Source organism: Phoca vitulina, unplaced genomic scaffold (assembly GCF_004348235.1).
Source record: "Phoca vitulina isolate PV1807 unplaced genomic scaffold, GSC_HSeal_1.0 scaffold127, whole genome shotgun sequence".
Lineage (NCBI taxonomy): Eukaryota > Metazoa > Chordata > Mammalia > Carnivora > Phocidae > Phoca > Phoca vitulina.
In genome coordinates, this window is record NW_022589830.1 from 300,922 (window position 1) to 445,100 (window position 144,179).

At 38.5% G+C, this 144,179-nt stretch overlaps 3 protein-coding genes and 1 non-coding gene across 7 annotated transcripts in view; 1 reads left to right on the forward strand and 3 right to left on the reverse strand.

Moving 5' to 3' along the window:
* Nucleotides 1–7,668: 7,668 nt before the first annotated feature.
* PTPN20 (protein tyrosine phosphatase non-receptor type 20) lies at nucleotides 7,669–120,442 on the reverse strand. Of its 4 annotated transcripts, XM_032399057.1 has the most exons (11): nucleotides 120,391–120,442; nucleotides 76,848–76,951; nucleotides 70,405–70,502; nucleotides 67,810–67,919; nucleotides 56,259–56,261; nucleotides 42,502–42,650; nucleotides 39,492–39,582; nucleotides 20,266–20,600; nucleotides 16,205–16,420; nucleotides 8,946–9,008; nucleotides 7,669–8,058 (listed from the first exon to the last, which is right to left on the reverse strand). In XM_032399057.1, exons 1-11 carry the CDS (start codon nucleotides 120,395–120,397, stop codon nucleotides 7,993–7,995), a joined length of 1,242 nt encoding a protein of 413 aa, XP_032254948.1. In that variant the 5' UTR covers nucleotides 120,398–120,442; the 3' UTR covers nucleotides 7,669–7,992. The 4 variants fall into 4 exon arrangements, with proteins under 4 accessions (XP_032254948.1, XP_032254950.1, XP_032254949.1 ...); XM_032399059.1 differs by lacking the exons at nucleotides 20,266–20,600; nucleotides 39,492–39,582; nucleotides 42,502–42,650; ... (1 more) ...; nucleotides 70,405–70,502; nucleotides 120,391–120,442 and having other exon boundaries at nucleotides 76,848–76,929; XM_032399058.1 differs by lacking the exons at nucleotides 20,266–20,600; nucleotides 39,492–39,582; nucleotides 42,502–42,650; ... (1 more) ...; nucleotides 76,848–76,951; nucleotides 120,391–120,442 and having other exon boundaries at nucleotides 70,405–70,482.
* Nucleotides 13,028–13,160, reverse strand: LOC116628753. The gene has a single exon (XR_004298660.1). It is a non-coding gene; the product is annotated as a small nucleolar RNA SNORA42/SNORA80 family (small nucleolar RNA).
* On the forward strand, nucleotides 50,476–50,851 carry LOC116628744 (activated RNA polymerase II transcriptional coactivator p15-like). Its single transcript, XM_032399055.1, has one exon. It carries the CDS (start codon nucleotides 50,492–50,494, stop codon nucleotides 50,849–50,851), a length of 360 nt encoding a protein of 119 aa, XP_032254946.1. The 5' UTR covers nucleotides 50,476–50,491.
* Nucleotides 120,443–136,460: 16,018 nt separating the features above from the next.
* The window catches only part of FRMPD2 (FERM and PDZ domain containing 2), an 18,108-nt gene continuing 10,389 nt past the window's right edge, over nucleotides 136,461–144,179 (reverse strand). The window contains exons 5-6 of the mRNA XM_032399064.1: nucleotides 141,506–141,849; nucleotides 136,461–136,509 (exon numbers count right to left, since the gene is read on the reverse strand). Of these exons, the coding sequence (XP_032254955.1) occupies nucleotides 136,461–136,509; nucleotides 141,506–141,849 (393 nt within the window). The remainder of the gene's footprint in view (nucleotides 136,510–141,505; nucleotides 141,850–144,179) is intronic.

Here is a 144,179-nt window from a genome sequence, read left to right on the forward strand (position 1 = left end):
GTATGCAACTGCTATATATGTTCTTTGGTCAGTTGGCTATGTCATGTTCTTCCATAATCTGATTTTTTTTTTTTTTTTTTGCTTAAACAACAGAAATCTATTTTCTCACAATTCTGGAGGCTGAAGGTCCAAGAACAAGGTGCTGGTAGGGTCGATTTCTTCTGAGGCCTCTGGCTTTGGCTAGTAGAGGGCTGTTTTCTTCCTATAGTTTAAATGATTTTTGTTCACTTGGCCTATTAATTACTAAGAGAGATGGGTTAAAATCTCCATCTATTATTTGTACTTGTCTATCTCTTTAGAATTTCAATTTTTAGAGAAAGGAGTTAAGATGGCAGAGGAGTAGGGGGACCCTGAGCTTGTCTCATCCCTCAAACACAGCTAAATAGTTATCAAATCATTCTGAACCCCCAAGAAATCAATCAGAGGTCTGAGAGAACAAAAACTGCAAGTCTACAAGTAGAATTTTCAATTTATATATATGCTTTGTTTTGTATATATGCCTTATATATTTTAAGGTCCTGCTCTTAGGTGTATGCAAATTTAGAATGGTCATATACTCCCAGTGAACCTCTTGATTAATGCCTTTTGCCTGAATTCCATGCTGTCTAAAAGTAATATACTACACCAACTTTCTTTTGGCTGATGTTTGCATCATTTTTTACACCCTTTTTTTTTTCTTTAAGGATTTTATTTATTTATTTATTTGACAGAGAGAGATATAGCGAGAGAGGGAACACAAGCAGGGGGGAGTGGGAGAGGGAGAAGTAGGCTTCCTGCTGAGCAGGGAGCCCGATGCGGGGCTCGATCCCAGGACTCAGTCCATGACCTGAGCTGAAGGCAGACGCTTAACGACTGAGCCACCCAGGCTCCCCTACACCCTTTTGTTTTCAACCTTTTCATATCCTTGTGTTTTAGATTTGTCTCTTGATGTTTTTCATCATTACCTTAAGCATTTGATCCACTTACCACTTATTGTAATAACTGATATCTTTGGGCTTCAAGCTATTCTCTTAGATGCTTTTTATTTGCACCACCCTCTGTGTTTCTTTCCTTTTCTTTCTCTTTCTTCTTTCTTTCTTTCTTTCTTTTTTTCTGTCTTGCCCATTGTTACTTTTTCTTAGTTTGGAGATTATATACTCTTTTCCTATTCTTTTAGTAGCTATAATAGAAATTATAAAAAGCATTTTAAAGTTATCAAAATCTACCATTGAGTGGTAAATTCACCCTTCTCTTGAATAATGTAAAGACCTTAGAACATTTTAAATTTATCTACATCACTCCTGAACAATATACTAGTGTTATAATGTATTTAAATTCAGTATGTGTATTTTAAACTCAACAACATATTTAACCCATTCTCTGCTCTTAATTCCATCATTAATCTGAGATCATTTTCTGCCATTTTCATTTTAGAATTTCCTTTAGGGTATTCTGCTTGAGGCAAACTCTCTAGTTTGTTGTGTGTGAAAATGTCTTTCTATCACTTTCACTCCTGCAAGATTTAGAAACTGAAATCTGGGCACTAGTGATGTTCACTTTTACTGGTTGGTCACTGTTTCTAGGCCATTTAAGTTGACAGAGCATCCATCTATTATCTCTATCATCTATCTATCTATCTATCTATCTATCTATCTATCTATCTATCTATCTACATACCAATCCCCTACCAACGAATCATCTATCTATCCATCATCTAAACAGTTTCTTAGTTCATATTGTCATTTCTAAGTGAGAACTATACGGTTTTTACTAAACTTCTGTATTATACCGTATCTTTTTTCTTCCACATTGAGAGTCCTCATTCACAAGGATGCAAAGGATGATTGAATTCAAATATTCCATAATTACTCACTGGCTTTCCCCAACATTACGATAGTGTCAAAATAACAATTCAATACTACTCTACCAGTTATTACCAAAAACACTTAAACATGTTTTGCCTATATTATACCCATGTTATACTATTCTCTCCCATTTTTAAAAGATTATATCTACTTTGTTAGGTAATGTAGACATTTGTATACTATAATTTCTCCCTTTTATTTTAAAACACATATATCCATACATTTATTAGCATTAAACATATATAATTCATATTATATATATAATTAGAATACATATATATAATGTCATTATGTAAATGACTCTAAGTATTTTGGTTATTTAAAGTGTGTTTTTTTAGTAGGTTCTCCAGAAAGGGAACTTGGGAACAATTTTTTCTCCCATGTTGACATTAATTTACACCCTTTATACATCAAGGTTTTACCAGATATAAAATCCTTGGCTCATATTTTTTCCTTGAAAATCTTAAATATATTACTCTATTTTTCCTGTCATAAAATGTTACTGTCAAAAAGACTGATAGTAACCTAATTTCATTTTCCTCATATTCTTTTTGCATAGATGCCCAAAGGATTTTTTTCCTTTTCTTCAAACTTCACTAATTTTACTAAAACATTCCTTGGCATTGGTCAAGCTCACTTGATAGTCTCAGGTATGTACTGTAGTATTCCAATATGTAATTTTAAATATTTTTTTTATTTCAGGAATATTTTCTTAAATTATATTGTGTTTCCTCTGTACCCTTTCTTTGGTTTTCTTCTTTAAACTTCTATTATTGGGGTGCCTGGGTGGCTCAGTCATTAAGCATCTGCCTTCGGCTGAGGTCATGATCCCAGGGTCCTGGGATCGAGCCCGGCATCGGGCTCCCTGCTCAGTGGGAAGCCTGCTTCTCCCTCTCCCACTCCCCCTGCTTGTGTTCCCTCTCTCGCTGTCTCTCTCTCTGTCAAATAAATAAATAAAATATTTTAAAAAAATAAAAGTCATATAATCTGTATGCTAGTCTTCTTTGCCTATCATTGATATTTGTCATGCTCTCAAGCTGTTTCCTTCATTTTATTTTGAAAATGTTTCTCCTCTGAAACCTATTTCTTATCAAGGCATCAGTTATTGTATTTATTTACTTGTGTTCTTTCTAATTTAGTCTTCATTTTTAAAACTTTTGTCTCTAACCCTCAATTTGTCAAACAACTTTGAATTCTTCTCATACTGATCTTTGTAGTTTGTGTATCTTATGTGATTTTCCTAATGTCTTTAAGCTAATTTTGAAATACTAGGTTATAGTTTTGATCTGTTTTTTGATCACGTCTTTCTGGTGTACCTTCATTGTCTGTAGGGATGCTATTGAGTTTCCCAGCATTTTTTCCCCCTTGTAGTAACTTGTATGTGATTTAATCATGATACTTTTCGGTTACTCATTTTTATGTGAATTTAATTTTCCTGAACTTTTAAGGGGTTTGCTCAGATAGCTCTGGTAACTTGACTGAGCTCACCTTCTGAAGTTTTGCCTCTGCTCCCCTTGTTCACTTTTATATGGGCCTTCTCTTTTCTTCACCGCTATTATCCCTGTTTTGCTCAATTTTGATTCTACAGTTTCTCCTCAGTGTGGGACTTGGTTCCAGAAAGGAATCTCAGCTCATCAGCTTTTAGAGTAGATAAAAGCTAGATTGTTCTAACCCCTCTAGGCTTTACCAAGTGCTCCTTGCACTTATTCACTTTTTAAGTGGACAATCTTCTAGCTTTAGCTGTTGTCCTCAAGTTAGCCCACCACATTTTCCAGTAAATATGTGATGGGTATTTTGGCTGTTTTGGGATCCATCTGTTTGTAAATAAAATGGGCCCTTCACCAGAGAGTTTGAGAAGTGCTGATGAAGGAATCAGAGGAAGGACAGATGAGTATTAGGAGGCTTCATGGGCTTCGTGAAAAAGGTGGATTTTAGGCTGGGCCACGAAGGGCAGTCAAGGTAGGAATGAATGTTGACATTCTCCAGGACCCTGCCATTGGACTCCATCTCACTTTCTTTGGGGGAGCTCATCCATTCCCATACTTTCAAGCACTGACTTCAAGGAAAACATTCCTCCAGATCTAGGTCTTCAGCCCAGGCTTGTAGAGCCACTTGGAGGTCCCATAAGCATAACAAATTCAGCACGGTACAAACTAAGCACATGACTCTCTCCAAAAACTTTGTCACTGCATCCCACGTGTTATGTTTTTATTTTATTTCAAAATATTTTCTAATTTCTCTTGTGATTTTTTTCCTTTGACCATAAGTTATTTAGAAGTATACTGTTTTATTCCCAAATATTTTGGGATTTTTGAAATATCTTTATGTTATTGATTTCTAGTTAATTCCATAAACATACTTGTATAGTTCCTTTCCTATGAATTATATTAAGGCTTATGATCACCAAAATATGATCACTCTTGGTGAATGTCCCACATGCACTTGAAAAAATGTGTATCCTGCTGTACTTTGGTGCAGTGCTCTAGAAATGTCAATTAGGTCAAAATGGTTTGTAGTGTTATTCAAATCTTTTATATTCTTACTGATTTGTCTGTCTACTTATTCTATCAATTACTAAGACAGGAATGGTGAAATCTCCAAAGACAATTGTGGACTTGTCTATCTTTCTAGTTTTATCAGTTCTGTCACTTTTTGTGTCACAAATTTTGAAGCTCTGGATTTGAAATGCTACATTTAGCATACAATAAATTCATAAATATATATGAGTCTGTTGAGTCTCCTTCTTGACTATTTCGTTCTATTGATCCATTTGTATATCCCTGAGCCAGAATCACCTTGTTTGAATTAACTGTGACTTTAGACAATACTTTGATTATTGCTAAGGCAAACAATCTCTCTTCCCCACAATTACCTTTACTTTTTTTTGAATTTTTTATTTAGATTCAATTTAGTTAACCTCTTCTTTTTCAAAAATGTCTCGGTTCTTTTCATGTATTTATTGTTCATTTAGAATGCGAGCATCAATGGGTCAAGTTCTTGGTAAGTTAAATCTTAAGTATTTTATACATTTCACATCTCCCTGTTGCTCAGAGGCATTTTTCCTATTGAAGATATAGAACAGAGGGTGGCAGACTTTTCCTTTAAAGGACCAGATGGTAAATATTTTTAGGCTCTATGGGCCCTATGATCTCTGCCCCTGCTAACCTGGCTATTGTCACTATAGCACAAAAGCTGCGATAGACAATACATAAATAAATGGGCATAAAACTTTATTTACAGAAGCAGGCAATACATCAGATTTGGCCTGTGAGCCATAATCTGATGACCCCTGATATAGAAAAAAATTAATTTTTACAGTTATCTTGTCTCCAGACTTCATGATGATTTTTCTAATACTATATTTTAGTTGCGTCTATGATTTCTATGTGGGCAAACATACAAACAAAAGATCATTTTGTTCTTACTTTCCAATATATTTATACCAGTTATTCCCTTTTGTAGTCTTCCTGCATTGATGAGGTAACTCCAGAGCAATGCTGTGGTGCTAACAGGAGTTACTGTTTTGCTAATGGGAAGGCTCTATTTTTTCACTTCCCAATATGATGTTGCTATTAGTTTATAAAAAATGTTCTTTATCATGTTCAAGTTTCAAATATGGTACTTACATTAGGTATGTTTTAAGATCCCTTGTAGTTCAAATTGTTTCATGACGAGGTCGTTACTTCCTGCTTTTTGATTATAGCTGTAGACAAAGGGGGTACTCCACTGAGCAGTACATCACCCCCACTGAGTGCCACTGACCTGTTTCTACTTAATGAATACTTTCCAGATCTTCTGGTTCAATTACTTAATCCTCAAGACAACATATAAGAAAAGTAATTCTTCCCAGGGATTAAGAAAAAGTAAGTAGGAAATGAAACTGTTTTGTTTTAGAGTTACCTAAGGCGTTTTTATTTAAGACTTTTCAATAAGAATAAATCACTGAAATGACCTTTGAGTAGTAAATGTAAAGTTAATTGAAAATTCAATAATGTTCTAGATAGATTAGGGGTGAAAAGCTCAAGGAAAAATAAATTACCAAGACTTATATGAGAATAAAACCTACAATGTTTATTTCTGAAAAGCTTTGGTCCAACATGTAAGTCCATCAAGCACAATGCAACTTTAAAAATATGTATTTAAGAAAATTAATAAATGCATATATGCTTTTATCTAAATAGTTTAAACTTTCCTCTAAATAAGCATTCATATACTTACAAAGGTGTCAGTGGGAGTTTCATATTCATATTCTAGGCTAAGATTGATTTATTGTTGGTAGGAAACTTAGTATTTCAATTAGTCAAAAGCTTTCAATTTGGAATTCACTTTCCAAAAATGAAATAAAACAAGTGCAATCAGTATTTCCATATTGACTTATTTAATTTCCCTGAAAAACTAAAAATTAGTCCAGCTATAAAAATATGAGGCACACATTAAAGAAGAAACATGTTTACCATCAAAATTGTGGCATTTTTCTTTACAAGTACATTTCAAGGCCTAGATAATAAAAATACTTCAGGCAATACACAGTAAGTCTTTTCATTTAAATAACAGCATAGAACCTTCTCAGGAATACTGTTGTACATTATATCTATTATTTTACAATAACAGAGAGAAAATAAAATTAGGGATACAAATATTAAAAGCCAATCATCAAAATGAAATTAATGTTTAGCATAGACTATTATTTATATGAACAATGTAAATAGGTAGAATCATCAATTTGATTTAATATAAAATACATTTCTGGGATAAAATTATCAAGTTTAATTCAACAAATTCAAATATTCATTCAGCCAAGGGAATAAAATAAGCCTCTTATAAATTCAAGATTTACATTAATATTAGAAATTTTCTCAATATGATACATAGAATATTCTGATCTCCACTGAATTACACTGTACAAAGACATGTAGCAATTGCTATATAGCTTATAATCAGGTATAACTGGTCACTAAAATTCCTTGACCAAATATCACTGTAATTGTATGAGGCAAAGTCCTATAATAAGATGGATATAATAATGGCCACATCTTTTCAAAAAGAGAATATGGAAGTTTTCATTTTCACAACTATGACTTTGGTTTTCCAAAACCTACTTCCCAAAGCCAAGTTCTAAATGTTACAGCAGAGGTGGGGCAGTAATGGAAAGAAATGATTTAATGGAACTCTGAAGAAAAAAATAACTACCATAGATCTTAGTGTGAGAAATATATCTGGCGTAAGAGATACACAGAATTATGTAATAATGCTTATATCAAAGTTTATTGGTTAGCTAAAGGGCAAAGAGTAAGAGGCAAGTAAAATGTAATATGTGCTTTTAACAAAGCAGACTGAGTAATACATTAAGTGTTAGGGTGGGATAGGAAAGAACTCAAGCCGGGCAAAAATCTCCTCTCGGACTTTCTATATAAACATCTATTTTAGTTTTGGACCATTCACCAGTGTGCTCATGTGATGGAGCAGAGGAACTCTGCCCACCCACAAATACTTCCCCAACCAGCAGGTCCCTGTGCAGCTGCTCTAGAAGGGCAGCTTGTCCTCTGAGGTCCCTGGGGCCCCCGAGAGTATGGAACTATAGGAAAATGGAATCCAATTTGTGTGGAAAGTTAATTCTCTTAATTAGTGAACTGAGTTATTCAAATATGAGCTAAAAGTGCAGCCTCTAGCTAAAAAACATGGATGAGTATCTGTCTTGAAAAGGCCTGTAAGAGCTCATGATGTGATCTTGCATTTACTAGCCCTGTGTTCTCCAGAATAAGGTAAGGGCTTTATAAGGTCCTGGAAATCCTCAGCTTCCTTTAGCTGCCTGTCCAAATGGCATCTTAATGAATATAGTTCAAGTCCTTTATTGGGCTCTGTAATCCCTTTAACCACATGGGCTGCAGTTGTTTTATGCAACTTTTGTTTCACTGGAAAATGTGGGAGTGTATTTTGCTATTATTGAAGTAAGATGAATGGATAAACACTGTTCACCCAAACCAAATGATGCTGCCTTCAGGGAGTTGTCAGAAAGAAAGGCAAATGATGCACCCAGAAAGCACATGGTACACGTAAGCAAAGCCCTTCAGCACAACTGGAACGTGTTCTTTATGAGGAGGCTCCAAGGCACTTGGTAATTTCAAATGTGAGGCAACAGAAGTCTTTCTTAATCTAAAGTCAGAAGCTTCTGAAGAACTTCAAGCACAACTTTATAACAAAAGAAATACTGCTCCTATATACATATATATGAAAAACAACAGAATGTTAAGTAGTTGAATACCAATATTCACTTTCAGAAAACATAGCTGTAATTTTCAACCATAAAGGAAAGTTCCTAAAAAGAGCAAACGTTTAGCCAGGAACTTCTTTACGAAAACATATATTTTTTAAATATCAGGAAGAAAAATGGTAATATAGTGCTTGGTCTAGAATTAATTAACTCAAGGCTTAGCTGAACAGAGGGGAAACTGACCCTCAATCTCAATCTCCTTATATTTCCCTGGATACATCACGTTTAAACTTTCTTTTCTTTTCTTTCTTTTTTTTTTTTTTTAGGTGTAGCCTCAGGTCTCTCAGACAACCCAAGTTCAAAGAAAATGCTTCCTATCATTCAACATTGGCCTAAAAACAGGTCAACCTAAGGATTTAGGGGTTCCTGTTTGTTTTCATTATCCATATTCTTGATTCCCTCTCCCAATGATTAATAACTAATCTGTAACATCAATGCTATCTTTTTATGACATGGCAATGACTTCGATAATTTAGTGGCAAGTAAATATCCCAAAACTTCTATCCAGAAACCTATGAATAACTTTAGATACGTTACTTAAATAACATGGCATCATGGATGGACAAAGCATGTGTTTGGGCATCAGGAGACTTCAGGTTCCCACCTGGCTCCTCCACGTACTATATGAATGACCTCACAGAACAGACTTCATTATTCTGAACGTGAAGTACTTCATCAGTAATATCAGAGAAAAATTAACGTCTACCCCAAGCAGTGAGAATTCAATGACATCATATAGGTAAAAGAGATTTACAAATTGTAACATGCTATACATGTTAATCTTTATATTCATTATTCTTTTTATTAGAATTTATGTAGTGAGAGCTCACCTTCGTTTGAATCATGCCATAACGCTGTTCCCTCATTTGGGTCACTATATTCTTGATGTTGAACTGCAACAGGATGACAGTGATTTTTGTATTATTCACGTAGGGGGAAAACACAAACCCACAGACTGCCAAATGAGTACTCCATAATTCTTTCCAGTAAAAGAGATGTCAAGATTTAACCAGAAAGGTCTCATTTCCAGCAATAAGAAAATGTACTATTTTTAACCTACTCTAATGGAGAAGGAAGACTTTAGTTTAAAAGGTTTCCAGGAAAAAGCAGGAAGCAATCATTTATAATAAGAAATGCTCTCCAAAAGAAATAACAACAAATTTGCCCCGGTGTCTACTCTTCTGTTCTCCAAAGGGAAAACTTAAAGCAGCGCTCCAATTCTGGAAAAGTCTGAAGCATAGAATACTTTCTCTGGTCACATAGTAACACAGCTGTTTCTCATCTAAAGAGCCCTCTCAACTCAAATGGAGACCCTGAGCAACAGTTGGCCTGATACCAGAGTCTGCACCTGTGCATGGAGACCAGCCTAGCCAGTGTGGTTGCTGAGCTGGTGCAGGTCTGCAAGGAGCTGTTGCTGTTCCACAATAAGGTAAGTCCAGAAACTGGTAGTTAAGTGTTTAGAAACTCTTCTGGCAATCTGACAGCAGCATCAAGGAGCATCACTAGCAGAACAGGATATAGACCATCTCAGGTGATGCTGAACTTGCCTAAGAGCCACAAGTGGTGCAAGCTGAGGACCAGTCATGTTCAGCAAAACCTCATCAATACATGAAATTTTAAGGTTTGTTATTTATAACCCCAAAATATATGAAAATCAGAGAAAATGTAACCAATCCCTTATATTTGTAACTTTTCATTTTTATAATAATTTAAAATTTTAATTGAGCCATTAAAAAATTTTATACTGGAATAATTATAGATATACAGTAAGTTGCAAAAAAAATGTACATGGAGATCCTATGTACCCTTCACCCAATCTCCCCAATTATGCCATCCTGTATAATTATAATATAATATCAAAACCCAGAAACTGACATTGGTACGATCCATGGAGCCTATTCAGATTTTGCCAATTTTTCAGGCGATCATTTGTGAGTTTGTGTGTATGTGTTTGTGTAGTTTTGTGCAGTATTACTACATGTGAAGACTCAGGCAACTGCAACCACAATCAAGATACATAACTGTTCCACCACAAGACTTTCTCATGTTATCCATTAGAACTACTCATCCAACCCAGTTCCTAACCCTTGGCAACCAGTCTCATCTGTTCTCCATATCGACTGTTGTGTTACTTTAAGAGGATTATATGAATGGAATCACATAATATCTAACCTTTTGAGACTGACTTTTTTCATTCAGCATAATTGCTTTGAGATCTATCCAAATTGTTGTGCAAATCAATAGTTCATTCCTTTTTATTGCTTAGTAGTATTGCATGGCATGGACATGTACCAGTCTGTTGAATCATCAGCTTGTGGAAGGACATCTAGGTTGCTTCCAGTTTTTGGCTATTATGAATAGATCTACTATGAACATTTATATACAGGCTTTTGTGTGAACGTAAGTTTTCATTTCTCTGGGACAAACACCCAAGAGTGCTACTGCTGGAGTTATATGGTAAATTTAGTTTAGTTTTGTTTCTGTTTGTTTTAAAGAAATTGTAGGGGCACCTGGGTGGCTCAGTTGGTCAAGCATGTGACTCTTGATTTTGGCTTAGGTCATGATCTCAGGGTCATGAAATCGAGGCCTGTGTTGGGGACTGCACTGACTGTGGAGCCTGTTTAAGATTCTCTCTCTCCCTGTGCCCCTCCCCCCACCCTGCACTTGTGCGCTCTCTCTAAAAAAAAGAAAAGAAGAGAAGCTGTAAAACTATTTTCTAGAATGAGTATACCATTTTACGTTCCCACAAGCAACAAATAATTAATCTAGTTTCTTCAACTCTAAACCAGCACTTGGTGGTGTCACTATTTTTTATATTAGTCTTTCTGATAGATGTCTAGTGATATTTCATCATAGTTTTAATTTCATTTCCCTAAAAGCTAATGAAGCTGAACATCTTTTTATGTGGTAATTTGTCATCTTTTTATACTCTTTGGTGAAATGTCTGTTCATATCTCTTACCCACTTTCTAACTGGGCTGCTTTTTTGTTTTTTGTTCTTTACTACTGAGTTTTGAGGATGCCTTCTATAATTATAAATGTAAGACCTTTGTTGGATATGTGATTTGCAGTTTCTCCAAGTCTTTAGCTTGTCTTTTCTTTCTCCTCACAGGGTCTTTTACAAAACGAATTATTTTAATTTGCTTTCCCCCTAACATTAGTAATGGCAAGAATGTTTGCTCTCACCACATGTATTAAACCCAATACTTAAAGTTCTAGGTAGCTTAACAAGGCCAGAAAAACAAATAAGAGGCACACAGGTTGGAAAGAAAGAGAAAAATCTGTCCCTATTTGTAACTAGAATGATTGTCTACATAGAAAATCCCAAGGAATCTAAAAACAGAACAAAATAGAATCCTCCCCCAAAAAACCCTGTTAGAACTAGTAAGTGAGTTCAGTAAAATCACAGCATACAAGATCAACACACAAAAATCAATCACATTTCTACATACTAACAATGAACATGTGGAAGCTGATAGTAAAAACACAATACCATTTACAATTGCTCCAAAGAAAATGAAATAGGATAAATCTAAAAAAACACATATAGGATCTATATGCTGAAAATGACAAAATGCTGATGAATGAAATTAAAGAAGACCTAAATAAATGGAAAGACATACCATGTTCATGGATTGGTGGATTCAACATAGCAAAGATGTCATGACGTTCTCCCCAAACTGATCTGCATATTTAAAGCAATTCCTATCAAAATCCCTGCAAGCTTTTTTGTAGACATAGACAAGCTAATTCTAAAATTTATGTGGGAAAGCACAGACCCTGTAAGAGTTAAAACAATTTTGAAAAAGAATAAAGGAATCACTCTTCCTGATGTTTTATACAGATACAGGAATCTATAGAGTGGTACTGTCAGAAGGATAGACACACAGATCAATGGAACAGAATACAGAACCAGAAAATGGCCCATACAAACATGCCCAGTGATTTTTGACAAAGGTGCAAAGCAATTTGGTGGAGGAAGGATAGCTTTTCAACAAATGGTGCTAGAAAATTAGACATCTATAGGCAAAAAATAAAAATAAAGAAAGGAAAAGTAACCTTGATTTAAACTTCATACCTTATACAACAATTAACTCAAAATGGATTATGGACTTAAATATAAAACATTTTAAAACACAGAATGTTTAGAAAACAATATAGCAAAAATTATTTGGGACCTAGGCTAGGCGAGGAGTTCTTAGACTTGAAACCAAAAGCATGATCCATAAGAGGAAATATTAATGAAATGAAATCTCACTGAATTTAAAGACTGTTACTTCTTTGAAAACCTGTTTTCTAATTTATAATTTAAGATTAGGCAACTTATGGAAATGAATTTTGTATTATTCATTTTTCATCTTAATTTAATGATGGCAAAACAAGTTTCAGTGGACTGTCTTGTCAAGAAAAACACAGCTTTCTGAAGGTAGCTATAGTGGTTAACCCAATGATGACAATGGAAATAAATGCAAAGAAATGAAGGCAAAAAGAGTTCATGTTCATTTTACTTGGAACTATGATTCCTTATGTGTTGTATCTTATATCCATTACTGATTGTGAATTGCTAAAGCCACACCTGTTTTAATTGCAAAGATGTACTGGCTAATAAAGCAAAAGAACTATTAAAATTTACTTGTCATTTACAAAAAGAAGAAATAAGTTCAAAGACAAAAGAATTATTTAAAAGAATATTAAATTTAAAAACAGAAGCTGATGTTCATTATTTTTCACATGTAACATTAATGTTCTGCAGACTTACAAAATAGCACTTGAATTGCTAAGACTAAAAACCCATATACAATTACCAGGACAACGATGAAAGACTACTGAAGATGTTTTGGAAAATTTGGGTAAATATGTAGCAAAAAGGACAGTTAAAGTACCGTTTTCTTTTCTTTTCTTTTGTCCCCCCACACTGTACAGCCCCCTTCAGTGCTCACAGCCCACCTGCAAGAAGGCTGGGCAATGGTTCAGGGCTGCATGCTCCTATGGCAGGTTCACTAGGAGAGGCCCACAGAAAGTACCGTTTTCTAATGACACAACAGCTTGACAAATTCAGGGACTGGCTAATGATATGAAGTGGTGCCAACTTATGAAGCAAATAAAAGTATCAACGCATTCACCACTGCAACTTAATGAATACGGAGATATTGCTAACAGTGATTCAGCATGTGTGTTATTTGAACATGATATGTCAAGAAGGAGGAATTCTTCCTTTTTTCTGCTTGATTACTGACAAACAACTAGCTCTAAACTGTGCAGAAATGCAAGTATTACATTGTCACCAAATGTGATTTGGAGCTTGGGCTTTGTGTAGGATTATGTTCTAGTAGCAGAGCTGCAAGGACAAGAAAGCCGTCTGAGGTATTACACCGATCAAGGAACTTGTGCCCAAAGATAAATCACACTGCTTCATCAAGAGAATCTTACTACAGGGATGCCTGGGTGGCTCAGTTAGTTAAGCATCTGCCTTCGGCTCAGGTCATGATCCCGGGGTCCTGGGATCGAGCCCCACGTCAGGCTGCTGGCTCGGCGGGGAGCCTGCTTCTCCCTCTCCCTCTGCCTCTCCCCCTGCTCATGCTCTCTCTCTCTCTGTATCTCCGTGTCTCAAATGAATAAATAACATCTTAAAAAAAAAAGAGAGAATCTTACTACAAAGAACAAAAACAAAAACAAACAAAAAAACAAAACCCTGCCAGGTAAACTTGACAGTGTGCATAGTGGTGTAGTAAGAATTTTTAATTATGTAAAGGCTAATGTGTTAATTCTGGATTATTCACTTTAGTATGTGATAATATGATTAACTGATAATGAACAGCTCTTCTTGCACACCAAAGACTGTTAGAGGAGAAAGGTCGATTGAGAATGTCTAAAGTACAGAGCAATCTCAGTTCTTCTGCAAGATAAGAGCCAGTTTGCTCCCAACATTTTACGGATTTTTAAGCAGGAGTGATTAAAAATGAAAATGACTATAAAAGTAACAATTAAAAAAGAAATAAATGGTTACATATTCTCAGCTTTTCATACCCTTTAGAGTTATAATTGATCAAGGAATCTTACAGCATTGCAGGTCACAACTGTCCAGTCTCACATAGCTGGCATGCAGCTTGCTGCATGTACAACTCCCCATGTGAGTTCCACAACACACAAACTGGTCTACACCCCATTCGTCAAGACCAATCCACTCACTGGTCATGCTCTTGGGTGTCACAGCAATACAGCAAACTGCTCTGGAAGTTTCTAAATGCTTACTCTCAATTTCTAGGAACTTCTCTTACTGTAGATGACAGACATCCACAGATTGGGGCTGGTTTAAGACCACATTTAGTAGCTCTGGTGGACAAAATTTCTGAAAAGAGTAGAAAGGGGCATCAGTAAGAACATTTGACAGTTCAAGGTTCTGTGGAAAGCCAATAAGGAAACAGTGGATGTGTTTTCTATTTTTGAATTACTCTCTCAAATCTAAGGATCCTTAATTGCAAAATGCATCATTATTTTATGTACCACTAAGAAAAACACTGTCAATTAAACGTGACTCATTATAAAACACATTCCGAGTTTAAAGAAGGTATAATGTGGGAGAAAACAGTGCTCCTTAGGATCATGAAGTATAATATTTACAGTTTTTACAGTTTCTACAAGGAAAATAAAATAAGGACAAACATAAACCAATTATTTAAGAAATTATGATGGGGAATATATAAAAGAAAATTATACTAACAAATTTCTGCTAAAAGAATCAAACAACATTAGTTATGGGAATGGGTAATATCAGACTTATACTACTTAAATTTTCAGCACTTTTCAGCACATTGGTCTTTTTTGGGAGGATGGGGGGCACTCTCCAGTTTATATTCATTCTCTGAGTTTGCTTTGGAAAACCATTCCTCTCTCACTCTCAGCCTTATGGCCTGGTGTAGTCCTGACTGGCCTAAAAAGACCAGCATCTCCCACAGTGATTAGTTCAGGGAAGGGGCTACAACTCAGAAGCAGTTGAAATGCTGGGAGATACTGGCTCAAGTTTCTGACAAAAAGAAATTTCCTCTGTCCTCCAAGGAGTTATGGGGAGAAGCCATTTTCCCATCCTCCCATATAATATGGCCTGAGGATGCTGAGTTCTGGAACCAAAACAGCCATTCTGCTGCCATGGGAGAGAGCCTCCCACTGTTAGGGTTTAACTAGGGAAGGCCCAAGAGAGCAGAGATTTAGTTGTTGTGATGATAATCTAACTGCAGAATTTGCCTGGCAAGGCAAATGCCTGGTAGCAGGCTTTCTCATGGGGGGGTGTGGTTTTTTGCATTCCTTGTGGTCATGGCACGGTGGTAAGAGCCACCCCCCCCCCCGCCGGACCCCCCTCATGCCTGCTAATAAACAGATGTCTTCCCCTTTGCACTTCCGCAGCACAGGAAAAACAGTTCAGTGAGTCAGCCTTTCTGGCCACAAATCTCAGGTCATGTTCCCTAAGCAGTTTAATCAACAGTAAAGGTAATAGTATAATTAATATGTGTCTAATTCTTGTGTCTATCTCTCAGCTGGTTCCAATTTTAGAAGGAAAGCAAACAATTGTTAACGACGGACTCAAACCCAACAATATTATTATCCTTATTTTACACAAGAGAAAACTGGGTTTCAGAGAGGATGAGCAATGTGCACAAAGTCACCAAAATCTAAAGTATGAGGCAAAACTGTCAGTCCAAGCTAGGGACCTCTCATTAAAACTCTAAAGTCTACATTTTTTCCAACGTGCTCATGTGCATGCATTTCTGTTCATTAAAAACAGGCATACTTCATCAACATTCTTTAACCAGATTTAAAAACCTCTATGTGTGGGTAGAGGGGAGGAAAGGGAAATGAAGTTGCATCCACTGTGCATCTACTGTGTCCCCAACACTGTCCCATATCCTTCGTGTGCTTTCTGTGCTGTGAGCATCATGGCCACCTCCAGGAACCTGCGGCACTGAATTTAGAAGCAGGTCCCCAAAGTTCACAGGCTTTCTCTTTACTGAGTTCTCCTGAAGGCCAAATCTTAGTCTCCAGGCCCTAGAAGGCTGTTACAAGTAGAGTGTTTACTAACAGCATCACACACTTACTGGAAAGTTCTTTTCAATGGCACAGAACACAACATCCGCACATAGGAACACCCCCGTCCGGCCCACGCCAGCACTGCAGTGAACAAGCATAGGTCCTGTAAGGTGGCTCTTCCTCACATAACGCACGTACTTTATGAAGCCATCTACCGAGGCAGGAGTGCCATGGTCTGGCCAGCTGGTGAACTGCAAGTGTTTTACAAAGTGACTACTTCCTGTCTGTGGAGAGAGAAGGGGAGGAAGAGAAGAGAAGGGAGAGGAAGGGAGGGAGGAGGAAGGAGGGGAAGAGAGAGATTTATCAACTTCTTATATTAAAGATCTAAATTGAATTTCTAATATAGTACTACTACTAATAATAATAATAATGGCTCTATGGTCATACAATAATGAAAATCACAATACGAAGAGGTAGCATGATTTAAGCCCTCACGATGTGCCAGGTACTATGCTAGAAAGTTCACACGCATTCTTTCATTTAATCCACACGTCAACTCTGGGAGGTAGGTACTGTTTCATCCCCATCTTACAGATGAAAAAGTAAGGATTCAGGTGATTGGGAGATGCATGCTAGGTCAGAAGGCTCGCATGTTCAGAGCTGGAACTATAATGTAGGCCTCCTGAATTCAAATCTATCATCTTTCTTCTGGACCACGGTACTGCAGAAAAACCAAGAACCCAAAAAACTCAGAGTGAAAGATGGGCTAACACATTAAGAAAAGCATTCTCTCTTAGCTTAAATACTATGATACAAATTTTAATTAAAACAGGTAGGTGCTGCCAGGTTGCTTGACCAGTGGGGCCCCAACCTCTTCTGGTGATGAGGACAGGGTAGGTGATGACCAAGTGAGTGGACTGTGCCCCCACTCTCGTGCTGAGCCCCCTGAAAATACAGTCATGAAACTCCCCTCAGAGTTGACAGATAAAGCACTTTGAGTTTACACATTGTCCCTTCCAAAGTGGGAACCTTTCCCAGTGTGAAGCCCTCATTTTACTTCACTGGGAACCCTTGTGGGAAAACTCAGGATGGGTTTCTTACTCCTCCCCTGCTTCTCCCTAATGCACCCATTTTTCCTGAGTTCCAAACAGAAATAAATTTTCCTAAGTCCAAATAGAAAACTCAAGTTTGAATCACTGGTACATGAAATTGAATGATGCCAACAACCCTTGCAAAGTTTGTGAAGGCACCAAGTTGAGGACAGCTCTAACCCTACCACGTATTTTAGGGGTTAAATCTCTCCTGCCACTGGTGACCACTAAGAATCTGCGTAAAGGTGGACCTCACCACTTTCCTGACCTAATACCATTTAGACAGAAATCCTGATGCAGATTCTTCAAACATGAACCCCATGGTTCTGAAGCTTGTGGGCCTCAACCCCATGCCAAGGCTCCACAGGTGGACCCCAGCCTTTGAGTCCCTGCAACCAGATCATTCCTCTGTGCCTCCCACCTGCCTATACTCTCCAAGCAGGCTGTCTTTCTTTTGCCATAACATGTGCCTCACAAGTCAGTTGGAATTTCCTTTCCCACTAGACCATAAGCACTCTAAGAGCTGAGAATGTGTATGTGTTCTGTCTCTAGCACCTGGCACAACACCTGGTTAATACAGGAGGGAATTAACAAGTATTAGGGGAGTGAGGGCTGAGGCGAGTCCCCAAGTGCACAACCAAGTGCAAGGCCTAGCACACAGCTAGCAAGTGTCAGCCATCATTCTTGGCCTCCCTGGTCACCACCCATGCGCCGATCCTCCTCATACTTTTCAATTCCAGCTTTCCCTCCGACCCTACTCCTTTAACTCATCAACTTCTCCCTTTGCAAGCAGGTGCCCCATCCCATAGTAAACTCTTCGAAACCCTCATCATTTCCCTAAATGCTTCTTCCATTTCCTTCCTTGCCTTCTACAGCGCTTCACTCTCTGCAGCCCCTCCCTCCCATGGAGGCCACCTACTCTCCCGTTCTCCAGGTCCCACAGAGCATAGAGATTAGGTTGTGTACTCCTTGCTGCCCACTCCTGTTTCCAATCCATCATTTCTTCTTGTGTAAAAACCCTTTCCCTTTTGAGTGTCATACCTCTTAGCTTCATACCTTCACCCTCTCATTACTATTACCAAGTGGCTTTAGCCTCCAGTCAATCTGCCACATTCACTGAAGACCCTGACCTTCCCTCTCCCACAGACTCTGACATCATCCAGGGCAAACTTGGGTCTCAACAGCCCAACAGACACTCTAACCTCACAGCATTTGTATTTCTCTCTTGCAGAAGAGACTACTCGTTTCTTCTAGTCCTCACAGTGATGGTCACTCCTTGAACTTAGCATTACCTATAATGTCCAGTATTAAAAATCTTCCAGTTCTTAAATTCCAACATCACTTTCTGACCCGAAGTTCATATGCTACCATCTCATTTGTGCCCCACTTCTACTCCAACAACAATGTGACCAAATGGAGCCCCTCTGTCCTTTACGCCCTCCACTTACTCCTACTTGACTGGTTCCTGGATCCATTTGTCCCCCTAAATTTAGACTTCATGGCTGACTATCTGAATCATTTTCTTACCAAACTGTTACGACCTTTCATCCTTTGAATTTTACCACACATAGTCCTACCCTGGGTCAGTCCCATAACCTGTGTTCAGGAATCCCATAGTTAGGATGCTGGGAAGAAAATAATCTGTAGGTACATATTTTATTGCTATTGAAAATTTATGGGTTCCAACTTCAGCGCTTCCAGCAACCCTTTTCCTAGTTACTGTTTGGACTCCAATCAACTTCTTTGGTGATGACTCGTCACTCTCGTCAGGCTTCCTGTTTAACACCCATCCCCTTCATTCCTGTTGAACACATGTATCACCTACTTGCTAATCAAATCCACTTAGAGCAATGTAACTCATCACTTTTTTCCTATAAACCATTCCTTTTCTATTTTTGAATCTATTAAAGCATGAAATCTAGGAGTTCTCCCTTCTCAACTTCTCCCTTCGCAGCAGAACTTTCTACAATGATGCAAATGTTCTACCTCTGTGCTGCCCAATATGATAGCCATTAGTGACATGTAACTAAACACCAGAAATGTGGCTACTGCAAGTGAGACACTGAATTTGTTGTTTCATATAAGTTTAAATAATTTAAATTTAAGCTTAAATAGCCACATGTGGCTATTGTATTGAATAGTTTAATTCTGACCACTCCTTCTGGTCACTTGTAAGTCACAAGTCATAAGTCACATATAAAGTCTGCCAATTTTATATGAAAAAACACCAAAGTCTCTGCATTCCATCTCAATGCCAACTGCCCTGGTTAATCATGGCACCTGCTTATTGAAATTCTTCAATGTCTCCCAATTATCTTCATAATGAAGTTCATGCTCCTTAGTCAACATCCAAGATATTTCATGTTCTGACTGGTCCCTGCTTACTTTATATAGCTTCATCTCACCTCTCATTATTCCCTGGCATTAAACTTTTACATTCCAGAAACACTTAACTACCTACAATTCTCTATATATACCCCATGCTATTTTAGATCTTGATTACCTACTTTTTCTTTCCATCTTTGTCATTTGGGTAGTTCTCAATCCAGATGTTCCCTCCTCCAGCAAACCTTCCCCTAAGCCCTACATGAAGCTACGTACTTCCCTTCCAGGCCCTCAAAGCATCCCATATTATCATGGAGCACAGTAACTGGAAGTATCAGTAAGCATACCCAAATCTCCAATAAGTAAGGTGCTGATAGTGCCTGGCACAGTGGTTAGCAATATACTTTAAAGACTCAGTACATCTCTGTCACACTCAGCAGAAGCAGCCAAAGGACATCCCAGGATTAGGCAACTTCCAATACTGTCACTCCCTGCCCCACCTCCCCTGTTTAGGTTTTTCATCTCTCCAGTCAGAGTTTGGTTAAGCAGAAGCAGATACAGTGGTGTCTTAGTTTCTGGTACCAGTGAGAATTAAAAACAAATTACTCAAAAAAGTATCCCCAGTCTGTAACACATCCTAATCCTAACTTCTCATCCTGACATGTGGCTTATCTAAGCAAATATATATCTCATACTGATTTTTTAAAACTTACAGACTTCTTCACAACGTGAAATATTCGGATGATAAAATATTGAAGTATCTGGTAGTTCTCCAGGAAGATACGACAGTTTTTCAATTCCAAAGGCTTCTTCATAGAAATGGGCCAGTAATGGTGGCATTTGATAATTCCACCTTCTATCTCTCTGGTTATCATGACAATAACATTAGAGTTATTCTCTAAAACCATTTGCCAAAAGTCATCTGTGGTACTTGGCAGTGGTCCTTGAGAAGCAATATAAAAATACTCTTCTCCAGAATTGACTATTCTAATATAGCTAGCATTGATGTAGTCCTTGTTTTCTCCAAGAGGAACACGTGTTGAATCATCTATCATAAAAACAGAAATATCTGGTAGATAAAGGAAAAGTAGGAGATACAATATACCCTGGATTCATGAATGTATTTCACACTGGTAAATCCATTTCTCTCTTTGACCAGGAGGAATCACATGAGTCCATGAATTTCAATTCTTCCCTCCCCCAAACCTATTGGCATGACCTACAAAATACACAATGAGGAGTGTTTTTTGTTTTCATCTGTTTCTATTAAACAGAGAAGGATGCCATCAGTGTCCAGACACTTTGGGAGATTTCTATTAGATATGGCACAGGTAGGATTAGGCCAAGGGAGTTACCTACTAGTCTGCAACTGAACACAGCAAAGGAGGAACCCTCTGAGGGAGTAAGTGAATGCCATTCTCCTACAAATCCAGAGAACTTGCAAGCCCAGAGCAGTAGGGGCCAGGAAAAAAAAAAAAATTGACTGTGATAGTTGATCAGTTACAAACCCAAGGATTAATGGAATTCTACCAATGCTCCAAATACATGCCAGCCAATTTTTATGTCCATCCTCAGCATTCACTGGGTAAAACAGCATGCTAATCAAAGCAAAGATATTGTGGCAAATGATGCTATGAAGGGATTTGGTCCAAGTAACATGGAACTCACATAACATGGACTCTTGCAACAAATATGAAAGAGGAAGCCCGCTACTTGGCCCTGGAGCTCTTTATTCATTTTACATAGACAGCTGGACCTCTGGTTCAACCACTGCTCCCACACAGACAGTAAATGCCCTCAGTAAAGGATGGACCTTCCCTGCCATGCAGCGGTCTCACCAATAGCCCCTCTCTACTACTCAAGAGTCCTGTGGACCACTTATCTGGCCAATAGGGTATGACCAAGATAACTGAACAGGGCCTTACACAGTTTCTGACAGAACCATTCTCAGATTCCAACACAGCAAATGTAAACTTCCCCTTGTAAATATGAATAAATTGGAAAAACAATCACTAGATATATAAAGATAGCCAGTTCTTCACAAAAGGAGACAATTTTTAAAAATCACAGCAAATATTTTCCTTTCTATAAGAGGGAAGAATACTTTGAAACTCCTATTTTTATTTAAAACAAAATCTGAAAGGACATTATTTAAAAGAATAACATACATCTATGGTTACTGACATATTATTAAATTATAAAGGAGGTAACAAAAGCGTTATAGTGAGATCTTTCATCATGTATGTACATATATATATACACACATATATACAAATACATCATATATAAACATGTAATAATAATAAACCTGGCAAGTATTCACCAAAATGTTAGCAGGGGCTCTTTTATTATCTAAATTTTTATAGTGAACATATACTATTTTATAGCAGAAAAGCATTTTTTTATTTTTAAAAGGGAGATTAAATGTGTGAAAATTAAACAATTTAAAATAATAAAAGCTTGCTTTTTTTAAAAATTTTTTATTGTTATGTTAATCCCCATACATTACATCATTAGTTTTAGATGTAGTGTTCCATGATTTATTGTTTGTGCCTAACACCCAGTGCTCCATGCAGAACGTGCCCTCCTCAATACCCATCACCAGGCTAACCAATCCTCCCACCCCCACCCCCTCTAGAACCCTCAGTTTGTTTTTCAGAGTCCATCGTCTCTCATAGTCCGTCTACCCCTCTGATTTCCCCCCCTTCATTCTTCCCCTCCTGCTACCGTCTTCTTTTTTTTTTTCTTAACATATATTGCATTATTTGTTTCAGAGGTACAGATCTGAGATTCAACAGTCTTGCACAATTCACAGCGCTTACCAGAGCACATACCCTCCCCAGTGTCTATCACCCAGCCACCCCATCCTCCCACCCCACCCCCCACTCCAGCAACCCTCAGTTTGTTTCCTGAGATTAAGAATTCCTCATATCAGTGAGGTCATATGATACATGTCTTTCTCTGTTTGACTTATTTCACTCAGCATAACACCCTCCAGTTCCATCCACGTCGTTGCAAATGGCAAGATCTCATTCCTTTTGATGGCTGCATAATATTCCATTGTATATATATACCACTTCTTCTTTATCCATTCATCTGTCGATGGACATCTTGGCACTTTCCACAGTTTGGCTATTGTGGACATTGCTGCTATAAACATCGGGGTGCACGTACCCTTTCGGATCCCTACTTTTGTATCTTTGGGGTAAATACCCAGTAGTGCAATGGCTGGATCATATGGTAGCTCTATTTTCAACTTTTTGAGGAACCTCCATACTGTTTTCCAGAGTGGCTGCACCAGCTTGCATTCCCACCAACAGTGTAGGAGGGTTCCCCTTTCTCCGCATCCCCGCCAACATCTGTCATTTCCTGACTTGTTAATTTTAGCCATTCTGACTGGTGTGAGGTGGTATCTCATTGAGGTTTTGATTTGGATTTCCCTGATGCCGAGCGATATTGAACACTTTTTCATGTGTCTGTTGGCCGTTTGGATGTCTTCTTTGGAAAAATGTCTGTTCATGTCTTCTGCCCATTTCTTGATTGGATTCTTTGTTCTTTTGGTGTTGAGTTTGATGAGTTCTTTATAGATTTTGGATACTAGCCCTTTATCTGATATGTCATTTGCAAATATCTTCTCCCATTCTGTCAGTTGTCTTTTGGTTTTGTTGACTGTTTCCTTTGCTTTGCAAAAGCTTTTTATCTTCATGAAGTCCCAATAGTTCATTTATGCCCTTGCTTCCCTTGCCTTTGGCGATGTTTCTAGGAAGAAGTTGCTGCGGCTGAGGTCGAAGAGGTTGCTGCCTGTGTTCTCCTTTAGGATGTTGATGGACTCTTGTCTCACATTGAGGTCTTTCAACCATTTGGAGTCTATTTTTGTGTGTGGTGTCAGGAAATGGTCCAGTTTCATTCTTCTGCATGTGGCTATCCAATTTTCCCACACCATTTGTTGAAGAGACTGTCTTTTTTCCATTGGACATTCTTTCCTGCTTTGTCAAAGATTCGTTGACCATAGAGTTGAGGGTCCATTTCTGGGCTCTCTATTCTGTTCCATTGATCTATGTGTCTGTTTTTGTGCCAGTACCATACTGTCTTGATGATGACAGCTTTGTAATAGGGCTGGAAGTCCGGAATTGTGATGCCGCCAGGAATGTTTTCAACATTCCTCTGGCTATGCGGGGTCTTTTCTGGTTCCATACAAATTTTAGGATTATTTGTTCCATTTCTTTGAAAAAAGTGGATGGTATTTTGATGGGGATTGCACTGAGTGTGTAGATTGCTCTAGGTAGCATTGACATCTTCACAATATTTGTTCTTCCAATCCATGAGCATGGAACGTTTTTCCATTTCTTTGTGTCTTCCTCAATTTCTTTCATGAGTATTTTATAGTTTTCTGAGTACAGATCCTTTGCCTCTTTGGTTAGATTTAGTCCTAGATATCTTATGGTTTTGGGTGCAATTGTAAATGGGATTGACTCCTTAATTTCTCTTTCTTCTGTCTTGTTGTTGGTGTATAGGAATGCCACTGATTTCTGTGCATTGATTGTATATCCTGCCACTTTACTGAATTCCTGTATGAGTTCTAACAGTTTTGGGGTGGAGTCTTTGGGGTTTTCCACATGAAGTATCATATCATCTGCAAAGAGTGAGAGTTTGACTTCTTCTTTGCCGATTTGGATGCCTTTTATTTCTTTTTGTTGTCTGATTGCTGTGGCTAGGACTTCCAGTACTATGTTGAATAGCAGTGGTGATAGTGGACATCCCTGCCGTGTTCCTGACCTTAGGGGGAAAGCTCTCAGTTTTTCCCCATTGAGAATGATACTCGCTGTAGGTTTTTCATAGATGGCTTTTATGATATTGAGGTATGTACCCTCCATGCCTATACTCTGAAGAGTTTTGATCAAGAAAGGATGCTGTACTTTGTCAAATGCTTTCTCTGCATCTATTGAGAGGATCATATGATTCTTGTTCTTTCTTTTGTTAATGTATTGTATCACGTTGATTGATTTGTGGATGTTGAACCAACCTTGCAGCCCAGGGATAAATCCCACTTGGTCGTGGTGAATAATCCTTTTAATGGACTGTTGGATCCTATTGGCTAGTATTTTGGTGAGAATTTTTGCATCCATGTTCATCAGGAATATTGGTCTGTAATTCTCCTTTTTGATGGGGTCTTTGTCTGGTTTTGGGATCAAGGTAATGCTGGCCTCATAAAATGAGTTTGGAAGTTTTCCTTCCATTTCTATTTTTTGGAACAGTTTCAGAAGAATAGGTATTAATTCTTCTTTAAATGTTTGGTAGAATTCCCCTGGGAAGCCATCTGGCCCTGGGCTCTTGTTTGTTGGGAGATTTTCGATGACTGCTTCAATTTCCTTAGTGGTTATAGGTCTGTTCAGGTTTTCTATTTCTTCCTGGTTCAGTTTTGGTAGTTGATACATCTCTAGGAATGCATCCATTTCTTCCAGGTTATCTAATTTGCTGGCATAGAGTTGCTCATAATATGTTCTTATAATTGTTTGTATTTCTTTGGTGTTGGTTGTGATTTCTCCTCTTTCATTCATGATTTTGTTGATTTGGGTCATTCCTCTTTTCTTTTTGATAAGTCTGGACAGGGGTTTATCAATCTTGTTAATTCTTTCAAAGAACCAGCTCCTAGTTTCGTTGATCTGTTCTACTGTTCTTTTGGTTTCTATTTCATTGATTTCTGCTCTGATCTTTATTATTTCTCTTCTCCTGCTGGGTTTAGGCTTTATTTGCTGTTCTTTCTCCAGCTCCTTTAGGTGTAGGGTTAGGCTGTGTACTTGAGACCTTTCTTGTTTCTTGAGAAAGGCTTGTATTGCTATATACTTTCCTCTTAGGACTGCCTTTGCTGCACCCCAAAGATTTTGAATAGTTGTGTTTTCATTTTCATTGGTTTCCATGAATTTTTTTAATTCTTCTTTAATTTCCTGGTTGACCCATTCATTCTTCAGTAGGATGCTCTTTAGCCTCCATGTATTTGAGTTCTTTCTGACTTTCCTCTTGTGATTGAGTTCTAGTTTCAAAGCATTGTGGTCTGAAAATAGGCAGGGAATGATCCCAATCTTTTGGTACTGGTTGAGACCTGATTTATGACCTAGGATGTGATCCATTCTGGAGAATGTTCCATGGGCACTAGAGAAGAATGTGTATTCCGTTGCTTTGGGATGGAATGTTCTGAATATGTCTGTGAAGTCCATTTGGTCCAGTGTGTCATTTAAAGTCTTTATTTCCTTGTTGATCTTTTGCTTAGACTATCTGTCCATTTCAGTGAGGGGGGTGTTAAAGTCCCCCACTATTATTGTATTGTTGTCGATGTGTTTCTTTGCTTTTGTTATTAATTGCCTTATATAATTGGCTGCTCCCATGTTAGGGGCATAGATATTTACGATTGCTAGATCTTCTTGTTGGATAGACCCTTTAAGTAGGATATAGTGTCCTTCCTCATCTCTTATTATAGTCTTTGGTTTAAAATCTCATTTGTCTGATATAAGGATTGCCACCCCAGCTTTCTTTTGGTGTCCATTAGCATGGTAAATGGTTTTCCACCCCTCACTTTAAATCTGGGGGTGTCTTTGGGTCTAAAATGAGTCTGTTGCAGACAGCATATCGATGGGTCTTGTTTTTTAATCCGATCTGATAGCCTGTGTCTTTTGATTGGGGCATTTAGCCCATTTACATTCAGGGTAACTATTGAAAGATAGGAATTTAGTGCCGTTGTATTGCCTGTAAGGTGACTGTTACTGTATATTGTCTGTGTTCCTTTCTGGTCTATGTTGCTTTTAGGCTCTCTCTTTGCTTAGAGGACCCCTTTCAAGATTTCTTGTAGGGCTGGTTTCGTGTTTGCAAATTCCTTTAGTTTTTGTTTGTCCTGGACGCTTTTTATCTCTCCTTCTATTTTCAATGACAGCCTAGCTGGATATAGTATTCTTGGCTGCATATTTTTCTCATTTAGTGCTCTGAATATATCCTGCCAGTCCTTTCTGGCCTGCCAGGTCTCTGTGGATAGGTCTGTTGCCAATCTAATGCTTCTACCATTGTAGGTTACAGAGCTCTTCTCCCGAGCTGCTTTCAGGATTTTCTCTTTGTCTCTGAGACTTGTAAGTTTTACTATTAGATGTCGGAGTGTTGACCTATTTTTATTGATTTTGAGAGGGGTTCTCTGTGCCTCCTGGATTTTGATGCCTGTTTCCTTCCCCAAATTAGGGAAGTTCTCTGCTATAATTTGCTCCATTATACCTTCTGCCCCTCTCTCTCTTTCTTCTTCTTCTGGGATCCCAATTATTCTAACATTGTTTCATCTTATGGTATCGCTTATCTCTCGAATTCTGCCCTCGTGATCCAGTAGTTGTTTATCTCTCTTATTCTCAGCTTCTTTATTTTCCATCATTTGGTCTTCTATATCACTGATTCACTCTTCTGCCTCATTTATCCTAGCAGTTAGCGCCCCCATATTTGATTGCACCTCATTAATAGCCTTTTTGATTTCTACTTGGTTAGATTTTAGTTCTTTTACTTCTCCAGAAAGGGTTTCTCTAATAACTTCCATGCTTTTTTCAAGCCCAGCTTGTATCTTTAAAGTGATGATTCTGAACTCTAGATCTGACATCGTACTAATGTCCGTATTGAGTAGGTCCCTGGCAATCGGTACTACCTCTTGTTCTTTTCGTTGAGGTGATTTTTTCCATCTTGTCATTTTGTCCAGAGGACAATAGATTAATGAGAGAACAAAATGCTAGCAGGGTAACAACATCCCCAGAAAATATACTCTAAGCAAATCAGAAAAGACCTGAAGCAGTGGGAAAAGAAAGGGGAAGAGCGAAAAAAGAAAAAGAAAAAAAAAAAGAAATAGATAAAAACAAACAAAAACAGAACAAAACAAAACAAAAAAAACCAGAATGTGATCAAATATGTTCAGGCTGGTATATAGATCAGTGCCACACACTAGATTTTGGGTGTATTTTGGTCTGTTAGAAGAAAGTGCCTCCCAAAATTTTAAAGAAAGAAATACTTATATATGTACAAAAATAAGGGTTGATATGATGAAGGGATGGAATATGACTGTAAAGATGGAAATTATAAAAAATTTTATAAAAGGAATTGATAAGAAGTTGTTTGAAAAAAGAAAGAAGAGGATTTAAAAAAAAAAAAAGAAAAAAAAAGGGAGAGAATGTGATCAGGCAGGGGAGTAGAAAAAAACCATACACTAGAGATTTAGGGTATATTTTGATCTATTAGAAGAAACTATCTCAACATTTTAAAGAGAGAATAACTTATATATATATATGCCAAAAATACAGGTAACTACTATGAAGGGATAGGATATGACTCTAAAAATGAAAAAGAAAAATGTTTTTTAAATAAGGGATTGATAAGATGTTGGTTGAAAAAGGGAAAAAGAAAAATTCAAAAAAAAAAAAGAAAAAAGACAGTTAAAAAAAAATTAACTTTGAAAGACTAAAGAATCATGGTAAAAAAGCCATGAATTCTATGTGCATTTTTCCCCTAGCGCTGGAGTTCTGCCGTTCTCATTGATCGGTAAACTTGGTCTTGGCTGGCTGTTCTCGCTGATCTTCTGGGGGAGGGGCCTGTTGCCGTGGTTTCCAAATGTCTTTGCCGGAGGCGGAATTGCCCCACCCTTGCCCGGTCCGGGCTAAGTAATCTGCTCGGGTTTGCTCTCCGGAGCTTTTGTTCCCTGCAAGCTTTCCGTACAGCTTTGGAGGCCGAGAGTGAAAATGGCAGCCTCCCAATCTCTGCCCCGGAGGAGCCGAGAACTCGGGGCCCCGCTCCTCAGTGCACCCCCAGAGAAAAGCAGTCAGTCACTCCCATCTCCCCGGTTTCCGGCCGCACTCCGTGCTCACCCGACCTGTGACTGCGCGTTTCTATCTCTGGCACCCGACCCCGGGTGGAGTCTCCAAACCCAGCAGATCCCTGCGGTGCGCTCCTGTGCCGCTCCTCCTGGGGGAGGAAGAGGAGTCTCCCCGGATCTGCCACTTGTTGGGTCCCTGCTGGAGGAGCAGTGGCCCGACTGTGCCGCGGATCACGGTTTATGGCAACCCCGAGCCGAGAGCCCGCGCCTGGGCTCCGTCTCTGCAGCCGGCTTCCCTGCTCCGATACCTGGGAGCTCTGCCGCACTCAGGCACCCCCGGTCTTTCTGTGACCCCGAGGGTCCTGAGACCACACTGTCCCATGAGGGTTCCACCCCCCGCTTAGCCACCGGATCGACGTCCCTCAGCAGAGCAGACTTCTAAAAGTTCCGATTTTGTGCTCTGCGGCTCTATCACTTGCCAGAAGCGGCCGACGGAGGCCCCTCCCCCGCCGGCTATCCTCCCGAATATCGCCTCGGATTCACTTCTCCGCACGTCCTACCTTCCAGAAAGTGGTCGCTTTTCTGTTCAGAGAGTTGTTGCTATTCTTTTCTTCAATCTCCTGTTGAGTTTGTAGGTGTTCAGAATGGTTTGATCCCTATCCAGCTGAATTCCTGAGAGGAGACGAAATCCAGGTCTCCTACTCCTCCGCCATCTTGCTCCCTGTCTAAAAGCTTCCTTTCAAATAAAAACCACAATTACTCATTTAAAACCCCTAAAGTGAGAAGTGAATGGGGAAAAAAAAAATCAGTGGTTTAGAAAACCAGCTTAAGGAATTTTCCCAGAACTCAGGAAAAAAGATGAAAAACATGACGATAATATTAAAATGTTAAAGGGTACAGAGCATGTAAAGAAAATACATAGAAGGAATATCAGAAGCAAACTATGGAATACACAGCAGGAAAGAAATAACTCAAGTGATCACAGGAGAAATGTTCCCCCGAGAGAAGAGACAATTGTACAATTTAGTGCAAACATGCGCAGGTCCAGGCAATGTACGTACTCTGTATGTATGTACTCTGTATGTACTCTGCATACATCACCTCATTGGAACTTCAAAACAATCCTTTGAATGAAGCACATTATTCATTCTTTTCAGATGAGAAACCTTACTCAAAGTGGCTAAGTAATTTGTTCCGTATTATGTAGCAATTCTTCTAGACGCCACAGTCCACAAATAAGTCCATGATCTGCTGCCCCTCAAGGAAGACCAAGTTTGCAGATGGAAAGACCACATCAAAAGCCAGACAAAATTACTGAAGACAGCCACTAAGACCTCAAGACTAGCAGAGCATAAGGTCACAGACACAGGAAGCAGAACTTTGCTACTGGATCACTAGAGGTCTCAATGAGTTGTACCACTCCCATTTCCAGTCCTCAATTCCTGAATCCTGGCTATGGCAGAAATAGCAACGTACACTGGATGCTAATTTGGAGCATATACAACCTCTGAGAGAACACTGCCCCAGCCCTCTGAGGTACTGCCACCTAGCTGGCACTGTAAAAAGCCACTTCATTGCTCTATCAAGCCAGCTGCTTCAGAAGGATGAGGAATATGTTAAGACCAGTGAACTCCATGAGCATGAGCCCACTGCCACAAACCACCTGCCTTAAGGTGAGCTCCTTGGACAGAAGCAATGCTGTGTGGACTACCATGATGTTAGATAAGGCATTCTGTGGGTCCATGAATGGCAGATTTGGTAGGAGTACTGCATGCAGGGAAGGCAAATCCATATAGTGTCTATTCTGTAAGAGAAGTGCTGAAAAAAAAACTGTTTCTTCTATGATAGAAGTAGTTCAATATAATCAACCTGTCATCAGGTATTGGCTGAACACCCTGGGAAGCAGTGCCATGTTGGGGCCTCAGTGTTGAGATCTGCAGTGGGCACACTGGACACTCAGCAGTGACCATAACAAGGTCAGCCTTGGTGCCTAGAAGTTCATGTTGCTGAGCCTATTTATTCATAACTTCTATTCCCACCAGCATGTCCATTTTGTTCATGAATCCACTGGGTAATGACAGGATTGGCTGGGAAAGAGACTGACTGGTATGCACAGAATAGGTCATTCTATACACCTGATTATTAAAATTTTCTCCTTAAGTCACCTTTCAGTGAACATTCCCATATGACACAAATACGTTCATGTTTTTTGCCCATTCAGAGAGGTCTACCCACACACCTCTTCCTCAGACCTCCTTGTAACCAACTTTCCAATCATGTTCCTTCCAAGTCCCTGACCATCCAGTGAAGCCATTGGCCACAGCCCCTGAACTGGTACAGATTTATACCTCTGGCCATTGCTCCTTCTAAGCAAAATGGACAACCAAGTATACTGCTAAAAGTTCTACCAACTGGGAAGATTTCCGTTATTCACTGTCCTTCAAGGATGTCCCCTCCAAAAAGGCTGTAATGTTGCTGCTGTCCACTTCCAGGTGGTGCTTCCATATGGTGCAGAAGCATCTGTAAACCACATCCTAGTTTTCTCTTCCTTGGTCAACTAATTATAGGGAACTCCTTATGAGGCCACAGATGCAGGCTGGGAGAGAATAGGTAATGTAGCAGGAAAGGGGACCTCAGACATTTTGCTTTCTTCATCTAACTTACTCATGCCTTCAAGGCCTGCTCAAACCCAACCTTGTATATACCACTTCCATTTGATGATGGAATGCTGCTGTGCACACACTCTACTTTCCAGTTTGATGGCCTATGGTTAAGTGTCCAGTCTCTACTAATACCCCATAGCAGGGCAAAAATTGTTCCTTAAAACAACAGTAGTTATACACAGAGATTGGCAGGGCTTTGTTCTAAAAGCCCATGGCATGAGCTGAGATTCACTTGTAAGGGCCTGTCACAAGCTCCAAACAGTATCCCTGGCTGCCACTGACACTGCATCTACGAGATCATATGGCCCAAGTGGCAGAGCAACTTGCACAGCCTGGACTTGTTGTACAGCTTTCTCTTATTCTGGGAATCACTCAAAATGAGTCTTAGTAAAATGAGCCAGGGTAGCACACCAAAATGAGGATATGTTGTCTCCAAAGTCCAAAGAGGTCATTAGGCATTTTACCTCTTTGGGCTATAGGAGGGACCAGATGCAACATCTTATCCTTCTCCTTAGGAGGGATTATTTTGGCATTCCCCACACCACTGGACCTCTAGAAATTTCAATGAGGTAGAATTTTTATTGGACTCATTTTCCCCACTGTGACTCACAAATGTCTTATGGATAAGTCTGGAGTAGTTAATTGCTACTTCTTATTCCCTAGATTCAATCAGCATAATGTCATCAATATAATGGACCAGTGTGATGTCTTAAGTAAGGGAAATGTAATCAAGATCCCTGGGAATTATGACATAAAGGGCTGGAGAATGGATCTATTCCTGAGATAGGGCAGTGGAGGTGTACTGCTGGCCTTGCCAGCTGAAAGCAAACTGCTTCTGGTGGTCTTTACCAAGAGGTATGGAGTAAAACACTTGCCAGATCAATAGGTATACCCTAGCTACTAGGGGATGTGTTAATTTTCTAAAGCAACGAAATCACATCTGGTACAACAGTTGCAGTTGGAGTCACCACCTGCTTATGTTTATAATAATCTACTGTCATCCTGAGATCATCCTTTTCTTTCCCTACTTTGCCCAGCACAATTAGAAGCAACCAGCCAATCTCATTACACTTGTTAGTTTGACAAAAACATTCTAAGGTATGGAATACACAGTCATCCAGACCTTGCTTCTTATAAGTATTTGAGAAGGAATACCCAGTGATGAGAATCTGTGTATTTCTACTGCCATTATTGCACCATGGATTATCACTGCTCTCTTTATTACTGGAAATAGAGTCACTAATGCCTTTAAATTTTATCAGAGTACAAAACCAATTCATAAAACTCATCCTTAAGATTCTGTTCCTCTAGAATCACTCTTGGTATCAAAATTTGTATTAGTCAGTGTTCTCAGAGAAACAGAATCTATAGGCTATGTACGTACACACACACACACAAACACACAAATGAGAGAGATTTATTTTAAGGAATTGGCTCACACGACTGTGAAGACTCGCCAGTCTGAAATTTTCAGGGCAGGCTGTCAGGCTGGAGATCCAGAAAAGAGTTGATGCTGCAGTCTTAAATCCAAAGGCAATCTGGAGGCAAAATGGCTTTTTTCTTGGGGTACCTTAATCTTTTTCTCTTAAGGCCTTCAACTGATTGGATGAAGCTCATCCATATTATAGAGGGTAATCTGAATTACTCAAAGTCCACTGATTTAAATACTAATTACATCTACAAATACCTTTACAACAACATCTAGACCAGTGTTTGACCAAATAACTGGGTAGTATGGCCTAGCCAAGTTGACACATAGGACTAAGCGTCACACAAGCTAAAAATTTTAGTGGATGATTTGAAGGAGGAAGGGCTCTCTGGAAACTTAAATTAGTGCCCTAGAAGACCAAGTGAAAGAAAGTTAACAATAAAAATGGGGGTGGGGGGGGAGCATGTGCCAAACTACCAAGAGGCAAAAGTAATGAAATAAATAGGGAAAAGATGAAAGCTTTAGAAGACAGATCCAAGAGACCTGCCCTATAAATCATAGGAGCTCCAGAAGAAGAAAAACAGAGTAGACAGAGGAAGAGCAATTACTAAATAACTGAAGAAGCTTTCCTATAGCTAAAGGAAGACTGAATCTGCAGATTAAAAGGCTCTATGGATTCTAGGTAAGACCAATGAAATGAAACATACATGGTAATGTTCCCAAACTTCAAGAAAAAATGAAAATGTTATAAGGTTTCAGAATGAAAGAATATGTTTCTTATAGAATAAGGTCACATTACCATTGTATTTATCACCTAAAACACTGGAAGCTAGGGGACAATGAAGTAACACTCAGAAAAACTTAAGACAAAAGGACTGGAATCCCACAATTCTAAAATCAACAAAGATATTCATTTATTGGGGGGGGGAAGGGAGAGAAAGCTGCAGATAGAGTCTGAGGCAACTATATCAACTACATAGCCTATCTCTAACCAAACACATACATAGCCTATCTCTAACATACTACATAGCCTATCTCTAACCCCAACTAATGAATCAGAACAGAGACCTCAAATTAAGGGAAGATGGAAAGAAAGGGAAATAATAGAGAGCAACAAGCTTTGCAAAATATAGTTTTATATCTATATAGAATGACTGAGAATCTATCGTTAAGTGCTAAAAATCGTTCTTGAAATAGAAAATAACATATAGCACAAGAAAATCTTTTAATAGTCTAGAAAAAGAACAAAGAGAAGCACTATTGCATAGTGGTTAAACGTAGGTTTGAATCCTAGATCTGCCTCCTATTTGCAGTGTTGACTGGGGGGAAGGTAATTAATTTATTTTAGACTTTTTTGTAAAGCAAAGATACTAAGAGTACCAACATATAGGTTTGTGGTGAGGATTAAATGAGTTACTACCTATGAAGGACTTAGATCAGCACTGAGTACATACAAACATATTACTGCTACTACTACTGCTGTTATTGGTGGCGGTGGTGGTGGTAATAATAGAAACAAACATACTGGGGTGCCTGGTGGCTCAGTCGGTTGGATGTCTGACTTGATTTCGGCTCAGGTCATGATCTTGGGGTCGTGGGATTGAGCCCCACTTGGGCTCTGAGCTCTGTGGGGAGTCTGCTGGAGGTTCTCTCTCATTTCCTCTACCTCTGGCCCTCCCCCGCTCTCTCTCTCTCAAATAAATAAATCTAAAAAAAAAAAAAGAAAAAAGAAACAAACATATAGTGACCTCAGCTAATGTATGCGTGTGGATGCTTGTTAAATCTCTCCCTTAGAGAGCTGTATTTTCCCAGCTGTCTATATATTATAATGGTAAACTATACAAAATATTAAAAGTGTGATATATCTTTTATACTCACTCATGAACCATTTTTAAAAGTGTATTGTGGTATAACTGTTATACACGCACACCCATGAAACCAATACTACAAGAGAGATAATTGAACCTCTCCAGCACTGCTAAAATTTTCTCATGCTCTTTGGTGATCTATCCTGCTTGCTCCACTCCTGCCCTCAAGGTAACCACTGATAAACTTTATGAATTACTTTGAATTTTCTAGAATTTTATGTAAATGGAGTAATACAGTGTATTAGTCTGCTCAGGTTGCCATAACAAAATACCACAGACTGGATAGCTTTAAGAACAGACATTTATTTTCATAGTTCTGGAGGCTAGAGGCTAGAAGTCCAAGATCCAGGCATCAGCAGGGTTGGTTTCTTATAAGGCCTCCCCTTGGCTTGAACAGGCCTGCCTTTTGTCATGTTCTCATGTGGCCCCACACCCCTCTGTGTCCATACATCCCTGGTGTCTTCTGAGTGTCCTAACTCCTCTTCTTACAAGAAAAAAAGTCAGATTGAATTAGGGAACACCTGAAGGGCCTTATTTTGTTTTTTGCTTTTTTAATCTTTTTTTTCTTTAAGATTTTATTTATTTTTTGACAGAGAGAGAGAGATACAAGGGAGGGAGATACAAGGGAGGGAGAGAGAGGGAACACAAGCAGGGGGAGTGGGAGAGGGAGAAGCAGGCTTCCCGCGGAGCAGGGAGCCCGATGCGGGGCTTGATCCCAGGACCCTGGGATCATGACCTGAGCTGAAGGCAGATGCTTAACGACTGAGCCACCCAGGCGCCCTCCTCATTTTGTTTTAATTACCTCCTTAAAGGCCCTATCTCCAAGAACAGTCACATTCTGAGGTACTGGGTGTTAAGACTTTAACATAGGAATTTTGAGGGAACACAATTCAGTAGATAATGTACAGTATATATTCTTTCAATTGCTTTTTTTCATTCACATAATTATTTTGAGATTCATCCATGTTGCTGCCTATATCATTAGTTTACTATGATATGGGCATATCAAATTTGTCTATCCACTCTCCTGTTGATGGATATTGGGTTGTTTTCAGGTTTTTGCTTTTGCAAAGAAAACTGATATGAACATTCATATACATGTCTATATGCAGATACATGTTTCAATTTCTCTTAGGTAAATACACAGGAGTAGAAATGCTGACGCATGTTGTAGATATATGCTTAATACTATAAGAAACTGTTAAACTCTCTTGCATCGTAGCAGGTGTGAAGTGTATCTTATTATAGTTTTAATTTGTGTTTTCCTAATGATTACTGATGTTGAACATCTTTTCACATATTTGTCACCCATATATCTTCTTCGAAGCGGCCACTCAAGTCTTTTGCTCACTTATTTTTGGGTTATTTGTCCTCTTATTGAGTTGTAGAAATTCTTTATATATTCTAAATGCAAGTCCTTTGTCAGATAAATGTTTTGAATGTATTTTTCTCCCAGCCTGTTGCTTGCCTTTTCATTTTCCTAACAGTGTACTTTGAAGGGCAATATATATATTTTTTAAATCACAGAAGTCTAATTTGTTTTTTTCTTTTATAGTTTGGGGTTTTTGTGTCCTATTAAGAAAAACTCTTCCAAACTCAAGGACACTAAATTTTTCTCAAGTATTCTTCAGAAGTTTTATGGTTTTAACTCAAATTAGGCCTATGATCTATTTTGAGTTAATTTTTATATAAGGTGTGAGGTAACGGTATGGTTCATTTTTTAATATAGGAATATGCAGTTGTCCAGAACCATTTGTTGAAATTCTCCTTTCCTCATCGCTTACATCCTTAAATTCAGACATTATCATCTACGCTGCCTTCCTTGAATGACTGTAGACAGCACTCAATGAGATATCTGTAAGCATGCTCTGTGAAGTGGAAAACTACTAGAAATCTAAGTCACTATTGTTATTAGTTAGTTCTGAGTAGATCCTAACCCAAAGACGAGTAACAGAAAAAGTATTAGGCCAGAAGTCGGAGAACATGACCTGTGGTTTGTCCCTACTCCTTTATTAGCCTTCAAAACACCTTTTATCCCAGAACTTATTCCCTCTTCTGTGAAGTAGGAATTATGGTATCCAATGGTTTACTTCAGAGATATTTTATGAAGATTATATAAGATTATGCATTTTAAAATGCTTTGCAAATTGTAAAGCGTTATAGAAATCCAAGATGTTGTCTTTATATCTAAAAATCCCTGGACTACATAATGAGGCCCATTCCTTGCATAGTAGTATAGGGCCATAAATATGACCATGCAAGCTGAAGCTGTACAAAAGATCTTAATAATCAATAGGACAAATTATGATTGTTCCATAATCTTTTCCAGGGCAGCTATTTATTCTATAACTATTCACATTCTATTAGAATCTCGCTCCTAGTATTACTACTTTTCCTTTCTTTGCTTCAATTTCATCTTTGTTGACCAATCAACTTTTGATAATCCATTTTTATAAAATGTAATGTGGGCCTATCACCGAAAAATAAGGAGGCAACACAACTACATGCTTTGCTATCTGTGCGTGAGCTGAATAACAGACACAGAGTGACCAACTGTAGACCTATTTTAAAAGGAGTAAAAAAAAAAAAGAAGAAAGAAGAAAAGAAGTGACATGATTAGTCAGTGATCATGATGAGCACCTGTTATTTACATAGTAATTTGCAGACTGAAGAGTTAGACGTGACATTTGTACTTTATGCAATTACTCTCACTTAATATCTTGTGATTACTGAAATTTGAATTGTATTGTTGAGGGGCTGGTGTTCTTTAAACCACACTAACTGAAATTTTTGCATACCGGAGCCATGCAAAGTGAGGACCACATATACTTGCAATGTCCTAAGATGTATGAATCCTCCAGTTAGTCTTCTCAGCATTTAAAAAGAGGGAAAAATTAATTATTTCTCTGGCTTTCTTGATGTGATTCCTTAGGAAACTTCTCTGTTAATTCAAGAATTGTGTGGTAAAGAAATCAAAGAAACTTTCTATGATTGTCACTTAAGGAGGCTTATGGAGATTAAATTACACTGTGGTATAAGGTAGATAAATCAGTGGACTTTAAAACAGAATTTGGCTTAATAACTGTTGATTTTAACAGAAAAGTAAAAAGGTTTACATGATTTTCCCTAGTTTTAATCATTGAACTTTATTGTTCATATCTTTGCGTCTCTTTTCTCTATAGTTATTATTCTTCTTGTACCCAGAGTAAAGAGTTCAAGCCAGATCAAATGTTAAATGTACCCCATATCCTAAAACAAGCTTCTTACGATCCCCAGAGCCTCATTTTTTAAACGATTTTTATTTTATTTTTAGAGAGAGAGAGAGAGAGCATGAGCAGAAAGGGCAGAGGGAGAAGGAGATAGAATCTCAAGCAGACTCCACACTGAGCGTAGAGCCCGATGTGGGGTTCTATATCACAACCCTGAGATCAGGACCTGAGCTGAAACCAAGAGTCGGACTCTTAACTGACTGTGCCACCCAGGTGCACCCCCAGAGCCTCATTTTAAAGGCTTGTTTGCATTCGGTTTCTTGAGGGCTAATTGCACATGCAGGGATGGGAATTATATAATTGGGAACTTTGACTCTCAGAGTAGCACCAAATTGTTGGCATTATCTCTTAAAATGTCTAATAGTGGTTCATTACCATGATTTCAGAAATATTCATCAATGTATTTCGGTACATTCTCCCCACAGAAGGTAGTAGAATAAATTATTTTAATTATCTGGGAAGGTATTCATTACTTTTATAATCATAAAGTTGTCTTAGATTTGAATGAACCAACTAAACATAAAGGTATTGATCCAATTATGGCAGTCACTGTCTTACCCTAATTTCTATCATAACCACCTCAAGTCTAGTGCAAGAAACGAACACAAATAGATAATTAAAATATAATTTGTTAAGTTGGGAAGAGCAGTCACAAGACAGTATGAGGCTATCGGAGAAACAGTCAAACCTAGCTTTGAGGAAAACAAGAAAGGTCTGGCTGAGCTAGCTCTGAAAGACAGCAGGAATTACCTCAGCAAAAAAAGGAGGATGTATGGTTCTTGCAAGAACTGCGGGTTCAAAGGCTTGGAGACAGGAGAAAGAGAATGAATTCCAGAAACAAAAAGAAGTCTGTGAAAGAGCTGAGACAAGAAAGATGAAATTTATGCCATGATGCTAAAGAGCTTTACCATGATCGTTACAGAGAGCCAAAGAAGAGTTTTAAAGGGATTTGTGTTTTAGGAAAATCATTTCAGTAGCCACTGTGAGTAGACGGGCATGGAGGCAGTGAAGACAGACCAGCTGAGAGATGAAACAGGCAGATTCAATCTAAGTTAGCAGCAGTGGGAACTGAGAGATGGGGGAGGATTCTGGAGGTATTAAGGAAGTAGAATCAAAAGGACTTTATGACCACTTTTAAATATCACTGGTGACTCAAAGTTTTCTGGCTTGGACAACGGGGTGGTTACATTAAATAAGACAGAGAATAAAGGAGGAAAGGTCAAGATGGAGGAGGAAAAATGGTAAAGTAACTTGGAAAATTTTTTACTTTGAAAGGAACGTGAGGCATAAAATGAGATTTCCTACCTAAGATTAAAAATGCGGTGTATTTGGTTTCTGCTCTTCAGATGGCCTGGGATAGAGAAATCCTGTAACTGGCTGGGGAGGAGAGGGGCACGAGCTTCACCCAGCGCAGGGAAGCAATGTGGAGGGCCCTTAGAGACAAACAAAGAGCAGCCTCCTGTTGGGAGGGTAGATGGGCAGTTTTATTGTCCAGGAGAAAGGATATAAATAGCCCCATTGCATCTGTATGTCTAAACAAAACAGCCAAGGAAGGTGATCAGGGGTTGGGTTACCAAAAGTGACAATGTCTTAGGCTACTAGACTTTATATTTTAGATGGCTCATGCTCTGAGAAGTAGCATGTGCATAAGGACAAGGTTGAGGGACTTCTATAAATAACCCTATGATAGTTGCTTGAATGTAAGACTTGAAATTCACCATGTATTCTAGCATATTCAAGAATATGCCCAGGCTATCCACTGCTAGCTATCAGAGCTCTTCATCATGGTCACAGGTCAAAATGCCTAGTACTGAAAGCCATACAACCCATTTTTTATCTTTTCCCAAATGCAAACAGGAAAATAATCAAAACCATTTTTAGCTTACATGGAAGAATATCCCGATATCTGTTTTTTTCTCTGTTGCGTAGTTCATTCCCAGAGTTGAACGCATCAGGTATGTTCTTATAATCTAAAGTCTTTAAAAGGTAAGAAATATAGTCATGTATTTACTATAACAAAAAGATAAAGAAAAAAAATCTGCTCTTGCTTAGTGTTCATGATCCTTAAACCTCTATATGGCATGACCTGGTGTTAAATGTGTTGTATGATAAGTGAAGTCAGAATCCCATTAAAAATACTATATACTGAGGGTTTCAGAGGGGATGGGGGTAGGGGATAGATGAGACCGGTGATGGGTATTAAGGAGGGCACATACTGCATGGAGCACTGGGTGTTGTACGAAAACAATGAATCATGGATCACCACATCAAAAACTAATGATGTATTGTATGGTGACTAACATAACATAATAAAATAAAATTTAAAAAAATAAATAAAGAAAAAAATAATAAAATATCTCAAATTTGAGATGTCAATCAACAAGTTGCTTGATAAGAAAATACTAATCTTGGGATGCCTGGGTGGCTCAGTTGTTAAGCGTCTGCCTTCAGCTCAGGTCATGATTCCCGGGTCCTGGGACCAGGTCCCGCATCAGGCTCCTGCATCAGGCTCCTTGCTCAGCAGGGAGCCTGCTTCTCCCTCTGCCTGCCGCTCCCCACCACCCCCCCCGCCGTTTGTGCTCTTTCTCTCTCTGTATCTCTCTCTCTCTGACAAATAAATAAATAAAGTCTTTAAAAAAAAAAGAAAATACTAATCTCTCTGGACATACTTTTTCCCTTGAACTTCAATATTTTTCCTTCTCATTAAAAAAAATAAATAAAGAACATTCACTTCTTAGGACCTACTCATTAATCTATCATTTTATAAACAAAAATAATAAAATAACAGCAAGAAAAATATATAAATATATAAACCAAAAAGAAAAAAAAGTCTCACAATTTACTCCTTGCCCCATGAAGGAATTATAGCCAGGATACCAATTAAAGATTTCTTCCTTTCAAAAAAAATTCATTACCAAGTATGAATTCAATAAACACGACTGAACACTTAATACATACTCAGCACTCTTCTAGATATTGGAATAAAGAGATGAATCTGAAAACGGCCCCCTCCTTAAGGAGCTATCAGAGCAGTCCGAGGGGTAGTCAATGCCACAGAGATGTTAGTACAATGGTAGTGCTGATGACCGTCATCAGAAGTTAGTCATATGAAAATCTGTGTGTGTGGAAGGAAAGGAGAGCTGAGGTGAGCAGGTTATCACACCAGGTGGAAAGGACAGGAATAAAGGCATGGGGGCATACATCTCCTCTTGGGGAAACGGTGAATAGCATGGTAACAAGAGCAGAGAGAACATGATCTAGCCCAGAGGGAAACTAAAACTACCCAGGAAGGCCTTGTTTCATATACAAAAGAAGTGGAGATGTATCCAGCCCTAGTCTATTAGAATATTTGTGGATAAAGCCGAGAATCCGTACTTTTCAAAAGCTCTTCAGTAACCCTTGGGTAGCCAACTTGGCACCACCAGTCTTTAAATAAGTGTTGGCAACTACTGGCTTGGCAAATGAGAACCTAGTGAAGGTTTTAAGCAGTAGGATAATATGATCAGATTTTTACCTTTCTTATCTTTATGCAAGCCAATTATAAAATTAATTTGGAAAAATATCTGTAGGAAAAACTAGAACAATTTTGTAAAAGAAGAGAACTGAGGGAAGACTAGTATTAACAAAAGTAAAAGATAACATAAAGCTACACTAATTAAGAGAGCTTGGTACTAGTACATGAATAAACAAATCCATGGAAGAAGTCCAAGAATAAATTAAAATTTATGTAGAACTTCAGTATATAATAAAAGTGGCCTTTTACATCACTGAAGAACAATTTCAAGAGGATCTGGGGACAACAGGATAGCTATATAATGCTGAGTCCCTACCAAATACCTTAAATTCTAGCTGGATCCATTTTAAAAAAATCACAAAAATATTAGAAAAAGACATGAAGTAATTATTATGATCCTAGAGTGAAAAGGGCACCTACAGGATACAGAAAACCCTGAAGTCCCAATAGATTGTCATATCTGACCACTACAAATTAGCTATTTCTTCTTACTAAATGTGTATATGTGCGCATGCACACTTCTGTGTAGCACAAACAAGGGGGGGAATTTACCATATATAGCACATACAAAAGAGACAGTTTCTTCATTATATAAAACTATTAATAAGAAAAAGAATAAACAGAAAATTGGGCAAAGAATCGGAACAGTTCACCAAAAATAAATATAAAAAGCTTAAAAACATATGGAAAGCTATTCCTTTGTTCTCAAATAAGTGTCAATATAAATCAACAAGGAATCATTTGTCATATAAGACATAAGCAAAGATCCAAAAATTTGACAGCACAAAATACTGGTTGTGTTTCTAGTAACTTGTTATAAGAATACTCATACATATGCACAGCCATATGAAGAGGGGTAATTGCTGTTCATAAATAACAAAGACTAGAAAAATCTAAATGTTCACCACAGGGGCCTACTTAAAGAAATAAAGTCTTTATCTATATAATTAACTATACTATGAAATACTTAAAAATAATGAGATAAAAAAATGAGATAGAGCTATATGTACCAATAATATATTTGGAAATTATTTCCTATGTGAAATATTTTTCTAAAAAAAAAAAGGAAAGAAAGGGTAGAATAGTTACTAAAGTACATGCTGATAGTTTTCTAGACACTTATATGACAAACTTAAACAGTGGAAAGGGGGCCTAGGAACTCAAGAGAGAAAAACAAAGAGGCTATCCTTTTATAACCTTTTATGCTATTTAACTTTTCTTTTACTATATAAACCTATTACTTTAAAAACAAACTTAATATTTAAAAACAAAAAACAAAGTACTCAACCTAAAAGAAAAGATTAAAAAGGAAAAAGAAAAAACCCCTCTGTTAGTAATGTGGAAAATCACACACAGACTTTTGTTAAGACCAAAATATTTACCATAAATTCCTGGAGGATTTCATATTCTGCTACTTTTTTCTCAAGCATTTTAAAACAATCCTTGATGACTGATTGCTCATGAAAATTGAATAGTAATGGTCGAACCTGAGCCAACTGAGCTAGCTCCCTTTCAGAAACAATTTGTATACCTAAGAAAAAGAAAAATTCACATTTTTAAGTTACTCATATGTATGTGAAGGGAGATTTTATTTTGTTGTGTTTTCTCTTAAGTGAAGGCACAGTCACTTAAGGATTAATGGAAATTTATTTTTCCAGAAGTGAAGAGTCTATTACCTTGAAAGAAAGAATCCTTGTTTTAGAAAAATCATGATTATGTACCTTGAAATTACACAAAACCCACTATTCTTAGAAAAAACTGTTAAGTGCTATAAATATAAAAGATGCTATAGACTGAGAAGTATTCTGCTTTATAGTGTGAATTAAGTATATGTACTGACAATCATGCCAAGGCAAGCATATACAAACAAGACTTGGATGGGAAAAAGTGAGAACTTTTGCCCTCCCTCAGACCAAGTATTTGAAAGCCCCTGGAGCCTTAGATGAGAGGATGTGGATAGTCTAACACACCTCTTACTCTAAAACAGATCACATACAGACACACAACAACACACATACACATACCCGCCAAGGATAGAGAGACTCTATATAATTAATAAGACTAAAAATATATATAATATGCAATATAATTATATATAATAAATATTTTGATATACATTATATAGTTACACATGTATAACCAATAATAATAGAAGAGAATACATGCTATTTAATAGTACACATGGAGGTTTTTTATTTTAATGATGATTTTTTAGGCCATGTTGACAGTCTAGATTCCAAATATCTGAAATTTTACAGATCATGTCCACTGACCAAAATGCAATAAATCTAGAAGTCAATATTAAAAGAATATTTTTTAAATTTCAGAATTTTGAGGTAATGTGCTCAAGTGAAGCCAGTTCTCAAAATCTCTTTCCAAAACCAACTAATATGAACAAAAATCAAGTTAATATTAGCAAAAAAATATATACAAGAAGCAATTCCACAAAAGAATGGGCATAAAAAAGATAAAAGCTTCTAAAAATATGCACAGTGCTGTAAAACTCTTCTTGTCTTGGAACCCTATTTAACCAAAAGCTCTCTATAGGGGTGGGAGTAAGGGACTGTTGGGTTGGGAAAGACAGTCACAGAAATCCTAAAATTTCTCACAAATATCTCTAACCTTTGTATGAGAGGAGGTCTAGGAAGCCCAGAGGGGGAAATAAAATTCCACGAGAGTAGAAGCCATTTTGATCATCTTTGATCCCAAACAGAAAAATCCTTAGAGCTCTCCCCATGTATTCCAGCACTGCTGGAACAGAAGCTGAGAGCAGGGAAGGAGAAGAGGAATAAAAACGTAGAATGATGGTAATGGACCCTGTCATTGCTTCCCCAACACTGATTCTACCCTGATGGTTAGTTAGAGCCATATGTGATCATTCCACAATAATTCCCTTGCCAGTGAATAATTCAGCAGTATGTAGGTGATTTGAGCCAATGGGAAGTAAGGAGAAGTTTACTCAGGGCTTACGGGCAAAAGAAGCAAGCCTTTCTCCCATCTCCATCCATTGTCCAGACATAAGTCCAGAGTATAATTATGGCCCTGATTATTACAAGCAGCCCTGCTGTGACATAAAAGGAATGAACTGAGTACAGCAAATATGAAAAAAAGAAAACATAAAAAACCTAAGGTGTTAACGACATCACTGAGCGATGTGATCATATTGAACTTGGAATACTGCCTACCTTTGTACTTCCATTATGGGAGAAAATATGTTTCTTTATCGTTAACATCATTTTCAATTTGGTTTCTTTTTATTGCAGCCTGGCCCAAGAATTCCAATCAAGGTGAATAAGTTAGGCCTCAGCTACAGATCATGGCAATCATCGCAGGAGGGGAGTTTTTGCAGAAAGGCAGTTTACAGGAAGGGATTTTATCTAGCTGTTTGGTGCTGACATCATTGGACACGTTAGAAGAGCAGGTTCTTCCCCATATCATGGTCCAAAAATAACACCACAAAATGGTCTGCCACAAGAGGAGCTAGCTCTGGGCGCCTGGGTGGCTCAGTTGGTTAAGCGACTGCCTTCGGCTCAGGTCATGATCCTGGAGTCCCTGGATCGAGTCCCGCATCGGGCTCCCTGCTCAGCAAGGAGCCTGCTTCTCCCTTTGACCCTCCCCCCTCTCATGGCTCTCTCTCTCTCATTCTCTCTGTCTCAAATAAATAAATAAAATCTTTAAAAAAAAAAAAAAAAAAAGAGGAGCTAGCTCTGCTGTGATGAGGAATCTGAGGGAGCTGGACACCACTGCTGTAACCACTAGCTCCTGGATGCGACTACTTTAGCAACCATGGAGGAATTAGAAAGTCACCACTACACCTGCTGGCTCATAATGTACCACTTTAGTTATAATGAGACACTAGGAATGCCATGCCTGTTATGGTGTGTATCAGCAACACGGATGCTTCTCTTCACATTTCAGTCTTGGCTAAGTGCATATGATTGGCCAAACCCATACTAACTACCAGGATTCCTGGGAAATGTAATTTTCAGTTTTCTTGCCTGGACCCTACAGAAAGACACACTAGGAGGAGAATGTGATTAATGTTGAGTAAACTAGTCTTTAACATCTGCAACACAACTCATCCACACCCATTGAGTTTTCTGCTCTTTTCCCCCAACCCTTCTAAACACTTGTTATTATCCTCTCAGGCAAAATCCAGCCCTCAAAGTGTAGTTTATAATAGAAGATAACTAATCAAACCAAATCAAATAGAATGGGAATCAACAAGAATTCATTCATGACGGGGTGCCTGGGTGGCTCAGTCAGTTAAGCGTCTGCCTTCGGCTCAGGTCATGATCCCAGGGTCCTGGGATGGAGTCCCACATCTGGCTCCTTGCTCAGCAGGGAGTCTGCTTCTCCCTCTGCCTGCCACTCCCCGTGCTTGTGTACACTCTCTCTCTGTCAAATAAATAAATAAAATCTTTAAAAAAAAGCATTCATGCTCAAACAGCAAAATCAAAGAGATGCAGAACTATATATGTTAGTGAACAAGCTGGAAATAAAACACAAAATGAAGAAAAAAATGAGTAATGCAATATGGTATGCAAATAATTTCAATCCATTCTGAATGGATTACCTAAATTGTAGATCTATCATCTGTAGGAAGAAGTAATAAGAGTATAAATTATTTTATTTTATTATTTTTTTTGTAGGTTCCACACCCAGATGGAGCCCAATGTAGGGCTTGAACTCAGGACCCTGCGATCAAGACCTGAGCTGAGATCAAGAGTCAGATGCTTAACTGACTGAGCCACCGAGGCACCTTCAGAATATAAATTATTTTAAATGAGTTTAAAAATAAGATTAAAAAAACAGAATGACCTTTTACATGAGGTTCCTAGAGTAGTCAAATTTGTAGATACAGAAAGTAGAATAGTGGTTGTCAGGTGCTGGGGGGAGGGAGAATGGGGAGTTAGTATTTAATGGGTATAGAGTTTCAGGTGAGGAAGAGGAAAAAGTTCCAGAGATGGATGGTGGTGTTGGTTGCACAACAATAAAAATGTACTTAATACCACTGAACTGTACACTGAAAAATGGTGAAGATTGTAAATTTTATGTTCTGTATATTTTACCACAATTTTTTAAGATGTCACTAACAAGCGAGATTCTTTGCATCACTGCAGTCTGTTACCCAGAGATCAGCTGCTATTATAAGATTAGATTCTCCTCACGCTCATGAGAAAATTGTCAACAGCTATATCAGAGCCACACATTTTCTTGCTTATAAGCTCTCTCTTAATAAAGCAAGGACTAAGTTTCCCAAAAGATTCCAACAAACCTTTACTTGAATTTCAGGCAAGTTGGGTATCTGAACCATACCCAGCAAAAGGGATAGGTTTATCCTCAGACCACTCAGGGTCACACCTTGAGTTGAGAGCAATTCCCCAACTTGCCTTGCTGTAACTCAATGGAAATGAGACAACAGGAGTGCTGAAGAATCAGCCACGGTGGTCACTACTGCCTCTACACAACATCCGCAGCAACCTTGACTCAAGTGCACAGACTAGGGTGTAAAATCTGTGTGCAAAATTCAAGCCATTCTTCCAGCCCTTCCCCAGCTGTCCGCTCCCAGTGCTAGCGACACTCCCCTACATCTCAGTTCTGATGCCTCCCCATGTCTTACCCGACAGTAGTCGGGGAGGTCACATTTTTGGGGGGACAGGGGAGTAGATGGAGAAGGCATCAGAAAAGAGGCCACATTTACATTGTATCAATATCATCTAGGAAGTGCCTTGAAAATAGGGGTTCCTGGCTCTAAGCCAAGAAAGGCTGAATCAGAACCTTAAATAAAAACTAAATTAAAAAAAACAACAACAACAGCAGAATGAGGTGAAAAATAAGTTTATAGACCTAAGAAAACAAAGGTCAAAAGTACATGATTATAGAATTAATAATTAAATCAAAAACTACAAGAAACAAAGTAGACAGCTGAAAATGAGCTTATTCATAGGACAAAGACGTGTACATAAATTAATGAAGAGAAGAAAAGACAAAAATACAAAAGATAGTGCATGTAAGGGCCTCATTAGAAGTTCAGAAGAAAAACTTAAGATAGGGTGAGGAACTCAAGAAATCTTCCCCTCGTGGTACAAGCTTGGAGAGGGAAGCAGCAGCTTCCAGGTAGGAAAGGTACGATGCCTCATTCTGTTCCTTTTTCTCTATCTCCCCTAAGGATCAAAAGCGTAAGAAGTTGGGAAAGTGCAGCAAACCCTATTATCCACAAAGTACAGGTTAAGACACAATAACATTGGGAATTAGGAGGGGAGAAAAGCATCCTCTGCTCAGCCCATATCCTCTACCCCTAAAGAAAGGACAGGTACTTAAGAAGGCACCATCCCTGACCAGGGATGAACCAGAGACACTGCACCTGCCTGCAACTGATGCTGAACAAGGACAACAGAGAATGAACTCCCACACCCATTTAGGTGAGCAAGTAACATAGTTACAAATAAGAGCACTCTATTGCTGGGGAATAAACAAGGTCATGGACAGGAACCTCCTCTCAGGTGCAGGTGTATTGGGGACATTTAAGCAAAGGGTAGACATTGAAATAAACCCTCTGGCATTTTCCATTCTAAGCACAAAGTAACAATACAGGAATTTGAAGACAGTGATACACTAAGAGTAAGCACAGCAACATCAAAACCCAAACCCTGCTCAATTCCTGACTAAATTGACTCAACTCATCAAACTGAAGGCCTACAAAAGGAAGAGGTATGTCTATTCCTGTTTACCTCAGTCTCTAAAACACAAGACATCCAGATTTCAACAAAGAAATTATATGCACACTAAGAAGCAAGTAAAAGAAGAAGAAAAAAAAAAGTCAAGAGATAAAGCAATCAAAAGAACCAGAAAGAGATATGACATAAATGTTAAAACTATCAGACAATTAATTTTAAATAACTAAGATCAAAGCTAAAGGCTTCAGTGGAAAAGTGGACAACACACATAAACAAGTGGGGAATTTCATCAGAGATATGGAAACCACAAAAAATCAAGCAGAAACCCTAAAAATGAAAAATACTATACTAGAAATAAAGAATGCTATCAATAGGCTTATCTATAGGCTTGATACAGACAAGAAAAGAATCAACAAACTTAAAAATAGGTGAATAGGCATTATTCAAACTGAAAGACAAAAAAGAGTCAGGGAAGGCACAGAAGAGACCATCCAAGAGCTACAGCCCAATATCACACAGACCAATAGTCCTACAACTGGATTCCCAAAATAGAACCAAGAGAAGGTGAGGATGGGGGGGTGGAATTGGGCAGAAAAAATATCTGAAATGACAATGGTTGGCAATTTTCCAAAATGAATGAAAGACACCAAGCATCAGATACAAAAGCTCATCATAAACAATACAAGTCAGAAGACAACCCAGAATCCTATAACCAACAAAAATGTCTTTCAGAAAAAATGAAGGAGAAATAAACACTTTTACAGACAAATACTGAGAGTTCATTAGCAGCACACTTACACCATAAGAAATGTTCAAGAGGGCGCCTGGGTGGCTCAGTTGGTTAAGCGACTGCCTTCGGCTCAGGTCATGATCCTGGAGTCCCGGGATCGAGTCCCACATCAGGGTCCCTGCTCAGCAGGGAGTCTGCTTCTCCCTCTGACCCTCCTCCCTCTCATGCTCTCTGTCTCTCATTGTCTCTCTCGCAAATAAATAAAATCTTAAAAAAAAAAATTAAAAAAAAAATAAAAAAATAAAAAAAAAAAAGAAATGTTCAAGAAAGATCTTTAGGCAGGGTGAATATATTATAGAACAGGAAACTGGATCTACACAAAGAAATGAAGAGTTCTAAAGATTCCATAAATGTAGTTAAATATAAAATTCATCTTTTTCCTTAATTTTCACTTCTCTGGAGTGTAACTGGCTATCTAAAACAAAAGCAGTAAATATGTATTTCATGATTATTGTTATGTAAAATTAAAACATTTGACAACAATTGCACAAAAAATGAATGGGAGAAAAAAAAATGAATGGGAGAAATTAGAGAGACACTATTGAAAGGTCCTTATACCACCTGTGAAGTGATAAAATGTTATTTGAAGATAGAAAAAACAGACTGTGAGAAATTAAAGATGTATATTATAAATCCTAGGGTGACCAAGAGAACATTTTTAAAAGAGGTATAACTAATAAGCCAATTGGGAAAATAAAATGTAATTACAAAATAATCCAAAAGAAGGCAAAAAATTAGGAAAAAAGATAAAGAATAGAAGAATAAGTAGAAAACAATTAGCATGATGGTAGAGTTAAATGATGGTAGATATAAATGCAAACAGTCTACATATACCCCAATTAAAAAACAGAAATTGTGAGATTGGGTGAAAAAGCAAGACCCAACCATACAATGCCCACAAGAAACCACTTTAAATACAAAAGTGTAGGCAAGTTAAAAGTAAAGAGATGGAAAAATAAATACAATGGGAGCACTAATCAAAAGAAGCTGGAGTGGCTATATTGATAGCATAAAATGTATCAACAACAAAGTAGACTTCAGACCAAGAACATTACCACGTTTAAAAAGGTCATTACTGGGGAGAAGAGGGATGAATAAGGGGAACAAAGAGAATTTTTAGAGCAGTAAAACTATTCTGTTTGACACTATAATGGTGGATACATGTCATTACACATTTGTCCCAACCCACAAAATTTACAACACCAACAGCGAACTCTAATGTAAATTATGGATTCGGGGTGATAATATGTCAATGCAGATTCATCAGCTGTCACAAATATACCACTCTGGTGGGGAAGACTGATAGTGGGGGAGGCTACACATATGTGAAGGCAGTGAGGATATGGGAAATCTCTGTACCTTCTGCTCAATTTTGCTACAAACTTAAAACTGCTCTAAAAACTAAACCTATTTTTTAAAAAGATGATTACTAATGATAAAGGGGTCAAAAATCACAGAGAAGACATAACAATGCTAAATGTGTATGCACCTAAAAGAATTTCAAAATACATGAAGTAAGAACTGATAGTGCTAAAATTAGAAAGAAAATTCACGATTATCACTGAAGACTTCACTCACAAATCAATGGAACAAATACACAGAAATTCAGTAAGGACAGAAAAGAACTGAACAACTTGATTTAATTGATGTTTATAAAACATTCTGTCCAACATTATAAAAATTCTCAAGTGCACATGGAACCTTCACCAGATAGACCATATTCTAGGTCAAAAATCAAACCTTAACAAATTAAAAAGAATTAATATAAACTATGCCCTTGGACCATAATGAGATTAAACTAAAAATCAATGACATATCTGGAAAATCTTCAAATATTAAGAAAGTTCAAAGCAGAGCTGCAAGCGAGCGAGCAGAAGACAGTTCGGCTGCTAGAGTGGAGCAATGCCTAAATCAAAGGAATTTGTTTCTTCAAGCTCTTCTGGCAGCGATTCTCACAGTGAGGTTGACAAAAAGTTAAAGAGAAAAAAGCAAGTTGCTCCAGAAAAACCTGTGAAGAAGCCAAAGACTGGTGACACTTCAAGAGCTCGGTCATCCTCTGAGCAGAGCAGGGATGAGAACATGTCCCAGATCGGGAAAATGAGGTACGTCAGTGTTCGGGACTTTAAAGGGAAAGTCCTAACTGATATTAGAGAATATTGGATGGACCCAGAAGGTGAAAGGAAACCTGGAAGAAAAGGTATATCTTTAAATCCTGAGCAATGGAGCCAGCTGAAGGAACAGATTTCAGACACTGATGGATGATACAGTAAGAAAACTGTAAAATCAGAGCTATATGAAACTTGTACTATCCTAGTTGTTTTAATCTGTCTTTTTACATTAGCTTTTGTTTTCTAAATGTTGTTTTCCAAGCTACTGTATATTTGGGTTGCAGAACAATTTGTAAGATGAATACTTTTTTTTATGTGCATTATTAAAAGTGTTCTGAGTGAAGCTAATTGTCAACTTTATTAAGGAGGATTGCTTTGTGCCCACCACCTAGTATAAAATAAAATCAAGTAATACCAAAAAAAAAAAAAAGAAAGAAAGAAAGAAAGAAAGTTCAAAGCATATTTCTACATAACCCATGGATCAAAGAAGTCACAAGAGAAATTAGAGAATACTTAAAAAAAAAAACAACCAGACTTTAGAATAGATTTATGTTTACCAAAAAAAACAGTAGGAAGTACAGAGGGTTCCCATATATCCCCTGCTATAGTTTCCCCTATTATTAACATTTTATATTAGGATAGTACATTTGTTAGAATTAACAAACCAATATTAATACATTATTGTTAACTGAAGTTCATAGTTCATTCAGATTTCCTTAGGTTTTCCTTAATATCCTTTTACTGTTCCAGGATCCCATCTAGGAGTCCTTATTACCTTTAGTTCTCATGTTTCCTTAGGCTCCTCTTGGCTCTGATGCTTTCTCAGACTTTTCCTGTGTTTGATGACCTTGGCGGTTTGAGAAGTAATAATCAGATATATTCTAGGATGCCCCTCTATTGGAATTTGTTTGATGTTTTTCTCATGATTAGCCTAGGGTTGTCAGTTTTGGGGAAGATCACGGAGGTAAAGTGCCATATTCATCACAATATATCAAGGGTACCTACTATCAACATGATTATTATTGATGTTGACCTTAATCACCTGCTGTAGCTGTGTATCATGCTTCTCTACTATAAAGTTACTCTTTTTATCCCCCTTTCCACACTGTACTCTTTAGAAAAAAAATCACTATGTACAACCCACACTTAAGGGGTGGGGAGTTTGGCTCCATCTACTTTAGAGTGGAATATCAACACAATTTATTTGGAATTCTTCTTCATGGGAGGTTTGTTTCTTCTCCCCACTTATTTACATATTCAATTATTTGTTTGTATTAGTATGGACTCACAGATACTTATTTTATACTTTGAGTTATAATCCAACGCTACAGTGTATTGGTGCTCAAATTTTTCCAGCTGTCACCAACGGGAATGAGAAAGCATTCTGAATTGAATGTAAACAAAAGCACATCAAAATTTTAGGGATATTGCTAAAGCAGTATTCACAGGGAGATCTGCTTTATTAAATGCTTATATTAGATCAGAAGAAAGAACTTATATCAATGAAGAAATCAACCAAATCAATAGGAATAATACTAAAAATACTAGTGAAACTAAAAGCTAGTTCATGGAAAAGATCAATAAAAAGACAAATACCATATGGTTTCACTCATATGTGGAATTTAAGAAACAAAACAAAGAAAAAAAAAGACAAAATAACAGACTGTTGAATAGAAAGCACAAACTGGTGGTTGCCAGATGGTGGATGGTGAAATAGATAAAGGTGCTTAAGAAGGACAAACTTCCAGTTACAAAATAAGTAAGTTTTGGAGAGAAAAAGTAAGCATAAGGCATATCGTACAGTAAGTTGGTAATAACGTTGTATGGAGACAGATAGTGACTATACTTATTGTTGTGAGCACTGAGTAATATATAGAACTGTTGAATCACTATATTGTACATCTGGAACTAATATAACATTGTATGTTAAGTATACTTCAATTAAAAATAATAAAAATAAATAAAATTGCATTGAATTTAAAAAATTAATAAATTTCTAACCAAACTGATCAAAAAATAAAAGAGAAAAAACACATTTTTCCAAATCAAGAATAAAAAAGAGGGCATCAATTCAGATATTACAGACATTACAAAGTTAATAAGGGAACATTATGAACAATTCGAATTCCATAAATTAGACAACTTATATGAATGAGACAAACTGCCAAAGCTCATTAAAGAGAGAGATGATCTAATAGTCCTTTATCAATTAAAAACATTGAAGATTGCTATAGGCTGAGTTGTGTCCCCCCCTAGAATTTTATGTTGAAGTTCTAACCTCTAATAACTCAAAATATGACTGTATTTGGAGATGGGATATTTAAAGAGATAATTAAATTAATGAGATTATTTGGGTATACCCCAGCCCAATATGACTAGTGTCCTTATGAAAAATGAAAATAGGACCCAGATACCACACAGGGAGAAGATGGCCATCTGCAAGCCAAGAAGAAAGGCCTTAGAAGAAATCAAAACTGCCAACACCTTGATCTTGGACTCTAGCCTCCAGGATTGTAAGAAAATAAATTTCTGTTGTGTAAGGCAATCAGTCACTAGTTTGACTAGCCAATCAGTCACTTTGTTATGAAAGCCCTAAAAAATGAATACAAATATGTATTTTAAAATTTTACAAACAAACACATTCCAAGACCAGATGGTTTCACTGAATTCTACCAAACATTTAAGAGAGCAATAATAACAATTTTGTATAAACTCTTCCAGAATATAAAATAGGAGGGAACACTTCCAAACCAATTTTATGAGGGCAGCTTTACCCTGATACTCAAACCAGAAAAAGGCATCACAAAAAAGAAAACCACGATCAATATCTATCATGAACATAAATGTAAAAATCCTCAGTAAAATACTAGCAAATCAAATTAAACAACATATAAAAAGGATAATACACGAAGTTGGGCTTATCCCAGGAATACAAAGCAGGTTGAACATTTGAAAATTAACCACATCAACAGACCATAACTCACCATATCAACAGACAAAAGAAGAAAAACTATGTGATCATCTTGGTAGATACAGAGAAAGCATTGGAAAAAAAATTCAACATGCATTCATAATGAAAACTTTCAGGAAACTAAAACCAGAAAGAATGTCCTTAATATGATAAAAGACGTCCACAAAAATCCTACAACTAACATTATACTTAATGATGAAAAACAGAATGTTTTTCCCCTAAAATGGAGTCTACTCTCTCTATTCTTATGCAGCATTGTACCAAAGGTCCCAGCTAGTGCAGTAAGAAAAAGAAATGAAAAGCATATACATTAGAAAAGTTGAAAAATAAAACTGTGTCTATTCACAGATAACATGAGAGTCTTCATAGGCAAATTCCAAAAAAGAATATACAAAAACAGAATTAAGAGTGAATTTAATAAGGTAAAAGGATACAAGGGCAATATAAAAAAATGAATCATATTTCTTTATACCAGCAATGAATGAAGTTAAGGTATTTATTTATTTTTTTTAAGATTTTATTTATTTATTTGAGAGAAAAAGTGAGAGCAAGAGACAGCAAGAAAGCACAGAAGGAGAGGGAGAAGCAGACTCCCCCCTGAGCAGAAAGCCAGAATCAGGGCCTGATCCCAGGACCCTGAGATCATGACCTGAGCCAAAGGCAGCCGCTTAACAGACTGAGTCACCCAGGCGCCCCAAAGTATTTTTTAAAGTCCCCTTTATAATAGCACCAAAACACAGAAGATAATTAGATAAAAACCTAACAAAATATGTACAAGATCTGTATGTTTAAAACTATGAAACACTAATTACTGATGAAAGAAATCAAAGCAGACCTAAACAGAGTGAGAAATGCTTCCATCAGGGAACACAACAATGATGCCATTAAATTAGAAGTTGAGAATGCCACCAGGCCATTTTAGGTTCCTCATGCTTACTGAATTGACAGGCAAAGGTGGGTTACTATATTGCTTGATACAACTAATTCTTTTTTTAATTTTATTATGTTATGTTAATCACCATACATTACATCATTAGTTTTTGATGTAGCGTTCCATGATTGTTTGCATATAACACCCAGTGCTCCATTCAGTACTTGCCCTCTTTAATACCCATCACCAGGCTAACCCATCCCCCCACCCCCAACCCCTCTAGAACCCTCAGTTTGTTTCTCAGAGTCCATAGTCTCTCATGGTTCGTCTCCCCCTTCGATTTCCCCCCTTCATTTTTCCCTTCCTACTATCTTCTTTTTTTAACACATAATGTTATTATTTGTTTCAGAGGTACAGGTCTGTGATTCAACAGTCTTACACAATGCATAGCACTCACCAGGGCACATACCCTCCCCAATGTCTATCACCCAGCCACCCCATCCCTCCCACCCCCCACCACTCTAGCAACCCTCAGTTTGTTTCCTGAGATTAAGAATTCCTCATATCAGTGATGTCATATGATACAGGTCTTTCTCTGATTGACTTATTTCACTCAGCATAATACCCTCCAGTTCCATCCACGTCGTTGCAAATGGCAAGATTTCATTCCTTTTGATGGCTGCATAATATTCCATGGTATGTATATACCACTTCTTCTTTATCCATTCATCTGTCGATGGACATCTTGGCACTTTCCATAGTTTGGCTATTGTGGACACTGCTGCTATAAACATCAGGCTGCACGTACCCCTTTGGATCACTACATTGGTATCTTTGGGGTAAATACCCAGTAGTACAATTGCTGGGTCATAGGGTAGCTCTGTTTTCAACTTTCTGAGGAACCTCCATACCTATTCCAGAGTGGCTGCACCAGCTTGCATTCCCACCAACAGTGTAGGAGGGTTCCCCTTTCTCCGCATCCCCGCCAACATCTGTCGTTTCCTGACTTGTTAATTTTAGCCATTCTGACTGGTGTGAGGTGGTATCTCATTGACGTTTTGATTTGGATTTCCCTGATGCCGAGCGATGTTGAGGACTTTTTCATGTCTTTTGGTCATTTGGATGCCTTCCTTTGGAAAAATGTCTGTTCATGTCTTCTGCCCATTTCTTGATTGGATTATTTGTTCTTTGGGTGCTGAGTTTGATAAATTCTTTATAGATTTTGGATACTAGCCCTTTATCTGATATGTCATTTGCAAATATCTTCTCCCATTCTGTCAGTTGTCTTTTGGTTTTGTTGACTGCTTCCTTTGCTGTGCAAAAGCTTTTTATCTTGATGAAGTCCCAATAGTTCATTTTTGCCGTTCCTTACCTTGCTTTTGGTGATGTTTCTAGGAAGAAGTTGCTGCGGCTGAAGTCAAACAGGTTGCTGTCTGTGTTCTCCTTTAGGATTTTGATGGACTCCTGTCTCACATTTAGATCTTTCAACCATTTGGAGTCTGTTTTTGTGTGTGGTATACGGAAATGGTCCAGTTTCATTCTTCTGCATGTGGTTGTCCAATTTTCTTAACACCATTAGTTGAAGAGACTGTCGTTTTTTCACTGGACATTCTTTCCTGCTTTGTCGAAGACTAGTTGACCATAGAGTTGAGGGTCCATTTCTGGGCTCTCTATTCTGTTCCATTGATCTATGTGTCTGTTTTTGTGCCAGTACCATACTGTCTTGATGATGACAGCTTTGTAATAGAGCTGGAAATCCGGAATTGTGATGCCGCCAGCTTTGCTCTTCTTTTTCAACATTCCTCTGGCTATTCGGGGTCTTTTGTGGTTCCATACAAATTTTAGGATTATTTGTTCCATTTCTTTGAAAAAAGTGGATGGTATTTTGATGGGGATTGCACTGAGTGTGTAGATTGCTCTAGGTAGCATTGATATCTTCACAATATTTGTTCTTCCAATCCATGAGCATGGAAGGTTTTTCCATTTCTTTGTGTCTTCCTCAATTTCTTTCATGAGTACTTTACAGTTTTCTGAGTACAGATCCTTTGCCTCTTTGGTAAGATTTAGTCCTAGGTATCTTATGGTTTTGGGTGCAATTGTAAATGGGATCGACTCCTTAATTTCTCTTTCTTCTGTCTTGTTGTTGGTGTATAGGAATGCCACTGATTTCTGTGCATTGATTTTTATATCCTGCTACTTTACTGAAGTCCTGTATGAGTTCTAGCAGTTTTGGGGTGGAGTCTTTGGGGTTTTCCACATAAAGTATCATATCATCTGCAAAGAGTGAGATTCAGATGCCTTTTATTTCTTTTTGTTGTCTGATTGCTGTGGCTAGGACTTCTAATATTATGTTGAATAGCAGTGGTGATAGTGGACATCCTTGCCGCATTCCTGACCTTAGGGGGAAAGCTCTCAGTTTTTCCCCATTGAGAATGTTATTCACTGTGGGTTTTTCATAGATGGCTTTTATAATATTGAGGTATATACCCTCTATCCCTATACTCTGAAGAGTTTTGATCAAGAAAGGATGCTGTACTTTGTCAAATGCTTTTTCTGCATCTATTGAGAGGATCATATGGTTCTTGTTCTTTCTTGTATTAATGTATTGTATCACACTGATTGATTTGCAGATGTTGAACCAACCTTGCAGCCCAGGAATAAATCCCACTTGGTCGTGGTGAATAATCCTTTTAATGGACTGTTGGATCCTATTGGCTAGTATTTTGGTGAGAATTTTTGCATCCATGTTCATCAAGGATATTGGTCTGTGATTCTCCTTTTTGATGGGATCTTTGTCTGGTTTGGGGATCAAGGTAATGGTGGCCTCATAAAACGAGTTTGGAAGTTTTCCTTCCATTTCTATTTTTTGGAACAGTTTCAGAAGAATAGGTATTAATTCTTCTTTAAATGTTTGGTAGAATTCCCCTGGGAAGCCATCTGGACCTGGACTCTTGTTTCTTGGGAGATTTTTAATTACTGCTTCAATTTCCTTAGTGGTTATAGGTCTGTTCAGGTTTCCTATTTCTTCCTGGTTCAGTTTTGGTAGTTTATACATCTCTTGGAATGCATCCATTTCTCCCAGATTATCTAATTTGCTGGCATAGAGTTGCTCATAATATGTTCTTATAATTGTTTGTATTTCTTTGATGTTGGTTGTGATTTCTCCTCTTTCATTCATGATTTTATTTATTTGGGTCATTTCTCTTTTCTTTTTGATAAGTCTGGACAGGGGTTATCAATGTTATTAATTCTTTCAAAGAACCAGCTCCTAGTTTCGTTGATCTGTTCTACTGTTCTTTTGGTTTCTATTTCATTGATTTCTGCTCTGATCTTTACTATTTCTCTTCTCCTGCTGGGTGTACGCTTTATTTGCTGTTCTTTCTCCAGCTCCTTTAGGTGTAGATTTAGGTTGTGTATTTGAGACCTTTCTTGTTTCTTGAGAAAGGCTTGTATTGCTATATACTTTCCTTTTAGGACTGCCTTTGCTGCATCCCAAAGATTTTGAACAATTGTGTTTTCATTTTCATTTGTTTCCATGAATTTTTTAAATTCTTCTTTAATTTCCTGGTTGACCCATTCATTCTTTAGTAGGATGCTCTTTAGCCTCCATGTATTTGAGTTCTTTCTGACTTTCCTCTTGTGATTGAGTTCTAGTTTCAAAGCATTGTGGCCCAAAAATATGCAGGGAATGATCCCAATCTTTTGGTACTGGTTGAGACCTGATTTGTGACCTAGGATGTGTTCTATTCTGGAGAATGTTCCATGGGCACTGGAGAAGAATGTGTATTCTGCTGCTTTGGGATGGAATGTCCTGAATATATCTGTGAAGTCCATTTGGTCCAGTGTGTCATTTAAAGTCTTTATTTCCTTGTTGATCTTTTGCTTAGACAATCTGTCCATTTCAGTGAGGGGGGTGTTAAAGTCCCCCACTATTATCGTATTGTTGTCGATGTGTTTCTTTGCTTTTGTTATTAATTGGCTTATGTAATTGGCTGCTCCCATGTTAGGGGCATAGATATTTACAATTGCTAGATCTTCTTGTTGGATAGACCCTTTAAGTAGGATATAGTGTCCTTCCTCATCTCTTATTATAGTCTTTAGTTTAAAATCTCATTTGTCTGATACAAGGATTGCCACCCCAGCTTTCTTTTGGTGTCCATTAGCATGGTAAATGGTTTTCCACCCCTCACTTTCCCAATCTGGAGGTGTCTTTGGTTCTAAAATGAGTCTCTTGCAGACAGCATATCAATGAGTCTTGTTTTTTTACCCAATCTGATAGCCTGTGTCTTTTGATTGGGGCATTTAGCCCATTTACATTCAGGGTAATTACTGAAAGATATGAATTTAGTGCCATTGTATTGCCTGTAAGGTGACTGTTACTGTATATTGTCTGTGTTCCTTTCTGGTCTATGTTGCTTTTAGGCTCTCTCTTTGCTTAGAGGAACCCTTTCAATATTTCTTGTAGGGCTGGTTTCGTGTTTGCAAATTCCTTTAGTTTTTGTTTGTCCTGGAAGTTTTTTATCTCTCCTTCAATTTTCAATGACAGCCTAGCTGGATATAGTATTCTTGGCTGCATATTTTTCTCATTTAGTGCTCTGAATATATCCTGCCAGTCCTTTCTGGCCTGCCAGGTCTCTGTGGACAGATCTGTTGCCAATCTAATGTTTCTACCATTGTAGGTTACATATCTCTTGTCCTGAGCTGCTTTCAGGATTTTCTCTTTGTCTCTGAGACTCGTAAGTTTTACTATTAGATGTCGGGGTGTTGACCTATTTTTATTGATTTTGAGAGGGGTTCTCTGTGCCTGCTGGATTTTGATGCCTGTTTCCTTCCCCAAATTAGGGAAGTTCTCTGCTATAATTTGCTCCAATATACCTTCTGCCCCTCTCTCTCTTTCTTCTTCTTCTGGGATCCCAATTATTCTAATGTTGTTTTGTCTTATGGTATCGCTTATCTCTCGAATTCTGCCCTCGTGATCCAGTAGTTGTTTATCTCTCTTTTTCTCAGCTTCTTTATTTTCCATCATTTGGTCTTCTATATCACTGATTCACTCTTCTGCCTCATTTATCCTAGCAGTTAGCACCCCCATTTTTTATTGCACCTCATTAACACCTTTTTGATTTTGACTTGGTTAGATTTTAGTTCTTTTATTTCTCCAGAAAGGGTTTCTCTAATAACTTCCATGCTTTTTTCAAGCCCAGCGAGTATCTTTAAAATCATGATTCTGAACTCTAGTTCTGATATCTTACTAATGTCTGTATTGATTGGGTCCCTGGCAGTCAGTACTGCCTCTTGTTCTTTTTGCTGAAGTGATTTTTTCCATCTTGTCATTTTGTCCAGAGGAGAATAGATGAATGAGAGAACAAAATGCCAACAGGGTAAAAACGTCCCCAGGAAATATACACTAAACAAATCAGAAAAGACCTGAAACTGGGGGGAAAGAAAGGGAAAGAAAGAAAAAAGAAAAAGAAAAAAAAAGGAAAAGGAAAAGATAAAAACAAACAAAAACAAAACAAAAAAAACAGAATATGATCAAATATGATGCATAGATCAGTCCACACACTAGATTTTGGGCGTATTTTGGTCTGTTAGAAGAAAGTGCCTCCCAAAATTTTAAAGAAAGAAAACTTATATATGTACAAAAATAAGGGTAAATACGATGAAGGGATGGAATATGACTGTACAGATGAAAATTATAAAAGATTTTATAAAAGGAATTGATAAGAAGTTGGTTGAAAAAAGAAAGAAGAGGAATTAAGAAAAAAAAAAAAGGAGAGAATGTGATCAGGCAGGAGACTAGAACAATGGCATACACTAGAGATTTAGGGTATATTTTGGTCTGTTAGAAGAAACTGTATCCCAAAATTTTAAAGAGAGAACAATTTATATATATACCAAAACTAAGGTTAACTACTATGAAGGGATAGAATATGACTCTAAAAATGAAAAATAAAAATGTTTTTTATAAAAGGGATTGATAAGATGTTGGTTGAAAAAGGGAAAAAGAAAAATTCAACAAAAAAAAAAATTTTTAAAATTAACTTTGGAAAGACTAAAGAATCAGGGGTAAAAAGCCATGAATTCTATGTGCAGTATTCCCCTAGCGCTGGAGTTCTGCCGTTCTCATTGATCGGTAAACTTGGTCTTGGCTGGCTCTTCTCGCTGATCTTCTGGGGGAGGGGCCTGTTGCTGTGGTTCCCAAATGTCTTTGCCGGAGGTGGAATTGCTCCGCCCTTGCCGGGTCCGGGCTAAGTAATCTGCTCGGGTTTGCTCTCGGGAGCTTTTGTTCCCTGCAAGCTTTCCGTACAGCTTTGGAGGCGGAGAGTGAAAATGGTGGCCTCCCAATCTCCGCCCCGGAGGAGCCGAGAACTCAGGGCCCCACTCCTCAGTGTGCCCCCAGAGAAAAGCAGTCAATCACTCCCGTCTCCCCGGTCTCCGGCCGCACTCCGTGCTCACCCGGCCTGTGACCGCGCGTTTCTATCTCTGGCGCCTGACCCCGGGTGGAGTCTCCAAATCTAGCAGATCCCTGTGGTATGCTCCCGCACCGCTCCTCCCGGGGGAGGAAGGGGAGTCTCCCCAGATCTGCCGCTTTTTGGGGCCCTGCTGGAGGAGCAGTGGCCCGACTGTGCCGCGGATCACAGTTTATGGCAACCCCGAGCTGAGAGCCTGCACCTCGGCTCCGTCTCTGCAGCCGGCTTCCCCGCTCCGATACCTGGGAGCTCCGCCGCACTCAGGCACCCCCCGTCTTTCTGTGACCCGAGGGTCCTGAGACCACACTGTCCCAGTGAGAGTTCCACCCCCGCTTAGCCACTGGAGCGACGTCCCTCAGCATAGCTGACTTCTAAAAGTTCCGATTTTGTGCTCCATGGCTCTATCACTTGCCAGAAGCGGCCAATGGAGGCCCCTCCCCCGCCATCTATCCTCCCAAATATCGCCTCAGATTCACTTCTCCGCAAGTCCTACCTTCCAGAAAGTGGTCGCTTTTCTGTTCAGAGAGTTGATGCTATTCTTTTCTTCGATCTCCTGTTGAGTTCATAGGTGTTCAGAATGGTTTGATCTCTATCCAGCTGAATTCCTGGGACCAGACGAAATCCAGGTCTCCTACTCCTCCGCCATCTTGCTCCTCCCCTCGATACAACTAATTCTAATTATCAAGGGGAAATTGGGTTTCCACTACATAGTAGGGGTAAGAAGGAGTATGTCTAGAATGCAGGTGATCTTCTAGAGTGCCTTCACAGTGATTAAAGTCAATGGAAAACTATAACAATTAAATTTAGACTGTTACTAGCTTAGACTTTTCAGGGATGTCTGTTTGTGTCACCCTACCAGACAAGGAACCACAACCAACTGAGGTGCTTGCTGAGGTCAAAGAGAATATGGAATGGGTAGAAGAAAGCATCTATCAGATACAACCTTGCAACCAGTTGCACAAATGAGGATGTAATAGTTACAGGTAAATCTTTTTCAATATAAATATTTGGTATATATATATTTATATATATACATATAGATATATAGATCATATACATTCAAATATATAATTTAGCCAAATATTTTTGTTTTCTTTTACAGGATATTAAGGGGGAGTGTTAATTAGCTGAAGAAGAAAGACATCACTCAAAGACCAAAAAGGAGATTTTTATATCCTCTTTTGACAACAGGGTGAGAGCGTGTTTTCAGTTGCCCACAGGTTAACTGTATCATCATAGATGGAATAATAATGTTTTTATTTGGAGATTAGGTATGGCTTAAAGAGATGTGTATGGGTGCCAAGTTGACAAAACATGGACTGTGGTCATTTTGCAATATGTCAACATGGCTAGGCTGAACTACTTCTCCAAGAATTCTATTTCCCAAATGTTTTCAGTTAAGATGGTTGACAAGAGAGGTTCTTATGTGAGATTTTGGAAGGTGAACCTGAAGCAATAGCCATTTTGTAGTTCACACACACAATAGCTGATCTCCTGACACACCTCATTCTTTACTTAGAAGGAAAAACTTAATATCATAAAATGCCAATATTTCCCAAATGAATATAAATGTCATGCCACTCTAATCTGAATTTCAAAAGGGTTTACATGGGTATACATGTACCCCAGCAGCATTATCAACAACAGCCAAATTATGGAAAGAGCCCAAATTTATATCGACTGATGATGGATAAAGAAGATGTGATGTGTATATATATACACAATGGAATATTACTCGGCCATATTAAAAAGAATGAAATCTTGCCATTTGCAATGAAGTGGATGGAGCTAGAGAGTATGACGCTAAGAGAAATAAGTCAGTGAGAGAAAGACAAATACCATATGATTTCACTCACGTGTGGAATTTAAGAAACAAAACAAAAGAACATGGGGGCAGAAAAGGAGAGGCAAACCAAGAAATAGACTCTTAACTATGTAAAACAAACTGAGGGTTACTGGAGGGGAGGTGGGTGCGGGGATGGGTTAAATAGGTGATGGGTATTAAGGAGAGCATTTCTTGTGATGACCACTGGGTGTTATATGTAATTGATGAATCACTAAATTCTACAAATGAAACTAATATTACACTGTACGTTAACTAACTAGAATTTAAATAAAAATTTGGGGAAAGAAAAAAAACAAAAAACAAAAGGGTTTACATGGGAATGAACAAAATAATTTAAAACACCATATGTAGCAATAGCCCAAATAGCCTGTAAAATTTTTTGATTGAAATATAATTGATATACAATATCCTATTAGTTTCAAGAGCATAGTGATTTGATATCTTTATATATTATGAGATGATCCCCATAATAAGTCTATTTACCATCTGTCACCAAAGTTATTACCATATTATTGCCTACATTCCCCATACTTTATATTACATCCCCATGACTTGTTTATTACTGGAAGTCTGTACCTCTTAATCCCCTTTACATTTATTTTTTAAAAATTAAGGGGAAGATTTGCCTTTCTAGATATGACCTACAACTACTATAATCAAAACAGAATAATATATCCACAGGAACAAACAAGACAATCAGTGGAAAAGTTTGGAGAACAGAAAAGGATACAAACATTTTGGGGAACTTAATATGTGATAAATGTATATTTAAATTTAATTGGGAAAAGTGGCTTAGTGAATAGTGCTGGTATAATTGTCTAGTCCATTTTCTACAGGTCTACCATACTTAGCAGACAGATTAGTGATCTAAGTAAAAATGAATGAATGAAGGAAGGAAGGAATGGAAATTCTGGGAGAAATTTGAGTATTTGTACATTCTTCCAGTAAAGAACTTTCTAAACATTCTAGAAACCACAGTGGTTATGAAGTCTCCCTTCTTAGGTATGGGGCAGGAGAAGAATTTGTATTTGTCAGACAGACAAGATGTTAGGATTTCCAAAATGTAAAGCGTTCCTACAAAATAATAAGAAAAAAATGGCAAAGGGTACAGATACGCAAATGAAAGAGGCTAATAAACAAACAATAAGATACTCGTTCTCATTAGCCATCAGGATAATGTGAATTACAGTAACAAGAAACTGCTATTTTTCATTCATCAGATTGGCAAAAGTTAGGAAAAGGCTTATCTAGTGATGATAAAAATATGGGAAATTGAACCCTTCAAAACAGCTAGAGCAAGAATAAATTGCTCTAACCTCTGGAAAGGAGTCTGATATTATCTATTAAAATACAAAATGAATATATACCTTGACTTACCAAGGGAATCTAACAACAAAAAAAGCACTAGTACATAGGAAATATGTAAAGAATACATGTTGCAGATTAGTAAAGGGAAAAAAGTCAACAGGGGAATGCGTTAATTTACAGTATTTCCAAAAGATGGAAAAGAAGAATTCAGATAAAAAAAAAACCTTAATATCTTGCTGAAGGCTGAATGTGGCCTAGTGTGAGAGCACAGAATTCTGGGAAGCCACAGATACTAGAGAGTTTACAACACCCTTGCAGACTCAACAGGCCTCCAATAGGTGCTCATAAAACAAAAAAGAAAAAAAAAAGTGGACACAGAGCTGGAAATGGAAGGAATTCTTCCCTCAGTGGCACAGGCTTAGAGAAGAGTTACTGCCACTGTGGAAAATGTATAAAGCCCTATTTGGACCTGCCCCCTCCCCAGAGAACAAAAGTCTTCAACTGAAGGAGGACTAGCAGCAAACCCTGTTGTGCACAGGTAGAGAACCAATGCAGTTAGAAAAGGCTAAAGAAAAACACTCTACTCCTGGAGGAAAGGCAGAAAATGGTCCTGAGTCAGATCCTATACGATACTATCACCAGTCTCCTACCACTAAGCAAGGAACAGGAAACCTTCTCCCACAGTAAACCTGCCAAAAATACAAAGCAGAATTTGAATGCCATAGTGAGGAGAGACGGCATCACTGACAAAGCCTCTCCCCTGACAACCAGGAACAGAGAACCTGCCAAAGGGAGAGACTGGACTATGACCACAAAGAAGTCTGCCCTCCTGTCCAGGCCAACCAGCACCAGGCTACCCCTAGAGCAGGGGCATGAGGGTGGGGAAGAGCCCTTCTGAACCACAGGTACACAGGGAAGGCTTCAAGCCAAGGATGGAACAGGAATGTGAAGAGAAACTCTCTAGCATTGTGGTTGCCACACTAAGCACAATTTAAATCGTGAGAAATTCTAAATCAATAGTTCACTGTAGGTAATGACAAGCAACACAAAACCAAAATCCAGCTCATGTCCCAAACACACTAAATCAAGAACCTACACTAATGGCCTAGCAGAAGAACAGGCATGATATTCCCAGGCATAAATTCTACTTACCTCAATCTCTACTCTTCTACACCCAACATCAACACCCTATCAAAATTTACAAGACATACAAGAAACAGCAGCAGCAATGACAAAATCACTGTCAAAAAAAAAAAAAAAAACCAAGGCAATTCTACAGAAAAAAACTTAGAAATGACCCATGTGTTAAAATCATGAGAGAGGGAATTCTAAATAACTATGATTAATATGTTTAAGCTCTTATGGAAAAGGTGGACAAAATGCATGAACAGATAGGGAATTTGAACAGAGATGGAAATTATAAGATAAAGTCAAATGGAAGTTTTCTCAATAAAAAACTTTGTAAGATGGGTACCTGGGTGGTTCAGTCTGCCTTCAGCTCAGGTCATGATCTCAGGGTCCTGGGATCAAGACCCACACAGGGCTCCCTGCTGAGCCAGGAACCTGCTTCTCCCTCTCCCTCTTCCCCTAACCCCCACTCATGCTGGCTTGCGAGTGCACTCTCTGTCTCTCAAATAAATAAATAAATACATACATACATACATACATACATACCTACATACATACATACATACTTTGTAAGAGAGCTAAAGACTGTTTTCAAATGGGCTTATTTGTTAGTAGACTAACAAAGCTGAGGAAAGAGTCAATAAATTTGCAGATGAGTTGATAAAAATTACCTTAAACTGAAACAAAAAGAGAAAAAGAGTAGGAGGAAAAAAGATAAAATGCATACAGGTACAGCCTCTTTGGAAAACAGTCTATCAGTTATATACTTATGACTCAGAAATCTCACTCCTAGATATATTTACCTTAAAGAAATGGAAACGTAGATTTACACAAAACCAGTATGTGAATGTTTGTAGTGCTTTTATTCGTAATTGTCAAAATGTGGAAACACCCAAATGTCCCTCCACTGCTGAATGGATAAACAAACTGGTACAGCCATACAATGGAATACTATTCAGAAAAAAAAAATTAAATACCAACAAAAGCAATGCTTGATATTGGAAACAATATCAAGCATTACTCTAAGTGAAAGAAGTGGCACTCAAAAGGCAACATATTTATGATTCTATTTATATGACACTTTGGAAAAGACAAGACTAACAAGAACAAACAAAATCAGATTACTGGTTGCCAGGTGCTGGTGGTGGGATGAGGGGATGACCAACTACAAAAGAGCATACTAGAAATATGAAGTGTGAAGGAAATGCACTGTATCCTGATGGTGGTGGTAGACCTTTGTCTAATCTCACAGAACTGTATGCTAAAAGGATGAATTTTACCATATGTAAATTATACTTCAGTATTTAAAAAGTATTTTCTTGTAATCTATTTTTGTGTCAGACCTGTATTTTAATAATTACACAGTGTGAGATTGCCTTAATTAGATTTGACATTTTCCAAATTTAAAAAAGTCATTAGAGAAGATGATTCTGGCACTTGATCTAAGGTTGAAATGCATGATCTCTATAATCCTCTCTAGCTCCAAGGTTTTTTGAGGTATGGGATTCCCCAACCTCACACACACAAATTTTACGTATATAGAAATTTATATGTTTTTATATTTATAATTTTTATAATTTATATATGTATAAATCTAGATATGTTCATGGTTATATTTATGTTTACACTATATACAAATATAAATATACATACATAATTTTGAATATTCTTCAGTATTATGATTTTTTATACATATTTGTATTTTCTTTTTTCCTTACAACATATGTGTAATCAAAAAAAAAGATTCCTATTTTACTTATAAAATATATACTGTGCAACAAATTAAGAAAATGAGGAAGGAGGTCATATGCTAGTCTATACAAATCTGTAATTCCTAGTATAAGAAAATATATTGCATTATTTGTTTCAGAGGTACAGATCTGAGATTCAACAGTCTTGCACAATTCACAGCGCTTACCAGAACACATACCCTCCCCAGTGTCCATCACCCAGTCACCCCATCCCTCCCACCAAAGAAGAAGAAGAATGTAGCAGGAGGGGAAGAATGAAGGGGGGGAAATCGGAGGGGGAGAAGAACCATGAGAGACGATAGACTCTGAAAAACAAACTGAGGGTTCTAGAGGGGATGGGGGTGGGAGGATGGGTTAGCCTGGTGATGGGTATTGAGGAGGGCACGTTCTGCATGGAGCACTGGGTGTTATGCACAAACAATGAATCATGGAACACTATATCTAAAACTAATGATGTAATGTATGGGGATTAACATAACAATAAAAAAATTAAAAAAAAAAAAGAAAAGAAAATATAAATAGCTCATTTTATTAAATTGACATGTTTAAAGAAATATTTAAAGAAAGGGAGACTATTTGCCCTTATGAAGGTGGGGTGTGGAGCATTTTCTTCATTCTTAAAAAAAAATCCTAGGAAACCCTGCTTTCCCCATCTAAAAAAGTTTTTCTTAGCTCTTTCCTGCATTCATATTAGAAATTTCTTTGTTCATACCTCTGAAATATAGCCTCTTCAAGAATGTGCTAATAGAAAGAGGATGAAGTCTTACCAGGAAGCTGAGGAGGGACGGTCTGGGATGGCCCTGCAAGCTCTTCATCCTCACTGCTCCACTTTTCTCTTAGAAAGGAGCCACCGGGGGCCAATAGGCTCTCACTCTCACTAGAAAAGAAATTTATGTATTTGTTCATGGTTTCAAAGAATATATACATTCATGAAAGAATCTCTGATAATCTATATTAATTATTCAGTTGACATTCATCTCCATTTTAGTTCAGCTACGTACTTCTGTTGTCAGCCCCTGGAGTTGGCCCACTTCCAGAGATCATTCCCAAGTCCCAACGTCTGATCACAAACTCCATCTCTTCCCACATCTGCCTGGCTTGCAAACTAGCCATCTTGGATCAACTAGCCTCCTTTACCTCAGCTGTGGGGAGAAAGTACTGAGGTCACTGGGGTTTCCAATATCAACAGAAAGCCATCTGGAAAACACTGGTATGTCCCTGTTGAGTTTCCTCTACCTTCCTTCCACGGCAGCTAATTCTGAACCACCATCCTCATGTAGACCCTATCTTAATTCTCTGCCTTTGTAAAAATGTAGCCCCTTCTAGAAAATGTAAGCCAGAAAGCAAGAACACGTTCAACTTACTTTTTTAAAATGTGTACTTAGATACGTCAACATTTTCAATTATTCCTTACTTTCTCCCTGATCAGAATTAATCCTTCCATATTCAACTCTGTGCCTTCTGTCTCCTAGACATTTTTCCTAAAATTATCTTTTCTTATATATATAATTAATCTCCCCTATGTACAAATTCTTCCATAACATAAGAATACTTGATTCTCCCTGATCTTAAAAATAGAAACCCTTTTCAACTTTCTATCTCTTAGCAGATTTTTCTTTCAAATACTAGCCACACTCTCTTGTCTGTTCTTTTCCAGCTTCTCACTATTCCGTTTACTTGTTGCCCTTTCATCTGCACCCCTACTTAACAGAAGCCTCCTAATGTGATTTCTGGTTCTAATCTCCGATGTCTAGAGAAAACTCTCCCTAAGTTCAAATTTAATTCTACCTGCCCACCAACTTCAGGAAAAACCCAGGTCCCTCACAGAAGTTTAAGTTACTGGCAATCTGGCCCCTTCCTACTTTTTCATCATCAGCCCTACTAATCTCTTTTGTGCATCTTATGCTTTAACCTTAACAAAATAAATGCCTTTTTCTTTTGCTTCCATGCGTCATTTCAAGTTTCTTATTCTTTCTCCTTCTCATCTTTTTTGGGATTACTATAAATATCTAATTGTTCCCCATTTCTTGCCAGATATCATCCACCTTGCTACCCGCCATCCTCTTCCTAGACGGGTAGACAGATATATGCATTAATACAAGAAAAATTCCATCTGTACTTCCTTTTAATTCTAACAAACTGACTAAAATATGCACTCCTTGGTTTCACGTATATCAAGTTCCTTCACACTCCGGCCCACATTATATTTTTGGCTCTACCTCATCTTCTCAAGCTTCCTGGCATTCCAATTCACAGGTACCCTACAGCTCTTAACACATAACATTTCTCACCATTAATAAGATATTTTCACAACTTCTTATCTTTGTTCAAACTTCTTCCCTGAGCTTGATATTTTCTCCCCTCCCTTTTCCCCTGCTAGATTTCTACTTATTTAAGATCCTAAATCCAACCTAAATATTTTTTATTCAAAGAAGCTGGTGAGAAGCTCCCCCCATGCATATTTCTGTCTTCTGTATTCACAATCCTTGGACTTTGGCTCTATAATACTTACTACATTGTATTTAAATTTGTCTTTTACATATATGTTTCCCTAATTAAACTATAAACTAAAGGGCAAGAACTGTGTAATATTTTGCATTTGTATACAGTGCTTAGTATATAATTAGCATCTAATAATTGGTCTATACTATTAGCATATAATAGGATCTCAAAATGCCTTTTGAATTACTATTTGTTCACTTAATGCACTTTTGAAAGTTGTATATGCAAGTTTTATACTATATACATTATTATGCGGTGCTATTCCAGTGACTACAGCTAATATTACTTATAAATCTCTATGGAAATATGGCTCATTAAAATGTTCTCTTCTTTGATATGATTTTGCATATAACACCTAAATTTGAACATTTTATAAGCACGAATGTTATTGTTTTTGTTTTTCTAATGGAAATTTATTTTCTCTTGGTTCTTTAAATGTTTTCATATATAGTGCCAAGAATTCACCATGCTAACAGTTCTACTGTTTCTAGCACATTATTTTCTTTCTTGGAAACCTATATAATTTCTAGTAGAATTAATTGTGTCCTGTGCTTTACCTTACCTCAAGTATACTGCCCTCTCCATAGCTCCCAACACATTTACAAAGACTCTGGAACTGTATAATTCTTGAGATGACAGAGACATTAAATTCTTTAGGAGTATCTTCTTCTTGTGTTAATACCATATTTATGAGATCATAAATACATCCAATTTCCAGCCAAATCAGGTTGTACTTACTACAAAGAGTTATCTCTTGAGAAACTAATCAAACATTTGAGGGCCGTTATTCACTGTCTCCACTGACAGGGCTATGAGCATGAATAGACAGAAAGCTCACTAAATAAGCATATTGGTTATACCTTTCTGTAGCATCTTTAAAAAGATCATCGTAATTACGGCGTTGGAAATTCTGAACAGAGTGGTTTACTTTCCCTGAGCTATCTGCGTTTTCCAAAACCTACGGGAATAAGAAAGAAAAGAAAATTATGGCTATGATTTTAAGAATGTATAGTTTAAAAGAAATATGATTTCTATAGCTTCTTAAAAAGAGTAATAAAGTCTTCAATAATAGAATTAAAACCACAATCACAGTCAGTGTGATTTTCACTTCTAGAAAATCACCTGAAATGTATTGCTCCCCATTAAATATTTTACAATCTGTCAAAACAGAGTATAAAGTACTATGCACACACAAGTGAATTTTTATTGAATCACTCAAGTTATTTTCCAAAAGTTGATAAAAATAAGCTTCATTTTCAATTAAAAAAACTTATCACTGTAGCCCAGAGAAGACTCTTAAAATGAGTACTTATCACATTTGGTTTACTGTAAATACAAAATTCTTAGCACTATCTTTATTTTAGTTCTTATATAATCTAAGCACTAAGACAGTAATTCTGTCTCTGCCATGAGATTTTGTACTGCCCCATAGACTTCAGTCCATTCTGTTGCATTCAGAGTCCTGCATAATTAAAAAAAAAAAAATTGAGTGTAGAGGGGGAAAAAAATCACATTAAAATAAAGATTCAGTAATTCTGCTTCAATTAATCCATTCATTTGACAATTCTTTTCTGAGGACCTAGTATGCACAGATACTGCTCTAAGTGCTATGGATAAAACAATGAACAAGAGAGGTGTGTGTTCTGCCCTTGCAGAGCACGTATATTCTCATGAGGAGAAAGAAAATACACAAGCAAACATACAAATTACAGCTGGTGGTGTTAATGCAGTAACAGAGTATGGTGATACATAACTGCCCTGTACCTAAAAGACAAAAGGAAAAGCTAAGCAAAGAGAAAGGGAAGCATACTGAGCAAAAGAAACAGCAGATCTGAAGTCCAGGCAGCCTTCCATGGTCTGGCCTCTGCCTAACTGACCACCCTCATCTCATACCTATTTCTCATGCAGCATCTCAAGCCATAGCCTATACCATGTCTTTTCATCTTTTCTGAAGTGTCTTTTGACGATTCTGACTGTGTAGAACTTCTTAATCTTTCCCCTCTTGCTAATATGTTTACACGCTCACATGTGTGAGTGTTTTGTTTATTCCATGAAACTTCTTAGACCTGGAATACCTCTTGTGGGAATACATATGGAATGGAAAGATGTAAACAACTACCCAGCACTCTTACCAAGCGTATTCATTTGGCTGAACAAGTCAAAACATAACTTACTAAGTTTTTAACCTAACATGAATAAGGATTACTTGAAATATAAAGTTAATTTATATTTTAGTAGTAGTTTGCTAAATATATTAAATTCTAGTGGATTAGCTAATTGCCATTTTGAGCAATATATAAAACATAAAAAGTCCTTCCTTGTGGTGAGCATACCCTAACATACAGAGCTGCTGCATCACTATGTTGGACACCAGAAACTAATGTAACATTGTAGTCTCAACTATACTCAAATGAAAAGAAGTAGAAAAATAATAATTAAAATAAAAAATAATTAAAAAGTCCTTCCCTATGCGAGTAAGAAAAATACCAACTCTCAAATATTTTTACAAAATTTTTTAACATTTGCTTTTAATATTTGGGGATTTAATTCACCTAGATTCAATTTCAGTGTAAAGTGTACCCTGCCCACTCTGCTCAACCACCAACAGCGATCTTGTATTCTACTGGACATTCACAAGATCCAGTAGGCCACACCCGGTATCAGATGAGCTTTGCAAAAGGATACAGGTGAAGAGTCACAACATGTCAGCAGGACAGCCTTAGACTTGCCCTCATCAGGAGTCCCAACAGCATTCTAGTGTAAGCTCAGGTGTGATGCAATGAGACCACATGGGTGTGTACCTAAGTCCCCCTGGCTTAGAAACCTCAAGTTACACAGGAACCAGTATCTCTTATAATAATTCATGAACCTAACCTCAGGCTCACAGCAAGGGGATTCCCACATTCACCCCATTTGTACTCTCAACAAGACATTATTGTCATGGTCATAATCCTCCCAGTCCAGGGGTCATTTTTACCATAACCAATGCGCCTGGTAACACAGCTGATAGTCCACCTTTATCAGGTTTTCAGAGAAACAGGGTCCTGGAAGGCTAACACAAGATCATTTCCTCAATGGGAAGAAGAAAAGGTTCTGTTCATCTTTACTCACAGGTAGTAATGCATTTTATTTGTCCTATTGAAATAACCAATTGTACCACACCATTAACTGAGCAGACCACTGTAGAAATCTACAATGTCACCTGTCACATAAAAAGTTCCCATATGTATATGGGTCTTTTTCTGGCATTTCTATGCAGTTTCATTGGTCTTATTTGCCACTTCCGATTGTATTACCACATTTCTTTAATTCCTATATAGCTTTATCCTAAGCCTGGACAACCTGCAGCGCCAGTGGCCCCTCCACCACATATATATTCTTGCTGCCTTTCCTAATACTGTCTTGCCCATTTTTGACTTCCTATTTTCCCAAAAGATTTTTAATCAGCTGATCAAATCTCATACACACACACACACACACACACACATTGAAAATTTTATTGAAATTAAGTTAAACTCATTTTGTAGTTTAAATTAGGGATAACTAGGACACTGGGTGGCTCAGTTGGTTGGGCATCCGACTCTTGATTTCAACTCAGGTCATGATCTCTGGGTCGTGGTATTGAGCCCCACAACAGGCTCCATGCTCAGTGGGGAGTCTGCAGGAAATTCTCTCCCTCCCTCTCCCTCTCACTCTGCCCCTCCTCCCGCTCTCTCTCTCTAAAATAAATAAATAAATCTCTAAAAATATAAATAAATAAATTAGGGATAACTATTTTCTTCATTCATTAAGACTTATTATCCATTGATATGATATAGCTATAACAACAAAATATTTTTAAATATTCTCAAGAAAAGTAATTCATACCTTTTCTTAGATTGACTCCTACATACTTTATAGCTGGTACCATGGTAAATGTAACGGTGTAATCTATTATGGTAGATAATTTGATATTTGGTATACATGTGCTAACTACTGCATAATGAGAAAACCACACATTTTTATATACTGTAATTTTGTATTTATTCTATTATAAATATTTTAAATTTCCACTATGACCTCTTCTTCGACCCATGAGTTTTGAGTATGTCTTGAGTGTGTTTTATCTATTTGTGGTTGACTTCCAACTGAATTTCTCATGTCAGAGGCCACAGTCAGTACTATAAAGATTATTTGAAATTGGTTGAGATATATTTTGATTTGGTACATGGTAAATTTTTATAAATGCTCTATGTATGCTTGAAAAGAATGTATGTTCTCTAACTTTTGGATGCAAGTTCTATAGATATGTTTGTTCTATCTATCTGGATAATTTTTTTATAATTCTATACTCTTAACTATTGTCTATTCTTTTAATAAAAGATATCTTTTTAAATGGTCCACTATCATAGTGAATTTATCAATTCCTTCTTATAATTCTGTCCAATACTGATTTACATATTCTGGTGCTTATAAATTTAGAATTTTATATCTTCCTTGTGAACTAAACCTTTTAGTATTATATAGTGACCTCTAAAGCATAATACTTTATACTTTTAAGTCTTTTTGTCTGATATTACTATAGCTACATTAGTTCTCTTTTGTTAGTGTTGCTCTGTGTATTTTAATTCTTTTACTTTAAAACATCAAGGGAGGGCGCCTGGGTGGCTCAGTCATTAAGCGTCTGCCATCGGCTCAGGTCATGATCCCAGGGTCCTGGGATTGAGCCCTGCATCGGGCTCCCTGCTCCGTGGGAAGCCTGCTTCTCCCTCCTCCACTCCCCCTGCTTGTGTTCCCTCTCTTGCTGTCTCTCTCTCTCTCTGTCAAATGAATAAATAAAATCTTTAAAAAAAAATAAAAAATAAAACATCAAGGGAAGGGACACCTGGGTGGCTCAGTTGATTAAGCGTCTGCCTTTGGCTCAGGTCCCAAGGTCCTGGAATCAAGTCCCACATCGGGCTCCTTGCTTAGCCGGGAGCCTGCTTCTCCCTCTGCCTGCCACTCCCTCTGCTTGTGCTCACTCTCTCTCTCTTTCTCCCTCTCTGACAAATAAATAAGTAAAATCTTAAAAAAAAAAATTAAATCTTAAAAAAAAAAATCAAGGGTGTCCCCCAAAGATTTCTTCTCATTAAACTACACAGATGACCAACAAATTGAATGAGTTCTACAGAGTTTGCCTAGTCCTGAAAACTAGTTTATCAACACTAATTGGTAAAACAAATCCTTAAACACTAATTTCGGGAGAATTAAAAAGGAATGTGAAGATTATGAATAAAATGGGATGGAGGAAAAGAAAGAGAATAGTACTATTGCACCAATACAATCCCTCTCATCTCCAACAAGACATGTTTAAAAAGGCATTTTCTTATAACTCAGTTACTAAGAAAAAGTGACATCACCTGGGCGAGAATTCCTACCATAATTTAAACCTGAGACATATTTCAAGTCACACTTCAAAATCAACTTGATTACATTTATCCAAGAAGCAAACTGCTTTAGATGGCTGCAATTCAAATTAAAGCCTCACTTAGGACTCTAATATGTCTTTGATTGAGTGAAATGTGATTTGGCTAACAACGTTAAGAAGGTGCAAGGAGAAATATACCAAATTACCAAGATGTCAGGTCTTTTTGGAGACTGCTCACTGAATCAAATTAATGTCAAATTAAAGAAAGGGCCAAATAACTTTTTCTGAGGAACTTAAGTTAGCTTTTCTGCACTGCATATATATGCCAAGGACATATGAGGACAAAGTAGTAAATACTAGGAGTAATACTAGGAGCAGTAATACTAGGAGATAGGAGCCTGGTTTCTAGTCTTTGCTGTGACTGAAGAGCTGTATGATCACAGACAAATCATTTCAGCTCTCTGGGACTTAGTTTCTTCACCTCTAAAATGAGTGTTGGAATAAAAATGTCTTGACCTAGCTTCCAAATCTAATCATCTATAAGTCTGAGTCTAGATAGTTCCTAGGGATAGCATCATAACTGAAAGGGCATCAAGTGGTTATAACATCAAATTAATTCATGAAATGTTAAGAAAAGCAAATCCTGGTAAAATCAGCTGGTTTTCCCAACATGCTACTCTAAAAACCATCCAGAAATGTTCTCTAAGATACTCTTTTCTAAAATGAAATTTTAAAGCATATCAAAATTCATCCTAGATAGGTCAAGCCATAAAATATAGGGGAAAACAAACAAACAATAAAATGTATTTAGTTCTAGAAGGGAGTCAAGTATGGACATTCTATGAAAGTGCTCACTTTGAAATTATCTCTCCTTCAAGTACAAAATCATTCTTTTTTTTTTTTTAAAGATTTTTTTATTTATTTATTTGAGAGAGAGAGAATGAGAGAGCAAGCACATGACAGGGGGGAGGGTCAGAGGGAGAAGCAGACTCCCTGCCGAGCAGGGAGCCCGATGCGGGACTCGATCCAGGGACTCCAGGATCATGACCTGAGCCGAAGGCAGTCGCTTAACCAACTGAGCCACCCAGGTGCCCAGTACAAAATCATTCTGATCAGAGAAAAGTATCAACAGTGGGGCTGAGAGCGCAGCAGTACATTCAGATTTAGAGACTGCCAGCCAGAGATATGATGGTAGGTGGGCTCGATGCAGCACAGATTCCTATATTAGAGATCCCTTCAAAGCAGCAGCATGACTGTCAGTCCTGGGTGGAGAGGGCAGCCAAACTGGAAAACGGGAGAAGCGGTATCTGTTCTTGGTACTTACTCTGATCTCTAGTAATGCTGGAACCTACAGAATAGAATGTGAGTCTGAAAACAGCAACACGATGGCAGTCCCAAAGCTCCAGTAGATAAGAGAAAAAAACGCAAGCCACCCACATGATGAAAATGCATTGCTCTTTTTGTGCTCTAATCCTGGCAGTTATCTCCACAAGGAAGGAGACACATGTCAAGGTGAGAGTGTTTGCCCCAGATTTTCCCAACCCTCTACCTTTCCATAGTTTAGAGACACTGTACCATGCTGTCTCTATCATTTAAAAATTCCATCAATCAATATATCTAAAGGTGCTTCAAATTTTATATGAAATTCATTTTGTATCTCTATTAGTAGCACAAAATGAAATTGATGCCAAAATAAGTAAAATTTCCAGAATAGTATCAAGAGGTTTTTTTTAGAGTTGCAAAGAGTTCCACTCTTTCAAATTGCTATTTTGGTTGTCTTCAACATCAGAGGGACAGAGAACTGAGAATTAGTGTGCTAAGGAGAACAAAATAGACCCCCCCTATGCCTTAGAGAGCTTACTCTGTGATTCCACAGTAGCCACAATCATTTAGCAGAGATCCCTCTTCTAGTTTTACCTCATGAGTCACTGATTTAGGTGTCTTTTCCTCACTTGATGAAGTCAAAGTCTCCCTGGAAATCATGTCTTCTGAATCACAGTCATGTACCTTCTTATTTTTTCCTGAAAAAGAGAAGGGAAGAATTGATCAAATGCAAAGGGTTACACAGAGAAAGGTTGTGCCTTAATGAGAAAACCCAAGCTACACAAGGGGAATGTTCGCCTACTTTTCCTATTGTACAGTCATCTCATCTTTATCTCCTATATTAATCACTTTTCTCCCTGCTTTAAAAAAATAACATAGCAAACATGATCCTTCTTCTAGGATCCTCCTCAGAAAGTTAATTTTTGAGCGGTCCCTTTGTTCCTACTTCTGTATTACTCTTCAGGTAAATCCTAAATATACACAACTTCCAGAACCTATGCACTGGGTATCACATAAGATAATTCTTCTGTTTTTCAGGGTCTACTTCTTAGATAAAGAACAGTGTGCTACATAAATCTCACTTTAACTTCCTGAATTATTAATAATAAATAAATTAGCAATATGTTAATGTATATAGAAAGTCATTTCAGGCTTTATTGAGGAATAAAATATGAATCCTCCCTAGGAAAGTCATTGCTGGTTTTATTATAGGATCATTGCTAACCTGTTATTTTCACTGCACAGAATATTTCATATAGAAGCCAAAGGAGATATTTTTCTCTGATTTTGGAACAAGCATTCAGGGTACTGTTCCCTATATCATGGCAGCCCTAACTATTATGGTTTAGAAATTTTGTGACATGGCATATTACAAAATCAACAAAACAAATATAGTAAAAAAAATATATAGTAAACATATACTTTGGAAATGAAAAAGGTCATTCATTAATGTGTTAAAAAGGACAAAAAGAAATTGTGAACTATTATAACACGAGTTAATTTTATATGTATATATTATGAAATATCAATGAAAAAACAACATATCAAAACTAACATGAAAGTTAACTAAAGCAGTATTTAAAGTGGAAATGTATAGTTTTAAATACATTTATAACAGAAGCAGAAAAAAAGGACAAAAATGAGTTTTATATTTAATCATAAAGGCCAAGTAAAACTGAGGAAACCCCCAAAAAAGTAGAAAGTAAGACATCATAAAGAAATACAGCAAACAGAAAACAATTTAAAACAACAAATCAACAAAATCAAATATTAGTTCTTTGAAAAAGGACTTAAAAATATGCAAATGTCTTTCACTACTCAATTTAATTAACATTAAGAAGGAAAAAGGGCACGGCCACGGACCCAACTATCATTTTTAGAAGTAAGTACCTTTAGACAAATTTGATGAAATGGAAACTTTTACAGAGAATCATAAATCATCAAAGTCTACCCAAGAATATGTAGAAAGCATAAATAGTATAATAAGCATTTAAAAAGTTAAACCAATAATTAAAAATCTCATCCCCAGGAGGTAACAGACATCTGGGCCCAAAGAGGCTTCCAGATGAGATTTTATCAAACTTTCAATGAACAAAATCTCTTTCTTATACAAACTATTTTAGAGAATTTTTTAAAATGTAAAATTGTGTAATTTATACTAAAAGGTAGTAAAATCCTTACATGAAAACAAAACATGTAAAATACAAGAAAAATTATAAGCCAAACTTAAAAATGGACATCAATGCAAAAATCCTAAGTACAATATTACTAAATGGTGCAATGGAAGAAATGTGTAGACTAAGTTAGATTTATCACAAGACTTCAAATTATGGTCGGTATCATAAAAATCTATCAGTGTAAATTGGTATATAACAAATGTCAATTAAAGGACAGAAATCATATTATCATCTGAACATATAAAGAAAAATCATTTGAAAAATTCAATAGCCTTTCAAGGTAGAAATGGAAAGGAACTTCTTTAACTTATAGAAAAGGTTATCTATTCAAAATATTGAGCCAACATTAAGCTTAATGCTAAAACTTTAGACATATTCTCATTGTTTAAGAAAAACATAAAAATGCCTGTTACCACTACCCTTATTTAACATTGTATAATGCATAATGTATTTGTATTATTGCCCAAGCAATAAAACAAAAGAAGAAGAAAAAAAACCTTAAGAATTGGAAACAAAGCAAGTAAATCGTATTTGCAAATACACAGAAAATTAAAGAGACTCTATAGTCAAATTACTAGAAATCATAAAAAAGTCTGACAGGATAGCTGATACAATAAATTAGAAACATTCCATAAACCAACAATAACCAACTAGACACTGAAACAAAAGAAAATGTATCATTCACAATAGAAATAAAAATATAAGGTAACTAGAAATAAACCAAAAATATATAGTAAAAATCGCAAAATCTTACTGAAGTTTACAAAAAGTAGAAGAACCCATATTCATATAGGAGAAAACTCAGTATCATAATAATGGTAAGTAGCCTCTAAATTAATCCACGGATTCAATGCAAATCCAATCAGAATTTAAGCAGGATGTGTGTGTGCGTGTGTGTGCGTGTGTGTGTGTGTGTGTGTGTAGACAAACTAGAGAATATAAGTCCAAGAACAGCAAAGACAACTTGGACAAGGAAAACAGATTGGGGCATTTGTCCTATCAGGTATCAATACTGATTATAAGTTAGAGTAATCAACAGTGTGAATTGGTATAAGAGTAGAAAAATAGAGGACGAAAAGAGAACAGGGATTCAAAAACATGCTCAAGTACATAAAAGCATTTACTATTAGATAGTGGTGGCATTGCAGATGAGTAGGGAAAACACTAAAATAAATGGGGTTGGGACAACTGGCTTTCCTACCAGAAAAAAAAAAAATTATATCCCTATCTCAGAGCCTGATAAGATCAAAGATCAAAGTATACAAAATAAATAAATAAAAGAGGCTATTTTTATTCTCTCAGGGTAGGAATAAATTTTCTAATTACAAAAGCACAACTTATAGAAGAAAATATTGATAAACTTGAATATTAATTAAAAGATACTGTCAATAGGGGTGCCTGGCTGGTTCAGTTGGAAGAGCATGTGACCCTTTATTTCGGGGTTGTACGTTTGAGCCCCAGGTTGGTTGTAGAGATTACTTAGAAACAAAATCTTAAAAAAATAAAAAATGGAAAAAAGAAGATACTCTCAATAGAGTTTTTTTTTTTTTTTAAAAAGCATTCACCAGGAAGAAGTGATATGTATCTAGGATACATATCGAATTCCTGAAATTCAATAAGACGAGCCAATGGGGGGAAAAATGAGTCAAGTATATTAAACTAGCTGATACTCTTAGTTGGAAGTAACAACATCCAACTACTGCTGATTTGAGAATAAATAAAATTTATTGTATGTCCTCTGGGCAGTTCCTCTAACCACCAAAAAAACCGAGCAAAAAAACATGGTCTCCTGAATGCTGAGGGTGCACATCTAACACTCACTCCTGTTACTGAATGCTAAAACTATACCATGTCCTCCCATAATCCTTGACATTAAATGTTACTGCCACTATTGATTCACACCAAGATTCAAAGAACCAGGAATTCTGCACTTAAAAAGGAGCTTCATATGCTAGGGAGGCAAATTAAAAGAAAAAAAAAATATCTGTAAGAATTATAAACAAGCAACTCATAGAAGAAGAAAACTTACAGGCCAATAAATGTATTTTAAAAAAATCCAGTGTCACCTAATAAACAAATGAAAATTAAAGTAATCTACCACTGACTTTCACTTCTGCCTATGAGAAATTTATCACTTAATCACAACCAGAAAATAGGACAAAATACATTGAAACCACAATTTTCAGACATTGTGCAATAGATTATGATCTCAGAGAGAGGGGAAACAAATGAGGTGAGTCTTATGATTGCCCCAGATTAAGTCCTCAAGGAGTTTCCAGGCCACAGCTCAGGGAGAGAAGAAAGAGTCCAGTGATCTCATTGAGTTGCAGAGAAAGAGATCAAAGCTCAGAGAGACCATGGCAAGTAGAATTTGCAGGGCAGAATATCAAGAGAGGAGATAGTTGTACAGAAGAGAAGTCTGAACATATGCAAAGAAATCCTCTCTTATCCTTTACAGAATATGGGTCTTCTTATATGTAGGACAATCCCTGATATCAAGGAAAATCAGTGGAAAGCAGCAGAGTTTAGTAAGGGTGAGGAACAGTTTGTGTTCTTACAAGCCAGAATGAGATCTTGCAATACATTAGGCTCCAGGGAGAGTTCACAGAACAGACACTTCTTAGCAAAACTAAATTATCCCCAGAATAAAGGCTACCCTGCACCACCTTTAAGAAGCTTAATAGCAAGCTTCAAAAAGAATCAAGTTTAATTTGAACTTCAAGTAATATAACTGCAAGGCAGAAAATACCAAACACTTTCTTAAAGGAATAAAAAAAAACCCAGCACCCAAAAATCATATAATTTGCAGCATCCAGCATCCAGTAAACAATTAACAGGGATGCAGAGAAATAGGAAAATATATCCTATGACCAGAAAAGTCAGTCAATAGAAATATACTTAGAAATAATAGCTGATGAAAGTTATAAACAAGAACCTTGAACAAGCTGTTACAAATTTTATGAAGGTGCTCAAGGAAATAAAATAATACATTATATGTTTAAGAAAAAGAAGAAGAAGATAGTAGGAAGGGAAAAATGAAGGGGGGGAAATTGGAGGGGGAGACGAACCATGAGAGACTATGGACTCTGAGAAACAAACTGAGGGTTCTATAGGGGAGGGGGAGGGGCAGGGGTTAGCCTGGTGGTGGGTATTAAAGAGGGCACGTATTGAATGGAGCACTGGGTTGAAGAGCATGCGACAATTTATGCAAACAATAAATCATGGAACACTACATCAAAAACTAATGATGTAATGTATGGTGATTAACATAACATAATAAAATAAAATTTAAAAAAAGAAAACATAGAAGAGAAATAAAAAATGTAAAAATGAAACCCAAATGGAATTTCTAGAGATGAAATACATAATATATGAACTGGATAGAACTAACAGCAGACGAGAGAGTAGAGAAGAAAAGACCAGTGTATGTCAACATACAGCAATAGAAATGATCCAAAATGAAGCAGAGTGGGGGATAAAGGACTGAACAGAAATTCAGCAAACTTTAAAAGAAAAAAGAGGGAAAGAGATACCATGCTAACACTAGTCAAGAAAAAGTTAGAATGGCTAGATTAGCATTAGATGAAGTAGACTTCAGACTAAAGAGCATTACCAGTGATAAAGATGACATTACATAATGGTAGATGTTAATTTATTAGAAAAATAGCAATTCAAAATCTGTATTCAACTCATAGCAAAAACCCAGATTAATATGAAATAAAAACTAACAGAACTGAAAGGAGAAAGACACATATCCACAAAACTCTCTTTCAGCAACTGACATGAAAGAAAAAAAACAGGGGCACCTGAGTGGCTCAGTCAATTAAGCAGCTGCCTTCGGCTCAGGTCATGATCTCAGGGTCCTGGGATCGAGTCCCACATCAGGCTCCCTGCTCAGCAGAGAGCCTGCTTCTCCCTCTCTCTCTGCCTGCCTCTCTGCCTACTTGTGCTCTCTATCTCTCTGTCAAATAAATAAAATCTTTAAAAAAAGAAAAGAAAAGAAAAAAAATCATAAAGAGAAAGATTTGAAACACACTATAATTCATACTGTCCTAACTTAAAAGTACAAAACACTTCACCTAAAAACAACAGAATACACATTGAAGTATGCATGGAACATTTTCAAAGATTATACACTGGGCCATAAAACAATTCTCAAAAAATTAACAAGCTATGAAATCATATAGAGTTTATCACATAAATTATAAAGATCAGATCACAATGTAATTAAATTAGAAATTAATAATAATAAGGTATATGGGAAATCTCCAAATATCTGGAAACTCAACAACAAATTTTTTTAACCTGTGAGTCAAAAAATAAATCACAAAAGAATCTAGAAAATATCTTAAACTTCATGAGGGTAAATAAAAACAGCACATTGAAATTTTAAGGATGAAGCAAAGTAATGTTTTATAGAAATGTAGAGCATTGGATACTTGTATGAGGAAAGTAGAAAGGCCTAAAATCCAATTATCTAAACTTCTACCTTAAGAAATTAGAAAAGAAGAGCAAATTAAATTCAAAGAAGTAGAAGAATGGAAATGGTGGTAAAAACAGAAATCATTGAAGGAGAAAAACAATAAAATCAACCAACATTGGGTTCATTGAAAAGATCAATAAAATTGGTGAATTTTCAGATGCATCAAAAAATAAAAGAGAGAAGAAACAAACTAACAACCTCAGAAATGGAAGGGAGGACCTCACCATATTTTCTATAAAAACGTAAAGTGTGTTAAAAGAATAATAAGGATAACTTTATGTCAGTAAGTTTGACAACTTAAATGAAATGAACAAATAATTTGAAAGACTGAAATTGAAAATCTACCATAGCTCATCCAGGAAGAACTAGATAATATGAATAGCTCTATATCTCTTAAAGAATTTGAATTCAACATGGTTGGAACTGCAGGGGATTATGTCAAGTGAAGTAAGTCAAGCAGAGAAAGACAATTATCATATGGTTTCACTCATATGTGGAACATAAGCAATAGCACGGAGGACCATAGGGGAAGGGAAGGAAATCCAAAGGGGGAGAAATCAGAGAGGGAGATGAACCATGAGAGACTATGGACCCCGAGAAACAATCTGGGGGTTTGAGAGGGGAGGACAATGGGGGGAGGGGGTAACAGGGTGATGGGTATTGAGGAGGGCACGTGCTGTGATGAGCACTGGGTGTTATACTTAACTAATGAATCATTGAACACTACATCAAAAACTAATTATGTACTATACAGCGGCTAACTGAACATAAAAAAAAAGTGGCTACTAGATTTTTTTTTAAATGCCATTGGAATCTTACAGAGATTACATTGAATCTATAGATGGCTTTTGGTAGTATTGAAATTTTAACAATATTAACTCTTCTAATCATTAAACACAAGATACAAAAAAAAAAAGAAATTGAATTCATAATTTAAAATCCTCCCCCAAACAAACATCAGATCTGAATAGCTTCACGGGCAAATTCTATAAAACATTTAAGGAAAAACACCAGTTCTACACCAACTTGCCATAAAACTGAAGAGAAGGAGACATTTGCCACCTAACCAAAGATGCAAAGGATCTGTACTCAGAAAACTATAAAATACTCATGAAAGAAATTGAGGAAGACACAAAGAAATGGAAAAACGTTCCATGCTCGTGGATTGGAAGAACAAATATTGTGACGATGTCAATGCTACCTAGAGCAATCTACACATTCAATGCAATCCCCATCAAAATACCATCAACTTTTTTCAAAGAAATGGAACAAATAATCCTAAAATTTGTATGGAACCAGAAAAGACCCCGCATAGCCAGAGGAATGTTGAAAAAGAAAAGCAAAGCTGGCGGCATCACAATTCCGGACTTCCAGCTCTATTACAAAGCTGTCATCATCAAGACAGTATGGTACTGGCACAAAAGCAGACACACAGATCAATGGAACAGAATAGAGAGCCCAGAAATGGACCCTCAACTCTATGGTCAACCAGTCTTCGACAAAGAAGGAAAGAATGTCCAATGGAAAAAAGACAGTCTCTTCAACAAATGGTGTTGGGAAAATTGGACAGCCACATGCAGAAGAATCAAACCGGACCATTTCCTTACACCACACACAAAAATAAACTCAAAATGGTTAAAAGACCTCAATGTGAGACAGGAGTCCATCAAAATCCTAAAGGAGAACACAGGCAGCAACCTTTTCGACCTCAGCTGCAGCAACGTCTTCCTAGAAACATTGCCAAAGGCAAAGGAAGCAAGGGCAAAAATGAACTATTGGGACTTCATCAAGATAAAAAGCTTTTGCACAGCAAAGGAAACAGTCAACAAAACCAAAAGACAACTGACAGAATGGGAGAAGGTATTTGCAAATGACATATCAGATAAAGGATTAGTATCCAAAATCTATAAAGAACTTCTTAAGCTCAACACCCAAAGAACAAATGATCCAATCAAGAAATGGGCAGAAGACATGAACAGACATTTTTTCAAAGAAGACATCCAAATGGCCAACAGACACATGAAAAAGTGTTCAACATCGCTCGGCATCAGGGAAATCCAAATCAAAACCTCACTGAATTATCACCTCACACCAGTCAGAATGACTAAAATTAACAAGTCTGGAAACTACAGATGTTGGCAGGGATGCGGAGAAAGGGGAACCCTCCTACACTGTTGGTGGGAATGCAAGCTGGTGCAACCACTCTGGAAAACAGTATGGAGGTTCCTCAAAAAGTTGAAAATAGAGCTACCATACAATCCAGCAATTGCACTACTGGGTATTTACCCCAAAGATACAAATGTAGGGATCCGAAGGGGTACGTGCACCCCGATGTTTATAGCAGCAATGTCCACAATAGCCAAACTGTGGAAAGAGCCAAGATGTCCATCGACAGATGAATGGATAAAGAAGAAGTGGTGTATATATACAATGGAATATTATGCAGCCATCAAAAGGAATGAGATCTTGCCATTTGCAATGACGTGGATAGAACTGGACAGTGTTATGCTGAGCGAAATAAGTCAATCAGAGAAAGACATGTATCATATGACCTCACTGATATGAGGAATTCTTAATCTCAGGAAACAAACTGAGGGTTGCTAGAGTGGTGGGGGGTGGGAGGGATGGGGTGGCTGGGTGATAGATATTGGGGAGGGTATGTGCTATGGTGAGTGCTGTGAATTGTGCAAGACTGTTGAATCACAGATCTGTACCTCTGAAACAAATAATACAATATATGTTAAAAAAAAAAAAAGAAGAAGAAGATAGCAGGAGGGGAAGAATGAAGGGGGGAAATCGGAGGGGGAGACAAACCATGAGAGATGATGGACTCTGAAAAACAAACTGAGGGTTCTAGAGGGGAGGGAAATGGGAGGATGGTTTAGCCTGGTGATGGGTATTAAAGAGGGCATGCTCTGCGTGGAGTACTGGGTGTTATACACAAACAATGAATCATGGAACACTACATCAAAAACTAATGATGTAATGTATGGTGATTAACATAACAATAAAAATTTTTTAAAAAACCTTAATAAGCTCTTTAAAGGTCTTATCTCCAAATACAATCACACTGGGGATAAGGGCTTCAACATGTGAACTTCAGAACACAGTGCAGTTCCTAACAACTATCTTGATACCAATATCAAAGATATTAGAAGAAAATTATAGATCAACATCCTCTCATACAGATGCAAAAGTCCTTAACAAAATTTGCCAGATCAAATCCAGAAATACATAAAAAGGGTAGTATATTGTGACCACATGGAGTTCATCCAAAAATGTAAAGTAGGTTAACACTTGCAGAGTAATCAGTATAAGTCACTGTATGAATATACTCACAATGAAAAAAGACAAATAAGAATTTCAATAGATGCAGAAAAAAAATTTAACAAAGTTCAATTACTGAAAAAACCCTCAGCAGACTATGAATCGAAGGGAAACTTCTCAACCTGATAAAGAATATCTACAAAAAAACCTATGGCTAACAACATTCTTAAGAGTGAAAGACTGAACTCTGTCCCTCTAAAATCTGGAACAAGTCAAAGATGTCTGCTCTTAACACATCCTTTCAACAATGTATTAGAAGTATTAGCCGGTGCTGTTAGGCAAGAAAAAGAAGACAAAAAGATTGCTAAAGAAGATGTATGAACAAACAATGAATCATGGAACACTACATCAAAAACTAATGATGTAATGTATGGTGATTAACATAACAAAAAATTTTTTAAAAAGATGTATGAAACTCTTATTCAAAGATGATATGATTGTCTATACAGAAAATCATGAGGAATCTATTTTTAAAAGCTTTTAGAAATTATAAATAAACTTAGCAAGGTTGTGGGATATGCAGTCAGAATACAAAATCAGCTGTATTTCTATGTTAGCAAGGAACAATCTAAAATTAAAATTTAAAAATTTATTAATGTAAGAAACCTGAAATACTTGAAACATGCTTAAGACCTGTACACTGGAAACTACAAAGCATTGGGGCATGTGGGTGGCTCAGTCGGTTAAGTGTCTGTCTTCGGCTCAGGTCATGATCCCGGGTCCTGGGATCGAGCCTCAAGTTGGGCTCCCTGCTTAGTGGGAAGTCTGCTTCTCCTTCTCCCTCTGCTCCTCCACTCCTGCTCTCTCTCTCACTCCCATTTGCTTGCTCTCTCTCCCAAATAAATAAATAAAATCTTTAAAAAAAAAAAAAACTACAAAGCATTGCTGAAAGAAATTAAAGAATACTTGAATAAATGGAGAAATACACGTTGCCTTTGTGTTAGAAGACTCGATATTGCTAAGATGTCAAACCCCCCACAGTGATCTCAATCAAAATCCCATCAAGAGTTTTTTGTAGAACTGACAAGCTAATTCTAAAATGTATATGCAATGCCAAGAGCCTACAATAGCAACAACAATTTTGAAAAAGAACAACACCGAAAGACTTAACCAATTGATTTCTAGACTTATTACAGAGCTATAATAATTAAGATACTATGACATTGGAATAAGGACAGAAGTATACAGCAATGGAAGAGAATAAAAAGTCCACATATAATTCTACACACATATATTCAATGATTTTTGACAAAGAGGCCTAGGTAATTTAATGGAGAAAGGACAGATGTTTCAAAAAGTGATGCTGAAATAACATGGAAAAAAAAACTCAATCCTTATATTACCCCATTAAAAAAAGGAATAAATCAGAGATATAAATCTAATAGCTAACACTATAAAATTTTAGAAACAGGAGAAAAATGTTCACAAGTATGCAAATATGTCTTAGTGCACAAAAAACATGAAGGACAAAAAAAACCTGATAAATTGAATTTCCTCAAAATTCACTGTTTGATTAATCCTAATAATTTCTCAGCACCTTTCTCTTGAATTTATCCAATCAGTAATTTCCAAGTGTTATATATCACACTTGAATTTCACCTCTTTGATCCCAGTTCTGTCATTTATGTGGTGCATGATTTTGGTCAAATTCCCTAATCTCTCTCTGTCTCAGTTTCATCATCTATAGAACAGAAATACCAACAGTGCCTGTGTCGTAAGGATGTTATGACGATCAGCTGAGGTACACCTGAAGCACTCAGCACAGTGCTTCACAAAAGGCTCAGCATTTAATGTGTTGGTTATTACTGTTAACATTTTGAGAATTCACTTTGTTCATTTACATTTTTTCAAGATTTATTCCATTAAACCATGTGATTATTTTTCAGTCTGTTAAAAAGAACTATCCAGGGGGCCAGAAACAATGATACTACAGTAGCAACAAACAAGCCCAGTGTCCATATCTTGATTCTTAAATACTATTCTCCAATAAAAGAAAACAAATCTTTTTCGAGAAATGGCTGAATCTAGGCCGGGCTAGGGGGACACTTGAGATAAGCCTGGAGTATCTTGTAATGCAATAAAGTAGTGAAGTGCTCAAAAAACTAAAGGATGGGATATGTGATAGGACAGGACATAGGAGTCAACCTGAAAGACCTTCCAAGGGCCAGAGCTAGAACAACTGGAACACTAAAGTAAATAATAATTGGATTATAATGAAGTATAAAATAAATATAAATGAGTCCCTACTCATATAGACAAATGATCAAATAAATAAGCAGGGGAGGAGAGACAAACCTTCTTTACAGAATAATCCCCCAAAATGTATATATACTCCCTCCTCCAATAGGTAGAGCTTAATTCTTGCCCAATTCCCCACCCAGGAGGGCAAGCTACACTTAGTGACTCAGGTCCAAAGAGTGAGAAAAGGGAAATAGAGTAACTTTACAGCAGAGAAAACATCTCTGGCAAATACCACCTTAACTAAATGATGACCATTAACAGCATCAGTGGTGTCACGTGGATGTCATGTGCCTTCTGATATGATGTGACAAGAAGAGCACTTCACTTCTGTGGTATTCCTCCCCCAAACCCATAACTCTAGTCTAATCATTAAAAAAAAAAAAATCAGACAACTGTAAATTGGGGATACCTGGGCCACTACTCAGCCTGTCAAGGTCACGAAAAACAAGACTGAGAAACTGTCACAGACCAGAAGAAACTGGGGAGACACACCGACTAAATGCAATGTAATATCCTCCATTGCATCCTGGAACAGAAGAGAACATGAATGGGGGGAAAATGGTGAAATTCAAATAAAGTCTGGGATTTAGTTAATTCTCATATACCAAGACCAGTTTCTTTAAGGTCAGTTTTGACAAATGAACCCTGGTAATATAAGATGCTAACAACAGGGGAAACTGGACGAGGGGTATTGCAGATGTTCCGTACTATTATAATTTGTCTATAAATCAAAAGTTATTCTAATATAGAAGTTTTTATGCTAACAAAATTAACAATTTAGGGAAATAAATTTCTTCAAAGACACAATTTTTTTTTTAATTTTTGGAAATGTGCATTTTAATAGAATATGGTCCCTCTGTTCCATTGTTTTTAACAGAATCCTCCTTATTTCACTTTTACCTGAGGTCTCCTCATGATTAAATTCAGATTATTCATTCTCAACTGGAATACCGCATAGGTGAGGCTCCTTTCTCAGCGTTTCACATCTGAAAGCTTACACTGTCCATCTCTCCCTCATTAGTGATGTTAATTTTGACCACTGCTTTAAGTCCAGTTTTTCTCCTATAGAATATTTTTATTTTATCTTATCTTGCAATCAATGCACAATCTATAGGGAGACACTTTGCGACCACACACATCCTGCTCTTCATTGAAATTTTCACCTAGATTTAGCAGCCATTGTTGCTTTTTGCCTGATTCAGTCTTTTGTAATGGGTACAAAATGGTAAGTTTCCAACCCTAGCACTCCCTCCACCTTTTTTTTAATTGGGGTAGAAAACATATAACACAAAATTTACCATCTTAACCATTTTTAGGTATACAGTACAGTAGTGTTAACTATATGCATACTGTTGTGAAACAGATCTCCAGAACTTTTTCATCTTGCAAATCTTAAACTTAATACCCATTAAACAACTCCATTTTTCCCACTCCCCCCAGCACCTGGTAACCACCGTTCTACTTTCTGTTTCTATGAATTTGACCACTTTAAATACCTCACATAAGTGGAATCATACAGTATGTATCTTTTTGTGACTGGCTTATTTTACTTAGCATAATATCCTCAAGGTTTATTCATGATGTAGCATGTGACAGGATTTCTTTCCTTTTCAAGGTTGAGTAATATTCCATTGTATGAATATACCACATATTTTTTTATCCACTCATCCACTGATCAATTCCCAGTTTTATTCAGATATAATCAACATGCAGCATTGTATACATTTAAGGTGTACCACATAATGATTTGACTTATGTATATCATGAAATGATTATCAAATCAGTATAGTTACTATTCATCATCTCATATAGATTCTCTTAACAAATTTCATATATACCATACAGCAGTGATAACCAGATAGACATCATGTTGTACATGACATCCATAGCACTTATTTATCTTATAACTGGAAGTCTGTACCTTTTGACTATCTTCATCCAATTCCCCCCTCCCCCATCCATTCCCCCCTCTTCTGGTAACCCCAAATCTGATCTCTTTTTCTATGATTTTGTGTTTTGTTTTTTGTTTTTTTAGATTCCACATATAAGCGAAACCATACAGTTTTGTCTTTTTCTTTCTGATTTATTTCACTTAGCATAATGCCCTCAGGATCCATCCATGTTGTTGCAAATAGCAAGATTTCCTTCTTTGTTATGGCTGAATAACACACCTGTGTATGTGTGTATGTGTGTGTATAGCTTCATTTTTTTACATATGAATATTTAATTTTCTTAGTACCATTTATGGAAGAGACTGTCTTATCTCCATTGAGTATTCTTAGCTCTCATGTCAAATATTATTGACCATATACATGAGTTTATTTCTGGGCTCTCAGTTCTGTTCCATTGGTCTATATATCTGTTTTTATGCCAGTACCGTACTGTTTTGATTACTACAGCTTTATAAAATAGCTTGAAATACAAAGTGTGATGGTTTTTTGTATTGCCGTGTAAATTTTAGGATTGTTTTTTCTACTTCTGTAAAAAATGCCATTAAAATGTCAATTGGGATTGCATTGAATCTGTAGACAACTCTGGCTAGTAAACACATTTTTAACAATTTTAATTCTTCCAGTCCATGAACATGGGATAACTTTTCACTCATTTATGTCTTCTTTGATTTCTTTCACCAGTGTAAAGACACAAATTTTAAACAAACACAACAAGAAATAGAAAATCCAAATAAAGAAGTTGAAAATTTGGGTCAAAAATCTTGCAAAAGACATACAAACAACTTCTAAGGCTCTATGACTTCACTTATACCAAGTATTTCAGGAATAAATAATACCAATTCCACACAAAGTATTCCAGAAAATAAAGGAAGACAGAATACTTCTCAAAAACATTTTGTGACACCAGAATTACCCTGCTATAAAAACAAACAAAAGTAGTAAAACACCAATACCCCTCATGAACATATTTAAAAAAAAGTCTTTCAATACCTGGTACCAGTTCAATTAAATATCCATATTCAAAACTCATTCCAGAAGGATCATAGATCTAAATTTGATAAGTTAAATAAGTTTTTAGAGGAAAATATCTTCATGACCTTGAGAAAGTGAATATTTCTTAAACAAACACTAGCCATAAAGGAAAACATCGAAAAACTGGACTTCCTTAAAATTAAGAATTTCTCTTCATCAAAAGATACCATTATATAATAAAAAAGCAGTGGTGCCTGGCTAGCTCAGTTGGAAGAGCATGAGTTTTGATCTCGGGGTCATGAGTTCGAGCCCCACATGGGGTGTAGAGATTACATACATACATACATACATACATACATAACTTTTAAGAAAAGTTAAGTCAAAAGGCAAACCATAGAGTGGGACAAGATATTTGCAATACATATATATCCTATAGTAAGCTCATTTAAATGATATATAGAGAACTTCTACAAATGAATAGGAAAAAAATCAGACTACTCAATAGAAAAATGGGAAAAGTGTTTGAACAGATAAAATAGATAAAAGAACAGATAAGGGAGGATATCCAAGTGGCCAATACTCATGAAAAAGTACCCAATTTCACTAGTCAACAGGGAAATAAAAATTAAAAGCAAAATATAATGTTACTACACAGCCACTAGGCTGACAAAATGAAAAATACAAATAAGTTCTATTAAGGATGTGAAGCAACTGAAACTTCTGAACATTGCTGGTGGATTAGGCACTTTGGAAAATTGGTAGGCAACATCCACTACACCTTAACAGGTGCATATTTTATGAACCAGCAGTTTCACTCCTATGTATATCCCCAACATGAACAAGTATATATATTCACCAAAAGACATTTACAGGGATGTTTATAACAGTACCATTTGTAATAAATACTAGTAACACTGTATTCACCTAAAATAGAATGGATAAATAAACTGTAGTATATTGAATAGAATATTACTTAGCAGGAAGAATGAACAAATCACAACTACATAGAGCAACATGTTTGAATCTCACAAATATAACAAGAAGTCAGACTCAAAAGAGTACATAAAATGTGCTCCCATTTACATAAAGTTCAAAAACATGCAAAATTAAACTATGGTATTAGAAGTAAGGGTAGTAGTTCTCCTTTGAGAAAGGGAAGTAATTGAAAGGGGACTCAAAAGATATATTAGGATTCTGATAATGTCTTGCTTCTTGATCTGAGTGCTGGTTACACAAGGTGCAGTCCATTTGTGAAAATTCATTGAGCTTTTACACTTATGAGTACTTTACTACATGTGTATAAAATAAACTATACTGGGATAGTATTTTATTGTATTTCAATAAAAATATAAGAAAATAAACGATAAGCTAGAACCTGCGAAAAGATCTCTGATTTATATATTCAAGATAACGTTACAGAACATACAAATTTTTTAAAAAAGAAAAAAAAAAAAGAAGACAAGAACAGAAAATTCAGATGAAATGGAAATAGCCTAATAAATAAAAAAGATAACCTTGCTAGCACTCAGGAAAGCATACATTAAAATAGTGTGATATCACTTTATCAGTTGAGAAAAATTATTAAAATGGATAAAATTCACTGTTGATGAGGGTTTAGGGAAATAGGCTAAAGGGAAAGTAAATTGAAATAGTATCAATCCCCTTTAAATGTGCATAAAATTTAACCAGAAATTCCTCCTCTATATATCTCTCATACAGAAATACTCACACATGTAAAAATTGATCAAAGGACAGGATGTTTATTGTAGTACTATTTAGGACAATAAAAATTGGGGAGAAAAACAAAATGTCCTTCAGTTTTGGGACAATTAATAAATTAAGACATTCATAAAATGGAAATCTAAGAGACTATCCTGAATTCCCTTGATTTCTATCCCTCTGCCCTTTCAAAGGCTTTCAAACTTGATAAAGCTCTACTGGGTCAAACAGTTTGTGAGGTATAACACAATTAGTTATAAATACTAATCAAATAACCAAAATTGCAGGTCATATATTTATATCAGAAGTTATTAGTTTAATAATATCATTTGGTTAAGATGCCTGTCTGACTTAAAAGGTTATGGTTTCGATGCCCTGTAGAACATTAATCAGTTTTATTTCTAATTCAGAAACTTATTTCAAAATGCCTTCCCTAATAGACAGTACATACCTTGTTCCTCAAAATGTTCTATCAACCAGCACTACTCCCTGATTAATGAGTTGAATAAATTATTTGAAACAGGGTTTTTCTGTATTTGTAAGGGCTTTCCGCTAATACAATGTAGCTAAATGAAGTGACACTTGAACGCAGAGTGATTTTTCAAGAATATATGATTTTGACCTTTAGAATAAAAAGGGATTGTGTCTACTTGTCTACAATGCTTTTGAGAATTTTGTCAAATCAGAAGCTTTCAAAATTTGATTTGAATAAATGAAGAACCTTCAAGTTCACTAGACCGTACTTTTTAAATAACCTTTAAAGAAATGCAGGGCTATGTTAAGAACTTTTTTAAAATTAAAACAAAAACCTGCTAGATTTACTGACCCACTTTTTGCGCTTATACCAGACAGCTTCCTCTCTACTAATTTATTTATATAATGCCATTTATTGTCATAATCGCATCTCATGGTCTAGTTAGATTTTATACTTAACAGTCTAGCAATCTCTTAAAGAGATTCCCTTATATGATTCTATTCAAACCTGTATCTGCTTGTGTCAGACAATCACGATTTAATCCTGGAATAGCACAAGCCATTAACACGTTCAGCCAGTCTTGCTGTGTAATCTTTGACTCCACTCCTGCACTCTGGAGCACCACAGAATGCGTCCCTTCACAACTGTTCTTGGCACATTGGCTCCCTGTGTAACATCTACCGTTAGGTTCTCTTCCCCAGGGTTGACATCCCTAGTTCCTTATTTCACTCCCTTCAATTCCTTTCTTGTTCTACATTGAAAATAAATGTGATGACACTTCATGTCTGAGAAACCCTTTCTTGTGGCTTCCACTGAGATACTCTGATAAGCTCATAATAATCGAGAGCACATTTCTTTACCTGTGACCTGTTTTATTCTCCCTCACTGGAAACATATAGGATTTTCTCCCTGTGTTTCGAAATTTCACAATAATGTTCCTTGATGTGGTGTCTCTTTTGCCTTTCGTTTTGCTGGTACTTGAACTCACTCTCAAATCTAGAAATTCATGTCCTTCCATCTGGAAATTTTTCTTCAGTAAGTAGCTCCTCAATCGCTGTTTTTTCCTTAATTCCTATTAGTTACATGCAGGCTATCGTGGATTCATCTTCTAATCTTATCTTTTTTTCTATTTTCTATCTGTTTATCCCATTTTCTGAAAAATAGATCTAACTTTATATTCAATTCTGGTATTTATTTCTGCTAATAGTTGCTCAATTTCTCAGAGCTCTTTCTGCTTATTGAACGGTCCTTGTTTTGACCATCCTGTTCACATTTCATGGTGCAGTATTGTTTCTTAGTTCTCTAAGCATATTAATTACAGTATTTACTTATTTGTTTTCTACCTGCATTGTCTCTGAATTCATTTTTTTTCCCATTCATTTATTTTACTCAAAGGCTTTCCTTAGATTCCTGGTCACCTTTGGCTATTCATTCATGCATCACACTGAGATATTAAGAAGGTAATTAGGAGCTGTGTATGTGGCTGTGTGGCTCATTGACTACTAGTAAGTAGTCCTTGTTATATGAAAATTCAAAGAGAGAGGGAGACAAAACACATTGTCCTTCAATTGAGAACTTTCCAAAGTCTGTAGATCTCTCGGGCCAGCCAATTTCCCCAGGGAGAAATCCTCTGACTTCCTGCCTGGGGAGTATAAATCTAGCTGCCAGCCTTGTTGAGAGCTGAATGGAGGAAAAAAGGCCAGTTTAGGGGAAGGAGGGAGGATGAGTCTTAACCATGTGTTAAGTGCAGACTTTTAACTACTTCCCTGTTTTCAGTCTAGCAGCCCACTCCCACTCCCAGCTCAGCCAACCTCCAATCCAAACCAACTCCTCCAACGTCATCTCTACAGAGTAAGCCTCCCGTCGTCTGCCAAGGTGAGGGAAGAACACTTATCTTGCTGCTCAGGCTAACAGAAGAAACCTAGGTGTCTAAAAAGTTCTAAGACAGACTCTAAACAATTATCCTGTTTCACTCAGCACCTTCAATTACTGAACATGTCATAGTTCCAATGCAGAAATCTGATAGTTTCTAATTGGCAGCTCTCCTACCCCATACTCCAACCCTTTCTGGCAGTTGGGTTTCTGCTCTGCTCTGCTAAAGGCATTGCCCGCCTCCTTTCCATTTTCCAGAATGGTTAGCCTTTTTCATCTGCTAATGTCTCCTCTCCTGTCAAGATGTTTTTGCGGGTTTACATCTTTTCCTCCTTCACTACCCCTTCGGTAGGATTTCCAGAGGGATCATACACTAAAGCCGGTGCTCGGTCTACCAAGTTTCTGTGCAAGGATCACTCAGGTTCTTGTCTCCCAAGTATATTTGAAGCACAGCTTACCCTGGTCATACTCAGACATAAACTTTTATAACATAATAAACAAAAAACATTAATTTTATTCTTACTATGTTTTACCTTTAGTTCCTTTTCCAAATCTGCTGAGATTACTATCGCACCTTTCTGATATGACTGTTACAGAATTACCATTTGTATTACAATTTACCTGCATACAAATTACCACAGTATATTGTAATCTCCTTGGAGAGACCATGCTTTCTCTACTTCCCTACTTCCAACCCAGAATACAGTGCCCAGGCCAGAACATGCACTAGATAAATGTCTACAGAACAGTGAATTTTGCTATCAACTGTCATTGTGTGGTCCATCTTATTACATGTTTCTCTAGCAATAAGAGTACTTTCCCAGGTTTGGACAAATGCAAGGTGTTGGGCAACATGGAAAGCTTTTCTGTTAGGATGGTGGGGGAGTGCCCTTCCATCATGGATTCTGGATTAGTTGACTCAAATGGTATTGTCTCAAAACCATGAAAATCCCTTGGCCAGAAGAAGAGTCCAAATCAGAATCAAAGAAGGAAAGCAACAGGTCAAAACTGGAGAAGGAGTACTAGGCATCAGTTCAAGGACTGAAATATGAAGTGGAAAGCTAGAAGAGCAGGAGTAAGTCATACAAGGCATATAAGGCCATAAATTAATGAGGCCCATGAAAATGAAGACAACAGAGATCCAATTTTATGTGTGCTCATGTGTGGCTTAGGGGCAGACGTGAATGTTTAAAAGTACGAGGATGGACAAAACACCCCCTTGTCCCACCCTACTCATTCCTAGATTCCCTAGCCTTGGGATAAGGTAAGCTGTCCCTTTTTTGCCTAGTCTGAGATCCCATTCCTAAGAAAGTCTAAGCCTCAAGTTCCTATGAACTCCTTTGGTGTCCAGCCTTTCTCCTTGGTTCGGGCCCTGGAGCAGGCCTTGGAGGAGGCTGTTTGTAGAGCATGTTCTGAAAGTTCTGGTGCATGACAATATCCATGGGCACGTGGGAATGGTCAGGAACAATAAAAGACAGGGAGAACATGAATGAATTAAATTATAGTAGTAGAGAGGTGGTCACCTTTATTACTTCAGTGATTCAGGAAGAATCCAGAATGTGGTTTCCTAAAAGGTTCACATAATAGAGATTTCATGGGAGTTGAGCAAGTCTAGATTGCCTGTAGGATTTTCCCAATGGTCAGTAATGCTGTATCAGCTGAGGCCTAGTAGCAGCCCCTGGTGTATTTATATCCTATAAATCCTTCTTGTGGATGGAGATTCCTCGACCAATGGCCAGAGTCAGGATGGTTCTAGATAGAGGAGAACCAGGACGGAAGGACATAATTACTATAAAGGATGTGTGGACTGATTTCATAGCCCGCTGTACATAAATTCAGCATCTGGGTGTTATGCAGCCTGTCACTCTACCCACACAAGGCACAGAACCAAAAGTACTTTCCAGTGACTCCTCTAAATAGCCCATCTGGCTTCCTGATAGGTGGGCATGAACTCAAAGGCCTTAAAAACAAGATACAAATGTCACCCTTTCTCACATGGGTGGGAAGGTGAGAAAGAAATATCTCTTAAGAAAAAGTAGGGTTGACTACAAGAACTAAAAGTGAACTGGCATAAAGAACCCAGTGGTGTGTTTTGGCATGGACATTTACTATAATAAGAATTGTGTTCTCTTCCAGGATACTCAGGAACTAAGAGAGAGCAGCATAAACCCTGGGCTAGCTAGCACAGGTCCTACATGGTTCTGTATAATTCAAATTCTATTGGACCTGATGCAACAAGATGACCAGAAATTTCAGGTCACTGTGGCTAAGTTTTAAGGAGCCTAAAACATGAAGAAGGCTGAGGATCTTTACACACTTTCCCAAGAGGACATCTAAGTGACTAGTTAACTAGTTAACCTAGTAAATGAATCTCCTGAGTATTCTACCACTTTCAGAATCAAAAAGGATGACTTCTGACATCAGCAAGCATTGCTAAGTTCAAGCACCTATCTCACTGGATTCCAGGGGAGGCTTTAAGGCCATCAAGAGCTCCAAGCAAAGAATTCCCTGGGGTTTGGTGGTTTGGGTCATCCGAATCTTAGGGTGGCCAGGAAGAAGAACATTTACCCTGTCAGGATGAGGAAAGCTTCCTCTTGATCCAGGGCTGCTCTAGACTACTCTATTCAGACCCATTAGCTCAAGGATCCCAATCCTGAGAATTTATCCTAAAGAAAGAATTTAGCCCAAAATAAAAGAAGCTGGTTTAACTTGTCTTGTTCTTAGTGAAACTCTGTTCTTAAAGAGCATTTCATCCTCTCCTAAGGGCTCACAAACGATCTGTTTGGAATAAAATTTGCCATAAATCAAAACTGCTAATCTGTCATTTCTTAAAGGACAATATATTGTAGAAACTACAGATCAGGGGCGCCTGGGTGGCTCAGTCGTTAAGCGTCTGCCTTCGGCTCAGGTCATGATCCCAGGGTCCTGGGATCGAGCCCCGCATCGGGCTCCCTGCTCCGCGGGAAGCCTGCTTCTCCCTCTCCCACTCCCTCTGCTTGTGTTCCCTCTCTCACTGTGTCTTTCTCTGTCAAATAAATAAAAAAAATACTAAAAAAAAAAAAAGAAACTACAGATCAGTAGTACCTCTTCTATTCTCTGCTTTCTTCCACCATTAAAAGCAGCTCTGAAATGTTTAACTCAACAAACATTATTAAACATGTACAATATACAAAGCACGGAGTGTGTTTAAGCAAAGAGGAAAAAGACTCAACCTTTATCCTCTAGAAGTTTGTCCTTCAATAGGGAAGTATAAAAATAACTATAATGTGAGACAATAAAACAAGCACTCTAATAAGGATATAAATAAAGGCTTAAGGAAGCCCAGAAAAGAAAAAAAATTCCATCTGGAATTCCATGAAAACTATAAATGCTTCTAATAAGTGACTTTGGGACTGGGTCTGTGGCTAAAGATTTTAATTCACTTAAAGTAACTTGGTTCTTGCTCTGTCTCTCTTATTGTGGACTTGAAATCCATCTATATGTTTTGCAAAGCAATTTTGCAAAGCACACTCTTTCCTTGGGAAGAGAGGCCATTCACTAGGTGGCAATAAAGAACAAAGCTATAAATTACCATATATATTTAGAATCTAAAAAGTTCTGCCAACAAAATATGACAATTGCTACTTTCATTATAATTTCTTTTAAGGAAACCCACCCAGTTTGGTCACTTGCAGAGTATTGCAAAGGTCTTAAGTAAATGGGTGCCTCAACTATCTTTTTGTGTACTGTTTTTGTCCTTTTCACAAAACCTAAAATAAAGGAATGATGTGTTTGGGCATAAAATAGGAAAGAAACGGATTCAAAATTATATTTAAAAAGACTCCAGTAAAAATTTACAATTTGATCAGATTCTTAAGTAGAAGGTCAGAAGATAATTGATGAAACTGTTAGTGCATAGTTATCTCAAAAAGGGAAAAGCAGCAAGCAGACTTTTAAAAAATCAAGTTACACAAAATGAAATAAATAGTCCTGAACAGTAATCATAGAAATGGAAGACAAAAAGAGGCTCAAGATATATTTCATAACAACTAAATTACCTTCTTGCTGTGATAACAAAGGGAGGTTATAGTATAACTAATATACTGCTGGTAATAGGATTAACCTTTTCTGGAAAATAATGTGGCAATAGAGAGTAAAAAGCAATACAAAATTCAGACCCATTAGCTCAAGGATCCCAATCCTGAGAATTTATCCTAAAGAAAGAATTTAGCCCAAGAATAAAATCCATAAATAATAACATGCTGTCAATAGTAATGTCTATAATGGAAGGAAAAAAAAAAAACTGGAAACCACATATGTGCTTGGATAAGTAGTATCACAATGAGAAAGCAAGCTGCTTCTGGGTCTTTCAGGATGTAGACAGGACCAGAAGGACTTCTGGAGTCAGAGCTGCAAGACTAGAGAAGCAGCCCAGCAAGGACGACCCTCTGTAGAGCTCTGGCTTTGCCCTCTGAGGGAGGGAACAACACTGAGGACAAGGAGGGCAGGACAGAAGAGGGTGCAGAAGCTGGGCTGAACTTGGAAAGAATGACGAAAAGTATAAAAGAAATGTTGAAAAATGCTACCAATGTTGGAGACAAGACAACGACAGTATGGGTCACCGGGAAACAGTGGCGTCTCATTAGAACACTGTTCGCATTATGTATCGAAAGCCACTTTCTTTGTGTTTTTGTCCAGATTCTCTGCAATAAATATATTTATTACTATATATAATTATATATTACATGTTATATATGTAACATATTATTATTTACATAATTGGAAAAAAATGTTATTTGGAAACACAAGAATCTAATCCTCGCCACTCAACTAACAAGTGTGACAGCTTGTTAGATGTGCACAATCTTGTGTTTCCATACAGACCCAGTGAATCAGAATCTGCAGGTTAACAAATGCACAGGGGTTCCCACTTATATTTATAGTCTGAGAAGCGCTGTTCTGGTTCCTCCTGCTCCTCACACCCCCCAAAGTATGTGAGGCACGAGAATTTACCAGACTCTTTTGTGGCCTTCCTGTATGAAGACATGTCCCCATGCCTGGATGAGGTGGATAAAAGGCTTCTGGAGGTACTAAGCCTTGTGCCCTGAGAGTCAGGCAGAAGGTCTGATTGGTATCCTGGGGCCAGCACACAATTGTTGTTCACCTGGTCGAATATACAATGCAAAGGCATTTCTATTACACAATTCGAGTTTTCACAGCTTTAACAAATTATTAGTGACATTTAGTCAGTCACTGCATCTCAGGGACCTAACTCCTTTAATGCCACACTTACGCTAAATTAGGTGTTGGGGATTCAACACTGAATGGACAAGAACTAACTAAAGAGCCTGTCTTCAAGTATTTCATGTTCAATCTATCAAAAATCCTCAGAATAAGCACTGTTTTTTCTCTTCTAACCTTTGCCATAACAGGCCTATAAAATTGTGTTATGTTGTTCCCACTGGTTAAAACCTAGAATATTTTTTGTCTGGCAACCTCTCCATTAGCTACCTGCAAATGATAATGGGTTACTATAACCTGAATCTAAAAGTTAATATTTTGAAACATACATATTTTAAAACTTTGAGCTATAGGATTTGTTTTAAAGATCTTATTTATTTATTTGACACAGAGAGAGCTAGAGAGAGAAAGGGACAGAGAGCAGAGAGCAAGCACAAGCAGGGGGAACGGCAAGCAGGGGGAACGGCAGGCAGGGGAGAAGCAGGCTCCCCGCTGAGCAAGGAGCCCGACGTGGGGCTCCATCCCAGGACACTGGGATCATGACCTGAGCCGAAGGCAGCTGCTTAACCGACTGAGCCACCCAGGCACCCCTGAGCTATAGGATGTTAAGAAAGATTATTTAAAACATGGATGGAAGGCAAAAAGGTAGGTGGCATTTCCTTTTAATGTTATATGAGGATGATATTTAACAGGCCCTCTCAAGGATTATTCAGTTATGTAGTGAATTATACCTTCAACTCATTGTTTAAATCCTAGACTTAGTAAAGTTACATGTTAACCTACAGATCTTTGACCGGTAGGGATACAAATAATTTCTGATAAGAAATATAACATCAAAGATTATCATATATTGCCCTGTCAGATGTTAAACCAGACTTTCTAAATCTAACCTAGCATTCTTATTCTAACATTCATTCCAAATGCCTATAAAAATCTGGATCCTCAAATGTTCTCTGAACCACCTTTGCCATCTTCTTGCTACCTTTATTAATCATAAATTGAAAAAATCTCTAACATGGCTTCATCTCAAATTTTAATGCATCACATTTTTTATTTTTTTAAATACTACTTTGTCAAAGGGGAAAAAATCTTTTCTTTTTAAAAGGACAGTGGCTGCCTCATGACTGGTGATGTGGTCATGGACTTCAGTGGTGAGCCTTCCCTGGAAGCAGAACTGAGAAGTTAAAGACCTCACTGGTAACTAAGAACCACTAAGAATAATGCCCAACTTTCTGCCTCCCAAATACATGAACTAAAAATATTTAAAATGATACAATCTTAATTAAAGACAAATAAAATGAATTTTCTTTAGAAATTTTGTTAGGTAATTCCAAGATACTCCTTGATAACTGGAGAGACACCTACTTAAATACCAGGTTTTAAATATGTTACATGCTGCATTCCACCAAATAAACATATGAATGGTCCTATACTCCAACTTGTCCTCTTTATATAAATACGCCCCCACATACATGAAAGATCTCTCTAGCACACCGATGAGTAGACTGAAATTCATATTAATCCAAACCAACAGTCCCCAGTTTCACATCTTTCATAGAAGTCAGTAGTGCTCCCAGAGCAAACAACTTTGATCAGAAACACATGCCCATTTCTGGCATTTATTAGTGCAGTGAGTTTGAGATAGGCCTATAGAAACAGAACAATCAAAATGGATGAATTTCTCTTATCTTACATTTTATCTAGTATATCTTAGGACAGATAGACAAAAGAATATCTTAATTAAGCTGATTAACATTTAATTCAGTTTTTGAGTTGCAGCTACTATAGTAAATCAGCAATAGTTTAAGATTATACAATTCAACAAGTATGTATTAAAGCCTAGGTGGTCTATAAAGTCTACAAAAGTAAATTATATAATAAAAACAGAATCTTCATTTATTATAATGCAAAAGAAATTTTTAAGGAAATATAGTGAAAACTTTAACCGTATTACCACTTCCTCCAATGCTTGACTAAGTAAGCCCCCAGCAGTGCTTCCCCTATAATTTCCTTTCTCACAATGATTTCTGGACTCATCTTTCCAAGTTGAACCATAAACACCTTGAAAGCAGGAACTTTAACTTTTTCATTTTTGTATGTTCAGTGACTAGCACATTCTAGACACTCAAGAAGTGTTTGATGGATTAACTAATTAGTTAATTCCATGAAAAATGTGTATGCACCATCATGTCAAGAACTCTGGGAAGTCACAGAGGTCAGATCCCTAAATTAAAAGTTTCCCTCCAATTCCTAAAGAAGGTTGCTGTAGTACAGAAAATCAGAGAATTAACCCCGAGAAGGGGAAAATATAAAAAAAAAAATTAGTACTTGTTTGGGATACAGCACTGAGGATAGACAAAGTTCCAATATGGCACAAAGTGGTCCCATGTGCTCATAAGAGGAAGGAAACACAAGTGTTTGGTTTGCCCAAGAAACTAAAGCAGGACATTTTTCTTCAGGAGTTAGAGTGACATAGAAGAGCCAAGGAATACTGTACATATTATCAAAGGCCCAGTTAAGGCGCTATTTTCAGTCTGCCTCAAATGCTCTCAGAACTAAAGCAGATGCCAGCAAAGACCATTCCTGCATATTGGACTTTATGTTGGATGCAAGATGCCAAAATAGAATGTGAAATGACATGCTCATCACCTTGTTCTGGTAATTCTAACCTCTAGGGCTGAGCACTTCTAATTCTTTTGAAAGTTCTATCATGATCCACTCTCTCTGAGACCTATGTTGGCCTAGAGAGAAGAGAATGAAAGAAACCCAAATACCCAGTACTGAGTATCCTACTGCCCTACCTGAAGTCACGTCAGGAATAAGAGTTCCTTCCTGTGGAATCTATATTTCCTGTGATCAAATTCTCAGGGCATGCTTCTTGGACTATTAGTATTTAGCATGTTTTACTCCATTTAAGAACTGGTTTTAGTTTAGTTGTGTGTGTGTATTTTTTTTTTTAAGGAATAAATTTTTCCAATTATGAAGATAACCAATATTCATGTAGAAAGTAAAGTTACCTTTAGGAAATGTCACTTTTGATCAGTAGCTTCTTAGTCACTCTCTGCAATATGTGTGTGTGAGGCTTGGAAGATACGGAGCAGGGAGGGATGAAGCGCTGAAGCGCTACCTCAGGAGCCACTGGTAGTTCTGGCCAACACAATCAGGCAAGAAAAAGAAATAAAGTATTCAGGTGGGGAAGGAAAAACTGAAACTGTCTTTATTCACAAGATGAAGATTTTCCAACATAATTATACCTCAGTAAAGCTAATTTTTAAAGGCCATAAAAAGATAAGTAGTCTATTTCAATAAAAGTAAAATAAAACACACTGAGGTGATTGTGTAAGAACAATTTAAAAAATCAAGTTACTAACGGAAGTTTAAACATTAAAAAAAAAATAGTTGCTATCCACCGATCAGAAATGAGAAAGAACTGTCACCCCTCTTGGGTCCTTACCATCTTGTTTGTATTTTAAAAAGCACTGGAATTCTGTGTCAACAGTGATCAGCCACTTGCAACCCAGGGACTGACATACTTACCATGAGCCACACTCTGAGCAAATATTTTTTCAATTGTTAGAATGGCACTAGTAAAAATAACTACTTACTAAAAACATCATTTTAAAATGATTTCATTACCTAGATGCTTCTGCTATTTAGGTACCAAAATAAACAATCTTCTACTGTTTGTTTCATTCATGACATAAATTGCTTTGGCATATTCCCTCAACATCAGGTCCATCTGTCTGTCCATCCATCTGTTCTTCCTTTTTATCTTCCCTCTTACCTGCCTCTCTCTCTTTAGGAAATATGCCAGTAATTACAAGAGCATGCCTATTTCAAAATATATAGTTCCTGTACCCTTAATCAATAGACCTTGGCTTGTATAATCCAAGAAACTATTTATTTATAGGGCACAGTCACAAACATATACACATTATATATGTGTGTAGGCAAGAGTTGACATAGCAGGCCTGAGACTGCTACACGTAGAAAAACCTACTTGCAAGGGTGGGCCTTGGCTATCATCTGGGAATTTGCCTGGCAAAACTTTCCCTTAATGAGAAAAGAGGCTCACCGTGCCTACACTGTATAAATGATGTGGTGTATGCTGAACACCTGATCTCTTTATGGGCATCTGGAATTTTAGTGACCACCATCAGTCACACAAGCACTGTGTGCCTCCATACTGACCCCCAAGAAAGACCCTCAATTCCTAGCCTCAGGTGAGCTTCCTTGGTAGACAACATTTCATATAAGTTGCCATAACTTGTTGCTGGAGGAATTAAGTACATTCTATGTGACCTCACTGGGAGAGGACTCTGAAAAGCTTGCACCTGGTTTCCACCTGTAAAGGACTGAATGTTTGTGTCCCTCCAAAATTCGTATGTTGAAACCCTAAACCCAATGTGATGGTATTTGGAGGTGGGGCCTTTGGGAGATAATTAGATCGTGAGAGTGGAGCCCTCATGAATGGGATTAGTACCCTTATAAGAAAACCAGAGAGCTAGACAGCTCTCTTTCCACTACGTGAGGATACAACAAGAAGATGGCAGTCTGCAACCTGGAAGAGAGTCCTCACCAAAACATGACCAGGCTGGCACCCTGATCTTGGACTTTTAGCATCCAAAACTGTGAGAAATAAATGTCTGCTGTTTAAGCTTCTTAGTTTATGGTATTTTGTTATAGCAGCCTGAAGTCACTAAGAGGAAAACTGGTACTGAGAAGTGGGGGTGCTGCTGTAACAAATACTTAATGCAGAAGCAGCTTTGGAACTGGGTAATGGGTAAAGGCTGAAAGAGTTTGAGGTTCATGCTAGAAAAAGCCTAGATTGCCATGAAAGGACACTTAAAGGCAATTCTGGTAAGAGCTCAGGAAGAAAAGAGAGCTACAGACAAAGCTTCCATTTTCTTAGACAACACCTAAGTCACCATGAACAGAATTTTGGTAGAAATATGGATGGTAAAGGTGATTTTGATAAGGTCTCAGACTAAAATGAGGAATAGGTCACTGCACAACATTAAAGGATCAAGTGGAAAAGGAAGATAACATATATGAGCAGATGGAAAATTTCAGTAGAGTGACAGAAACTACTTTACAAAATCAAATGGAAATACTAGAAATAAAAAAACTATCAAAGATAAAGGATTTCTTAGATGGAGCTATTAGAAGACTGAACACAGCTGAAGAAAAAAATTGTAAGCTTGAAAATAGGTAAATAGAAATTATCCAAAATGAAACAAGCAGATGAGTGAAAATCAGAAGATCATTCAAAAGTTATGGGACATTATCAAATGGCCTAATTTCTGTATAATTGGAGTCACCAAAAGAGAGAATAACTGAGAAATTTCCATAATTAATATGTGATAAGAAATCACAAATCAAAGAAATGTTCAGAACCCCAAGTGAGGGGGGAGAGTATATGGATTGCACACATTATAGTCCAAGTGCTGGAAAAAAAAAGATATTAAGAAAATCTTGGAGGTATCTAGAAAAAAAAAAGAAAAATTAGAAGAGATTCCTTAGCAGAAATGATTCAAGCCAGAAGACAATAGAATGACATCTTTAAAGTGCTGAAAGATATCTGTCATTCCAGAATTTCACTTCCACACAAATATCTTTCAATTATGAGGTCAAAAGAAAGAAAAAAGAAAGAAAATATAGAAAAAATAAAGAAAATACAGAAATACAAAGAAAAAATATAGAAAAATAAAGAAAAAAGAAAAGAAAACTGACAGAATTCAGTGTCAGCATACTAGCACTAAAAGAAATGTTAAATGAAGTTCTTCTAGAAGAAAATGTGTGATACACATGGAAATTTGAAGCTACACATTCTGGTAAAAAATACCAGAAATGGTAAAAATATAAAGGATTTTTTAATCTCTTTAACAGATAATTATGACTTCTGGTTTAGATTCGACATGCAAAGAGCTAGGAAGTCATCACTCCCAACCTCACAAGAAAAAGGCTGAAGAAAGTAAAAACCAATGACTTTTCTTAGATCCACCAGACAACTGAGGTAGCAGAGCAAATAACCACCCCAAATCTGGAGAGATAGGTAAATACAGAGAAACACAGCTGAGATCAGCTTACCTACAACAGAGGTTCCAGCGCCAATTAGGAGTAGGAAGAATTAAATAGTAAGTTTTACAAAGTGCTGGAGGCTGAGTATGGACTACTTTGAAAGTGAAAAACCCCTGAGGTGAAGGTAGTCAAAAGGTACAGACTTGCAATTATAAAATAAATAAGCTCTAGAGATGTAATGTACAGCAGGTGACCAGAGTTAATAATACTATGCCGTATATTTGAAAGTTGCTCAGAGAGTAGGTCTGGTAAGTTCTTACCACAAGAAAAAATTACAACTCTGTGGTGATGGATGTCATTTAGTCTTACTGTGGGGATTTCTCAATATATACAAATAATGAATCATTATGCTGTTCACCTGAAATTAATATGTTCTAGGCCAATTACATCAATTCTTAAAAAATGGGCAAAAGACAGACACCCAAAAGAGGTAAAGAAATTGCCAGTAAGCATGTGAAAAGATCGCAACATGATTAAATAACAGGAAAATGCAAAATAAAACTGCAATAGATACCACTACTCCCCCCACTAGAAAGCCCAAAATTAAAAAGGCTAAAAATTGGAAGTGTTGACAATGATTTGGAAAAATTACAAGTGTTGGCAATGATTTGGACAAATTATGTATTCTCATATATAGTTGGAGAATGTAAAATGATACAAATGCTTTTAAATCAAGTGTGGCAGTTTCTTTTTACATTTAACATGTACTTACCATAGAAGCAGCACATTCACTCTTAGATATTTACTAAGAGAAATTTATTAAGTGAAATGAAAACTTAGATGGGCACAAAGACTTGTTCATCAATGTTCATAGCAGAGCTTTTCATAATAATTTCAACCTTAAAACAGTCCAGATGCCCCTCACTGGATGAATGTATAATGACACCATGAAATGAAATACTGTTCCAAAATAAAAAGGAGTGAAGTGGGGGGAAAAAAACCCAAAAACCGAGGGTCCATACTTACAAGGGCCCCAATACTTGTATGGATTTTAACTCTAGGTACTCTACCAAGTTCTCATGAGGAAAATTATTTTTAAAAATACCCCTGTGTTTTAGATGAGGGAGGGGAGAGCAGAGTAACCATTTTGCATTGTCCCTAAAGCATTCTCCTGGATACAGGCCTGCACTCCAAGGAAAAGTACTTGAGCCTTATCTGACCTGGAGGAAGAGCAATTGGCAACTCTAGCCTCCTCTAGTCATCTGTCTTATGTAAAGAGGAATAAAAAAGAGACTAAAAACACTTCAGAAAGTCACATCCCCAGGACTCAGGCCCACCAAAAAATGAGATCTAATCATAAAATTTTACCATGCTTTTCCTTCTCAAAACCCTACCATATCAATGAGGCTTTAGTATGTTAGCAGTGGATTATAACTGAAAAAGTTGCAAGTTGCAAGTCACGAACTTTACTTAAGGGGGAATTCTTAGGAAGACCCAAAGACAACGAGGTAGGGAAAGATTTAAAAAAAAAAAAAGGAAATTAGAAGAAACTGCAATCCCTGGCACCTACAGCTATAGGAAACATTAGACAGAGCCCAGCTCCTAGCCAGAATGACAAAAAAACCTCACTCTAAAAGCCTAAGTACCTACCTCAGTTCCTATTACTCAAATACTATGTCTGGCTTTCAACAAAAATTACAAAACATTCTAAACAAGTAAAAGAAAAACCCCACTATCTGAGGAGACAAAGCAAATATCAGAACCACTTTCAGGTATGACACACACATTGAAATTATCAAGTAGGGATTTAAAATAACTAAGAGCTCTGACAAAAGAAAAAGTAAATAATGTGCAAAAACAGATGAGTAATGTACACAAAGAGATGGAAACTCTAAAAAGAATAAAAAGGAAATGCTCAAAGCTGAAAACATTATAACATAAATGAAGAATGCTTTTGATGAACTCATCAGTAGACTGGACATGGCTGCAGAAAGAATCAGCGAGCTTGAAGATATGTCAATAGAAACTTCCCAAACTAAAAAGAAAGGGGGGGCAGGGAACAGAACAAAATATATAATAACTACTGGACAATTCAAAAAAGTGTAACATATGTATGATGGGAATGCCACAAGGAGAATAAAGGAAAGAAGGGAGGAAGGGAGGGCGGGAGGAAGAGAGGGAAGGAGGGAAGAAAGGGACAGAAATACTTGAAGTAAAATTAATCAAGAATTTCTCAAAATTAATAACAGACACCAGACCACAGATCCAAGAGGCTCAGAAAACACCAAGGAGGATAAACACCCAAAGCATATCATATTCAAACTGCAGAAAACCAAAGACAAAGAAAAAAATCTTGAAAGAAGCGAGAAGGGGGTAAAAAAAATCTTGAAAGAAGCGAGAAGGGGGTACCTATAGAGGAACAAGGATAAGAATTACATCAGATTTCTCCTCAGAAACCACACAAACAAGACTATAGAGTGGAGTACTTTAAATGTTGAAAGAAAAAAACCCAAATGTAGAATTCTGTATCCAGTGAAATTATCCTTCCAATGTGAAGGAGAAATAGACTTTCTCAAACAGACAAAAACTGGGGGACTTTGCCACTAGCAGATCCTCTTTGCAGGAAATTTTAAAGAAGTTCTTAAAAGAAAAGGAAAAAGTCAGAAACTAAGACATACATTAATGAAGGACATCACAGAAAGAATAAATGAAGGTGAAATAGAATTGTTTATTTTTCTGGAGCGCGTAGGTGACTCAATCATTAAATGTCTGCTTTCAGCTCAGGTCATGATCCCAGGGTCCTGGGATCGAGCCCCAAATTGGGTTCCATGGGTTCCCTGCTCAGCGGGAAGCCTGCTTCTCCTTCTCCCACTCCCCCTGCTTGTGTTCCCTGTTCCCTCTCTTGCTGTCTCTCTCTCTGTCAAATAAATAGAACCTTAAAAAAAAAAAAGAATTGTTCATTTTTCTTATTCTTAATTGATCTAATAACTTTCCAAGTAATAATAGTAACAATGTACTGAATGATTATAGCATGTGGATAAAAGAAATAAATGACAACAATGTAAAGGATAAGAGGGGAAAAAACGGGACTACTGTGTAATAAGATAATTGGAGTTCCCATGAAACAGCATGTTATTTGAATGTGGACTTATATTTATTATAAATGTATACTGCAAACACGAGGGTAACCACTAAAAAAAATAATTTTCTAATTAAGAGGAGAGAAAATGATTTACCATAAATGACTGACCACAAAATGATGAATTAAAATCAGAAAAAGCAGGAAAATGGGGGAAGATCAAAAAACAAAGAACAAATACAACAAATAGAAAACAGTTACAAATATGGTAGACATTAAATCCACTACATTATTATCACTTTAAATGTGAATAGTCTAATAAATACAGTCACATGTCAGTAGATTTTTTAAAAGACCAAAATACAAGTTGTCTACAAGAATCCCACCTTAGGGGCACCCGGGTGGCTCAGTCAGTTAAGCATCCAACTCTTGATTTCGGCTCAGATGATGATGATCTCAGGGTCGTGAGATCAAGCCCCCATCGGGCTCTGTGCTGGGCATGGAGCCTGCTGAAGATTCTCTCTCTCCCTCTCCTTCTTCTCCCTCCCCCCCCAAAAAAGAATCCCACTTTAAATATGAAGACAAAGATAAATTTTGTAGAAAGGGAAAGAAATAGATATAGCATGCTAACACTAATCAAAAGAAAGCTAGAGTATCTATATTAATCTCAGGCAAAGCAGACTCCAGAACAAGGAAAATTATCAGGGACAAGGAGTGGCACTACATAATGATAAGTTGTCCATTCTCCAAGAGGACATAACAATTCTTAACATGTATGTATCTAACAAAAGTGTCAAAATATGTGAGGCAAAAAGTAATAAAGCTACAAAGAAAAATGAACAAATCCACTATTTTAGTTATAGACTTCATCACCCTTCCATCAGTAGTTGACAGATTCAGTAAGCAGAAAATCAGTAAGGACACAGTTGAACTGATCAACACCAGCAACCAACTATATCTAATTGACATTTATTTATTAAATACTTCCTTCAACAACAGCAGAACAAACACTCTTCTCAAGCTTACATGGAATATTCACAAAGATAGGTCACATCTCAAGCCATAAAACACACTAAAATAAATTTGAAAGAATACAAAATATGCTATCAGACCACAGTGAAATTAAACTAGAATAATAGAAGGATAGCTGGGGATTAAACATGTGATTATATAACACAGAGGTCAAAGAAGTCTCAAGAGAAATTTAAAAATATTTTGAAATAAATGAAAATGGAAATACAACTTATCAGAATTTGTGAGATATAGCAAATGCAGTGCTTAGAAAGAAATTTAAAGTACTAAATACATATATTAGAAAAAGAAAGATAAAATCAACAACAAAGCTTCTACCTCAGGAAATTAAAGAAAGTAAACCTAAAATAAGCAAAGAAAAGAAATAATAAAAATTAAAGCAGAAATAAATGAAATTGGTAACAGCAAATCAACAGAGAAAAATCAATAAAACCAAAAACTGGTTCTTTGCAAAGATAAATAAAATCAATAAACTTATAACCTGGCTAGCCAAGAAAAAAAGTGAGAGGATAGCAATTACTAATATCAGAAATAAAAAGGGCCCATCACTACTGATTCTATGGACATTAAAAGGATAATAGAGGAATTTTATCATGCCCTCAAATTTGATAACTTAAAGAGACCAGGTCCTTATAAAACATAAACTACCAATATTCACAAAAGAAAAAGTAGATCATGTGAATTGGCCTATGTTTATTAAAGAAATTAAATCATTAAAAACTATACCAATTCCCTCCAATCTCTTCCACAAAACAGAATCATACAGAACACTTCCTAACTCATTCTATGAAGCCAACATTGCCCTAACATCAAAGCCAGATAAAGACATTTAAAAGAAAAGAAAAAGAACTATAGACCAAAATCACTCATGAACACAGATACAAAAATCCTCAACAAAAATATTAACAATTGAATCCAATAATATATACATATAATTATACACCATGACCAGCAAAATTTATTCCAGGTATGCAAGGTTGGTTCAACACTTGAAAACCAATTGATGTAATGCAACAAGACAGGCTAAAGAAGAAAAATTATATTAACATATCAATATACACAGAAAAAACATTTAACAAAATCCAAATTCATTCACGATAAAAACTCTCAGGAAACTAAGATTAGAGGAGGGGAAATTCCTCAACTTGATAAAGAACATCTACAAAAAAATCTACAGGTAACTTAATGATGATAAACTGGATGCTTTCTTCTAAGATGGGGAACAAGGCAAGGATGTCCTCTCCCACCACTCCTATTCAAGATCAAATTATAGAAGTCCTACCTAATGCCTAAGACAAGAAAGGGAAATAAAAACACAGATTGGAAAGGAAAAAATAAAACTATCTTTAATCTCTGATGACATGATTGTCTAAGAAGAAAATCCCAAAGAATAAACAACAAAAAAGAACTCCTGGAACTAATAAGCAATTATAGCAAGGTTGAAGGGTACAAAGTTAATATACAAATGTCAATTCCTTTCCTATATACCAGCAATGAACAAATGGAATTAGAAATAAAAAAACACATCATACATTAGCTTCACCCAAAATGAAATACATAGGTATAAATCTAACAAACTATGTACTGGATGTATAGGGGGAACACAACAAAACTGATGAAAGAAAGGAAAGATCTAAATAAATGAAGAAATATTCCATGTTCATGGATAGAAAGACTCAAAACTGTTAAGATCTCAATTCTTCCAAATGTGTTTTATGGAGTCAATGCAATCTCAATCCAAATTCCAGCAAGTTATTTTGTAGTTACCAATAAACTCATTCTAAAGTATATGTGAAAAGGCAAAAGATTTAGAATAAGCAACACAATGCTGAAAAACAAAGTTGGAGCACTGACACTACGGGATTTCAAGACTTAACTATTATAAAGCTACAGTAATCAATACAGCATTGTACTGGTGAAAAAACAGACAAATAGATCCATAGAGAGCCCAAACACAGACCCACACAAATTCAGTCAACCAATCCTTGAAAAAAGAGCAAATGCAATTCAGTGGAGAAAGTTCTTTTTGACAAATGGCATTGAAACAACTGGACATCCATAAGCAAAAAAATATATATATACATATATATATATATATATATATAGTTTACCCTTACAAAAATTAACTCAAAATGGCACAAAACTATAAAATTTCTAAAAGGTAACTGTATTGGTGCCCAAGGGCTACAATAACAAAGTATCACAAACTGGGTGGCTTTAAAAAAAAAGAACCCTTAAAAAGCTCAACAATTAAAAAAGATTTTTTTTAATGGGCAGAAGATGTAAACTTACACCTCACCAAAGAATATATGGAGCTGGCAAATAAGCATATGAAAAGATGCTCAACATCATACGTCATTAGAGAGCTGCAAGTTACAACATGTTACTACATACCTATTAGAAAGGCTAAAATCCAAAAAACTGACCAAACCAAATACTGTTAAGGATGGAGATTCATTGCTGGGAATGCAAAATGGTACAGCCACTCTGGAAGACAACTTGCACATTTTACAAAGCTAAACATAGTACTGCCATATGACCTAGCAATTGTATTCTTAGGTATTCACACAACTGATTTTAAATTTATATCCACAAAAAACCCTATGTTCAAATGTTGATAGTTGCTTTATTCATAATCATCAAAAACTGGGGACGGGGAGGGGGGAAGCTGGAAACAACCAAAATATACTTCAATGGTTGAGTGCATAAACAAACTGTGGGACATCCACACAATGTAATATTATTTGGTGATAAAAAGAAATGAGCTATCAAGCTATAAATAGATATGGAGGAACCTTAGTGAATGTTGCTAAGAAAAAGAAGCCAGTCTGAAAAGGCCACACTCCCGATGATTTCAAACTATGTTACAAGTCCTCTATCAGATACGTATTTTGCAAACATCATCTCAAGTGTGAGGCTTGTTTTTATTTTCTTATCAGTATCTTTCACAGAAGTTTTTAACTTTAATAAAGACTAAATTATCAATCTTTTCTTTCATGGTGATCCACAGATGATTCCTTTTGGTGTAGTATCTAAAAACTCATTGCCAGCACCAAGGTCACCTGTATTTTCTCCTACGTGATCGTTGTGGGCAAATTGTATCTCCTAAAAAGATATTTTGAAGTCCTAACCCCTAGTACCTGTGAATGTAAATTTATTTGGAAAGAGGCTATTTGCAGACATAATCAAGTTAAGATGAGGTTCTAATGCAATGACTGATGTCCTTTTAAGAAAAGAGAAATTTGGACACAGACACAGAGGAAGAAATCCATGTGACAACAGAGGCAAAAACTGGAGTGATGTGTCTAGAAGCCAAGAATAGCAAGGACTGCTGGCAACCACCAAAAGTTAGGAAGAAGCAAGGAAAAAGATCCTTCTATAGAGACTTCAGAGAGAACATGGCCTTGTGACAAAATTTCAGAATTTTGCCTCCAGAACTATGAAAGAATACATTTCTGGGGGGTTTTTTGTTTTTGTTTTTATTTTGTTTTGTTTTGAGCCATCCACTCTGTGGCACTGTGTTATGGCAGCCCTAAGAAATTACTACATATGCTGGTACCAGAAAGTACAGTGTTGCTGTAGCAGATACCAAAAAAAAAAAAAAAAAAAAAAAAAAAAAAAAATGCAGATGTGGCTTCGGAATTAGGTAATGGGTAGAAGATTGAAGAGTTTTGAGGCACATGATAGAAAAAGTCTAGAATGCCTTGAAAAGATTGTTAGTAGAAATATGGATGTTAAAGATGGTACTGTGAGGGGTCAGAGAGAAAAGAAAGGAATGGTGAAAAAAGCACCTACAATCTTAAAGAATACATACACCATCTTAGAGAAGATGTATACTGTCAAGAACAGAATGTTGCTAGCAATATAAACTTTAAAAATTCTTCTGGCAAGACCTTAAAAGGAAATAATGAATATATTATTGGATACTGGAAGAAAAGCAATCATTGTCACAAAACGGCAAAAACTAGCTGAATTATGTTCTACTGTTGGATGGAAAGTAAAACTTAAAATTACAGTAGACCCTTGAACAAAGTGGAGGTTAGGGGCACTGACCCTTATGTAGTAAAAATCCATTTATAACTTTTGACTCCCCAAAAACTTTACTAAAAGCCTACTGTTGACTAGAAGCCTTGCCAAAAACACAGAGTCAATTAATACATCATTTGTATATGTATCATATACTGTATTCTTTTTTTAATCATATACTGTATTCTTACAATAAAGTAAGCTATAGAAAAGAAAATATTATTTAAAAACCATAAGGAAGAGAAAATATATTTACAGTACTATACTGTTATTTATTGAAAAAAATTCACATATGCGTGGACCCATGCAGTTCAAACCTATGTTGTTCAGGGGTCAACTGAATGAACTTGGCTATTTAGCTGAGGAGATTTCTAAGCAAAGTGTGGAAGATGTGACCATGGTTTCTCCTTGCTGCCTATAGCAAAATGCAAGAGGAAAGAAATAAACTGAGGAAGGAACTGTTAAGCAAAACAGAACCAGCACTTGATGATTTGGAATATTCTCAACCTATCTAATATATCATGCTCTGGAAATAAGACTAAGGGTATGGCTGGACAAACTTCAGTGAGAGCATAGCTCCACTCACAACTTGATTTCAGACTTCTAGCTTCCAGAACTGTGAGAAAATACATATATTAGGACACTAAGAGCACAAACCACAAAAGAAAAAATTGATAAGAGTCATAAAAATTTAAAAACCCTGCTCTTTAAAAGATAATGTTAAGAAAATATGAAGATAAGCCACAGGCTAGAAGAAACACCTATCTGAAAAAGGACTTGTATTCCAAACATATAAAAACCCTTATAACTCAACAAGAAGACAAACAACCCATGTTTTTCTAAATGAGCAAAATATCTGAACAGACATTTCACCAAAGAAAAACTATGGATGGTAAATAAACATATGAAAAAATGCTCAATACCATTTGTCAACAGAAAATGCAAAAGAAAACAATAACAAGATACCACTACAGACCCATTAGAATGGCTGAAGTGAAACACACATGCACACAAACAATACAAAATAGTTCTAGCAAAAATGTGGAGCAACTGGAACTCTCAGGCATGGCTGTCAGGATCACTTTACTCATTACCTTGCTTCATTTTCTTAAAAGTACTTTTCATTACCTTAAAGTTTACTTATGTATGTAAGTCCTTACGCATCTGCTCACATGTTTACTATCTCCCTCAATATAAGTACCATGGTGACTTGTGTCACCATGTGTCATCTCAGCACCAAGATGAATGGCACAAAGTGGGCATTCAACACATACGTATTAAAGGACGAGAAAGAAATGATACGAAGGAAGTAAATTTGAGAAGGCGAGGAACCTAGTCATAGCAGTCCACAGATGGCTACCTGCTGGTGTAAAAGAAAATAAATTTAGACCACCAGGACTGTGCACATTCAAATTACCTGGAGCGCTCTGCAAAATACTGATTCCAGGCCACGGCAAACCAATGAAATCAGAATCTAAGAATGGGATTCAAGTTTTGATCATTGAAGTTCTCCAGGTGATCCCAGTGTGAAGGCCAGATAGAAAACTACTGAGGAAATGGAACCTAGGCTGTGGAGCTGCACACACTGGGGTGGAAATCTGGGGCAAGTTACTTAACCTCCCTCAGCCCCAAAAATCTCTTCTACAAAGTAGTAATAATACACACTTCCTGAAGATTGTGATTATACACAAAGCTCTTAGTAAATGTTAATTTGCCTCTCCAGGGCAAACGTGATGAAATTTTCATTGCGGGGGCGCCTGGGTGGCTCAGTCGTTAAGCATCTGCCTTCAGCTCAGGTCATGGTCCCAGGGTCCTGGGATCGAGCCCCGCATCGGGCTCCCTGCTCTGCGGGAAGCCTGCTTCTCCCTCTCCCACTCCCCCTGCTTGTGTTCCCTCTCTCGCTGTGTCTCTCTCTGTCAAATAAATAAATAAAATCTTAAAAAAATAAAAAAAATAAAAATAAAAAAAGAAATTTTCATTGCGTAGTATGATAAATGTTAATTCAATCGTCAATTCATACCTTCTTTTGTTACCTGATTACTGAACTGAACATTTGCATTGGAGAAGTTCAGAAATGCTAACTTTTTTCACCGTCCTGATGATAAGATGCTGCCTGAACTATGTCTATTTTAAGTCTATGAGTAACTAAACTTTGAAGGGAAATCTAGCTGATTATTTATACCAGTGATTCTCAAACCTGGATGCAGGTTAGAATCAACCTAAGCTTTTTTAAAAATAACCAACACCGATGTCCAGACCTTGTGCAAGTCAATTAAATCAGAATCCCTGGGGTAGGTCCAGAGTTATCAGTATTCTTTAAAAAGCTAATTGATCTGTGATTCTAAAACACAGCGCTGAAAAACACCTGATTTGCACAAATGACATCCAATGCTAACTGCACATCTGAGTCATTCGTGGAGCTCTCAAAAAATATTGATTCCAGAACCCTGCCATAACTTAACGATTCAGAATCCATGCACATGGAGCCTGTCATTTCGAAAGCATCATAAAACTTCCCCCTGGTGATTCTGACAGAAACCCACAGAGAAGCATTACTTATATCATGCATTTACTCTCCCTACTATATACCAGCAAAGATCATTTAGAACTTTCACTGGCCTTCCATGCCAAGCCTGTCCAGTTGCTTTTAATCAGTAACTGATACAACACATCACAGAAAGTCTAAATTTTTTCAGAACATTTTAATATGCAGACTACTGACCCACATCATTTACCATACGCTGTGCCCAGCCAACAGCTATGCAGGCCGCTGGTCTTTCTAACTAAATCCCATTAGGCTGCCGATTTGGGAATGACAAAATGGGATGCTCAGGCCTTATTTCCCTTTAAGTGGTATACAACACCAGGACTAATGAAATTAACCTCACTGGTCAAATGAGTCTGAATGAAACCTAAGTCGTTTTCTGCACCTAGAGGCAAATTGTTATATTTGCTTCCCACAGAGAGATAATAAAATCTAAGGAAAGGCAATCCCTGAATTAGGAACATTAATAGAGTACCCTGCAATTTTCAAACTCCACTAAACACAGTAGCATAGCAGGGGCCTTAGAGAATGATTTTAGGGGAGTCAATCAATCAGTACACATATCACCCTGGCTGCACTACCAGGGAGATGATAATAGCATTTAAACAACCAGGCATTATTTTAAGCTTATTAAATACATTAATTCATGTGATCCTCACAATAACCCTACCAAGCAAGTACTATTATTATTCCCGTTTCATAGAAAAACAACAACAACAACAACACAAATGTACACAGAAGTTAAATGATTTGAACAAAGACACAGAGCTAGTAAGTGGCGGTTTTTGAACCCAGGCAATTTGGTTCAGTCTGTTACCTTAACTACTACACTACAGTGTAGATGAGTGATGGCCAAGCAGTCTTAAAACAATTTTTTTAAAGTTAGGCTGCAGCAGAAACTGGAGATCAGACTGTGTGTACTATGGGTCAGTTATTTAACCTCTCTGCACTATTTGTGCACCTGAAAAAGAAAGATAATGACAGTACCTGCCTCACTTGAGTTGGGGTGAGGATTAAACAAAACAATGCATGTGATATACTTAGAACAGTACTTAGCATTTTTTAAAAGAGCTGTGGGTGTCAGCCCATATTATTATTTGTATCACAATACAGCACAAGTGGTCAGGGAGAAATGACAACCTATTAATCTGAAAATCTCTTCTGGTGATCTTAGAACTGTAGATTCTGTAAATCCCCAGTACATCAGATCCAATATGAAATGCAAAATAGAAGATTTTCACAAGAACTTTACAACTGCCACTGTGACCAAAGCCCTAGCCCATCCAGTTCAAGACTGATTCAGTCTGACAATGAGAGCCCCATTTGCCACAGTTTGGCCTTTTTAGCCAACATCCCCAATTATCAAGCTGTATAAATATAACCACACCAGAAGCCAGACTTCCAAGGAGCCGGAAACAGTGCATTCAGGGTTCACTGGAGAACAAGACCCTGTCAGGTGGTAAAGGTCAGCTCCCCTTAGTTACATTTGCATAAACAAAAGAAAAACAAAATGAGAACTCAGACAAAAATAGGTAACATTCATCATGTGCTTGCCACTTATTAAATGGTTTCCATATATTGCCTCATTTAATCCTCAAAACCCACTTCCAGGGTCTAACATTCCCAGAGAAAACCACACAACCCCCGCTGGTTGATCTCACTTTAAATTCATGACTACACATCTCAAACAGGTATTCAACACTGCTTGACAGTCCAATCCCATTTCCCTAGTAAGTTCACTTTTCCAGTCTCCAGAAGGACGATGGCACATGCGTCTCCTCCAAGTTCTAACACCTCTTCTCCTCTCCCCTGTGCCCTTTCGGCCAATGACCGCATCACAGACACATGGTGCCACTACCCCATCTGCATCCGCACCGATTGTCATAACGGAATATGTGTTCCTGTCAATTCAAAGCCAACTACCCATGTGCCCTGGGGTCTCCTCCCCTCTCAGATATTCAAGGACTTCCCCCTGCAATGTTCCCGTCTCTCATCTGCAATTCCCCCTATGCGTTCAATCCCACTGGCATATAAACATATTCTAGTTTCTTCTATCTTGCAAAAAAAAAATCCACTTGACCTTAAGGCCCCTCTACTCCACTGAAGTCTTTCTTATTAAAATGATTAAAATCCTAACTCTGCAATTATCTTACACAGTAGCATTCGCCACAGTTAACCACCACCTCCTCCTTTTTTTGACTTCCCCTCCTCTTCTTTGTGTACACTTTCAACCTAAGTGTTCAACCAATCCCTTCGTTTAAATACCATCTATATAGTAGTGATTCCAAAGCCCTGACATCACCCAGGACTTCAGACTCAAATTTCCAATGGCCAATCTAACAACTCACCTTAAAAATCTACTAGATTTATGTTATGTATATTTTACCATAATAAAAATAAATAAATCTGCAGGGTGACAGATGGAGAGGGACGGAGAGATAAATCACCATGTGAAAAAAACCAAGGGTGGCTAGATGTTAATGGTAGGACCCAGGTGGTGGGTATACAGAGTTCACTGGAAAATTCTTTCCAACTATGTTGTTTGTATGTTGCACGTTGGAGAAAAACCTAGTGGGCATCTCAAACCTAACATATTCAAAACCTAATTCTTGGTTCTACCCCTTCCAAAAATGAAAACTACCCCCCACCTACAGTTTTCCTCATCTCATTAAAGAGAGGCAAAAGTAGGCAAGGCAAAAAAAACAGGACTCAGCCTTGACTGGCTATCTCCCACCTGTAATATAACTCCTTCGTGGCAGGAACCCTGCCTATCTTGTTCATGTATATTCTCAACTTCCAGAACAGTGCTTGGCACACAGGAGGTGTTCAAAACATGCTGTTGAATTAACTGATGAATTAATGCTGTTTCTTGCTAGGCCCCTCAACCCTCGCTGGTCCTTGAGTGGGAATGGAGTTCTTGGCCTCTAAACCTCCCCAGCCCGGGCCAGCGAAGACCATGTCTTAGTACCTTAGTACCTTAGATTATGGCTTCTTACCAATCATATCAGCTCCATGCTCCTCAACGAGAGTTCAAGGCCTTTCTTTACCACAGAGCCAAAGTGTTTCCTGCCCCAAACCTGTCACACACAGGAACCACAACACATATCACAGTACAGCTGGGCATCACACTGCCCAGGCTGAGGGTCCTCACCGCCCCGCCAGGCTGCAGTGGACTCGGGCCTCACTCTGCCCAGGGCCTGCCCGAAAACCGGCGCAGGCAGGCCTCCTGGTGTCTAGGGCCACAGCCCACTCTTTCGGCCCCTGGGTATCAATGGCATCTCCCTCTGGGACCACAGGGTGGGCCCAAGTCCGCCCTCTCACGCTGCTGCGCAGCGGCCTCCCCCATCGTCCCCCGTCCCACCTGGCCCCCCACCACCTTTCCTCACCTGGCCCTGCCCCACCCCGCCCCACCCGGCCCCGCCCCGCCCCGCCCCCCTGGCCCCAACCGCCCCCGGCCCGCCCCCAGCCCGCCTTGCCAGTTGGGTTCTCGCGGGAGCCCGCCGGCCCTGCGGGGTCGGAGCCGTCCAATCCCAGCGGCGCCCACGAGCCTGCGCATTGGAGCCTCGTCGCTGCCGGGCTGGCCTGAGCCCGCAGTGCCTCCCCTGCTGGCCTTCCGAGGCACTGCAGCGCTCACTGGGGACACGGCGGGGGCTTCTCTGTGGTCGCTGGTCCACCACCCTGTTGTACATACCACTTTCCTAAGCTAGGCTCCTGATGCCAGCAGCATTCTGAGCCATGCCCACATCTGGAACTTACTGACGACTGTGTTCCCTAGGGGTGGTCACTTGGTTCATACTTACCCCTGACCGCATCCCCCCACCCGCGACCACCAAAACCGAGTTGCAGAGGGGCCAGGGTCGGGGTGGGTTTGCAGTGTCAGAGCAAGACAGATGGAGTGTTTGGGCGCTTTGGACAGGACAGACTATTGCAAAAGTCACTAACCTGTGCTAGACTGTGAGGTCAGTTGGCTACAGGTCAGCTGGGAGTTTCAGTGTTGTCAGTGTGTAGGGAATTCAGGATGTAAACATTGCCTCAATACATGAAGCCAGAATCTTTTTATCTTGGTGCGTACATCTCTCTCCATTTGGTCCTGACCAGATCCAGTTTCCTTGAAGTCATGACAAGACCTGCCTCTCTTAGCCCACAGCCTTCAACGGTGGTCTAAGGAGACAGCCATATCCTTGAGCTGGGAGGGGAGAGGGGGGTGCTGAGCAAAAAACGGCTACCCTCTGTCCAGGCATGGAGGGGTCAGCTCTCTGCTCTGTGAGTCACTGACAATAGGTAAATGCCTTCTCTCCATCAGAGGCCTGGTTTTTCCTCAGCAGCCAAGGTGCCCTCCAGGTGAGCTAAACCAGTGCCAGGGTGATTCTTCTTCAAGATGGACCCCATGTCTGATGTGTCTTTTGTTTTTCAGTCTGTAATATCAGAACTCTACACATGGTCACCATTTCACAAATAGGAGCAGCATGAATGAATTGAAATGTTATGAATATTGTAATGTCCCTACACACATGGCTGTCCGGGGACACACAGAAGAAAGAAGTCCCACCCACAACATCAGGAAATCCCTGAATGGAGACTAAATGAACACTTGGTCAAAGTGACCCTGAGGTCTCTATCCCCCAGCTTTCTTCTAAACCACACAGTACCCTCAGAGGCCACTGACCCAGAAGGCTTTTTTTGGCTTCTGTGAAAAATTCAAAGAACTGTAGAGTGTGTTATCAAACTTTCTACCACTCTTTGGAGGCCTTTTCAAACCCTGTGTCTGATCAGTTATCAGTAGTGCAAGGAGTCTCACAGGCCTGGACTTCAGTCTCTGCTCTGCTACAGCATAGCTGGTGACCTCGAGCAAGTTACTTCCCAACTTCTGCCTCGGTTTCTTTTTTTAACAAAAGAGGCCATAGGGTTGTAAGTGCTTAATGAGACAAAATACAAAAGCTTCCAGCACTGTGTCTGGCACCAAATGCTGCTTCCCTTTCCCAGGAGAATGGTTTCATACATTTTGCTAGGACTGTGGCTCTTCAAGAGTTGCTGCACTCACTGTTTCCACCCTTTATTGTCTGTTTCTCTCTAAGCAAAGGACTCATGGCAGCTGTGGCCTCTGCCCTGTTGTAGGTAAGGCTGGATACCCTTCACAAATTAGACCAGACATATGCACACACCAGTCATTCAAAATGCAGGTCTAGAAGACCAGGTTGCTAATATTCCCTTTCCTCTGGGCCCCAGGACTCAACCTCACAGGACTCTCCACCACACAACCCCAGGCCCTTGCTCCTTATTACAGGCCTGGTCCTCCAGCCCAGACCTCAATCTGCCTCTCCTAGTCTATCCCTCCAGGTCCCCTTTCTAGCCTAGCTGAGGAGTCTCCTGGTTATCCCCCTCCCACCCCCCGTTGTCCCACAGACACCACCTTCTAATGTCCTCCTTTGCCTTAGGCTCACTGCAGATATCTGGGAAAGCTCATATTGGGGGGAGCAGCAGTGACCAGCCCAGAGACATAACACTGATTCTGCAATTCTCAGTCTGCCTCCCTGCCCCTGGTCTGGGCATCCCGGCTCCCTCTTGGATGGACCTGAGAGCCAGGCAAACACCTGCTCTCTGCTGAGGTGGGGCCCATCTGCTTCTTTCAAGTGCAAGAATTTACTGCCAAAATGGCCCCTCATCCCAAGCCATGGGTCTCCGGACACCATCAGAGAGGACCCATGAGGGGCTTCCAGACCCCAGTGAACAGCTCCCACTCACAACCTCACAACCCGAAGTCATTTTTTCAGTCCACAAGGTCAGTGCTCAAGTTTAGAATTTTCTAAACCTGGCTTGAACCACAGAAGAACACATAACAAAGAATAAGAAACACTGGCATAAAAAAAGAATCATCTCAGCAACACTACCCTTCCCTAGGATCCATCATGGTACAGGCCTCTGCTTTGCAGCCTGGTTTATTTTTAGATGATGTTCTTCACACCCAACACCACCAAGTGTGAGTCGATGGGGATCGTGAGCTTGGAAGAAGCCATGGGGCCTTCCTGTGTGTTTCTTTCCTTCCCTCTGCTTAGCTTTGAGACTCTTCACATAAAAGGCTCTACAAAAATAAATTGTGGAAAGTACAATGCCAATAAAAATCCCCGTGGAAGCCGAAAACTCTTTTATTTAAAGAGCAGAAGGACATGCACTTACCTCATTGTGAATTCCCAACTGCCTAGTCCCCAAGCCTGGCACATGGTAGATGCCCAATAATACTAACTGATTGACCTATTAGTTGGCTGCTCATCTGTTTGCAGAGCGTCAAGCAGCCCACCACTCTGCATGCATACCCCGCAAGGAGAGAGAATCCTTAGGCTTTGACAGGAGAGCTGCTAAGTTGACGGGCTCGCCTGCCACAAACTCTTACACATAAATGCCCTGCCTTCCACTTCCAACTCTACTTATTCACAGGAAAATAATGATGTGGCAGAAAGTGAAGTGCAAACACTGCCAAATTCTAACAGAGGAGCTGGATACGTGCCTTTCAAACCTCATGTATTACCCCTTGGCCTGTGCTAAGTCCTGGGCTTTCCAGCAGGACTACAGATGCCATTATCTTATTGCATCTTATTAACTAGATAGAATGGGTGAACATAGAAGGCAACTGCTTTGTTTCTCTCCAGTGCCATTCAAGCTCAATGTCCAGATGCATTTTTTTCCTGGGCCCTTGCATATAAAATCTTGCACAGGTCCCTAACTTTGAGCACCCAGAACAGTCCCAGTTCAGTGTAAGATTCCCTCTACCTTCCTATCTGTTAGGCTCTCTCTGCCCTTGAGGTCAGGACTGCTTTGGGCTGCAAAGAGGCATGGGAAAATGGGCGCATCCATTTCTCCTTCCTCATTAGGCTGCACACCCACCTCCTCCTCTCCAGACTCAGCATCTGAGACCTCTGCAACTGGAATCTAGCACCAGGCCTCCGGGCTCCGCAGGTATTTTCGAGCCGACTATTTATCTTAAGAGAGAATCTTGCAGTTTCCCTGAGAATTCCCCTGCAGGGTGTCTCCTCCACTGCCTGGGTGATGTTTCTCTGGCCAGCTGTGGATAATGACTTCCCTTGCTCCTGCCCGCTCCAGAGTACCAATGAGTTTATGTAGTCTGTGCTGTGAGCAAAGGTGCCAGACAAATGGGTAAGTGGAGGCCAAAATGCAGACTTGGTTTTCTGCCCCAATGAGGGACTTCTCAAAGGGAGAAAAGGCCACTTTTGTATCATTTATCAGCCACAGAAGGGTGCTTTTTTATGCTGCTCACTAATACATCCCCTGTGAGATCCGAAGGGGTACGTGCACCCCGATGTTTATAGCAGCAATGTCCACAATAGCCAAACTGTGGAAAGAGCCAAGATGTCCATCGACAGATGAACGGATAAAGAAGATGTGGTATATATATACAATGGAATATTATGCAGCCATCAAAAGGAATGAAATCTTGCCATTTGCAATGTTGTGGATGGAACTGGAGGGTGTTATGCTGAGCGAAATAAGTCAATCAGAGAAAGACATGTATCATATGACCTCACTGATACGAGGAATTCTTAATCTCAGGAAACAAACTGAGGGTTGCTGGAGTGGTGGGGGGTGGGAGGGATGGGGTGGCTGGGTGATAGACATTGGGGAGGGTACGTGCTATGGTGAGCGCTGTGAATTGTGCAAGACTGCTGAATCACAGATCTGTACCTCTGAAACAAATAATACATTATACGTTTAAAAAAAGAAGAAGAAGAAGAAGATAGCAGGAGGGGAAGAATGAAGGGAGGGAAATTGGAGGGGGAGATGAACCATGAGAGACGATGGACTCTGAAAAACAAACTGAGGGTTCTAGAGGGGAGGGGGTTGGGAGGATGGTTTAGCCTGGTGATGGGTATTAAAGAGGGCACGTTCTGCATGGAGCACTGGGTGTTATATGCAAACAATCATGGAACACTACATCAAAAACTAATGATGTAATGTATGGTGATTAACATAACATAATAAAATAAATAAATAAATAAAAATTTAACAGTTAAGAACAACAACAACAAAAAATACACCCCCTGTGAGTTGAGGCTCTGACCCTCTGGTTAGGCCCATGTCAGACCTACTTATTTTACCAGGGCTCTAGGCTGTGCCCCACCTGTAGGGCCGTGTGGCTGTAAGAAAGGCATCCTTACCCTACAAAGGGTATGACAATTTATTCCCGGGCAGTCCTTTTTCTCTTTGCTCTCCCACCAGGCTTGTTGTTTCTGCCATCACCTCTCATCTTTAGATTCTGCTGGCATGGATGAGACACCAGCCCCTTTGTATGGTACGTGCTGGAGAGCCGGCTTGTGCAAGCACACCCTGAACGTCCCTGGTAATCATTATCTTGAGAATGTAGAGATCCCATCCTCCTTCTATAGTCCCATCAGGCAGAATACGTAGAACGTGTTGTTCAGCACTCAAGGTCAGGGGCTCTGGGGATAGCAAACCCAGAGCATCTCCCTTGTAATGAAGAATGTCCAGATGGCAGGCCTTCCTCTCCTTGGAATGCTGGCCGCGCGAGGAGGAAGAGGCTACAGATAGTTGCTAGGCTGGTTGCTACAGTTTAAAGGCTTGCTACGTATAGATGCCAGGAGCAGTTGCTTTGTCCAGTCAGTCACTCTGGACTCCCCATACATAAGTTGCACGAGTCACCCCATGTCTTGACCTCTGTGTCCAACTCCTTTCTTTGGCCTCATCAGACCATCACCCACACTTGGCTTAGAGTCTGCTGGAGTGCGGCTACACACTCTTGTGTCCCCGCACCACCACCACCAATTGCAGGAAACCCATATCGAGCCTTCTAAATTATTCTTTTCTGCCAGGTGAAGCACCGCTCTCCCTCATGGGTATGGAAGAGGAAATGTCATAGCATTCCAACATCTGTTTTCAGAGGAATTGTCCATTCCTGGCCTCCTTACCCTTTAAACCCTTACAGGCTCTGGGTGGATGATCACCAGTGCTGCTGGCTTGCCAGATGAAGTGACTCTTGAGTCGTTAATCGAATGAAGAAGGGAGCGTGTACTACATGAGCATGTCCCTCCTTCTGTTGCTCCCTTAAACGTTAGAGTGGTTATCTTTGGGGTCTGTTCTAGAGAATCTCTTGCAGATAAAACCATGTCATAGCATTGCCTTGAGCCCTCAGTACCTCTTGCAATGAAATTCATGTTGATTCCATCTTAGTGAAACTATCCCTCTGGGGTACCTCATATCCAGAGATATCTCAAACTCAGAATGTATAAAACCAAACTGATTGCTAAATATGATATTCCTTTATCATCCTCCATCTCGGTTGATGGGCCCACCATTCCTTCTGCTCTGGAACCAGCAGTGGTTTCCAAAGTGATCTGATTACTGCTTGTCTCTCCCACACCAATCCTTCCTCCATCCCACAAACCAGACTAATTTTTCTGATTAGAGTTCTGATTATAACAAACACTGCTGAAAAGCCAACCTTAGTTCATAATCTGTCCACACCCCGCCTCCTGGCTCCGCTCCTACCTCTCAGCCGGCTCTTCACTCTCTGTATGCTGCATCCCTATGCCCTTCAAGGCTTATACCTCTCCTCCTAGAAGAACATCTTGCTACCCCATCCCAGACCCTCCCCTTGGGCAGGATTGATACTCCCTTCTGGGAAAAATTCCCTTTCTCTATACCCTCATTCTAGCGTTATTCCCATTGACTATAGTAATGTGTTTGTATTCTATCTCCTTCACAAGACCCAAGCTTCCAGGGAGTCATCAGCATCCACGGTCATGTCTATCCCCTCAGCCTCGTCCAGAGCCTGCTATATACTAGGTACTCTGAATGTCTGTCAACTGAAACACGTAGAGCTGTTCCAGTATTCTTCCTATTTCTTTTCCTCTAGGATTGCTTGACTCTGAAGCTGAGTCCCTTATTCTGCAGCAGAGATTTGTGTAGCTGAAGGATGGGACTGTAATTTATGAAAAAAAATATATATAGTGCAAGTGCCACAATGATAGCAGTACGTAGATGTGCTGGGAGGGAGTCGCGTGCACTACAGACACAGCTGGACGCAGAGAGCCCTCCCTCTTGGTCAGTGGGTCTGTAACTTTCTGTGGAACACCCTGCCCATATGCAGAGCAGCCATGACATGGTTAAAGCAGAGTGGGGAAGACCATTTTTTTTTAATTGAACTTTTTTCATTTTGAGACAATTATAGATTCACATGAAGTTATAAGATAGAATACAGATGATGCCTTGTACCCTTTACTCAGGTTGCCCTAAGGGTAACATGTTACAAAACTAGTATATCACACCAGGATATTGATATTCATCCATCTCTCTTGTTCAGATTTCTTTCATTTTACTTGTACTTTGTGTGTGTGTGTTAAGTTCTATACAATTTTATCATATGAGTAGGTTCATGTATCCAACACCACAGTCAAGACATAAAGCAGTTCCATTACCATCGGGGTCCCTCCTGGTGCCCTTTTATGCTCACACTCACATACCTGCCCCCTCTTCCCCTCCTCCCTCCTTAACCTAAGGTAACCGTGAATCTATTCTCCATTTCTAGAACTTTGTCACTTCAAGAATGTTATATAAATGGAATCATACTGCACACCCTTTTGTGACTGGCTTCTTCTTGGCATAATTCTCCAGAGATCCATCCAAACATACATAATTCACTCTTTTTGGTATTCATGTATCATGGTTTGTGAAACCATTCATGTGGCTGAAGGGCATCTGGATTGTTTTCAGTTTGGAGCTATTACAAATAAAGCTGTTATGAACATTCATGTACAGATTTTTGTGTGAATATGTTTCCATTTCTCTGAGATAAATGCTTAATATGCAACTGCCAAGTGTTATGGTAACTGCATATTTACTTTTTTATAAGAAACTGCCACACTGTTTTCAGAGTGACTACAGCATTTTACATTTCCCACTGGCAATGTGTGAGTGACCCAGTTTATCCACATCTTCGCCAGCATTTGGTATTGTCACTCTTTTTTATTTACCATTCTGATATTTGTATGGAGGTATCTTATTGTGGTTTGATTTTTCCATTTCCCTGTTAGCTAAGGAGGTTGAACACCTTTCCATGCTTACTTGTCATCTGGATATAATCCTCAAGGAAATACCTGTTCGTGTCTTTTCCCTATTTCCTAATTGGATTTTTGGCTTTTTACTGTTGAGTTTTGAGAGTTCTTTAAAAAAAAAAAAAAAAAGATTTATTTATTTATTTGACAGAGAGAGAGAGCACAAGCAAGGGAAGAAACAGAGGGAGAGGGAGAAGCAGGCTCCCCGCTGAGCAGGGAGCCCGATGCGGGGCTCGATCCCAGGATCCATGACCTGAGCTGAAGGCAGACACTTAACCGACTGAGCCACCCAGGCGCCCCTGAGAGTTCTTTATATATTCTACATACTAGTCTTTGTTGGATATGTGGTTTGCAAATACTTCCTCCCACTTTGCAGTTTGTCTTTTTATCCTCGTAATAGATTTTTTCACAGAGCAGAAGACCAATTTATCCATTTTCCTTTGATGTGTCATGCTTTTGATGTAAAGTCTAAGAATGCTTTGCATAGTCCTGGATCCCAATGCTTTCCTGGGTTGTTGGGTTTTTTGGTTTTTTTTTTTCCCCTAAAAGTCCCATAGTTTTACATTTACAGTTAAATCTGTGATCCGTTTTGAGTTCATTTTTGTATGAGGTGTGAAGGTTAGGGTCAGTTCTCTCTCTGTCTCTCTCTCTCTCCCTCTCTCGGTCTATGGATGGCCAATTGTTTCAGCACCATTTATTGAAAGGCTATCATTTCTCCATTAAATTTCTTCTGCACCTTTGTCAAAAATCAGTTGGAAATATTGGTGTGGGTTTATTTCTGGGTTCTTTATTCTATTCCATTGATCTGTATGTCTACCGCTCTGCCATACCACACCGTCTCAATTATGGCAGCTATATAGTAAGACTTAATGTTGGATACAGCAATTCCTTCCACTTTATTCTACTTTTTCAAGATTATTTTAGTTACTCTAGGGCCTGTGCCTTTTCAGAACATATTTTTTATTTATATAATATAAATCACATTTAAAATATAAAATAAAATGTATAAAGTTTAGAACAAGCATATCTGTATCTACAAAATACCTGGGCGGACATTTGATAGGAATCACATTACACCTCTAAATTAAACTTTGTGGAGGAGCATTCACATCTTCACTATGTTGAGTTGGGAAGCCCACGTTAGCTCTATAATTGAGTGGTGAACGTGTGTATGTTTGAGCAACCTTATACAAATGGTTTGCTGGCACATAATAAAAGCTTAATCAATATTTACTGAAGAGTTTGCATCAGTGGTTCCCAAATCTGGCCATACATACAATCCTCTGCTGAGCTTGAAAGAGGGACAGATTTCTGGGTTTTACCCCAGCCTTGCTGATTCAGAGTCTCCAGGGCTGAAGCCAGTGATGCTGTATTTTTAACACCCTCTATAGTTAATTCTAAGGTACAGCCAGGTTTGAGGATGTATAATGCACAAGCCAGACTTGGAAGCAGTTTGCAGGCAATGGGCTGAGTCCCTTAGGACTGCACTGTCCTTTCTGACTTTTGCCCTGAAACAAAGCAAGTAGCAGCTTCAGTCAAGCCCGCCTAAGGCAAATGAACATGTTCTTCATGAGATATGGCTCCAAAGGAGTCTGGCCGGGGGGTGGGGAGTTCCTTTCCTATAAGCAGGACGACTAGATTCATTTTGAACCTGTAGGCATCCATTTCTTTTCCAAAGAGGATATAAGAAACCAGGTTTCAGCAGAGTGTGAGCAGTTCCAAAATTATAAATACTGTTATTTATTCACTTCGTTGCATACTTAATTCCCTAAACTTGAGGCCTATGAAACTGTGTAATAGTGCACCTAAGGAGCTGGCTCCAGTCCTGAGCACATTTGAAACAAGACTGTTCAGATGCCTGGATATTTCTTTTTCATTAAGAGCAAAACAAGCCAAATGACCTATAAGACTTCTCTCATAAAGAGGACAAGAAATTAAAAATAAAAACACACAGAGAAGAGTTCATAAATTAAGTTTTAGAGCACAGGTTTTTTAAACCTCTGTCTTTGTCTCTTCTGTTGTCTTTTTTTTTTTTTTTTTTCTATTTTGGTCTCTTTATTTTCAACTTAAAATTCATGATACAATTAATAAATATAGAAGACTAAAGGGATTTTTAACAAAATATATTCTCTTAATCTATTACCCAAATGCTGGGTGATTTCTCTTCCATCACTATACTTGTCTGTGTGTACTCGTAGATGCTCTTCTGTGGATGTCACCAGTGTGCCATTCCAAATGCATTTTGGAGTTATTATATCAAACAATTTTTTAAAAAGATTTATTTATTTGAGAGAGAGTGTGAGTGGGCGAAGGGGCAGAGGGAGAGAGAGAATCTCAAGCAGACTCTCCGCTGAGCGCAGAGCCCAACGTGGGGCTCGATCTCACCACCCATGAGATCATGACCTGAGCCAAAATGAAGAGTTGGACGCAGAACCGAATGAACCACCCAGCTGCCCCATATTATCAAAAACTTTTCTAAGTTGTGACCTTTTGTATTTGTTTTATTGTCTTCTTGGCTAAATAATATCCCATGATGCTACTATACCATAATTGTCCATTTTCTTTTACCATCCTCTCTTTAATATTACCATATTTTATTTCTTATGCCATTTCGGTGCTATTCATTTTTTTCACCATGCTGATATAATTGTCTTTAATATTACTATATTCTAAGGCATTTCACCATTTCAAGTTGTTTTTATCAAGAACACTGCAATGAACATCTTAAACAGATTTTTTTCTTATTCTGAATTACTCCTTTGGGATAAATTCTCAGGACTGGCATTGTTAGGTACGGGCGTATGCATTTTCATGGCCTTTGATATTTCTGAGTGTACCAATTTCACTCAAATTTTGCCAAAATTGGAGAGTATTTTTTTATTCTTGCAAATGTAGTGAACACAAATTAATCCATTGACATTATTTTGATTAGAATATGTATTTTTCCACCATTTGCATTTTTATTGTGTACACTGTCTACTGAAATCCTTTATTAATCTATTATAAACCGTCATGGGCTTTCTAAATATTATAGATATTCATCTTTATTCACAATTATGTAAATGCTTCCCAATCCATTGTTCCTATTTTTACATTAATTTTGGCATTTTTGCTGTACAGAAGTTTTAGCTCTTTCAATATTGTCAACTTTGTAGCTATTCTTTGTTATACCTTATTATTGCTATAAGCCAGAAGTGTATTATTCCTCTGTAGATCTGATAAAACTAGAGTGTGCTTTCTACAGCTTTTCTCTGTTTGTTTTTTTCCTAAGTCAACCCATCTGTAATTTTAATAGATGAAGTGAGCTTTTAATCTAAACCCTCTTTTCCAGCTACCCCAGTTCTGTGAAGGTGGCTTCCTTCCCCCATGTTGAAATGCTCACTGCCATGTATCCCTTATCATATCATGCCAAGTGTGTTCCTTGGCTCACACTGTGGTCCACCAGCTCTATTTTTGTGTGTGTGCATTTGCTAATCCCACATGGTTTTAGTTTCTTGTTATGGTGGAGGCTATATATCATAATGTCTGGGTAATGCTGGATGTACAACTTCTCTCTTTCTTTTTTATTAGGTGTTCCCATCTTATTTTTCTTTCATATCGTCTTTAGGATCAGGTTGCTGAGTTCAAAAGGAAAATGCTTTTAAAAGAATTTATAACCATATGGAGTTGCATAGGAAGAACACAGAAAGATGTCAAAACACATTACTCCTATGGCCTTGAGCCAAGTCTCTCAGCAGAGTCCCTCAAGGGAACTGACAGCACTTTGAAATCCGTGGAAACTCCTTCAACCAATGGAGAACTAAAAAGTGCAAACTGGAATATTGCATCTCTCCCAGAAAATATGTACCAGTGAGTGCAACAGCGAGACCTCATCCTAGGCTGGCTTATCTTGATGTAGGTGGTTGGTTCTCAAATCCTTTCATGAGGGGGAAGCCCCCTGTGAGCACATGCACACACATACACAGCTTTATTCAACATAAACCCCAGAATGGTAGAGAGGTCATGACCGCCATTCAAAACGAGTCTCAGAAGTGACAGGCGTGATCGTTTGAAAGTTAGTTCTTAATTAGGCCAGACCCTCCATCCCCTGTCGCCTCCTCAGGGACCCACAGACTTCTTTCCTGGTTGTAGAACTCCTATGTACATTCTCTGGACCAAGGACATCTGAGGGCTCTTCCACGTGATCACTGTCAAAAGGACGTCCATGCAGAAACCTCAGGGTTCTGCCTCAGGTGACTCTCAGACTTTCTCGGTTCACCTAAAACAACAAGCAGCTTTCACTGGCTTGCCTAGCCATTTGGTCAGCAGGAGTCTTCACTAAAGAGAACAGTTCAATTGCCTTCTCAATCCCACCAGACAACAGGGATTGTTTTAGCCTCCTAACAGAGAAATATTTTGCGAGAGAAATAGTAGGACTTATGACACGTGATGGAAAGACATATGTGTCACACAAGTCCACGTGGAAAACACATTCTAGGGGAAATGCAAAAACGCACCAAAAGTTGAATCAGACAGATGCACTGTGACTCTGCCCCTCCTAACCTTATGATCTTGGACAAATCAAATGAACCTTCTAAGTCCTATTTATAAGAGAGGAATAAGAATACCATTCAAAGTTGATATGAGCACTAAATCAAATTATTTATGGAAACTGCCTATGTACCATTATTATTTCAATGTCTAAAAGGACCAAAGAAAATAATATGTTATATGGTTTTAAAGGATGCATGACTCCATCCATAAGTAAGGTCCTCTTTATACCCTTCAAAACTTATCCCCACTTCCAGGATAAAAAAGAGAATATATACAACAGATATCCTTAATCTTTTGGGGATTATGGACTACTTAGAGAATTTAAAGTATGTTAAGAGTTGCTTTTTTAAAAAAAAAAAAAAGGGCGGGGGGTTCTTTTTCCAAAAGAAGCATGGAAGTCAATATTCTAACTGTAGAAGTACGTGGATGCCTTGAAGCCCCTCTGTGGGCTGCTCCACAGAGCCCAGGCTATGAACTCACACCTTGAGCACTAACCTGCAGGCCTGCCTTCTATCAGCACCAAGAAGTGACTACAGCAGGTCTAGACCTAATTACATCCTAAACCACTGTCCATAGCTGAGAGCTATTCAGTCTACCCACATCCGGACACCCCTGCCATGAACCAGTATTTCTCCTCACCCCACCCCTCACATTAGAGCACAAGTCTGACAAAGTTACCTAGTTCCTTTGTCTACATGGAAAAAAATCAACAGGATTGAATGCATTCATAGGGTTGCATCATCTCACTGAAGTAATGTCCTCCTTTATGATTTCTGACTAAGATGTACTAAGTCCTTACTACTCACCAGGCAGTGTGCTAAACCCTTGACATGCATTGTCATCTCTTAGAGTAACAGTATGAGGTGGCTTCTGCTATCCCCATTTGGTAGTCAACTGAGTCTTTGATGGTTTAAAAGTCATCTGTTGCAGGTCACCCAGTAAGTGGCAGAGGCAGGCTTGGAGTCTGAGCCTCTCCAACCGAAAAGCCCTGTTGTCACTACTCTGCTCTCTGCTCCCATTCCCAGGGGAACTGCAGCTCTCCTGGGACATTTCATGAAACTTGGGGGTCCTTACCTCTTCCCTGTGGGTCCCCAAAGCATTGCTTACCCCATCTTCTTTTAGCTCCCCAGCCCTGAGGAGCCCACTCTAGAAAGATTGCCCTCCACATAGAAGCCACTCTCTGCCTGTACCACACTTCTGTGAATCCATCATGTATCATTCCCAAAGCTGTCAGTGTCCCACTGCCCCGTGAACGGCGGGCATGGTCTTCAAAGCCTCCATGCCCTCCCCTCTATTAACCTGTTGCTTCCTATTTCAGATCAGAACCAGTCCTTCTGTCATATTTGAGTTTCAAATATCCACCCACCTTCTCAGCTTGCCTGCCCCTGTCCTCTAAGAATCCAGGTCAATCATTTGTGGTGAAAATGTAGCTAGGACACAGTGGGATGAAAGTGAACAAGACTGTTTCAGTCCCACCCAAATCTTCACGAGCCAAGGCCTCAGTAAGTTTCAATGTGCCTTGAAAATGTGTTTATGTGAAAGTTTCTTGAACATTTAGCATTTTAAAAATACCGGAACAACATATGCTATAGGCACTTTAACAGAATGTTGGGTGGTTTACCAACCTGTCAAGAGTTTAATCAGCTCTGCTCCCAGTCTGACAGTTTTCGTTACACTTACTCTTCCCTTGTCTTCATCGGTGCCATCTGACCCCAGCCCTGACTTCTGGTGGCATCTTCTGTTAACAGATTGACTTTCTTGACCAAGAAAAAGCTCACTGTGTTGAGACATGGTGGCTGTTGAGAAGGGCCACATTACATGACACCAAGGCTCTTCTCTGAAATATACTGAGCCCAAGGGCAGGCATGAGCACACAAAATAGGAGTCAGCACTTCACAAGCAGCCCACCAAGAGAGATGGTACACCGAGCCACGCGCTGCTGGCAGCAGAGGACAGCGCCGAACATGTGGCCTGAGGAGTGGGAGAGCTGGGGATGAATTCTGACTCTGTCACTTACCCACTGCGTGACCCAGGGAAAGTCCCAAATGTGTCATCTGTAAAATGGGAATGACAATAACCCTATCTTATAAGGTTGTTGTCATGGAACACGGGCCATAGTAAGTGCCATGATGAGGTGTGACCCCCTGAGGGGACATAAGGGGAAAGAGGTGGCGCCCATGGGCCATCACCCTGCCAAAGTGGACTGAAACACTGAGCCCCACTAGAAGAACTCAACCCAGCCTCAGTCTACCCAGAGTGATACCCACCTGAGGGTGCCATCATCCAGGTCCACAGCCTCCTCTAGGTCTTCCCATTCACTCTCACTATCACACGCCTCTTCTGCAGACAAAGACTCTGAGAGAGCACGCCAAGAACAGAACTGAGGTAAGGGAATGGTCCCCGAATCTGCCTCCAAACATTCTTCACAGAGTAGCTGGCCTTCCCATGTAGAACTGATGGTAAGATATGCTTCATTTTCCACAGTGGGAGAAGGGGCTTCGAGTAGATGACGTGTGTCTCCTTCCTCATCATCTGTGTCCAATTCAGGACTAGAAAACAAAAACCCATGCGTCTTCCAGCATTGATAAGAAATTCCTCTCCCCACCTTCTTTCTTTCAGGCTGTTCGTCATGACAGAGCACAGGAGAGCCAGCCAGGGTCCAAACAGCTCCTGCCAGAGACTGTTCCGAACAGTGAATAAGGCGAGGCTCCTGTCCTTAAGGATCCCCTGATTTATGGGAAGAGTGAGCGGGGAACAAATGTTACCATCCTGGGAGAGGGTGCTACGGTAGAGCAGGGGGAGCTCCTGACTGAGTCGGGAGGCCACGGAGGACCTGCCAGAGGACGTGGTATTGAAAACAGAGCTATGACTCTGTTCTAGGACTGACTCTTCATATGGGGAGTCAGGGAGACCTCTGGCAAGCTTATTAACTTCTCTGGGACCTCAGTTTTCTCATCTGAAAAATGGAAAGGTTGAGAAACTTATAAGATTGCTGGGATGCTTAGATTATGTAATTCTGATGCATCCGTCCATGGCTCCTGGCACAGGGTGAGTCCTCAGTAAATGGGAGGGGCTATCATCAAGAGGATTTAGGATTGTGATTTCTACAGAGGGGTTAGAGGGAAAGGGCCAAAGCAGGAGGCTAGAAGCAACTCAAGCAGGTGACCTTCAAAGCACTTTGTGGAAGTATCAAGTCTTTTTCGGAGTGCTGAGAAAGAGCCTATTTGTAAAGGCAGCCAGCTGGAGTGAATTTAGTCCCCGTGTGACACAGGAGGCAGAAGAGTGGTGAGTGAGGTGCACTGTCTGGTGGTGAAGATGCAGAGACAACAGTGGAAGAACACGCTTTCCGGGGGCTGCCCAAAGGTCGCCCCACAGGCTTTCTGATTAGAAAAAGCAGCGCAGACAGATGGTAGAGCACTTTGTACAGTGCTTCAAGCATGCAGAGAACGGGCTCAGAAAATATCTGTCGAAAGTCCGGTTAGAGAAGATGAGGAGGAAAATCTAAAAGAAATGCATGCAGATTTAGCTTTTCATCAAACGCACAAATCCCCATTTATCAGCCCCCTTCCCCACACCCAAAGCAACAGCTTGGCTTTATGACCTGCCACCTGCCCTCCCCTCTCGTCCCTTTCCCGAAATGCCCCTTTTAAACTCAGCTCTGGTGCCTCCCAAGAGCTCCAAGCCCCAGGCGCCCAGAGGGTCGGTCCTCCTCCCCAGGGGAACTGGAGTGTCTGTCCCCACCTGAGTCTCACGGTCAAAAAGATGTTATTTCTGCTCATGAGACCTACAGGGCATACGTAAGTGTGTGTTTCATGTAAACAGATGCGCACTCACGTGCATAAAAAAGGAGACTGTGTGCCACCAGGACTGAAGAGGAACACTCACTTTAAGAAAGCAATATTTTAAAATCGCCAAGCACTTTGAGGGAAAATCGGTTTAAAACCTTAAAGCACTTGACCAAATAGTGTAGAAAATGCATCTTCTTATAAACATGGAAGGGAATACTGTGGAAGTTTTGTCAAAGAACAGGAAATCCAGCCTCTTGCCCAGGCCCACCTTGTGCCCCACCCCACCCCACCCCTGCCCCCAGCAGCAGCCCGCTTACCGCGCCCCCCTCCCCCAATGGGTAGAGGAGAAGCACATGCCCTGGGCCACCGCAGTGCCTGACTGTTCACACCTGACCTCTTGCCACCATCCTCCTCCAACCTCTCTAACAAGCTCCCTGCATGAGGCGAGGTGTCAGAGAGTCTGAGGGGGCTTGGTGGCCCCAAGGGTGAGCTTGCGGTGTGTCTAAGACATCAAGGAGGGAAGTCCAGTGGACTGTCAAGCTCGCATGACAATCCTGAGCTGAAGATCAGTGTTTAGGAGTTACTGGAGTGGTGTGCCTGGCCATGTGTGGTTGGGGAGGGGGCTGGGGCGCATCTGGGGCTTGGGAGCCTGTAAGTGTGCAGAGAGAAGCCAGCTGAAGCAGCCAGGCCCCAGTCCTGCCCTAGCTCTGCTCTTAGACTTCCGCCATTCCTGGCCAGGCACCTGCCTCACTCACTTCCCCCAGGCACGCTCCAGTCACACAGGGGTTCCCTGTGCCCTCCTCTCTGATCAACAGCCCACTTGTCGGGCAGCCTCCGGCCTCGGCCAGCCACGCGGATGTCACAGCGGGCATGGCAGCCGCTGTTGGGTTAGACCTGTAGCCTCCTACTCCCACTTTGCTATTCCAGGAACAGCGCCCGCCCCAGAAGGTATACAGTAACTTTAGGTTCGTCTCAAGGACTCTGGCTTCATTTTGTATTCTTTATGACCATGAAGACTTACAACATCACTTTCACTAAATGATAATTGGTGACACTACCTGCATTTTAATTACCTGAATTTAACTATATGTGCTAGGCAAGAAAGAGAGAGAAATAAGCTTATACCATCGTGCTATAACCAGCCTTCCACTCCATGAGCATAAGCCCGGGAATAAACACACGTGGAGGCCTTGAATCCGCCATCCCCATTCATTCCTATGAGTCCAGCACGTAAAGATAAGCATTTGGCAGACAGCAAGGCCCTTCCCCCGAGGCTCAACCAAAGAAAAAGCTATCTGCTCCCACACCAGGGGAGCAAAGAACATCACGCCTTCCAGAGTGATGTTCAAGGGTAATGTGACTTGATGGGATTTTCGCTTTAGGCCCTAACTTTAGAAACGAACCTTGCCTAAGATGCGACACCAGCCAAGTGCTAAGCCCCCAATCTGGCAGGCACGCAATTCCAACCCTCCTCTATGAAAATGTACAGTACTGCTTTCTGAGCCTGCTTTATAAGCATCTCCTGAGACACGGCGGAGTCTCCAGATGTGCCGTTGTAAAAGAGAAAAACAAGGAAGGAAAAGTAAAATCTCATCTTCTCCATGAACACTCTGGGTTTGCTGGGGTGCTAGCAGCTACCTGGCTTTAGGAAGTAGCCACCTGGCAGCTGGTAAATTCTGGCAATCTGTTGGGCATTTTAGTTGAAGGGACCTGTTCTTTAGTGGGCAAGAAAGCGAAAGAAAGTGACTTGTGTTAAGTTCCCATGGTGCACCAAGCGCCATGCGAGGACTCAGCAGGTGTGCTTTCTTTTGACCTGCACAGTGTCCTGCTCTTTGTTGACAGAGAAGCCTCGAGCTCAGAGGAGTCAACACTCCAGGCACACTTAGTACATGGTAAAGCTGAAACCAAGGTTATATGCTCAAGAAGTCCGTGCTCTTTTAGCTCCAAACTGCAAAAAGAGAGCTTGACTCACAGATGCCAGAAACAAAGAGGTAGTTGCCTGGGACAGCCACCCCACAGCGGAGGGGCAGCTACTTCTAGGAGGAGTCTGCAAAGAGCCACAATCCCACCAGGAGCTGGGGGAAAGTATCAGGAACTGCTGGGCATGTGCCATGCTTTTCTTCCTATAGGGGACAGTCACTATGTAGGCAGCAGAACAAGCAAGTTGTCTTGTTAGAGGAGAAGCTAATATGGTTTGAGTCCTTCCTTCAGAGAGAAAGAAAGGTTCCTGAGTGGGGGGAAGAAAACATAGCAAAAATGAAGCCAGGAAATGTGAGGAGGCAGAGCGCTGTCATTACCAGGACCACCACAGGGAGGCCAAGCGCAAGGGGGAGGTGTTGGCCATGGAGGGAGCCAGGACAGAGAAATAGTAAAGCTGCCCACCTATGGCTCCATGGGCCACACTGGCCTGGGTAACAAGCATGGGGCAGCAACCATGACCAACTGAATATCAGAAGCTCCACTGGAATGTTCTGGAGAGCCCTCAGGATTCTTGTGTAACTGTAGGAGAGGCAACCCCCTCCAAAAATGGCATATTTGGGACATCGGGTATACCCTCTCAAGTAGGAACACTAAGCCAAATTTAATTTGATTCAGAAAAATAAAATAATGTGATGTTCCTTGCAAAAATAACGACAAAAAGATAGGAGGATATAGGCGTTAAAACAGATTTCACCTTAATATAAGGAAACACTTTCTGATCAACAACCACATGGTGATAAAATGGGCCACTTTAAGAGGTAGCAAGTTTTGCATCCCTGGAGGTATTCAGTCAAAAGCAGGCCCTGTACTCTGGGGATGTTATAGAACAGATTTCAGCATGGGGTATGAGATTGAATTAGATCATTTTTATATTGAACGACCTTGAGATTCTGTGACTCCATGAATGAAACAGCAACTAAACTAATAACTAGTAAAAAAAAAAAAAAAAAGAACTATTGTTAATAACTGATAACTATATTAGATTAAAGGCACATGGCAAGTCAAACTCCAGGCTTGGAGCTAAACCCAGAGTCCCTTTATAATCCGATAATCCAACCCTCAGGATTTCTGTCCATCATCCTGAACTATCTGGCAGTAAAACCTTTAAAAATCCAAAAACCTTTGAAAATCTATAAGGAAGTACAGTTCCTTTTGTATTTCCTATAAGATCACACTAATAGTTGTCCTCGTATTAACCTCTGGAGGTTCTTTCCTTTATCACGTGACCAAGTATATCAATTACTGCCTAGAATGCAATTGTAAGAAACTATAAATACACTTTTATTTATTCATTTTCAGACAATGAAAATGAATACCACTGATGAATGTGCTTACCCATTCTGTTCTACTTTGCACACTAGTTAGTTTTTGTTTGGCTGGAATGGTATTCTTATAAAGATTGTATCGGAATGCTTTCATATATTTATTTATTTATTTATTTTGAGAGAGAGAAAGCAGGGGGAGGGGCAGAGGTAGAGGGAGAGAGGATCTCAAGCAGACTCTCCGCTGAACACAGAGCCAGACGTGGGGCTTGATCTCACGACCCTGAAATCATGACCTGAGCCAAAATCAATAGTCAGATGCTTAACCAACTGAGCCCCCCAGGCGCCCCCTGAATGCTTTTAGGGAATGTACGCCTGGCTCCTGTTAGTCACAGATCTCACCTTGCCTAATTGCATTACACGGCTGCTTCATACTTCACGTCACCTACCAGGCCCTATAGATCTGCCCTGCTCAGCCTTCTAGGATGAGCAACAAAGAAGAGTCATTTCACAGCAGTGAGTTTATCCGGTGTCACACACAAACCGTCGTTCCTCATTATTTGCCTGCTTTGTCCCCGTGCATCGAGCTAGCACACGTCTCCAAGCAGTACCTCACACTTTCTCAGTATTTACACCCTGTTCTCTGTTCCTGACAGGTTCCCATGCACCCTGAGTCTATGTGATAAGTACTGTCAAACTGAATCAAAGAGAATGTTTCCCATCAGAACAGGTTGGAAGACTGGAAATACTTGTGGGGAATGAGAGCAAAATGAAGGCTAAGTTAAAAATGACTATTAAAATGAACGTTTCAGTCTGGTGTTTAAAGACATAGATTTTTTTTTTTAAGCTGGTGTCGATTGTCAAGTATTATATTAGCAATAAAAATGGTGATACATACAAGGGAACTTCTTTCTTACCACAAGACTTTAAAAGGCGCCCAGGGGGGCGGGGAGGCACCTGGGTGGCTAGGTCGATTAAGCTTCCAACTCTTGATTTTGGCTCAGGTCATGATCTCAAGGTCGTGGGATTGAGCCCCGTGTGGGGCTCTGTGCTCAGCGGGAGTCTGCTTGAGGATTCTCTCTCTCCCTCTCCCTCTGCCCCTCCCTCCCCTGCTCTCTCTCTCTCTGTCAAATAAAGAAATCTTAAAAAAAAAACAAAAGGCCATGCAGGATGTAGCATAAAGGTTCGTATGCTGGGAGAAACACCTGAGGCCTGCCATCTGTAGGCGCCAAGGGTACAGGAGGGCCACCGGGTGGGGTCAGCTTTCCCAAAAGCTCAAGAACTGTGGTTGCAGCAGCTCCAGACCTTATGCTTCTGTTTCTTCTGCCACACACACCCCCACACCCCTGTCTAATGCCTAGAATAGTGCCGGACCCAGTAAGCACCTGAACACAGTTATGAACTGCTTGACTGTAATTTCTAGCAATGAAATGCATACCAAGTATCTGCAAATGTGGTGATTCTTACCTTTCAAGTCTCCTGATATCACAAACTGAATAGCAGTTTTGCCTCATATCCTCTTCCAAAGAGCTGGCCAATGCTGATGCATCCATTCCTTGTTGAAGTCTGCATAAATGAGGGTGGGAATCCTGAGGATGCATCAAGGAAGTGGCCCAGGGTCTCTCTAGGTCTTGGTCCCATGGTGCCTCCTTGGTGGCTTTTTGGAAAGATTCTGGCCTAAGACCCAGGCTTTCTCCTGGGTCTGGGGAGGCACTGTCCCTCCGGCTGTCCTCTTGGTCCAGACTGGGGCTCTGCTCTGAGTCTGTGCAAGTTGCCCTGGTGAACTCTTTGTCTGATGAGAGCACGGCTGTCTATTAAAAGAAATGCTAAGGGTTATTAGATCCATGGTGCACACTAAGCAAAATCTAAAATGTGCTTCTTTAAAAAAAAATCATTTTTTTCATGTGATTGTGGGGCAAAGCAGTTAAGAGATGGGCTCTTGGGTCAGTCTCCCTTTGTCAGGACCCCAGCTCCCACTGGGCCCTAGGTGACACAAGTAACCATCTCTGAACCCCTTAGCTTGGGGCATCAGAAAAATAATGTAAGCATTATTTTTTTTAATATTTTTAAATCTTAAAAAAATCAAACTCAACAGCCAAAAAACAAATAATCCAGTCAAGAAATGGGCTGAAGACAAGAACAGACACTTTTCCAAAAAAAGACATCCAGATGGCTAACAGACACGTGAAAAGACGCTCAACATCACTCATCATCAGGGAACTACAAATCAAAACCACAAGGAGATACCACCTCACACCTGTCAGGATGGCTAAAACTAACAACACAAGAAACAACAGGTGTTGGCAAGGATGTGGAGGAAGGGAAACCCTTTTGCACTGTTGGTGGAAATGCAATCTGGTGCAGCCACTGTGGAGAAGAGTATGGAAATTCCTCAAAATGTTAAAAATAGAGCTACCCTACAACCCAGCAATTGCACTACTAGGTATTTACCCAGAGGATACAAAAATACAGATTCAAAGGGATACATGCACCCCGATGTTTACAGCAGCATTATCAACAATAGTCAAATTATGTAGAGAGCTCAAATGTCCATCAACTGATGAATGGATAAAGATGTGGTATATATAAACAATGGAATATTATTCAGCCATCAGAAAGAATGGACTCTTGCCATTTGCAATGCCATGGACGGAGCTAGAGTATATTATGCTGAGTGAAATAAGTCATTGGGAGAAAGACAAATACCATGTGATTTCACTCATATGTGGAATTTAAGGAAGAAAACAGATGAACATATGGGAAGGGGGTAAAGAAAAAAAGAAAAGAGGGAAACAAGTCATAAGAGATTTTTAATGACAGAGAACAAACGGAGGATTAATGGAGGGAGGTGGGTGGGGGATGGGCTAGATAGGTGATGGGTATTAAGGAGGGCACTTGCTGTGATGAGCACTGGGTGTTGTATGTAAGTGATGAATCACTGAATTCTACTCCTGAAACCAATATTGCACTGTATGTTAACTACCAAAAATTTAAATTAAAAAAATAATAAATAAATAAATAAAATTTTAAAAAGAAACTTAAAAAATATGGAAACAAAAGTAACAATGACGCTTTGTCTCACTTTCCAGTAAGAAATGAGTTTTGTAAACTCTCGTCTTCATCTGTCCTCATCCATGATGGCTCATTCTCACAGCCCCACTCCCCTTCCCATCCTGATTCCCTGCCCTGGGTCTCCTCCTCACTTATCCAAATATTACTTGATTCACCACAACTGCTTATATCCCTGTTGGGCCTTTTAGGTTCTAATTTTGATGACACACTGGGGCACACTAACACCGTGGGAACAAACTTTCTGTAGGAAAAAAAAAAATCTATGCTTTGTTTACAGCACAACCTTCTGGGTTATCTGATTCTATGTATTCTTTGTTTTGAGCTATTTCATAAATCTCTATAAACAAATATGTTGTTCTTTGAAATCTCTTTTGAACCAATTTTAACATCTGCCCAGTTCCCTCATTGAATGGGTTAGATAAAATCTTTAACATATATTCATTTTTACATCTATGTGAGAGTCATGAGTTTACTTTTTCCTGAAAATTATCTTTTAGCACTTCCACCCCATGACCTACATGCCTGACCTTGTAGGAACACATGGACTTGAGAGCTAGACAGGGCTGGCCACCCATCCCTGTCCTCACCAAAGCAGAAAAGAAATTGCTACTCGTCCACTCGCCACGGTGGGCTCCTTACCTTGCTGATTGCCCATTCCTCAAAATGAGGGGGGATATGCTTCCAAATATGCATTTTTTTTTTTTAAGAGAGAGTGAGCAGGTGGAGGGGCAGAGGGAGAAGGAGAAACAGACTCACTGCTGAGCAAGGACCCTGACATGGGGCTCGATCCCAGGACTCTGGGATTATGACCCGAGCCGAAGGCAGACACTCAGCTGACTGAGCCACCCAGGCGTCCCCGCAAATATGCACTTTTACTTAACTATAAATCATAAACTCTTATGACTTGGCTGATATACAATGCAAATTATAAAGGACATACCAAAAATTAAAATTTGAAGTGGATGAGATAAAAAATAAATAGTAAGAGCAGTTATATTTTCTTATACTACCCCTAGGGAGACCTCCAAAATCTCATGTTCAACCATTCCCCTCCCCCCACCTCATCACC

Coding starts and splice junctions, on each gene's coding strand:
- LOC116628744 (XM_032399055.1), top strand. CDS start 50,492: ATGCCTAAATCAAAGGAATTTGTTTCTTCAAGCTCTTCTGGCAGCGAT.
- PTPN20 (XM_032399057.1), bottom strand. Junction 67,920..70,404: donor TTTAAAGATGCTACAGAAAG/GTATAACCAATA, acceptor TTTCTTTTCTAG/TGAGAGTGAGAGCCTATTGG. Junction 9,009..16,204: donor CCATTGAAAAGAACTTTCCA/GTAAGTGTGTGA, acceptor ATCCTGTTGCAG/TTCAACATCAAGAATATAGT.